Consider the following 144,179-nt stretch of genomic DNA (forward strand, 5'->3'; position numbering starts at 1 on the left):
TCTGCTCGTCTAGTTAAACAATTGCTGAGTCTGGCGCCGCGACTGTCTGCTTGCGTCTGGCGCCGTATAGCCGTATGTTCTGGTAATTTCCAGACGCGATATTCTAGAAGGACACGTCGGCATCAGCGAGAAGTGCGTGGCTATAGCCGTATGTTCTGGTAATTTCCAGACGCGATATTCTAGAAGGACACGTCGGCATCAGCGAGAAGTGCGTGGCTATATAAGCCGTGGCAGCGCCAACGTAATCAATCAGTGCTAAGAGTAAACTGCTATAGTGTAGACGAGTTGTGAAATAAAGAGTTGTTGAATTAAATTAAACAGTGTTGATTTTATTTGTCAATCCAGAGATACGAACCTAACAAAGTAAACTAGCAAGAGTAAATTCGTAACAATATGTTAGTAACTAGTATAAGTAGTTTGACATGATTGATTGTAATTTTTTTCACCATGTGTAGCAGTATATGGTAGATCAAATTAAAAAAAACAGAAGCAAGTTTTAGTATTTGATTTTTTATTTATTATATTTAACCGCACAATTTTCATATTCTGAAAAAAGAAGAATCAAGATTATCACAATGAAATTCGTTTTACCTATTAAACTGAACGTTTATTACGTTAACGCAATACAACTTGGAAACTAGAGAGTTTATCCCACATACCTAATATAAAATAATATAGTCCATCATATAAGAATATGTTTCTTACAATGCCTTTCCCGTAGTTCATGAAAATATCTATAAAAAACATGCCCACTAAACCTTTTTTTCAAATATCTTAGCAAAATCAGGAAACGATAATAATATTCACTGTATTTATAATTTTCTTCCGAAATAATCACCGAAAAGCCCAAGGAAGCAATCGAATTTAATTGTTTTTTTAGTAAACACACAAAAAGCGATTTTTTAAACGAAGTTAATAATCTACTTTTATATTCATTAGAATTGTAATTTTTAATATCCTCTTTTGAATTAAAATCACAGTCACAATTTCTACAATTACTCCCAACAAAAGATGTATGAAAATGGAAACAAGAACCCCCATTGTTTGAACTATCAAATGGATGTCCTGTTTGACTAGAATTGTTACTTCCCGGTGTTTGATCGTGACTAGAATCACTGCCGTCTCGCTTAGGTGTTCCAATATCTATACAGTCCATAAAATTTGTAGCACAAGATGGTTGGTATATCACGGCGGAAGCGTGGCCCGAACGACCAGAATTTAGAGGAGTACCTTGTTCCCAAGTGTTTGTCTTAGGATCATAAACTTCGACAATAGATAGAAAATTTGTACCATCAAATCCGCCAATAGCATATAGTTTTCCGTCTAAAGAAGTAAGTGATAGAGCACTTCGAGCAATTCGCACTGGTGCTACTAGTTCCCAGACTTGGTTTTCGGTGTCATACCGTTCTACAGTAGCAAGTTGGCGTATTCCGTCAAATCCTCCAACGACATAAATATATTGGTTTATAGCAGCAACACCTGCAAATTGTATTAAGCTTCATATTAATTTCAATATATATACATACATCCAAGTTAATTTATACATCAATATAAAATTAATTTTTAACAACATGGTTTACTACTTTTTATACTCTTGAAACATGTTGTTACAGCAGTTAAGCTAAAATAAACAAATTCGCTAAGGAAAATCCTTTAGGCACCCCTATCTACAGTTTAGAAATGGATGATAACCTCCCATCACTCCCCATATAACGGTACTGTTACAAGCTACCTGAAGGGCGATAAATCAATAACTAAATACGCGAGAGACATTCCAATTTACTCCAGAGACAGTTTTGACAGCTTTATGGGAGCAGAGGTCAAAATTGCACGATGTCCTCTTTTAGGTGAAATCATATACATACAAGGTCTGTCGCAAAAGAAACAGAACTTTATAAATATATTGTTTCTGGTGGCGCCACCTATTGGTGGGTATATGAAATAAAAAGTTTGATCTCTTGTTAACATTTCGTAAAAATTTTTTTTAAATCAAAAAGTGACAGCAGCTTTTGGTCATCAATCGTAAAATGCATTTTGAACAAAGAGCAAATATTAAATTTTGTTTTAAACTTGGGAAAACGTTTACTGAAACATTTCAAATGATGAAAAAAGTTTATGGTGATCAGTGCCTATCCCGTAGTAATGTGCATGGCTGGTTTAAGCGATTTCAGAAGTTCCGGAAAAAAAGTCGTCTTCAGAAGTCAAAAATAAAAACAATGCTGATTTGTTTCGAGTTCATCCCACCTAGCCAAACGATTAATACTGTGTTTTACCTTGGTGTTATGAAGCGTCTTTTGTCACGCATTCGTCGTACTCGACCACAATACCGTGAGGCAGGATCTTGGCGCCTGTTGCACGATAATGCGCCGTGTCATCGGTCGACGCTTGTCACTGATTTTTTGACAAAAAACTCCATATTAACCATTAATCACTCACCCTACTCACCTGATCTGGCACCCTGTGATTTTTACCTATTTGGAAAACTTCATTTGCCCGTCAAAGGACACTAGTTTCAGGACATTTCAGCTATCCAAAAGGCGATGACCGATGTTCTCAAGAGCATTCCGAAAAATGACCTTAAACACTCATTTGAAATGCTAATTGACCCGGCTAAACGCTGTATCGAAGCACAAGGAAACTACTTTGAATAAAAATTTTTTGAAAAACTTTTGAAAAATATTAATTTTTTGTTGTTTTTTTTTAACAGGCCTATTTTTTTGTGACAGACCTTGTATATTGAAAACCGATTTCTACGAAATTCAGTATAAGATATTCTTCTGATATTACAATGTTATAGTGCGAAAAAGGGGCGAAGTCGGACAACAATCACACTTATTTCCCACATAACTCGATTCTGCAAATCAAGAAGCAAGTAATAAAACGGGATAAAAGTTTGCACGAATAGTGCCTTATTGTCCAAATCGAACCAAAACTAGTTCAAGCCTCTAGGTACCGAATATGTGGTCCTAAGTACTTATAGTTGACTTCAAAATACTGGGCACCGTGTGAGATATATACTTGAAATTTGGAGAATCCTTTTCTGTCTCTGAGTTAAAATCGGGTTTGACAACTTCCGGACAACTTAAAGGGGTATTCTGGTCTAGGATTTTGAAAAAAAAAATTGATTTTTTTTTTGCATATTCTGAAAGTTTAAACTTTCAAAAATATGACCTTGGAAGGATTTTTCAAAATTCTCGGATATTTCACAAAATTTTCGGATATACAGCCGATTTTGTGACGTGGCGTCCGTGTTCACTAGAATTGTTTCCTAAACTTTAAACGCGTTTTTCTCGAAACTACTTTTTTTGAGGTTCGATTCCTTTGAAATTTGGTATATATCTTCTTTATACAATGCTCTATCGTGTCGACCTTGGATTTCCAAAAAATTTGATTTGAAGTATTTTTAAAAAATTCGAAAAGGTCGAAAAAAAACATTTTTTTCAGGTTTGTTTTTTTTTTTTTTGAAAATGCTCAACCCGATAACGACATCCTAGAATCTTCTTGTTTCTTGCGTTTTAGATCTCTACAAGGGTTAAAATCACGTCAACCAGGACGCACCGTTTTTTTTTAAGCCCCCACTCCACCGGCCCGTATCTTGACGAATTTTGGCTTTTTTCTTGCAATTTTTTTTATATTAATAAAATGTCAATAAAAAACATATAAAAAAAAATAGATAGTAAAAACGTTATTCATTTTTTTTTTATCTTAGATTAAAAAATGCCTAAAATTCATGCGTCTAGACCAGAATACCCCCTTAATACCGCATATATCTGCCAATATGTGAGAATAAAATTGAAAGCGCTTATTTTCTGATAACCGTCCATCTTTGTGCTTAGAATTAATAAAATCGAGTGAGAACTTGCCCTATAAGGTTCAAATTAATGCAATTAGAACGTCTCTTTCTCTGCCCCCCATATACCCCATAAAATTATGTCCGTCTTTACATCTTTATATCTCATGTGTATATATTTTTAATATACGGTGGTGTTGTGGAATCCAAGACAGAATTGCAAACCAGTTCTGATATTCAATGGTGTCACAGAATCTGATTGGATTTTCGTCTTTTCGAACATACGCAAAACCAATATTCGAACCAGCTGTTTACTAATGTGACAATACTTGAAAATGAATTACAATATTTTGGAAACTATCTTATTAAAGTTTTTAATAAGTTCCGAATTAAAGAAAGATTTTAAGAGATAACATTTATCGAATGAATAAAGACGCATTTGGGTGTTAAATTACGTTTATTCTTTTTCTTTACTGGCGTAGACACCGCTTACGCGATTATAGCCGAGTTAACAACAGCGCGTCAGTCGTTTCTTCTTTTCGCTACGTGGCGCCAATTGGATGATCCAAGCGAAGACAGGTCCTTCTCCACTTGGTCCTTCCAACGAAGTGAAGGTCTTTCCTCTTCCTCTGCTTCCCCCGGCAGGTACCGCGTCGAATACTTTCATAGCTGGAGTGTTTTCGTCTATTCGGACAAAATGACCTAGCCAGCGTAGCCGCTGTCTTTTAATTCGCTGAACTATGTCAATGTCGTCATAAATCTCTTACACGATGAGGTTTCATCGAATGCGATATTTGAACCTTTCACTCGAAAACTCGTAACGTCGACTCATCGGTTGTTGTCTTCATCTAAGTCTCTGTACCATATGAGCCGCTCAATGCACACATCGATTAACAACACTTTTTGAAGTCATAACTTTTTAGTACATATTTACTAATATTTAGTAAATATTAGTACCGTTAAATGGCAAATTTTTTTGGGAACTGAATAATTAGTAATTTATTTCAGAAGCCATTTCGATTAACTCCATACTCTAATATAAATCATTTCAGTAACGCCATATCTGTTCTGGCCGTGCATCGACGCTTATATGTTTTTAAACAGCTGAAGATGCTCTCTCCCTGTCAATACGAGTATTCGTAACAAAATCGCATCGGATAAAAAGAAACACAATGCAAGCGGTAGTTAGTATGGCAGCGATCTCGCACGCTGAATGTTACTGTGTACTTCTTAGTTTTTTCAACATTACTCCCAGATTTTTTTTTAAGCAATAAATATGAGTGAGACTAATAATGTAAGTGAGGAAAGCAGTGATGATTCTTTTATACGATTTATCAACAGAAATTCTGGGTTAAGAAGACGTTATACTCTTATAGAAGATGGTACCTGCTCGATTAAGTTCTGCAGCTCGAATTATTTTCTCCAAGAGCACATTGAAGAAGTCGCACGGGAGTCGCCTTGTTTGAAACCTCGTTTGGTATCGAACGGCTCGGAGAGGTCTTTCCCGTTCCTGACGGAACTTTTAGTGTTGCTCAACGTCAGTTTACACAGCCGTATTAGTTTTGCGGGGATACCAAATTCAGACATCGCAGCAAGACAGCTCCTTTTCGTGCTGTCGAAAGCAGCTTTGAAATCGACGAAGAGGTGGTGTGTGCCGATTCTCCTTTCACGGGTATTTTCCGCATGGTGAATATCTGGTCGGTTGTTGATTTACCAGGACTAAAGCCACACTGATAAGGTCCAATAAGTATGTTGACGGTGGGCTTTAATCTTTCATACAATACGCTCGATAGAACCTTATATGCAATGTTGAGGAGGCTTACCCCACGGTAGTTGGCGCAGATTGTGGGGTCTCCTTTTTTATGGATTGAGCATAGCACACTTAAATTCCAATCGTTGGGCATGCTTTCGTCCGACCATATTTTACAAAGAAGCTGATGCATTTTCCTTATCAGTTCTTCGCCGCCGTGTTTGAATAGCGCGGCCGGCTCCGGTCTTGAAACCTTTTGTAAGCCGCCGCATTTTTTCGCAGCATTTTCGAGTATTAGCCCTGTCGGCCAGCTTACCAAGCTCTTCATACTCTAGCATTTCGGCCTATTTCTTTTTCTGTCTGCAAATGCGTCTTGCTTTCCTCTTCAGCTCTCGGTATCTATCCCTCCTCGCACGTGTTGTGGTCGATTGTAACGTTGCGAGGTAGGCAGTCTGTTTTCTCTCCGCTGCGACACGGCACTCCTTGTCGTACCAGCTGTTCTTTTGCACTTTACGAAATCCAATGGTTTCGATTGCAGCTGTACGTAAAGAGTTTGAAATGCCGTCCCACAGTTCCCTTATACCGAGTTGTTGACGAGTGCTTTCAGAGAGAAAGAGTGCAAGCCGAGTAGAAAATCGTTCGGCTGTCTGTTGCGATTGCAGCTTCTCGACGTCGAACCTTCCTTGTGTTTGTTGACGTTCGTTTTTTGCTGCACAGAGGCGGGTGCGAATCTTGGCAGCAATAAGATAGTGGTCCGAGTCGATGTTAGGACCCCGGAGCGCACGCACATCTAGAACACTGGAGACGTGTCTTTCGTCTATCACAACATGATCGATCTGGTTGGTAGTTTTTCGATCAGGAGACAGCCAGATAGCTTGATGTACTTTCTTGTGCTGGAATCTAGTACCACAGATAACCATATTTCGAGCCCCGGCGTAGTCGATCAGTCTCAACCCATTTGGAAATGTTTCGTCGTGGAGACTGAATTTACCGACTCATAGGCGCGCTCCCAGCGCTCATAGAAGGCATCCTTGGTCACATCGTCCTTCTCTTCCGTCGGGGCGTGCAAATCAGCGGTATGTTGAGAACCTCGCTTTGATATGGATTGTGGCTAGACGTTCATTCACAGGAGTGAATGATAGTACTCCGCGACGGAGTCTCTCCCCACCACGAATCCCACACCAAACTTGCGCTCCTTTATATGGCCACTATAGTAAAAGCCACAAGGACCTACTTGTGTCAGCCCTTGTCCCGTCCATCGCATTTCTTTGACGGTGGTGATGTCAGCCTTTATTTTCGTGAGGACATCAACCAGCTAGGCAGCGGCACCTTCCCAATTAAGGGACCGGACATTCCAGGTCCATGCCCTAAATTCGTAGTCCTTATTTCGTTTGCCATGGTCGTCATCAAAAGGGGGGTCTCTCATCCGAGGCTGATTGCTAGTTTTAATTGGGGAGTTTTTTTTTACGTGGCGGGTCCCAAACCCAGCGCACAACCCTATGCAAGGGATGTTTCTCACTTTAGCTCGCCTTCAAACGGATGTTCTTAGGCTACCCAGAGGATAATTGATCAGAGACCGGAAGTCGTGAGCTGCTTGAGCCATATGTAAAAGAATCGTTTCTGGCCACTCCCAAGTGAATGGCGATCAGAGAACTTTCCTCATTTGCGTGAACTTCTACACATGACTTCATTTATACGTTTATTACGTTTCGTAAATCTAATATCTTTAAATATCCGGCCTTTTTTCCAAAAACTTAATAATTAAGACATTTTGTGTTTTATACTTATGTTTTTCTCTATAGAAATAAAGATAAATTAATTCCAAATAATAATATAACTTGATTTCTTAACTTACATTTCAAATCTGTGAGCGACTATCTTCTTTGAGTTTGTTTTTGATAACAAAACCGATAAAATTGGTTTCCGTGACACCCAAAACCGATATAAATTATGTTTGGAATATCAAACCAATAACATATGCATTCATGACACCTACTACTTTTTTTTATCTGTTTCAATTCTGATTCCGACAACTATCAGATTCCACAACACCCCTGATAATTTTATCTGACGCGAACTAAAATATAGCAATAAAACTAAGTCAAGTTTATGGATTTCAATATAAGCCAAGAAGATACCTAATTACGTTGCAATTTACTCACGATTTCATCGAATAATGAAAGTTTATTTATTTTGAAAAATTTGTTAATTTAAATTGTTTAATTTAAATATAGATGCGTTTTATAAAGGTCATACAAAAATTTCAAAAAGATTATTAATCTATAGGAAAGTAACTATCACGCAACGGAATTTTTTTTTTGAAATTTGACAAAATAGTGGCGGTTTGAAGAAAAAGTATCAAATTTGGTCATTTTTTCGACAGTTTTTCGTAGAAAAAAATTGGAAGATATAAAAAAATTAAAACTTCCATAGCGCGATAGAGTATGATGTTAAAAATATTCTCCTCAAATTGGAACTAGATATCTTCAAGACTCTTCCTTTGAGAGTGGAAACTATTTTGAAAAATACCATTCTGAGAAAAACGAGTTTAAATATTGCAGTCGCTATGTTCTGCACTCTGTTCCCAAGAAACGCTGTAGCGACCGTAATAATTTGATTCGATTTGAAAATTTGAGAGAATGTTTATTACAGTGTATACTATACGATAATGCGAAAAAATCTATTTTCGAAAATTTCCCACTGAGAAAATATTCTCACTTGGCCATAAGTGTATTTATTTTTTTACGAACGTTTTCATTTTTACTTCCTTTCTTATTGTATGTGAATAACGTTTTAAGAATTGACAAAGCCTATTGCTGGAATAAAGCCAGTAGACTTACAAATCTCTTATATGTATATAAATGTATGAATCGATGCGACGAGACTACGCAACTTTGACAAAATAAATGTAACATTTTTGTGAGAAAAGAAAAACGCTATGAGATGTCAATATGTCGGAAGAAGATAACTAAATGAAAACCTGAGTTTCCATTTTAAAAATTATATACAGAAAATTATCGTTAAATACACTTGATCTCCAATTTGCTCGGTTAACTTGGGCAGTAAATTACTCGTGAAAAAAACATCATGCAAAAAAATCATATTTTCATATAAAACTCAATATTAGGACCAATTTAAAAAATAATTATAAACACTATTGCCTTACTTTTCTAAGTGAAACAAATGTATAAAAGCAAAAAAAAAAAAAAAAAAAAAAAAAAAATATGAGCGAAATGATTATTGCAAGAACAATACCTATTTTTTTTTTTTAAATTATATAAATATTTCACTTATATTCTTTAGTATTTGAGGCTCTAAAAGTGCATTCTTCGATTTTTACTATGTCTGAATTTATTGAACAAAGTGCGATAATGCACCATTTCATACTGCATGGGTTATTCGTGCCGCAATCACCGCATTCACTTGATTCACCTTCGTGTAACTTCTGGCTATTCAGCAAATTCACACGACCACTACGAGGACACGGTTTTGACTCAATCGAGGATATAAAAGCTGAATCGAATAAAGCTTTGATGGCCAACATGGAGAGAATTTTTCCAAGTGCTATGATGACTGGAAAATTCGTTGGCATAAGTGTATTGCAGAGGGAGGGGATTACTTTAAAGGAGATGAAGTGCACAAAATTCACCTTTCAATTTGATCACAGTAGTAAATTATTGAAACACATATCTATTTGTCTTTAATTTTATGTTATTTATGTCACTTTTTGTTTTCCAAATTAGTATTTGGGTGCATACAGCGCTATACACATTATACCTGTATGCATACAGATCGTAAAAAAAACGTACATTTTCAGCAATATGGATTCGTATGCACTTAGCTCATACGTCCATTTATTACGCATAACACATACTGGTCGAAAATACGTGTACGTTGCGCGATTCCCACGACAGCCGGTTATACGCACCGGAATTGTCCCGGATTTTATCTGGCCAAGGGCTGCTTTTCGGCGATCTAACCCCGTTTGGATCGGTGAGTATTAATTTAAGTTTGTCGTTATTAGAGCAACGCCTTGCAGCAGGGTTGCTCCGTTGAGTCCAACCCGGGCACGGAGGAATTTTTTTGCTTCGTTTGCGCCAAAAGGCTTCATCCAAACTCCACCTCTGTCATGTGTAATACATGCAATGGATGGAGCCATCTTAAGACACATAGGGGGTGGACCACGAATTACGTGGACCCATGTTGCCAACACAATACTGCGACACTAACCTCTACGGCTGTGCAATCTGCACACAGTTCGCGCACTGCGCTGCCACTCACCCCGAGTTGCTAACAGTGGACCGTGGCCCAGGAGCTTAAACAAGCAACATAGCTCCCAATATGATTTATCTGCCCCACCTCCATCCCGCTCTAATCCTCGCGCGAGAACAACTCAGCAATTTCTGGTTCCTCGAACAGTCTGTTTGTGTGTCAGACCGTCATATCAGTCAAGTGCAATTCATGCACTGGCTGGTCTTCCCGGCGTGTTCTTCGGCATTCCTGCCTCTAAAACGATCGTAGTGGGATGGAGCTTTCGGAACAGATTTCCTTTTAGTCAGACCCCGTCGAAACAGCACGTTTCCTGGGCCTCCCGTTAGATGACGTCGACAACAACTTAGATAATCCCTACCATTGTAATCCGTTAAAACAACGTCTATGTCGCATATGATCACTTGAGATATATGCAAAATGGTTTCTTGTTCGTTCGGTAATCTATACATTCTAGCCAGGATGAAGGGCTAAGTTGTGTTGTAACTGAACGTTTTATACTCTCATAATTTGATAGGATCAACGCCAGGAAAATATTTTTCGGTGTTGGTAAAACTTCATATCATATATATAAGGGCTAACATGGATTTCGCGACTTCAAAAAAAAACTTAATTTCTATAAGCTTTGAAAAATTGTGCGCTCGAGGTCAGCTATATGGTCACTGAAAACTTTAACCCTTTTTCTTTTTGGTCTTGAAAAGCTTTAGTTGGATTTCAACAATTTTTTTTTTATAGGGTGGCATACACTTAAGGCATTATTCGTGCAAAGTTTGATCTTATTATATTAACTGCTTCTTGATTTGTGTACTGGAAAGTAAAAGGATCAAGTGGAATTTAAAATTGTGCTATATGGGAAATTGGCGTGGTTATTGTCCGATTTGACTCATTTTCACAGAGTGACATAGAAATATAAAAATAATTGCTCGTTTCCAATTTTGTCGAAATCGGTCGATCGGGACCGAGATATGGCGGTGCCAAGCCCATCGTCCAATTTAAACCCCGGCCCTAATAAAGCCTTGTCACATCATCTCGGCGTAAAACTTTAACACTTCTGGCGCATTTAGTTATTGATTTATTACTCTTTTAGTAGTTTTGAACATTACCGTTATATGGAAAGTGAGCGGGGTTTTCATCCGAGTTCAGTCATTTTCACACTGTCAGTAGAAGTTCTTGTAATATTCGTACCGGGCGAATTTGATTGTTGTAGCTTTAGTGTTTTAGGAGATATGCACATTAAACATATTAGAGGATGGGAGCATGCCGCCACACAATTTTCGATTTTTACTATGTCTGAAAGTGCTATGATGACTGAAAAATTCGTTGGCATAAGTGTACCGCAGCGGAAGGGGATTACTTTGAAGGTGATGACATGGACAAAATCAAAAATTCACATTTCAATTTGATCACATTAGTATATCAATCTAAATTAATTTTTGGTTTTAGAAACAATTGTTGTTCACCAAACAATTTTCAGTCATCATAGATTGCGAAAGTAAATAAAAATGTGTAATAACTAATGCATATGAATCCAATATAAATTCAACTAGAGCTTCGAAAATATTTAAATTAGGTATATAAGGACAAGGGGTAGTGTTGACCCGAGTTAACGAACTTGTAACACTATTATCATAAAGATATTCTCACCGAATTAGAGAATTAGAGATCTAAATATCAATATTTCCGATAAAATGTCAGCCATAGACACTAGGGTCCACAAATTTGGTATTTAAGGATTTGAAAAGCTCTGCGATGATTTCGAATATTTTTGGACGTGAGTTGACATAGCTTAAGGCACTTTTTGAACAAGGACTTATTCTAATAATTTTATTAGTGTTTGGTTTATTTTATCTAATGTTATAGTATCATATGGATTTTAAAATTTTTATATATGGGAAATAGGTGTGGTTGTATATGATTTCACGTAAAGCTGCGCTGTAGCTCTTTAATAGAATACCAGGTGCAAATTTTAATACTCCGACGTATTTAGATCTTAGTAGTTTTCAACATATCCGTTATTTGGGGGTAGACTGATTTCAATCATCTTTATTGTAGGAAGAGGTGCTAGAAAGAATTTTGGTTGAAGTAGTTTAGGTGGTTTGTGAGGTATGCACATTCAACTTATCGAAGCGCGGGCAACGATTTAGCGCTCTTCAAAAAAGACGAAAGCTAGTTGGCTGAAAATGTGTATAGTGTTTGTGGTCCTGATACTGTTACAACCGATCAAACGTAATTTTGATTTCATCGATAGCGTTCCGGTCAAAGATTCACCACCCAAAATAACGGAAATACTTGAATCAGATCGAAGTTTTGTTTCGATTGCCCAAGAGATAAATATTACACCAAAAATAGTTTCGCCATTTAAAAAAAGTGGATGCAGTTCAATATACGATGTGCCGTATGTGTTAATTTAATTCTACGAATCGCTGCAGAATCAAAATTATCAATTCCTCTAGCGGATGGTTACTAATTATAAAGTCAAGCGAAACAGTCGCAGCTTAATACCGGTGTGACAGCTTAAACTGTATATAAGCGAGGATTGTTAGTCAAGAAGACTTTGTTATGTCTTTGGTGAGATTGGTAAGAGAAATAATCTACTGTTAAATGCTTCCATACGACCAAACTATTAAACCGGATCTGTACTGGCAACAATTGGACCGCCTGAAGGAAGGAAGGCTAGAAGCGGCCAGCTTTGGCCGATAGGAGAGAAACTGTAAACAGACCACATCACCAGCTTTAAAAAACATAAAAATTGCACCACTATATTTAAATATAATTTCAATTATTATACGTCGTAACATAAACTAATTTCGTTTCATCTTTCTCAACAGCATATTAAATCAATATATAGAAACATTTACCGGCACCACTTCGTTCATACTGCATTGGTTGCACCAAGGTCCATTCATTATTCTCAGGGTGATAGCATTCTACAGTAGTAAGGCGGTCGGTACCGTTGAAACCTCCAATAGCATACAATAAGCGATTTACAACAACCACTCCAACTCCTAAACGTTTTTCATGCATGGGTTGCACCAGTGTCCAGCGATCTTGATCGGGATCATAACTAGTCATATTAAATATATATATGTCCGTTTAATACTTTATTTTTTCCTCTCCGTATACACTACATACTACTCAACTGAACTGTGATATTCCGAACCTGCGGATCCACCAACAGCATACATCAATTCGTCCATTACGGCCACGCCTACTCGGTGTCGAGGTACTGTCATTGGAGCACATGGACGCCATTGTTCCGTAGAAGTATTATATCGGTCCACCCAATCAGAATCGTAGGAAGAACCAATTGAATTGTTTCGCCCGCCGACAGCATAGAAAGTGCCTTTCAAGAAAGCGGCACCAAGGCCAGATCGGGGAATTCGTAAGTTTGGCAACGTTGTCCAGGTTTTATCATCAACATTATAAGCTTCTAGGATATCTAACGACTGCCGAAAAAATCCTCCTGCTACAAAAATCATTCGAGTCGTATTTGGTGTTCGCTCCTTCACAACTGGTCGTTTGTGTAAAGTCAAATCTTTAAATATCTTTGCTAAATATTCCCGACATGCGGGCACTTTTCGTAGCACATCGCAATTTCTCATTTGTTCCTTAAGGAAATTTGGTGTCAGAAACTGACATCTAACAGCATAAAGTATATGTTCCATTTTTGGATAACGATTTTCTTCATCGTATTTAACCCATTTAAGTACGGCATTATATACTTCCCTCTCTTCTTGAACATTTAGCTCATCGCGTCGAATTAGCGCTATCAATTGGTAAGCGGACAACTGCAAAAATTCTTCTTCTTGACAAACCTGCAAATAAAATTTTTAAACACTTTAGGATATCGATATAATCATCATTAACTAGACATTAATTTTAATATTTTAAAATTCCCGTCGATACTAGATGCCTTCGCATCAAAATCTGTATGCCATCTGGGCAAATGGATTTCGAAAACTTCGCCTTTGTTGATGACACCTTGAACCTCATTCTTGAAAGTAAGTAACGAGCAGTCTTTTGACACTGCCCAGTCAACGGGTAACTCTTCTTTTGTTCTTATCAGTTGATGGGTACAGGGCAAATTGCCGACTAAAATAACTCTCGCACTTCTTCGGGTATGACCATTCAAAAGAATTTCGCCCGACGTTTGTTAAAACTGCGACTAGAAAATTTTGGCGGATATCCGTGATTCTTCCAGCTGGAACGAAGTAGCAGCGTAATTGACAACGATTATGTTCTCATTTCAAACAACTTTACCTAAGAGATTATAAATATTTTTTCCGTCATTTTTTAGATATGCGAATGAAGTTTATTACATATGTAGAAACATAATAATAAGTACTTTCCTTTACCCTGCAATCGTTGTTAAATTTTGAATGTCTGATAAACGAAAGCAAATTTAATAAATTCGTTATAACAATATATTTTAGAGGTGAAACAAAAGTGTTGAATGTTCATCGTATTTCAGAATGCCCTAAGTTCATTTATTTATATGATAAAATAAATGAAATGTAACATTTCAACCTGAATAAAAGTGAATTTAAAAGTCATTGAAAGTCACCAACTTTTACCAAACTGCCCAACTCCATCGTTTTTTCTGTCTTGTTTTCTTAGATCATTATTTCGATTTACAGTGGTGGTCATATACTTAGCACACTCGCACTTTTACGAAAAAATGTTCCATAAAATTCATTTCTTTACTAAAAACTTAAATATTTTCCCATATAGTATATTCATATTTCACAGATAGATTAACTTCAATGATAACATAAAGTACGATGTAATCAAAACCTACAAAAAAAAAGTAAGAATAAATGATTACTACGTTGGACACATACTTAGCACATTTCAGGTTTACCTACAAAAACTTTGGCAATCCGCTCCGAACCAAATTGTACTTCAATATTTCGTTGGAAAACCCTTATTTTTGATCACTTCAGAACATCTCTTAGGCAAACTCTCCACCAAATGTCTACATTGTTCCACAGGTATATTAACCCATGCACTTTTAATGTTCTGCCACAATTCTTCTAAATTTTTGGGTTTTTTGCCCTTAATTCTTCTCTCAACTTCACTCCACAAATTATCAATTGGATTGAGATCAGGTGAATGAGCTGGTCACTGCAGAATGGGAACGCATTGCTCCTCCAAGAAATTTTTCACCAAATGCGAAGTATGTTTGGGGTCATTATCATGCATGAAGTGCCACCTTAGAGGCATATGGTCGTCGACAAATGGAATCATGTCTTCTGTTAACATGTTCTTGTAAACAAATTGATCCATTTTTGACGTTATCCTGACGATAGGTCCAACACCGTGCCAAGAAAAGGCCGCCCACACCATAATATTTTCTCCTCCATGTTTCACTGTTTTTTGTGTATACCTAGAATTGTTCTGCTGGTTACTGGGACGGCAGACGTAACGTTTACCGTCAGATCCAAATCTACAAAACTTAGATTCATCACTCCAGAGAACGTTATTCCAAAAAGAAAGTGGTCTGTTGATGTGGGCTCGTGCGAATGAAAGGCGTGCCTCCAAGTTCTTCTTAGAAACAAACGGTTTCTTCTGTGAAATGCATCCACGCAGTCCGCCTTCATTCAAACGTCGTCTAATCGTTTTAGATTAAACCTCTATTCCGTATACTGCATAAACTTCGGTTTTAATTTGTTTAGAGCTCTTGAATGGGTCGTTTTTTTTGAAATACAACGAATTAGATTGTCTTCTATGGAGGTGGTTTTGCGAGACCTAGGAGCTCCCACCGCGGATTTAACTGTCCCAAATTCGTCAAAATATTTAATTGCGTTACAAATGAGCTTCTTTGAACACCCAAGCGTTTTTGTAATCTGGGTTACCGACTGCCCTTCACTTCTTAACTTCACAATTATAGCCCGCTTTTCTTCCGTGCAACACAAACCTCTAGCCTTATCTAATCAGTAAATTTAAATTTAATTCAAAACTACAGTTTTTATATTAAATAATCTCTCACCAACAAAATTTTTTGTATTCGAAAATAAATATTTCTTAAAACTTTAAAAAACTTCGACAGTCTAAGAAGTGTGCTAAATATGTGTCCACTCAAAAAAGCTGCTGATCGTTAAATAATCCTTCTATTTACAACAGTAGTAAAAACAAAGCGACGAAACTTTGCAATATCTTAGCTTGGCGCCTTGATCATGTCTAGTCAAAGTGGCGCCTTTGAATTTTGTAACATTACAAAGAAAACATCGTTTGCATTTAGGTAGAGTGATGTGTGCTAAGTATATGACCACCACTGTATATAAAATGAATACCATTTTTCGAATCATTTTTCATTGCAAACAATCTCTAAATTATTTGAATAACAGTAATTGTAATACCGACTCTATCTGAGAACTATCACTAAGCTGCTCCAATCGTCATTCATTAACATCTTTTTCTCATATTTTTCGGACGCTCCAATTTTTTTTTTTAATAAAAATACATTTTTATCGCTAGACAAATACTTGTTAAAGTCCTTACAATTCATTTCATTGCAGTTATATTGAACAAGTCCAATATTTTTAACAGTCTCAACTGGGAGGCGGTTACGCTCCATACTCCACTGTGTATTGATTAAAAAATACGCCCGCAATTTGCGTTGTGATGCTCACTTTTTTGACGCTCCCGTTTAAAAAAAATAAGGAGGAAACCAGGGAATCAGTGACGAAGGTAAAATCAGGGAATAGATTTTTTTCAACATAATTTCTTCAATTAAAATGCTAAGATATTCTAGATAGATGGTATGTAATAAAACATTTATGAAAATTCCATACAGTCTTACTTAAAAAGCTGAATATCTCGAGAAGTATTAATAATAGCGATACCTAGCCAGCGTAGCCGCTGTCTTTTAATTCGCTGAACTATGTCAATGTCGTCATATATCTCATACAGCTCATCGTTCCATCGAATGCGATATTCGTCGTGGCCAACGCGCAAGGGACCATAAATCTTTCGCAGCACTTTTCTCTCGAAAACTTGCAACGTCGACTCATCAGTTGTTGACATCGTCCAAGCCTCTGCACCATATAGCAGGACGGGAATTATGAGTGACTTATAGAGTTTGGTTTTTGTTTGTCGAGAGAGGACTTTACGTCTCCGCGACGACTGTTTGTTTGATGATAGGAGATATTTCGTCTTGCCCGCGTTCACCACCATTATCATTACCATTACCACCACTTACCCATTCTGGTGAAAACATAACTAACGGCGCAGTTGTTAAGACCAATGATACTAATATTATCAGCATACACCAACAGCTGTACACTCTTATAGAAGATTGCACCTGCTCGATTAAGTTTTGCTGCTCGAATTATTTTCTCCAGCAGCAGGTTGAAGAAGTCGAATGATAGGGAATCCCCTTGCCTGAAACCTCGTTTGGTATCAAACGGAGAGGTCCTTCCCGATTCGGAGCTTTTGGTGTTGCTCAACGTCAGCTTACACAGGCGTATTAGTTTTGCGGAGGTGGTGTGTATCGATTCTCCTTTCACGGGTATTTTCCAAGATTTGACACATGGTGAATATCTGGTCGGTTGTTTATTTGCGAGGTCTAAAGCCACACTGATAAGGTATAATCAGTTTGTTGACGGTGGGCTTCAATCTTTCACACAATACGCTCGATATAACCTTATATTCGATGTTGAGGAGGCTAATCCCACGGTAGTTGGCGCAGATTGTGGGGTCTCCTTTTTTATGGATTGGGCATAGCACACTTAAATTCCAATCGTTGGGCATGCTTTCGTTCGACCATATTTTACAAAGGTGATGCATGCTCCTTATCAGTTCTTCGCCGCCGTGTTTGAATAGCTCGGACGGCAATCCATCAGCCCCTGCCGCTTTGTTGTTCTTCTGGCGGGTAATTGCTATTCGAACTTCTTCATAGTCAGGCAATGGAACGTCTGCTCCATCGTCATCGATTGGGGAATCGGGTTAGCCTTCTCCTGGCGTTGTGCGTTCACTGCCATTCAGCAGGCTGGAGAAGCGTTCCCTCTGGGCATCTGTGACTAGATCACCTTTGGGGGTTCTACAAGAGTATGCACCGATCTTGAAACCTTTTGTAAGCCGCCGCATTTCTTCATAAGAATTTTCGGGCATTACCCTTGTCGGCCAGCTTATCAAGCTCTTCATACTCAAGCATTTCGCATTCTTTCTTTTTCTGTCTGCAAATGCGTCTCGCTTCCTTCTTCAACTCTCGGTATCTATCCCATCCCGCACGTGTGTTGGTCGATCGTAACGTTGCGAGGTAGGCATCCTGTTTTCACTCCGCTGCGATACCAAAAACCAATGCAGCTGTACGTAAGGAGTTTGAAATGCCGTCCCACAGTTTTCTTATACCGAGTTGTTGACGAGTGCTCTCAGGGAGCAGGAGTGCAAGCCGAGTAGAAAATCCTTCTGCTGTCTGTTGTGATTGCAGCTTCTCGACGTCGAATCTTCCTTGTGTTTGTTGGCGTGCGTTTTCTGCTGCGCAGAGGCGGATGCAAATCTTGGCTGCAACAAGATAGTGGTCCGAGTCGATGTTAGGACCTCGTAGCGCACGCACATCTAAAACACTGGAGACGTGTCTTTCGTCTATCACAACATGATCGGTAGCTTGATGAATTTTCCACAACTACAGATAACCATATTTTGGGCCCCGGCGGGGGATGTTTCCTCGTGGAGGCTGAATTTACCACCTGTAGTGCCAAGGATACCTTCTTTGCCCACCCTGGTGTTAAAGTCGCCAAGCATGATTTCGATATCGTGGCGGGGGCAGCTCTCATAGGTACGCTCCAAGCGCTCATAGAAGGCATCTTTGGTCACATAGTTCTTCTCTTCCGTCGGGACATGGGCGCAGATCAGCGATATGTTGAAGAACTTCGCTCCTTTACCTCCACCGAGGTAAATAACAGTACTCGGCGACGGAGTCTCTCTTCCACCACGAATCCAACACCAAATTTGTCTCAGTCCCTGCCCTGTCTATCGCATTTCTGGGACGGTGGTGATGTCAGCCTTCACTCTAACGAGCACATCAACCAGCTGGGCAGCGGTACCTTCTCAATTAAGGGACCGGACATTCCAGGTGCATGCCCTCAATTCGTAGCCCTTATTTCGTTTGCCATGGTCGTCAATAAAAGGGAGGTCTCTCCCGAGGCTTTTTGTTCTTTTTCATTGGTACTGTTTTTTACGTGTAGGGGATGTTTCGCCTTCTCACTTTAGCTCGCCTTCAAACGGATGTTCTTGGGCTACCTAGAGGATAATTGGTCTAAAACCGGAAGTCGTGAGCTGTTTGAGCCATATGTAAAAGAATCGTTTCTGGCCACTCCCAAGTGAATGGCGATCAGAGAACTTTTTTCACTTGCGTGAACTTCTTCACATGACTCCATCCTCCAAGAAGAAGTACCCTGGATACAAAAAAGGGCTTGATATATTGTGCTATAAACTTCTTAAAAATATGAAGTAGGCCGCGTACTTGCCAGTATTCACTTTGTGTGAATAAATTAATCCGTTTCACGAATTACGTTTGAGTGTTCAAATTTCGATTATGCGTTTGTCAACTTGGGCAATATGTCACGCATGTTTTTTATTTGATTTAGTTGTATTGTAAAAAACTTTTTAAAGCCAATTATGTGTTGCTTACAATCGTATTTTTATTTTTAATTTTTATACAAATCTTTTATGATTTAATCACACCTTTTAAGTATTAGCTGAATAAATTAAGCAGATCGCAATTTTCGATGTTGCCCTACTAACAGAAAAAAGATGTATTTGAAAGAATACTGATTAAAAAATTTGAATTGGTAGAATTGGAAAAATCAAATTTCATCGTTCGGCCTTTGCGTTAAAAAACTGTCTTTTGTTATTAGACATTACGTTATATAAAAAAGTTGTAAAAATAAGTAAATTGTTAATAACGTATGCTTACATATTATTGTAGTTCTTCCCTAATAACAATTTTCGGAATAAATTCTATGGATTCACGTGAAAAAATACATAAACGATTAGGAAAATTTTCGAATATGGGAGATTTTTACCAAGTGAAGTTTGCGATAAGAAATTTTTCAATTTTGTAAATTCTGAAAATTAAACTCATCATCTTACTCATAATCATAATATGAAGGAATATTATTATTTTCTAGGAATGTAAAATTCTATATACAGTGGACCAATAAAGTTTACATACAGCTAGTTCTATTAAATTACGACACGTTTATTTGTTACAAAATGAATAAATTTTGTGGTTTTTTTCTATCCATTTCAAAAGATGTATATTTAATATTAAATTTAGCATATCAGAATATTTTTTTTTACACAAATAAAAAAAATTAATGCTAATGCTTAAAATGGGCATAATTTATATCAAAAGTTTACGTACACTAATGATTGTTTATATAAATCAAAAGTAATTACAAGAGTAAATAGAAGTGGCCGATTTTACAACACGATAACGACCCAAACACCCGTCTTATCTTATACGTGCAGGGATGTTATGGAACAGAGATCTGCAATTGGTACCAATAAAATTAGTGCACTTAAGTCATAAGCCATAAAAATTGGTGCAAATGAGTACTCATAATAATATAAAAAATTACCAAAAATCATTCCCACCAAAAGAGAGTGACAACAATTTATGACTCTCTCAATAGTCGACAAATAATTTGACTATACCTACTCACTTTTTTGAAGGAAAGAATAAAAATAATTTGAATAATTTAAAGAATAAAAGTTTAAATTTCGTATCGTGCGCTGAGAAACTATTTCGTTATTGTCTGTTTTTGTAAGTGTTTTAGTATTAATGGTTTTTTATAAAGGTAAATATACTGATATTTATATGTTATAATTTATTTCAAGTTGATCTTACACAATGGAGTCTACCGAAGACTTAGTGGGGAAATTTGCTACGGGTATTTATAAGCTCAGCAAAAAACGGAAGGGCAGAATGCTATTTGGGATATGTTTGCAAAAATAGTTACAGATGAAAATGATGCATTAAAATTGCAGATTTTGGAAGGTATAGAAGGAACTTGGATTCCAAATTGGAATGTATGGCACAAAGTGGCTTATTATTTTTTTCCTTCAGCGTTGCGTCTCCAAGCAAGCCAGTTAAACGAAATTGAAATGTTTTGCACAGCTGAAATAGCAGATGTGAATGGGTTATCGGATTCTTCCGATCTTCCGGAAGATACAGCATCATCTTTTATGAGTTTATCAGCAGGAAAATCTTCTTCAAATAACGAAGAGACTTTCTTCTTTCCAAATCTGTTGACATGTACGAATACTTCTTTAACAGAAGTTGAAAATGTGTCAGATGAACTACGTCGCTATTCTAAAAAAAAAATGTGGAGTTTTTCGAAAATTGTGATGTTAGGCAGTGGTGGAAAAATAATAGCAAACGATATCCGATGTCTAAGTTAGCACTTAAAGTTCTTGCCATTCCTTCTAGCAGTGCAGCATCAGAGCGAGTGTTTTCGCTTCTTCTTCTTCTTAATTGGCGTAGACACCGCTTACGCGATTATAGCCGAAGTTTTCATTGGGTGTTTGTTTTTACGTGGCGGGTCCCAAACCTAGCGCACAACCCTGTGTAGGGGATGTTTCGCCTTCTCACTTTAGCCCGCCTTAAAACGGATGTCCTTAGGCTACTCAGAGGATACTTGGCCAAAGACCGGAAGTCGTGAGCTTTTTGAGCCATATGTAAAAGAATCGTTTCTGGCCACTCCCAAGTGAATGGCGATCAGAGAACTTTCCTCACTTGCGTGAACTTCTACACATGACCCCATCCTGTTTTCGCTTGCCGGTAATATATTACAGAAAAGCGCCAAAGACAGTAGACAGCATTCTTTTCTTACATTTAGTTTACAACAAAAAATTATAAATTTTTCTAACAAAACTTACTTGCTTTTATATGTACCTTTGAATGAGTATTTTTAGTCCTTTTTTCAAGTGCATTAATTTTAAAATAAAGATTTATGAATTTTGTTAACTTAGGTTAGTTTTAAAACATGGACGATCTCATTTTATTTTCAAATAAAAACTTTTAAAAAAATAAAATCGAGCTGCTGGTTTCTGAGTAGTAACTTTTAAAGTCATACGAAAAATCTTCATTGTTGAGTATAAAACTGTATGAAAACATTATAAATAAATAGTGAAATAAATTACCAACATAGAAATTAAAAAAATAATAATAATAAAAAAGCAGCAAACACAATAAAGCTAAACTGAAAATACTCAAGTCACTTAAGTCATTCAAAACTACTATTGGTGTTTCTTGGTGCTTTGACTCATTTCACTTTGATGTGATTGAATTATTGACTCATGAGAGAATGAGTACAATACCAGTTCGTATTAAAAGAAACTTACTCATTATTCATACCCTCGCTATATGTACTTTGCGTAAATGTGTTTTTGTAAATATTTTTGTATATTGAATTTTGATTTATATTCACAAAAACTCTTTTTTGTGTTATTCAGCCAATAACTTAAAAAAGAAAATAATTGCAGATCTCTGTTATGGAATTAAAAATAACTTCATAGATCCGGCAATCACTAGACATTAATTCTATTCAAAAAATCTGGAACTTTTTGGAAAACCGTATTCGAAAACATCCAATTTCATCAAAATAAGGCCAAAAAACTGGATCATGGACTTATTGGGTCAAAATATCCGGAAATAATCCTAGAAATTGAGTGGGGAGCATACATCGATGTCTATAGACAATAATAGCAACAAAATGTAGGCCAAAAACCGCTAAAACTATTGTAATTACTTTTGATTTATATAAATAATCACTAGTGTACGTAAACTTTTTTGATATAAATTATGCGCATTTTAAGCTTTAGCATTAATTTTTTTATTTGTGTAAAAAAAATATTTTGATATGCTAAATTTAATGTTAAATATACATCGTTTGAAATGGATAGAAAAAACCATAAAATTTATTCATTTTATAACAAATAAACGTGTTGTAATTTAATAGAACTAGGTGTATATAAACTTTATTGGTCCACTATATGTAGATGCGGCATGGTTAAGCATCATCGAATAAATCGCCGAATGCAATTTTTGTCCTTCAGAAAGACACTAAACACTAATGATTATTTTATTGTGACATTTGACGACGTTTTGTTCACATATCCATAATATTTAACAGACAATAAGAGTATGTGTCTACGAAATATTTTTTAAGTAGGTATTGAAAATTTTGTGCTCAGACGTACACTTACTAGGTAAAAATATGAAAATTTAAAATATTTAAAGAAGTGCGCATTACAAAGTAAAAAAATATTTTGCAAATTTACCTGTGTAAAATGCCTCTCTATGAAATAGTTGGCTTTCTTCTGAAGATCTGAACACCCATGCTGTTCTGCGAAACTGGCTATACCAATAGCATTGGTTGGATCCAATTGTCTTTCTAAGAAAGCACAACATGCGTTTATAACGTTGGGCACTTGAAACATTGTTGCTGCAGGTAGCAACTGACAGACTGTCACTTCTGTTACTCGTATATGTCCCGTATACATAAAATAAATTATCCTGCCCATGGCGGTGGGACAGACCTAGCACACAAAAGAAAATTTTAATTATAATTTTTTAGTAACATATGAAATCCTAAGCATACTCCTTGTAGTTGAACACGTGACATTTCTGATTCTTTTAAACCTCCTGTAAACATAGCTTTAAAATAAGGTGATGCTGCCGACAAAACCACTTTATGTGCTGGAAATAATTCTTGTTTTACCTCCAATACAACATCTGTAAGCATATTGTGAGATCTCATCATAAACATCATCTTTAAAACTTCTTTGGCGTAATTAGACATGCAGAAAGTCATATCATCATCACGATCATCCACATCTTCCGTTTCTGTTACAGGTGAACTATATGAATAAGGCTTTCGGAATATAAAGTCAGGATTTGGACAATTACTCATAGAGTTGCTACAGTTGCTCATATTAAAATCTGAAATTTAAATCAATAAACTTAAGTCTTGTTTATAAATAAATTTTTTCATACTCTCATTTTAAAAGTAATTTAGGCTGTGATATTATTGTATATGTATAAGTAAAATTAAGATTACCAATGCTCGATATACGAAAAATAGAGCAAAAATTGTTTTCGGTCATTATTCCTGTAATACATATACTCGTATACTTATAATATGAGAAATTATTTCTCACTTTTTAGTTTGATGTAGTTAGTGTTATGTAGCTACTGTTTGCACTTTCTTTGAGAATGTGTTTCAGCTAAGTAGTAATTATGTATAATTTCGTAACGGAAGAAAAAGGCTATAAATAGGCCCAACGAATGTTCTTAAATAAATTATCATGCGCATCGATATTATTTAAATTTGTGTCCAGAGTTTCTATGATATTACAAAAAGTTCTTAATTTTTATGAATAGAATTAAAAAAGAGGATTGTTGGTAAAAACCATAGATGAAATTGATCAACGGTTAAAACGAAGCAAGTTAAACGATTCGGAGGCATAGAGGGGTCAGGGGGCGCATTGTCACACTATTCGTTTAGCTATTTTTAATTTACTTAGTACGAATTTGTGTATATTTATACTTTTCGTAAATATTGTTAAATTATACTTGTATATAGTAAGCCATAAGGTGTCAGTATGGCTATGTTCGTAAATGCATCATGACGCGCATCATGACGATTTCATAACAAACAGAACGTTCAGAAATGCCAATATTGCAACACTGCAATAATCAAGCGTTCAAAAATACAACACTGCTATCAGTTGTCACTCATAATTTCTATCAAAAAATTGTTTACTGCATTTAACTACGATGTCTGACGAAAAGTAAGTGCAAAACTGTTTTATTTTAATTTTTATATTGAAATTTAGTTAAATTATGTTAATAATAATTGTATAAATTATTATTTTTAAATTTTTAGTGAAAATCTTAGTAATGCGGAGACACAGTTATTGCTGAGAGTACGGTTGAGTATGGAGGACGAGTTTAAATCTGGTAGAAAGAAAAAAAATGTATTGTGGAAGAAAGTTGTGACCGAAGTCAAAAATGTAAATCCACATATAAGATTGGACAGCACCACAGCGCAGAGAAAATTCTTAAATCTATTGGCTGTCGCATATAGCCTGGAAGATAATAAATTAATGCGATAAAAATAATGAGGTGGAAGCATTTAAATCAAACCTGCATGGATACTGAGTGGTTTCCTTTGCGATCATAATAACTAATCGCATCTACACTTGGGGTAGGTATATTAAAATGCGTTCCATCTAAACATCCTATAACAAAAGGAAAGGGATTTTCTCTACTATTTTCAAAATTTGTCATGACCTCTTGCTGACGGTCAATAGACGGCCATTTTATTTCGCTTTTAAGATTACAAATGGCTTGGATTGCTTTGTTAAATACACGGTGTGATGTTCCTTTTGCAATGTTGAAGCGATCCGAAAGCTGTCGGAACGTCACCCTGCTATTACATAGCTTCCATAATGTCATGTACAGACAATTCTCTAACGAATGACCATCACGGCCAAGCCTTGCAGTTACCCAGTGTGGAGTCAAAGCCTTTTCCAAAGCCTAATTAAAGTGAAACTATAAATTATTAATTTTCATAAAACTTAGAAAACCTTACCTTAAAAGTGGCCCAATTCATTCGAAAATGGGAATAGAAAATGTCTTCGGGAAATGACTTTATTGTTTTAATAAATGATTTGTTTTTAGGTATTTTTCTTTTTAAAGACAAACATTTGTACCTACAAATTTTTCTTTTTGACTTCAATAACCTTCTTTTTCTTAAATTTAAAGAAAATCTATCATTTCTTTGCTCACAAATTTCGTCTAGTGTTAGATTCAGCAAAATTTCCATTTTAGTATTATACGCGTTCAAAAATGCAAACAAATGTATCTGCAAATTGTCAAAAATTGCATAAGAAGTACCAAACGTCAAACTTGCAGTGTTGCTACTGTTGCTTATGCTGCAAGTCATGATGCATTTACGAACATAGCCTATATCTCAATCGCTGGCGGCATTTCATGGAAGTAACGGCGAGAAAAATGCATACATACGAGCTCGCGCATTCCTGTCTTGCTGCAGAGAAGCAAAAATGGCTTTCCATGGGCGCAAATAGAAGGAGAAATTAGATTAATTAATTAATAGTCTTCCTTCTGGAATTATCCTTAACGGTTTTGAAAAGATCTGTGAAGAATGGAATATAGACCCCTGGGGGACTGCTCATAAAATTCGTATGCCTCAAAAATAAAGACAATACTGATTTGTTTTTACGATTCCGAGGGTATTGTACACCGAGAGTTCGTCCCACCTGGCCAAACGATTAATGCTGTGTTTTACCTTGGTGTTATGAAGCGTCTTTTGTCACGCATTCGTCGTGCTCGACCACAATACCGTGAGGCAAGGTCTTGGCGCCTGTTGCACGATAATGCGCCGTGTCATCGGTCGACGCTTGTCACTGATTTTTTGACAAAAAACTCCATATTAACCATTAATCACTCACCCTACTCACCTGATCTGGCACCCTGTGATTTTTACCTATTTGGAAAACTTCATTTGCCCGTCAAAGGACACTGGTTTCAGGACATTTCAGCTATCCAAAAGGCGATGACCGATAAATTAATTGACCGGGCTAAACGCTGTATCGAAGCACAAGGAAACTACTTTGAATAAAATAATATAACTTTTGAAAAATATTAATTTTTTGTTGTTTTTTTTTAACAGTCCTGTTTCTTTTGCGACTTGTATATATGAAAATAGAAAGCTGATCTACCACATCGCCGAAGCCATCAAGGGCTACCCTATTTCTAGTGGAGTAACAAGGTTCTGTTTTAGGAACTCTCTTATGGAATCTAGTGTATGATGGGGTGCTAAGAATTTCACAACCAAAAAACGTTAAGCTAATCGCTTACGCGCAGTTGATAAACAACTTGATGACCTCCAAAATAAGTGTAACGAATGCATAAATGGTTTTATTCCATGAGTTTGGAACTGGCTGAGCACAAATCAGAGGTATTGCTCATAAGCAGAACTATCAGCGCCAATTACAGAAATCCAAAAGAGAGAAGAGCATAACTATATTACAGCAACAGTGGCAAACCTCAACTAAAGGTTGGACCCACAAACTAATACCTGACATCCATACGTGGATAAGTAGACAACATGTGGACCTGGATTTCCAACTGACCCAAATATTGAGCGGACATGGGTGCTTCAGAGGCTATCTTTACAAATTTCAAAACGACGTCAGGCCGTATTTTTCGATGTTTGCAAAGTCAATAGAAGACTCTGAACATGTGTTTTTTTATTGTCCTCGGTTTCTAAACATATGGGAAAAGTTAGAAACAGCACTAGGTGGTAGTTTAACGGTGGAAAGTTTGACTGCACTTATGTGTCAGTCCTCTGAGAAGTGGAAAGCTGTTCGCGAAGCTGCAACTTCCATCACGACAATATAAAGACAGCTAAATCAGAATAGGCGTCAGTCCGCCCATGCCTTAGAGGAGACGTAAAATGTCTTGTCACTCCCATGAAGGAATACCTTATCTGGTGGTTCCGACGGGTTAGGTTTAGCGGATTAACGGAGCATCTCGACAGGATAAAATCTATGTCTTACTAACAGTATTGCCGTGCCTATTGCCTGTGGAGACTCCATATTGCTTAATTAGTTTACCATATATTGTAAGCAATAAGCTGTCACTTCAGCAGTTTGACAGCGCAGTTTTCATTTCTATGAAAATTTCGAGGAGGCAACATATCCCATTTACACATTTTGAAAATAACATTTTTCAAAAATATTAATATTTAGTTTAATATTGTTAATTTACAGAATAATTATGCAAATTTGGTTGGGAATGAGCGAAGTCTTAAATTTAATAAACTTATATAAGCATAAATCAAAATATTATTTTAAATTTATAATTTTAATTGGTATATGAAATTTATGCCACAATTATTATATAGTAGTCCAAAAATATGAATTCTTATTTTCCCAGAAATACATTTGTAAAAAAAAGGATCTTTATCCTTTTCTTATTATCTTATTTTTCCAAGAAATACATTTGTAAACAAAAGGATCGTAATCCTTTTATTATTTTCCTCATAAAAGATTTAAATAGTTCAAGAGCTCAAAACATGCGCTACATGAGCTACCTACCCGACGGCATTTCGCAATGTGATAAAATAAATTTTCAAGAGCTCAAAGCATGCGCTATATCAGCTCGAACCTACCTACCCTACGCCTTGCGCAAATGATTATGTTATAATAACAAATGCCCACATACAGATTTAGCAATGGCAATAGCAATAGATTTGTCAGTTAGTATGACATAGATTTTATCCTATCGAGATGCCCCGTAAAGTTCCGCACTCCAGCTTTCGATGCTTCCTCCAACTATAAAAATAAAAGAAAAACACAAACGAGCTCGCATACATATTGACGCCAAATTGTGCGCATCGCGGATTTGACAAAATTTGTTTCAATCGGCAATCTTGCGACAACACATCGGCTTTATTGACATGTTTGTCCTTTTTGCAGTGTTTTCTTATTGAAAAATTACGTAGACTGTTTTTTAAGTGATGTGCGATTAGCGATTATGCCGCATTTTTCATTTTCCTGTTTAAATAAAACTAAGAAATAATGATAATAAATTAACATACTAATGTTATAGTATAAAAGTTATAGCATAAAAGCACTATATAGAGTGTGCTTAGAACACATAGAAGTAATAAAGATCATGCAAATGTCAATTTTATAAAAATTGTATAATTTATTGGCATATATAGTAAAAACATCGTCACTTTTTATTTCTAAAATGAACATCAGAAAATTCTTCAATTTCAGACTTTTAGCATCGTCGATTTCCAGTAGTAAAATTAAATGAACTTGTTCAATTTTACTGAAACTTTTCATTCATTTTGTTTATTTAACTTAATTTTTTATTGTCGCGCATTTGTGAAGAAGAACTCCATATGAAAAGCAATTGTGGATGACCAGGCACACAGAAAAAATATTGCGACGCAGAATTGTTTGAAAATTAAAATTTTGTTATTTACCACATTACAGAAAAAGCGTGTACATGACGGTGAATTTAATAAAATTGCTTTAGTAATGTTAGATAATGTTGATAGCTAAGTGTGAAAAAAGTTGACAATAGTCTATTAAATTTGGTAAATAAATCGGTTTCATGTTAACGTCAGTGAAGAAAGTAGATAAAACGAAGAAGTTTCATTAACACCTCAAAACAATAGAGAAAATTAAAAAAAAACGTTGTCCAAAAATAGCTGATGGATTCTTCCGAAATTCTAATAAAGCTTTCGCAAGCATCACTCCCAACAGCAGTAAATTACATTATTAATGAATAAAAGACACGTGGGACACATACGAAAATTGTGCCAGTCTTTATGGACTTTAAAAGAGTATTTTGAAAACTTAATGGTTGTGACAAAAAAAAAATACACGGTAAATATACTGTTCATAGGCACTTTTTGGGATGCGCGCCAGCTCCTTCGACGAATTTTATTTTATCTTTTACAGATTCATTGAAAAGTCCACAGGTTACCATAGTAAAACACATTTTTTTGGCATAATTCATTTTAATTATTCATAATAATTCCTTCCTTTGCTTTAAAATAAGCCTCACTTTCGGCGATAACCTCTCCATTGGACAAATATTTCTTCCCAACGAACATTGTTTTGAGATTAGAGAACAGAAAATAGCCGTTGGCGGCCAGATCTGGAGAATATGGTGTATTTTTGTCATCGTTTTCACTTGTATTTTCAAATGCGGTCGTTTTCTGTCGATTTCTTCCTTCAAAAAGTCCAATAAATGTATGTAATACACGCTGTTGTTGGCTTTTCCGTTTTCAAAAAAGACAACAAAAATCATTCCAAGCGCATCAAAAAATACAGACGCTTTGGAGCGGGCTCGTCGTGTGTAGTCCACTAGGATGACTGTCGAATGGCCTTCGGAATGATATGATGGAGGTCACATATCGACGCAAAAACTGGGGTTTATATCATTTGAACATATCCAAACACTGCTCTGAATCATTATACAAGGTACGTTCCAAAGTAAACAGGACATTTTGAATCTAGCGCCCCGTGGTTTGAAGTGTTAGTATGTTTGTGTTATCGGTGCGAAAATGAGCTTCGAACAAAGAGCCAACATTAAATTTTGTTTTAAAATTGGTAAAACTTTTCCCGAAACGTTTCAATTGATGAAACAAGTTCATGGCGATGATTGCCTATCCCGTAACAGAATGCACGAGTGGTTTCAACGTTTTCAAAGCGGTCGTGAGGACATAAATGACGATCAACATGTGGGTTAATCAAAATCCGTGGTCACCGGAAATTTCATCGAAACTGTGCGTGAATTCATCAAAAATCAGCCGAAATCATTATTGAAATTCATGGAAATGGAATTGAACATCTCCAAAACATTGATTTATCGCATTTTGACCGAACATTTGAGCTTACGAAAGGTGTGTTCACGGTTTGTTCCGCACAAATTGACTGCCGACCAAAAATTGCTCAGAATCCAACATTCGAAGAACATCATTAAAGAGGTGAAAACGGACAAAAACTTCCATTGGAATATTGTCACTGGTAACGAAACGTGGTGTTTCCAATACGATCCCGAAACGAAACGCCAGAGCGCTGAATGGAAGGCACCGGGTGAGCCAAAACCCAAAAATTCGCGCATGGAGAAGTCAAAAGTGAAGACAATGCTGAATTGTTTTTATGATTCCAAGGGTATTGCCCACAAAGAATTTGTTCCACCCGGCCAAAGCATTAATGCGGCATTCTACCTTGGAGTCTTGAAGCGTTTGGTGGGCCGTATTCGACTTGTTAGTCCCGAATATCGCGAAGATGAAAGTTGGCGTTTGTTGCACGATAATGCGCCGTCTCATCGACGCTTGTGACCGATAAAAATCACATTTTAACCATTCCCCGTATTCATCTGATATGGCACCGTGCGACTCCTTCCTTATCGGAAAAATGCATTTGCCCATGAAAAGAAAGCGTTATGCAGACGTAGAGGTCATTCAAAAGGCTTGCACTGGCATACTGGCGTGCAAAAAACTGTATTGAAGCAGAGGGAGACTATTTTGAATAAAATAAATAGATTTTGCCGAAAAAAACATTTTTACTATTTTTTAAGGGGTTAGGAGTAGATAGAATTTTCAAAAAATATTTTTTTTTGCATTTTCGTTAAGTGTAATATCTTTATTCTCTGAAAATTTCACGTTGATCCGATAATTAGTTTTTGAGTTATCCGTCAAATACCAAAGAGAGCTCGCGCATTTCAAAACAAAAAGGCAACTTTAAATGCGTTTTTCTCAAAACTATGCTTTTTGAACTGGTGACAACTGTAACTCGAAAACCGCTCAGTAGATTTTAATGAAATTTATACAGCTATTAGAATACATAATAAACTCGGGCCTGATCGAAGGATTTTTTTTCAAAAATTTAGAATTTTTAAGACTAATTAACTGTTGATTTTTTCCAAAAATTTAGAAAAAAATTTCCTGCGGCCGCCTTTTTGTTAATTTTGGAAAAAAAAAAATAAAATCCTTCGATCAGGCCCAGATTATCTATTTATAAAACTAATTTTTTTTTTGTCCGATTGATTTTAGATTCCTTTCTGCGTTGGCGGCCTTCGGCCGTGCTTCAAAAAAATAACCCTGGTCGGTCCAACACCGGGGTGTGTCTGTTTTTTTTTTTGTTTTTTTTTGCATAAAACTCCTTTTGATTTGGTTGCCGTCGGCCGCGCTTCAAAAAAATACCCTAGTCGGTCCAACACCGGGGTGTGTGAATTTTTTTTTCGCGCAAAACTCCTTTTTGTCTTGGGGGCCTTCGGCCGCGCTTCAAAAAAATAACCCTGGTCGGTCCAATACTGGGGTGTGACAAGTTTTTTTTTCGCGTTAAATTCCTTTTTGTCAATTTTCTGTATTTTTGTTAGTTTGTTTGATTATTTGACAGTTTGTAGTTCTTTCATCAAACTACCTGGCTGTCTCCGGATCGAAAAACCACCAACCAGATCGATCATGTTATGATAGACGGAAGACACGTCTCCAGTGTTTTAGATGTGCGTGCGCTCCGAGGTCCTAACATCGACTCGGACCACTATCTTGTTGCAGCCAAGATTCGCACCCGCCTCTGTGCAGCAAAAAACGCACGTTAACAAACACAAGGAAGGTTCGACGTCGAGAAGCTGCAATCACGACAGACAGCCGAACGATTTTCTACTCGGCTTGCACTCCTGCTCTCTGAGAGCACTCGTCAACAACTCGGTATAAGGGAACTGTGGGACGGCATTTCAAACTCCTTACGTACAGCTGCAACCGAAACCATTGGTTTTTGCAAAGTGCAAAAGAACAGCTGGTACGACGAGGAGTGCCGTGTCGCAGCGGAGAGAAAACAGGCTGCCTACCTCGCAACGTTACGATCGACCACAACACGTGCGGGATGGGATAGATACCGAGAGTTGAAGAGGGAAGCGAGACGCATTTGCAGACAGAAGAAGAAAATGAAATGCGTGAGTACGAACAGCTTGATAAGCTGGCCGACAGGGGTAATGCTCGAAAATTCTACGAAAAAATGCGGCGACTTACAGAAGGTTTCAAGACCGGAGCATACTCCTGTAGAACCCCCAAAGGTGATCTAGCCACCGATGCCGACCATACTTAGATTATGGAGGGAACACTTCTCCAGCCTGCTGAATGGCAGTGAACACATAGCACCAGGAGAAGGCGAACCCGATTCCCCAATCGATGACGATGGAGCAGACGTTCCATTGCCCGGCCATGACGAAGTTCGAATAGCAGTTGCCCGCCTGAAGAACAACAAAGCGGCAGGGGCCGACGGATTGCCGGCCGAGCTATTCAAACACGGCGGCGAAGAACTGATAAGGAGCATGCATCAGCTTCTTTGCAAAATATGGTCGGATGAGAGCATGCCCAACGATTGGAATTTAAGTGTGCTATGCCCAATCCATAAAAAAGGAGACCCCACAATCTGCGCCAACTACCGTGGGATTAGCCTCCTCAACATCGCATATAAGGTTCTGTCGAGCGTATTGTGTGAAAGATTAAAGCCCACCGTCAACATACTTATTGGACCTTATCAGTGTGGCTTTAGTCCTGGTAAATCAACAACCGACCAGATATTCACCATGCGGAAAATACCCGTGAAAGGAGAATCGGCACACACCACCTCTTCGTCGATTTCAAAGCTGCTTTCGACAGCACGAAAAGGAGCTGTCTTGCTGCGATGTCTGAATTTGGTATCCCCGCAAAACTAATACGGCTGTGTAAACTGACGTTGAGCAACACTAAAAGTTCCGTCAGGATCGGGAAGGACCTCTCCGAGCCGTTCGATACCAAACGAGGTTTCAGACAAGACGACTCCCTATCGTGCGACTTTTTCAATCTGCTGCTGGAGAAAATTATTCGAGCTGCAGAACTGAATCGAGCAGGTACAATCTTTTATAAGAGTGTACAGCTGCTGGCGTATGCCGATGATATTGATATCATCGGTCTCAACACCCGCGCCGTTAGTTCTGCTTTCTCCAGACTGAACAAGGAAACAACGCAAATGGGTCTGGCAGTGAACGAGGGCAAGACGAAATATCTCCTGTCATCAAACAAACAGTCGTCGCACTTGCGACTTGGCACTCACGTCACTGTTGACAGTCATAACTTTGAAGTTGTACATAATTTCGTCTATTAGGAACCAGCATTAACACCACCAACAATGTCAGCCTAGAAATCCAACGCAGGATTACTCTTGCCAACAGGTGCTACTTCGGACTGAGTAGGCAATTGAAAAGTAAAGTCCTCTCTCGGCGAACAAAAACCAAACTCTATAAGTCGCTCATAATTCCCGTCCTGCTATATGGTGCAGAGGCTTGGACGATGACAACAACCGATGAGGAGTCGACGTTGCGAGTTTTCGAGAGAAAAGTTCTGCGGAAGATTTATGGTCCTTTGCGCGTTGGCCACGGCGAATACCGCATCCGATGGAACGATGAGCTGTACGAGATATACGACGACATCGACATAGTTCAGCGAATTAAAAGACAGCGGCTACGCTGGCTAGGTCATGTTGTCCGGATGGATGAAAACACTCCAGCTCTGAAAGTATTCGACGCAGTACCCGCCGCGGGAAGCAGAGGAAGAGGAAGACCTCCACTCCGGTGGAAGGACCAAGTGGAGAAGGACCTGGCCTCGCTTGGAATATCCAATTGGCGCCACGTAGCGAAGAGAAGAAACGATTGGCGCGCTGTTGTTGACTCGGCTATAATCGCGTAAGCGGTGCCTACGCCAGTAAAGAAGAAGAAGAAGAAGTTCTTTCGTTATAGTTAAGTAAATAGATTTGAACAATAAGTTAAATAATAAATGAAAACTATTTTTGCACTATATAATGTAAAATGAATGTAAGCAAAAGAATTAGTGAAGTACTGGTGGATATAAAAGTGGAAAACATAAGCGTAAAATTAATTTTAAATCGCAAAAATACGTAATTCAAATAGTAGTAATTTTCAACTTTAAACGCAGATATCTAAGTTTATAAGTTTCCTGCGGCTATAACTATATAGAAATGTTTTCAAATGATAGTCAAACAACATTTATTAAATGTATAATGAAAGCGTAAGGTATTCAGACCATACAATCAAACAAAGAATAAAACAGATTGTCCAAACTAATTAAAATTGTCATTAGTTCAAAGATCACTCTAAACTAGGAAAACCCCGAAAAATTATAGCAGATAATTAAGTTAAGTCTTAAGAATACAAGAGTTTCTAGCTAATGAAATTGTTGAAATTCATTTAACAAAACCAAATAGCCACACATGCAATGCGAATGTGGAAAGATTTCATAACATCATAGCAGAGAAATTTAGAATACCGTATAAATTAAATACAAGGAGTTAACGGGTTTTTCAAAAGGTGCGTTAAAATTTTTTAATAAAAACAAAACGGTTTGGGATATCAATGAAATAATGTATTCCTGTAAAAGTACATTCGATGCCATTTCGTATGGAGCTCGATATCTTTGCATGGCCACCATGGGCACACCTGCAGAAGTCGACTCTGAACCCAATTTTCGACGATTTTCAAGCATAAATCGGCCGACACTGCTGCAATTTCATGTTCGATATTCATACCCAGTTTATCAATCGTCGTTGGCTTGTTGGCATTGATCAAAGACTTGACGTAGCCCCACAGGAAATATTCTAACGGCGTCAAATCGCACAACCGGGGCAGCCAATTCGTAAGATAACACGTTTACCAAACTTGGTTTTCAATAAATTGTCCAAGTCCATTACATCTAATTCGAGCGAAAAATATTCGGTTATCATTGAGCGGTAGCGATTCCCATTCACAGTAACGTGCCAGTCTTGATCATAACAGAAAAAATACGGTCCAATGACGCCATAAACCGCAACAAACGTAAATTTTTCGAAATTCAATGGTGACAAATAAAGTACATACGGATTACAGCCTGACCAATAACGCATATTTTGCTTATTGACGAAGCAATTCAGGCTATTGGATCTATATTTCCATGATGAAATGGTAAACCTTACCGAAGAGAAATGTGAAAAGAGCGGAAAAAATGAAACGTTTTTTGCTGTCTATATCGGTCTATGTAAGCCAATATTTCAGTTTTAGAAAAAAAATTGTAAAAGATGAAAATAGACAAAGAATATGAATAACATATGTATCAGAGAGCTGCAACGATCACAATTTTTTCAAACATACCCGATCATTGACTCAGATTTGTTGTGATGGAAAACTTTGCTTCAACAAAAATGAATGATCGTAAGCGAGCGTGATCAAAGCGAACAATCAGTTTCAATCACTGTTGCTTGTTTCGTAATGATTTTTCTTGATCGAACGCCTTGTGTGAGCAGCAAAGAATGTTCGAGAATGCTGCTTGCATTCCGATCGATCACAATCATACCGTTTGGTCATACCGGGTGGTTCCTGCCAGCAGCGCAGTCGCTGAGCGTTCTTTTTCTTTAGCTGGAAATATTATAACTGAAAAAAGAAATAGGCTCGGACCATGTTCAGTTGATAATTTATTGTTTTTAAATCCATTTTTTTTAAGTTTTAGCGATTAAGAAACCAAGTTTATTACCTTCTTTTAATTTTAAATTTTTGTTGATCTCAATGAAGAAGTGATAAAAATTTTAAATTTATGTTCCCTAATATTTTAAGCATTACCTTTGTTTATTAATTTTAAGCATTAATTGAATTTTAGTTAAAAATGAAGAAATACATATATGCAGTAATGTTTTGGTTAATTTTATGCATCGCAACTTGTTTCCGTTAAAACACACAAATATGTACATACAAATTATGCACATACATACATACATATTCGCAGGGCAATTCTCGATCTGATTGGTTCAATCACAATCAATTCAAACGCATAGTTGATCGATGCCTGAGTTTTCGTGCATCGTTGGACTTGATCGTCCTTTTCTGTACAATCATTTCCAATCATCATACCGGAACCAACCAATCAGTTTCAATCAGTAAACAGAGCAATCAAATCAACTGATCGAACTCCTTCGTTTTGAGCACGAAACTCGATCGAACAATTTTGTAGCGAACAGCTGTGCTGAGTTTGACCGTTTTGAGCGTGGCTGATCAAACCGGATCGATCATACTCAATGCAGGTCTCTGATATGTATGTATGTAAAGTAAATAACAAAAGTTCAATTTAACAACTGTTTAAAAAATTATATAATTATTACTTTAATTGAAATAATCGAAGAAACATTTTGAACAAGAAGAATGAAGATTTAAACATTTTAAAATTAAACTAACATTCTAGTAAATAGATAGAGAAAATAAAATAAAATTTACTAAAAGAAATCAGTAAAATTCTTTGTAAAACAAGTGAGAAAGGGCTAAGTTGGATGCAACCCAACATCTTATACTCTTGCAACTTACTAGAAACAAAACCAGGGAAATTCTTTAAGGTGCTAGATACCCGTACCGATGGCTGAATGATCAGCGAGCTGTAACGAATAGCTGATCGCTAACGGCCTCCTCCGATGCCTGGGCGAGGTCTGAGGTATTACCAACCCTTTCCGGCCTACTCGTGGGACCAAACATGGACAAAGCAATACAAACAACAACAACTACAAACTTGACGACAACCCCTACGGCTTCGAGACCTGCTACGACATATCGGATTCCAATAACGGAATCCGATAAAGACGATCTAGTCGCCTCCAACCATGAGCTCCAACCAAAGTGCACTGGCAGCTAGAGGAGACAACCAGAGAAAGAAACGCAAAAAATCCCAGAATCAACTGAGGAAAAACCAGTACCAGAGGACAGTATTTATACGTGGGAAGATAGCCAAAGATCAGGGAGCCGGCACACCAGTTGATTATAGACAACAACTCCTCCTCACCAAGCACAGTGCAGGAACGATGGGTGAAGATCGACGTTAGTATGGTGCTAAGCTATGCACTCGAGAATCCGGCCCTATTCAGAATTTGACTCCTCTGAAACCCTTAGGTGCTACAGGGTCATCAAGTGCGCGGACCAGGCCTCTCTGGATTTTTTAACATGTAGCGTAGCTAATATTAACAACGCCTTTGTAGGACTCCAACTGAGGCTGATACTCGCCAAGGATATCCCGAAGAGACCTCGTGTTCGCATTTGGCTACCCCCTCTAGAGGAGCCAGGCCAAAAACCCCTAATGTGCATTAAGCGCCAAAATAAATCTGTACCAGGTATAAGTGAATGGCAGCTAATAAAAGAAGAGAAGTCAAATAAAGCATGCAGACCAATACCAGTGGCCATTTGCGAGGAGTCCATAAAGGCTCTTACGAAGACTGACAATAAAATCAGCTTCGGCATTCGAAAGGCAAGGATGAAAATTTTCCATGGCGACAAGGCGGCTGACGAAGACGACATGGACGAGGTTGACAACGTTAGTCAGCTGCTAAGAAAGGTGGACATCAAGGAATCCCAAGATGAACAACAGCCTTAGATGTGTGCAGATAAAGATCTGACAACCCTAATAAACAAGAGGGGCTCGACATCAGTCTTATACAGGAGCCCTAGATTAATGAAGACACCATTAGAGGGCTAAACAGCAGGAACTACAATATTACTTACATTCTTATCAGTAAAAGTATAAATGCATTCCTTTGTCCAAATTACAGTGCAGCAGATATCACGGTGGAGCAAGTGAGAAACCATATCTTCTTGGTCTCAGACTACATGGCTCATGACGAGAACATACCGCCGGCATCAGTCATAAGACTAATCGAGAACAACAAAAAGGATGATGTCCTAATAGAGTGTGATGCACCAGGTGTGAGTCACGGGTGTATGAATTAGCCCCCACTGCATTAACCCCCACCGGGCAAAATGACTTAAGCCCCACCAATTTCTTAGTGAATCTTTCCCCACCAAAAATGACGGAATCCCCACGAAAAAAAAATGAATTAAACCCCACGAAAATGATTTTATCCCCACCAATCGAAATGAATTAAGCCCCACCAAACGTGGGTGTTCTTACATGACAGAATCCCCACGAAAAAAAAAGGAATTAATCCCCACGAAAATGACTTTAGCCCCACTTTACTTCATTTTTAATTTATTTTGCTTGCTTTAAACGTCAAGTTTTTAAATCAAAATTTTAACAAAAATTCAATTATACATACGTATGTAATATTTAAAAAAAAGGTAAAGAATTAAATGAAAATATGAAAATGTGAGAAAAAGAAAATAATTAAAGAAAAATGTGTAAATATTCGTCAACATCTTGACGACAAAAAGGGCATTTAAATTTATTAAAATTGTTTGCCACACTCTCTTATGGTTTCTCCTTTTACGAAATGTACATACACTGTGATTTTAACCTTTCGTAAAAGGAAAAATTTTCTTCTATTATTTTATAATTTACAAAATTATGGTTTCTCCTTTTACGAAATGTGCACTATTAGTGATTTTAATACTTTTCACAGAAGAATTATGAACACCGGGGTTTTGGACCGACCAGGGATATTTTTTTTCGAGCGCTCATAATTCTTCTGTGTCCAAATTCTTCTTCTTTCTGCTATAATAATTAATTATAAATTTTCCTATTATGTATTTCTCATTTTTACCAATTCTCGTTCAGACTCTTATATTGTGAATATCGATAATTCGAAAACGATCAGTGCATGAATCAATAGTGGCCATTCGAATTTACAACAGCTGTGCCATAATTTCGAACATAACCTTGCCATTTTTGTTAAAGTGAAGTGATTGTTAAGTTTTTCATATTTTTATAAAAATAACATAAAAACCAATTTCTGTTATTGATTAACTAAACAACATCAATCGAGCGCTCGAAAAAAAATATCCTTGGTCGGTCCAAAACCCCGGTGTTCATAATTCTTCTGTGAAAAGTATTACGTTGCTAACTGTTTGATTTATTTTTATAAAAGATCACGGAATTAAAATGAATTAAGCCCCACGAAAATACTTTTATCCCCACCAATCAAAATGAATTAAGCCCCACCAAACGTGGGTGTTCTTACATGACAGAATCCCCACGAAAAAAAAAAATGAATTAAACCCCACGAAAATGTTTTTATCCCCACCAATCGAAATGAATTAAGCCCCACCAAACGTGGGGGTTCTTACATGACAGAATCCCCACTAAAAAAAAAAGAATTAATCCCCACGAAAATGACTTTAGCCCCACTTTCCGCCATTTTTAATTTTGTTGTAAAATTGGTGGGGCTTAAGTCATTTTGCCCGGTGGGGGTTAATTCAGTGGGGGCTAATTCATACACCCGTGAGTCACGCTTACAACATATTTTAAATAGCAATTTAATTACATAGTTTTTGTGTAATAATTTTCAAAGGGGATACCAAAATCTTTTTTGGTATTCCTCACTTATTTTATTTGTCACCCGGGAATAAACTTCAAGCTCCTTTGCTTAGCTCTTTATTCTTACTAAATTATTATAAATTTTGTTTCTTTCAACTATTCTACTATGTTTTGTTGAACTTGTAAATGTTAAATTATCATCTCCGTTGTAAAATACGCTTTTATATCTTTTTAGTATACTTATAAGTCTATTTTTGTATATACCGTGAAGGTGATTGGTGTCCACGAATTCTGTGACACATTTATCTTTTTCTGCCATTTTTGAAGATTTCCACCTCATTGTCTTAATAGCTCATTTTGTTATATATATTCTTCTTCTTTTGTTAGATAAAAAGTTGGTATTATTTTATTTGTTTTTATAATTCTGTTTGGGTAGGCTATCATCGCATTTATCTTCGTTATGATATTGTTACCAATAAGTCCGTCAAAGTTCTTGTTGAAATTACATTCAAGGAATTCACATATGACTTCTTTTTCCTTAAATTCTTTAAATATTGGAAACCTGCAAAGTTTCTTAACTTCCGTTTTTCTTCCCATTGTTGTAACTTGCACATTTTTATAATTGTATATGGGTGTTTCCATGAAATGGTCCACCGTGACTTAAAAAATCAAAACGCTCGCAGAATTTTTTTAGACACAGAAAATGGAAGAAAACTATTGATATTTTCCTATGCAAAAAAAATTTCAGCTTATTATAATTTTAAAATAAAAAAATTGTATGCAAAACTTATGATTCTTTTATTCACTTTAAAAGCTGTAGAATGTATTACTTTTAATCGCTGCTGACGAAAGAAATATATATATGTAATATCGAAATTTGGTATATAAGTAATTGATACAACTACAAATGAATATAAAAATGACAGAAAAGATCAAACTGCACATCGATAACGGTACTTTTTTCAGTTCTATTTCGGCAACATTCGTATGTCACGTGCGTAATGCAATAGGACCACATGGTGCCATTATTCGCGCATTATCAGTTTAAATGTTTTTTTATTTAGTTTATAAAGCAAGTTTAGTATTTGCTAAAAAAATTTATTAATACAAATAGCGTTCTACAAATATTAATTTTTTTCTTAACTTTTGAAATTTGTCACGTGCGTAATGGTAAGTACGAAAAATTTAATGCTCTTTGTTCAGATTTCTGAACAGTTCTTAACGGCTACAATTGTAAAGAAGATATTTTTGTAAAGATACAATTGTAATAGTTCAAATATTTATGTTCATTATCGCCAGCGTATACAAATAGTCTAATAATAATTATCTATTATAATATAATAATCTATTAATACTAATCTAGTCTTAAACGTAGATATCTATTTACAAATACCCATTTATATCAACAATGTAATAAATGTTCATTTCGGGTATATTGATTAGTGACCTTAGTATTTAGTTAGTAGTTGCAAAGCGCTTTATGATTGTATCTGTATCAGAAGCTTATCAACTGTACAGAAGCGATGTCACTTCAGAATATCTTTGTAAATCCCAATTTTTTCACCATCGACCCAAAAACGTTAAATTAATGGAGAAACTTCCGCATAATATGTGTGTATGTAAATATCATGCGAACTTCGCATTTTTGCTAGAGGGATGTCATAAAGTTATGCCTCAGTTTCCATCTCATTTTGAATCTTTTTTGAAATTAACATGCTGCAATGTATTGAACGAAAAGTGCATGATTAGTGACTGTGATAAATGTATACGGGATCTAAAACATGATTTGGTGCCTATATATTTTCTATCCAAAATGGAAGAAAATGTTAAATGGAGCTATTGGAGGAAAGTTGATGATCGCTTAACATTAAGCTATACCATAGCGCCATTATCGGATTTGTTACATGAACTGGAAATTCAGCTGCCAGCTTTTAAACTTCATTATTTTATAAAGCGCGCTCAGCAAAGATATTTTAAGGACAAAAAGAAGAATTTACGTGATGATGAATTAATTTTGCAAATCGATTTTGCAGAAAACTATCGATTGATCAATCAGAATGAGGTCCAAGAAGCTCACTTTAGCTACCAACAAGTTACTATTTTCATTTGCGTTGCATGGATGCGAGATCAAACTGAATCTTTCGCTGTCATTAGTGACAAACTTACCCACAACAAATTTGACGTCTATTGTTTCCTTACAAAAATTGTGCACAAAATTCAAAGTCAATTCGAAGAAATTTCTACGGTTTTTATATTCTCTGATGGCAGCACCAGTCAATTCAAAAATAAGTATATTCTCACCAGCATTCCTTCGTTTGTTAGCGAATTTGGCTTAAAGCATTTAGAGTGGAACTTCTTTGCGACTTCGCATGGCAAAGGCGCAGTCGATGGAATCGGCGCGGTGGTGAAGCGGAAAGTTTGGCAAGCGGTTAAGGCAAATAATAAGAAAGGAGTTCGTCTGTTATATATCTCATCAAAAGAGATTGAAGACTTTTCTCCACCATTAATTGAAAAATGGGAAATTGTCCGCGGTATTCCAGAAATACAAAAAATGCATTGCTTTTCCTACCAAGATAACGAATATATAAATGTTGCTCGAACAGGATACTCACTTAAGAAAAAAATTAAGTTAAATTAAGTTAATTATATAGTATTCTTATTTTGAGTTATTATTTTTCATTTTTGAATAAAAGTTTAAGTTTTTTGTCAAAATTTTTGAAAATATATGTAAAATTACTAAAATATGTGTGAAGGTAAAAAGTGTCACGTACGTAATGTCACGTGAGTAATACATTTTTTTTTTTGTCTCAGCCAAACCATGCACAGTTGTTTTAGAAGCAAGCATGAATTATGAAGCTCCATTATTAAGCTTTATAAAAATAATTTTTCCTGGATAAAAATCTCCTACAATTCGCTTACTTTCGCATTTTTTCTTACGGCTCTGAAAGCGATTTCCATTTTTGTCACGTGCGTAAGTCAACTTTGATTGCCTGGTACTTGGGTACCCATTGCTCAATTTTCCAATAATAATACTTTTTTGAAAGAACTCATCACATACAATGCAGCGATCCTAAAATATATGACTTTTTCCCATTATATATCTATTTTTACAACATTCAAACGCAATTAAACGTGTACAAATGTCGCGTGCGTAACCATGGAAACACCCATATATAGGGTGGGGAATCTAACGTTTTAAATTTGAATTATCTATATTTCGACATAGGAAACGTCAAATACCATTCGGAAAGTGACAGATATTCAGTAAAAAGTCTAAAATTTATGAAATGGGTCGCTATTTACAATTCTACAGTTCGCAGATTGGGCAGAAGATCGTTTGACCGAGGATGGTAAATTTTACTGAAAAATCATCTTTTCGGACGAGGCTCTTTTCCACCTCGATGGTTACGTTAGCAAGCAGAATTGTCGCATTTGGGGCACAGAAGACCCGCACGTAATCGTCGAGAAGCCAATGCACCCAGCACGAAGCACTGTATGGTGCGGATTTTGGTCTGGTGGAATCATCGGCCCATTTTTTCTTCGAAAATGAAGAAAGAACCGCAACCATCAATGGTGAGCGATATCGCGCAATGTTAACCGAATTTTTCTTCAAGCAAATTGAAGAGGAAGACTTGGACAACACTTGTTTCCAGCAGGACGGCGCTACGTGCCATACAGCAAACGCTACACTCAATCTTTTACGCCCTATCTTCGAAATTTAAAATTTTATATGGCCCACCCTATATATTATTATAATTGTGTATATATTATTATATAGGATAATTGTTTTGTGAATCCCACTGAAAATTGCCAATATCCATAGGTTCTGGTTTATTTAGATTTGATATTGCGGACCGATTATAATTTCCTGATTGGTTATAATTTCGCGTTTGATTCCCGTCACTTTGTTGATTAAAATTTTTTTGTGAGTTTCCCTGTTGGTTATAATTTGTGTTTGTTGTTTGGTTTGATCTGTTGCCACTGTTATACATACCTTGGGACATAGCCACCGTTATACCTGTTTTGTGGCATATAATTGTAGTTATTGTTATTCTCATTTCTTCAGACATAGACACCTTTATATCTGTAGTGTAGCATATTATTATTATATCTATTATAACTACTGTTACAAGTGGGAATATTATCTATATAATATCTGGAAAATGTTCTATTGTTAACATTATCGCTAAAATTAGTCCTACGATAGCTATTTGCGTTAGAATCTTTCCTTTGTTGCCCTAGCGCTGTGAAGACTTGAAGTCTAGCTTCCATTTTTATTTTGTATCTAAACTATTCGGGTTTCATGCTATAATCATAGTTTTAGTGGGTTCCGGGAGATGTTCCTTAAATGATTTCAGCGCTATCCTATTAACTTCATTCGTTGAGATTTAAATCATCATGCGCTAATTTTCTATTATGTAGTTAACTCCTATTTTTTTATTTTAAAATAATAATTTTCTATTGTTGAGTCGAGATTGATGATTTTCAACTCAGCCATAAGTTCCGCTGAAATTTTCTTTTCCACGCGTTTGCAAATTTGTTTCAATGTTTCCCAATCACTAACTTGTCCATATCTGTGAATTATTTCCCTAGTTTTTCCTACGCATCTTCCTTTCAGATAATTAAATAAATTTTTTTGATTATTTGGATCAAAAGTTAATATGTGCCTAATAAAATCCGTTAATTGGTTCGGATCTCGTCCGTCAAATTCTGCAAATCCATTAATACAGTTTAAAATTAGTTGAAAAATGGTACGATGAATGCTTCCATTTTGAGAGAAGTTTGTTTGAAGTGAAAATAAAAAATATGTTCGTATTTATTTTGATTCAACTTGTTTTTTGTAAGAAGTTCCTACTATATATTTTAATTGAACTTGTACGGTTTGAGAGGTGCTGTCTACTCTTGTAGTGAAGACACCTATCGAACAGTTTGAATAGAATTTTAGTCGAGACGCATTAAAAACTTTATCGTTACTGTTTTAGTGAAACATTCAGCCCTATCACGCAATCCATCGTAGTGTTTTTTCGGGAAAGTTACGAAACTGCTATCATGCAATTCGAACAGCTCCGAAAGTAAGTTCGAAATTCGTAAAGTTGCATTCACTGAATTCACTCGGAACGGAAAATTTTTAAGTTTAGCGGAATTTTTGTACGACAGGTTTGTGCTAACGGAGAAATAAATTTCCATATGTGCGAGTCATGATTGCTGCCAGGAAACTGAGCATTCACATAACGTATTTTCATTTTATTGTCACATATCTGCAAAACATTGATTAAGATGTTTGAAATGCAAATTTGTCACCAAACTTACAATCATGGCATTGATACTAAAGTATCCTTTGCGGTTATAATAGAGAAACTTATCTTTAGTTGGAGCAACGATTTTAATATGTGTCCCGTCTACACACAAAATCGCGCCTGGAAATCCGTATTTCTGAAAAAAAAACTTTTTCGCTTCACTTTTTTCAACGTTACTTAACTCGAGGTTACTGAGGGCACAAATGGGACTGAAGCAATCCCAATACTTCTTTTAAGATGCAACAAAATGTTGACTGAGCCATTGGAATATCGAATTCTTTACCCACTCCATGCTGATAGCCTCCTCCAGCTAAAAACCGTAAAACCGAAGACAATCGATGAAGTAAAGATATAGATGACGATCTTGAAGAACTTGCCTTCCTCTCTAGAACATCGAGGACCTACGTAAAGGCCGCCTTATTTAAGCGATAGTTTTTTATAAACCTGTTTTAGAAAAATAATTTTAATAAAATTTAGCAATGAATTTTTGTGGATTTTTGAACTGTACATTGTTTTGTCCACATCGAAAGGGTTGCTCTTGTCCCTCAGTGATTTTCGGTGAATTTTTAGATCACGCCGACTTCTCTCACGTTCTTCCTCAAGCAACATAAATGAAAACGTTAGCGAATACATATTTTTTGTTCGTAAAATCAATTTGAATATAAACGATTTCACTTTTATTAATCAAAATTTTAATTTTTTCTTCTACACAGCTGATTTCGAAATGTCAAAATTAAGTCTGGCAACAAAAGTTTCGAATTCACATGAATTCAATGATAGCAAATTATGCATATTCGTAGCGGACATTCGTATTCGTAGCTTCGCTACGATGGATTGCGTGATAGGGCAGATTATTATTTGTTTGATTTTGCAATTCTCTGTATACACACGATTGAATTTTTGTTTTACACTATTGTGCAATAATTTTTACACATTGCTATGTATTTTATTACTTACTCTAAAAAGTTTCGATATATAATATGTATATTTATTTGCTTTCTTAATCTTATTTGGTTTTGTTGTTTGGTACTGCTGCTGCTGCTGCTTTTGTTGCCGCTATTGATGATGTTGTTTTCATTATTGTTGCTGCTGCTGTTGTTACCGCTTTTATTTAGGATTACTAATTTCCATTTTGTATTCCTCACTTATTAGTTTTATTTGTCACCCAGGAATTAAATTCAAGCTTCTTTGCTTAGCTCTTTATTCTTACACAATGCAAATTTAAATATTTGCTTGATCGGCGGAAATGTATGACTAAGTTGTATTCGCTTCAAGAAAGAGTTCTTGTTTGAAGTGTTTCTTAATATTGTTAATTTATGCATTTATGTCAATATGTGAATATATGCAACAAGGGCGATAAGCCGACTTTTGTTTTCCCAAGCTCTGAAAGGTTTCCGGATTGGGAGGAAGATATCAACAGACACAGATAATCTCATTGTGAATGATTTTAGAGATGAAAGAAAATATCTTAACCACAACATTTAATAAAGCCACTCAGCTAACTGGAAAAGGGAAAGTCTCCTCCTCGGTGGAATAGTGATCTTACAGGGTCCGGCACTCGAACCAACTTCAGACTGTTCGCGCAGCTGTTGCACTGGAATCAGCTGAATAACAGTTCGGAGTATTGTTCACAAGTGTGCAAAAGCGTTTTGCCAAAAGTGAACGCAAAAAATTGATCAGCGATGAAATTCAAACGTAATAGTGTCTGGAAAATCACAGCCAGCAATTGTTCGTGAGCTCAAACACCTTAATGTGAATAAAGCTTTTGTTCGTTATGGTGCGACCATCACTCGTTACAATGAGACTGGTAGAATCGCAAAACGCCATGGATGTAGTCATCAAAAGACTGCAACGTCACGTGAGGTGGTTCGGAAAGTGAAGAAGCGACTTGAGCGAAATCCACGACAAAGTGACAATCAAATGGCTAAAGAACTGAAAATATCCGACCGCAGCATCTGACGTATATTGAAAAATGAGCTCAAGGTCAAGCCTTACAAGTTCCAAAAGGCCCATGATCTCACACCGTGTGGTTTGTGCCGCTGTCACCGCAGATGGGCGGCTCTTAAATTGTTTTCATCGAGCCTGGCGTCAAAGTAAATGCGATATATTATCGGAAAAGTGTTCTGGAGGCTGCTTTGAAACCGTGGGCAAACAAACATCTCGGTCGCAAACCATGGACGTTTCAACAAGACTCAGCACCGTCTCACAAAGCGCGAGTTACGTCCACTTCCCATTCCAATGAGTCTCTAAACAATAAAACTGCAGACCGATCAAATTTATTGATTTCCGAACTTACAAATTCAATTGTTTGCTTGCACAGCAACATTGTAATGTTGTTAATTTTGTTTTGTATACAGCAGCCAAAATTTATTGACCACTGCAATAGTAATTCGATACTTCCGTTTTTGTTTATATTAATAATTTTGGTGCAACGATGGATTTCGTTGACTTAATTGATTTCACAAACATATGAATGAGTTCAACTGACGTTCTGCTGAGTCTGCGTTTGAAAATTTAAGAACCATATAAATATAAGTAGTTTTTAAAAAATGTAGCTAGTCCTTAAGAACCAACTGAAATGAAAAGTTCAACAATAAAAAATTTTTAAACAAAAATTTAAACCGTTCGGAATTATTTACGAAAGTGGCGCAGTCGGAAATCCTCGCAAGTAATCATAAGATTACCATGGTATTAATCTAAAGATTAATAATAATAATAATTTGAACAGTATTAATCTAAAGATTAATAATAAAAATTACGTCGGTGATTAATCAGTTTTAAGTGAACCAAGTGAAAAAAAGAAGAACCATGGCAACCGAATCAAACCAACCCACTCACTTAACGGGTTCGGAGTTAATGAAAGAAGCGTCGAGAATAAAAGAGTATACGGGCAAAGACTACGACTTATCATCCTTTATAAGGGAGGTAGAACTAATTCTCCCCCTTTTCAACAACAACATAGCAATGCAACGATTTATATTTTAGAGGTATGTAAAAAATAAAATCCAGGGACCAGCCCTAGCAGCAATAAGGACATTAGGACAGGAAGCCACATGGCCAGAGATCAAGGAAGAACTCATAAAAAACTTCGGCATCAAAGAAACGTATCACAACCTGTATCACCAAGCAGTCAACTGGAGAAATTATAATGTAAGCAATTATTTTTTATAATCTTAGAAATATTTTAGACAAATTAAATACTAAATACGAACAAGAAAAAATAAAAAAACAGAATTTAAGCCTTCAATAAATGAGTCGCTAATTCTAAAAACATTTTTAAATGGTATAGTAGAAACATAACGTCTCTTAGAAGTGCATATTATTTGTTAGAAGAAACACGCATGGTAAAAAGATACGACGGTAGACCGAGTATACAGAACAGATTTATACCAAACAATAGACAACAGCCACAATACTTACCACAACATAGAGTTCCTCAAAACAATAACTTACAAACATTTACGGATAATAACAACCATAATTTCGGACAGTTACGTCAAAACAGTAATAACCCATATAATAACTCTGGACAGTTACCTCAATATATGTAGTAATAATCTATATAATAACTCCGGACAGTTACGTCAAAATAATAATAGTCCAAATAATAATTCAGGGTTATTTCGTCAACAATTTCCAAATTCGCAACGAACTAGGCAAAGCCAAAATAATAAAGTAACACAAATGGAAGTAGACCACATTGAAACTAATGATGGTGAAGAGGTAAATTTTCAATATCAGGCCGACAATATAGTTTACCGATAATCACAATAACAATAAATAACATAAGAATTAGAAATGAGAGATATGCTGAGCCAGGGTATCATTAGAGAAAATACATCTCCATACAATTCTCCTTTATGGATTGTTCCGAAAAAATGGACAATTCTGGAAAGAAAAAATGGAGGATTGTAATTGATTACAAAGCCCTAAATGAAATAACTGTCAGTGACAAATTCCCGATACCAAACATAGAATATATTGTTACAAAAGTAGTATTAACCCTTCGTTGCATAGCATTGCATATATGCAATGTTAACTTCTCGTTGATCTGGCAGCTACATCGTTTCTTTATTTACAGTTATTTTTTCGCCAAATGAAATTTATATCTTATTACTATTCTCCTTTGTAGAGTTTCGCAAAAATTCTTGAGTTTTTGTGAATACACGTAGTAAAGAGTAAACTTCTTTCTGATATATTAAAAATGCAGTGCTAATTTTTTATTATTTTTGTGAATTATTGAGAATGTATAATAAAATATAAGTATTTCCTAATAGTTGGAGAGTTTCTTACCCAAATAACAAATTCGGTCTTCACACGAACTATTTTTGCAAGAGTTATAATATATCATTGCACATGTGCAATACCATGCGTTTAAGCCTAAAATTTTACTTGTAGGGCGCTTACTTATAATGATAGCAGGATGGAAGCAAAGATGAGTATTTATTCGTAGATGATCTTGATGAAGCAAATTTTGAATTAGATATACATACATCAATACGAATATATGTAAACAGCAAGAAGCAAGCCAATCAATACATAATTTTAAAGAAGTTAATGTTATAATAGACGCAGGATGATTAGATCTCATGGAAATTTATGCACTCGTCAAAAAAAGCCAGAGACATGAATGATATTGACAAACAAGATCTGAAAAAGTTTTTACGGATATATTGTGATGTCTATTGTTCAAATCCCTAATATTCGAAGATATTGGACGCCAAAAGTAGGCAAGAACTGAATACAGGACACTATGTCTGTGAATAAATGAAAAAAATAAAAGTTGTATGTTTTGGCTGGTATATCTGGATACAATTACAACTTCGAAATATATACTGGCCTAGAGAACAGCAGCATCAATAGACTTCTTGAGGAAATTGATTTGGGATCAAGTCCCTACACAGTTATAGGACTACTAAGGGATATTCCCCCATAAAATAACTATTTTTTTTTATATAATAATTACTATACATCTTTTGGCACCTATGTAAACGTGGAATTTACTCACTGGGAACAGTTCGTCGGATCGAAATTCTCAATTTAAAGCTTCTAGACCAGATATTATGATGAAAAAAGCATTCGAAAAATCTCTTGAATATGCAAACGTGGATAACTTACATATCGTAAATTTGACTCCAATCTACTGTGGCAAAACTTTAGAACTAGCAGTTGAACGCTTTGATGCGAAATTTGGACGGAAAATAATGGTCGCTTGCCCAATCGTTCAAAGTATAACAAATTCATGGGGGGTGTTGATTTCCTAGATTCTTTATAGGGACATATAAGTATAATCCTTATACTTTATTTCTAAAGAATGCACCAGAGAAGTGGTCCCTTCACTGAAAATGAAGTGCGGTTAAACCACATGGATCCACTGGCCAACATGGGTGAACACTCGAGTCACTTGCAAATTATCAAGTTGTGACGGATATACGTCGTATGTTAGGTGCAAACACGTGAAATTAATTTATGTTTCGGAAAATCAAGAAATTGTTTAAAAAAATTTCATATAGAATAAACTGAAATTTATTGTAAAAGTAACGAATCTGTCCACTTTTTTTTCAATAAAATATCCCTTTAGTAACTTCCTTGTAAATTTATTAGATTTGCTGCATGATATTGCATATATGCAATGTTACGTAACTCTGTTGCTAGAAACACGGCAATCTTAAAACTTAAAATTTGTCATCTTACAATAGCCCACATTAAAAATATGATTCAAAACAATTTTTTGGAAATTAAATCATGCAACGAAGGGTTAAGTTGTATTTGTATTGCTATATGCATCCCTTATTATGAACAATAGCTGTAGGTATATGGAATAGCATTTGTCTTGTTGTAGACATCTGGCGCCGCGGCTGTCTGCTTGTCTGAACAATAGTTATAGCATAATGTTCTGGTAATTTCAAGACGCAATATTCTAGAAGGACACGTCGGCATCAGCGAGAAGTGCGTGGCTATATAAGCCGTGGCAGCGCCAACGTAATCAACCAGTGCTAAGAGTAAACTGCTATAGTGTAGACGAGTTGTAAAATAAAGAGTTGTTGAATTAAATTAAACAGTTATTGGTTTTATTTGTCAATCCAGAGATACGAACCCAGTAAAGTAAAACTAGCAAGGAGTAAATTCGTAACAATTGGTGTCAGAAGTGGGATTGTCAAATAATCCAAATTCAAGATGGTTAAATTCGGAAAATTGAGAATTCAGAAATTAAAAAAGGAACTGGTGGAGCGTAATTTGCCGATAAGCGGGCAAAAGGCGGATCTGCAGGCACGATTACGTGAAGCAATGAAAGCGGATGGAATTAATGTGGACGTGTTCGAATTTGATGGGCCAGAAACTTCTACAAAGGTAGAAGAAAAAGTAGAAGAACAACGAACATCATCAAGTGTAGACACGAACATGCTGTTAGTGGCTATGAAGCAAATAATAGCTGAAAATACATCACAGTTAAAGTCTTGCCTTACAATACAAATGACTGAAAAAAATACGCAGCTAGAAAAGCGTTTGGTACAACAGATTACAGAAAATAATACACAAGTGCAACAGAAATTTTCAAAATTGGAAGACGAATTAAGCACGTTAAAAAATGACGAAGAAAATTTGAAATCAGAAGTTCTTCAATTGAGTAATCGGATGCGAGAACTGCAACTGCATGGCCCTGCACCATCAACAAATAATCCAAGATTGAAGGCACCCACATTCGATGGAAGTATCCCATTTCAAATTTTCAAACTTCAGTTTGAAAAGACAGCAACGGCCAATAACTGGAATGCAGCGGACAAAGTAGCGTCCTTGTTTGTATCATTGAAAGGGCCTGCGGCAGAAATCCTTCAGACTATTCCAGACTGGGAACGGGACAACTATGAGGCATTGATGAGTGCGATAGAAAGACGATATGGTAGTGAGCACCGGAAACAAACATACCAGATCGAACTGCAAAATAGGGGTCAGAAAATGAACGAGTCATTGCAAGAGTTCGCAACTGAAATAGAACGACTGGCTCATTTGGCAAATGCAGATGCACCTGTGGATTACATTGAGAGGGTGAAAATTCAAAGTTTCATAAATGGAATTCGTGATGTGGACACCAAACGCGCCACATATGCATTGCTGAAATGGTTTCGCACGCCCTCACACAGGAAACAGCTTCGCTACTAAGTAAACCAGCACACAAAGTACAAAGGGTTGAAGTGGAACAACCGGCGCTAATGGAAGAAATATTGAAGACTCTGAAGACAATTGCTGCACAGCGAGTAAATACAACAGGCAGATGTTTCAACTGCGGGAAAACGGGCCACTTTGCCCGAAATTGCAATATAAAGGTAAACCCATCAAAACGGAAACAACCAACAGAACATCGAAAGGGGTTTCACCACAAAAATGCGGATGCATTATCACGTCGCCCTTGTCCACTGGAATGTAAACATTGCTCCAAATCAGAAGGAAAAGAAGGTATAATCGACGTGCGATTACTGAATATAGAACCTGAAGATGATTGGACTCCTCACCGCATCAGAATCAATCAGCTGGAGGACCCTGATCTTGCAAATCTGGTAATGGCCAAAGAAAATGGGGTACGACCACCAAAGAAACAAATAAGTAGCGAGAGTCCAACTGCAAAAGCATATTGGGCCCAATGGAACAGCATAAACCTCATTAATGGATACCTTCATCGTACCTGGGAAAGCGAAGATGGCAAACAGTCTCGTCTGCTGATCATAGTACCGAAGTCCATGATCCCGAATGTATTGAAAGAATATCACAATGGACCTAGTGGAGGGCACCTTGGGATTACAAAAACTATAGAGAAGATTAAACAACGGTTCTACTGGATCGGTTGTCGAGATTCCATAGCAGAATGGATAAGTAATTGCGTAGAGTGCATGGCAGCTAAAGGTCCTAAAGTCAAAAGTCGCGGTAGGCTGCAACAGTACAACGTGGGATCACCATTTGAACGAGTCGCAATGGATGTTGCAGGTCCGTTCCCAACCAGTACGGCCGGAAACAAATATCTACTGGTTGTCATGGACTATTTCAGTAAATGGCCAGAAGTATATGCCTTACCAAACCAAGAAGCGAAGACAGTAGCCGAAGCGTTTGTAGAAAATTGGATAACAAGGTTCGGAGTGCCCGTCGAATTACACTCAGACCAAGGCAGGAATTTCGAATCTTTCATTTTCCAAGAAGTCTGTACATTATTGGGCATCCACAAGACACGGACAACAGCGTTACACCCACAATCAGATGGGATGGTAGAGAGATTCAACCGAACGCTCGAAGAACATCTGCGGAAAATCGTTGATAAAGATCAACGGAATTGGGACAAGCGCATCCAGATGTTCCTGCTGGTGTATCGTTCAGCGAAGCACGAGACAACTGGTTACACGCCAGCAAAGATTATTTTCGGATCTGATCTGCGACTCCCTGCTGATCTTAAGATTAGAACGAATCCTACAACTGTAAGAAATGATGGAGATTATTGTTCTGCCTTAAAGGAAGAAATGAATGAATTGCATCTAATGGTAAGACAGCATACGCATCTGATGAGCAATAAGATGAAGGACCGGTTCGATCAAGCGGCAAATTCAAAGGGTTTTGAAAAGGTGATCTGGTCCTGTTGTACAATCCACTTCGAAAGAAAGGCTTGTCCCCGAAATTGCAGACAGCCTGGGAAGGACCCTATATGGTGATGAAACGACTTAATGACGTGGTATACCGCATACAAAGAAATGGAAAAGCACGATGTAAAATGAAAGTAGTACATTTGGAGAGGCTCGCCCCATTTGGTTCAAGAGGATTTGTGCCTAATCGGGACGATTAGGCTTTAGTGGAGGGCAGTGTTACAAAAGTAGTATTAAGTTGTATTTGTATTGCTATATGCATCCCTTATTATGAACAATAGCTGTAGGTATATGGAATAGCATTTGTCTTGTTGTAGACATCTGGCGCCGCGGCTGTCTGCTTGTCTGAACAATAGTTGCGTCTGGCGCCGTATAGCATTATGTTCTGGTAATTTCAGACGCAATATTCTAGAAGGACACGTCGGCATCAGCGAGAAGTGCGTGGCTATATAAGCCGTGGCAGCGTCAACGTAATCAACCAGTGCTAAGAGTAAACTGCTATAGTGTAGACGAGTTGTAAAATAAAGAGTTGTTGAATTAAATTAAACAGTTATTGGTTTTATTTGTCAATCCAGAGATACGAACCCAGTAAAGTAAAACTAGCAAGGAGTAAATTCGTAACAATATGTTGGAAAAATTGGGCCGTGCACAATACTTTACAACAATTGATCTTGCAAAGGGTTTCCACCAAATTCTCATTAAAGAAGAAGACAGAAAAAACAGCTTTTTCCACACCCCTAGGACACTATGAATTTGTCCGAATGCCTTTTAGACTCAAAAACGCCTCTTCCACATTTCAGAGGCTCATTAATTCTGTATTAAGAGACTACATAAATAAAACGTGTGTTGTTTATTTAGACGACATCCTAATATTTAGTAGCACAATACAAGAACATGAACAAAATATCCAGAAAATTTTCAATGCGCTACGAAAACATAATTTAAAAATTCAAATCGACAAATGTAATTTCTTTGCTAAATCCACAGAATATTCTAACCACTGATGGGATCAAGCCCAACCCAAACAAAATAGCAGTAATCCAAAATATAAAGTTACCCGAAACCTCTAAACAAATTAAGTCCTTTCTTGGTGTCACCGGATACTACAGAAAATTCATAAAAGACTATGCGAAAATTGCACATGGAACGACAAAGTATTTAAAAAAGGATGTTAAGTTAAGAAAAAAGGACCCACAATATATAGATGCTTTCTATAAGTTAAAACGACTTCTAATTGACACACCAATTCTTCGTTACCCCGATTTTAAGAAAAAATTTAAATTGTGTACAGATGCAAGTGAAGTTGCAATTGGCGCAGTTTTAACGCAGGAAAATCATCCAATATGCTATGCTAGTAGAACACTAAATGAACATGAAAAAAATATTCCACCACAGAAAAAGAGCTCTTGGCTATCGTATGGGGCATTAATTATTTCAGACCATATGTATATGGCAGAAATTTTGACCTTATGACTGATCATCAGCCACTTAAATGGTTGCAAACAATATATAAAGGGAAAGATATAAACCCCAGGTTGCAACGCTGGCTGCTTAAACTAGGTGAAAATGATATTAACATTGGCTATATTAAAGTAAAAGAAAATACATTAGCTGATTTTCTTAGTCGATTAAACGCCGATACCGGAGAAATTTTAACAATAGAATCTGAAAATCCAGAAATCATTGGCACAAGAGAAAACGAAGTAGACAATATGAGTACATGTGCAACTATACATTCTCAACAAGAAGAAAGTAATGACCACTTTGTTATATTATACACAGTTGTGAACCGTTTTCATACACAAATTATCTTAACAGAAAGTAAAACCAGAGAAATTGAAATAATTGGAAATAAACGAAAAATATATATAAGTTTAGACGACATAAAAAGTGGATTTATGAGCGATATTTTTAGAAGATTTATTAAAACGGGAAAAGTAGGCATATACTCAGGTATCTCGGACAGCGATTATAATATTGTTGAATTAAAACTAATAGAAATGTTCAGTAATACCATAAAATTTTACAGATGCACATATCATGCGAAAGACATGAGAAATGAAGAAGAAACATTTAGATATATTAAAAAGTATCACAAAGAGGAGACAGGGCATGGCAGGATTAATGAAAATTATCAAGGACTAAAAAATTTAATCTTTATATATATAAATCTTCTGACCGTGTGTTTGCATTTGAACTGCTCCTAAACGGATGGCCCGATTTTGATGAAATTTTGTGTGTATGTTCAAGGAGATTCGAGAATGGTTTAGATTTACAATTTGGTCCACTGGAAAATGTTTTTTAAATTATTTTTTCATTTTTAATCAATTGCTAATTTTGGAATGTTTGACCGATAGATGGCGCTACCATCGCAGTATCCAATATTCAAACCTTAAATTGGCGTAAACGTGTATTAACCCTCGTCGAGACCAACGGTCTGATACACTTAGTCGAGACCAATGGTGCTTGGCTAGGCCCCTATGTGTTTACATACATTTGTATGGAAATACGTGTTGTATTTATGCTCATATATGTACAATATAGATACATTTTTGAAATTTCTTACCTCTCGATTTGATTGAAATCAAATTGACTGCCTTTTTCACGCTTGGCGTGGCAATAACGTTCACAAAAAATGAAACATTTTGAGAAAAAATGCATTTTTTCTTAACCTTTTAAAACGCTCTAGCGGCTAAAGTATTTGACATAAGTAGGTCAAATAAATTGCACCGGTTAGGTAATTTAAAGAGCTTTCAGGAAATATATAATTCGCTTCCAAGGCCCCACCGGGGGGGTGGCAATAGGCGAAAATGGGTTTTCACCAAGTCCCCCCCCTTTGTTTCACTACAGTTGGGGGGGCGGGGTATGGAGCCGGGCGGGCGGTGTCCAAAATCATTTTGCGAGTTAGTTCACCCCTGGTGCTTTCAAGAAAGCCCTCAACCTCCCCTCTATCCCTACCAGGGGCGTGGCAATAGCGTTCACAAAAAATGTAACATTTTGAGAAAAATTACATTTTTCTTAACCTTTAAAACGCTCTAGCGGCTAAAGTATTTGACCTAGATAAACATAAAAACCAATTTGGACATGTAACGAACATGAAAACAGATAAATCAACCGTTCGAAGTGATAGAAACATACCAAAGTTCATATATTTTCATACAAAATATATGGGGTCTAGCCAAGCACCATTGGTCTCGACTAAGGTGTAATATTATAATATCCTTTTTTCGTCCTTTTCTATACGATATCCTTGAACTTTTTTTTCTGAATTCTATAGACAATAAAATTCTAGGAAGCTACCTGGAAGCGCAAGTCGTTTGCTACACTCTAAATATATTTAAATAACATTTAAAAACAAAATATGCCTGGCCAGACCCGTTGGTCTCGACGAGGGTTAAACAAAACGATGCCAAAGTAAAAGACGACATCTGTGGATCAAGTTTTTATATTGAGGACAGAGTTCGTTCCTAAGTAATAAATGCGGTGATTCAATACATCTATGGGTAGCTATAACATTTTTTTCATACCTGCTAACTATTGGAGGGGGTATCTTAACAGGCAATTTAAAATTGCAAAAGGTCTGGCATAAAAAAATAGCGGCATAACTGAAGTGTTGATAAAAAATTTGAGATATACAGAAATTTTTTCGAAGCATTGCACAGAGCAATACAATATTTAAACGGGAACGATGAATACATATATGCGTACAATTTCAAAGTGATCCTTCCTGAAAAATAATAAAATTGCTAAATATTGGGAATGGTAGAATAGAACTGCAATCAAATACACAATGCAATGAATTAAAACTGGCTCATTTATCATTCGATGAATAATATACCACGGGCATCCCAAAAGACTGATGCCATAACCTTGCCAGATGATTTTTTTTAATATGCAGTCCACCAGGCTGACAATCGATTGGAGTCGATTGATTTCACTGATGCACAGCCCAAATTCAATAGTATTTTTACCCCAAAAACCAATTCTTTCTTAACGCACGAAATGCTTTTTGATTCATTTTTGTTGCTTCATCAAAAATGCGATTATTCCTTAACTAATACTTATAATCTAACTAATAGAAATCATATAGATGGTATTAGTAGTACTACCTATGTATCAGCCACAGTAAAACGTAGGCGGGTCCTCTAGTTTACTATAAAAATCTAAAACAACTTATCCAAAAATACATTAATAATTGCGATGTTTATTGTAGAGCCAAATACGATAGACGATCAATTAAACCAAAATATTTTTTAACAGAAAAAGCTACAGATACAAATGAAATAATGCATATGGACACATATGTCATAAAAAAGCACAGTTTCTTGACGTTCAAAGATAAATTTTCTAAATTAGCTACTGCAATTTATTTAGAAGACAGAACCAGCATAACTATAATAGAAAAAATTCGTTTATATTTTTCCTTAAAACCAAAGTCAAAACGCATAATTGCCGATAATGAATTTAACTCAACTAATGTAAAGGATTTCCTTAGAAGAGAAGAAATAGAAATTCATTTTATAAAACCTAATTCTCACACTGGCAATGCTAACATCGAAAGATTTCATAATACTTTAGGCGAACGGTTTAGAATAATAGAAATAGAAACGCCGCAATTGTCAGTTCAGGAAAAAGTATATAAATGCACCTAATGGTATAACAAATCCATACATTCAACGACAGGGAAAAAGCCAATAGATATTGCAAACGGTAATTATGATAAAAATTAAATATTTTAACGTCTTAAAACAGTAAAAGAAAAACAAATCGAAAAGCTTAACACTAGAAGAGAAAATTATCAACACACCGACAGGGAGGGATATGTAAAAAAACTATAAAGCTGTTAGACACAAACAGGAACCCAGATACAAAAAAATGGCAATCGACAACATTCACACAACTAATATTAAAAGAACTACCAAATTTTCAGGTAAAATCAATACTGACGATTACAACACTAATGACGTCCCTAATGATGGAAAACGTTAATTGTACAAACGGTTTTACTGAAATTTCTCTTGAAGACGCAAAGATAACAGTGAATTACACCACAATACTACATATTATCAACCCGTTAGAAATTATTAACGTTACTGAAACTCTTGAACATGATATTGAACAAATTACAGATAATGAGGAAAAACATTTTTTGATACAAGAATTAAATAAGGTTAAATCGAAATTAATAACTATTAACCCACATAGACGACGAAGAGGATTAATTAATATCATAGGATCAGGTACGAAATGGCTATATGGTACAATGGACGATAGCGACAGAAAAGAAATAGAACAACATCTTCAAACAATAGCCGAGAATAACCATGCACTAATAGAAAATTCAAGCCAAAATATAGAAATAAATAACGTATTTAATATAACAATTGCAAAACTTAAAGAAGCTATAAATGAAGATAGGGAAAAATTTACAAGAAATTTTAATGAAATCGCTGCAAGTGATCAACAATTAGAAAGAAAAATAATGTATCTTGATACCTTGTTAAAAATTAAAATTTTATTAGACAATGTTGAACACATATACATACATACAAAACAACCTTATGTCTGCAAAAATGAATGTACTGAATAACAATATATTAACTGGAGAAGAAATAGTTCGTTATAATATAGATTTATATAAAATACAAAATATTAAAGTTAGCACAGCTCAATATAAAAATAATGAAATAATTTTTGTTATACAAATACCAAACGAAATAATTAAAGTAAAAAGATCGTTACTTATACCAATACCAAATTACCAACATGAAGAACTTTTGTTTGAAACCCAAGAAGTTATAAAAATTAATGGAACTATGTATGATTATAACAATGAATCTTTATTAGAAAATTTAAAAATATCACAATTATGTGTATTCACAAAAACTTGTTTAAGAATCAAAAATCATAAGTTAGAAACTAAAGAAATACGACCAGGCTTGCTAATTTTGAAAAACCATGTCAATTCAGTAGTTAATAATACATGTTATGAAAGACAATTAACATTAAAGGTAATGCTTTAATCACGTTCCATAATTGTAAAATAGAAATAAATGGAATAATCTTTTACAACTATAATAATGAATTCCATGAAAGTTTCACAATGCCTGGCACTTTCTTCATTAATAATACAAAAACTCAGTTAACGTTTGATGAACTCATTGCAAACCAAATTAAAAATATAGAAAAAATTGAAGAACTTAGATTTCATAAAAAAATTAATTACACTTCTAGCGGACTTGCTTTAGCTTGCAGTGCATAACTTTTATAACAATACTCACATTTCTTTATTATTACAAAAAAAAGTAAAAATAAGAAAACAGAATTTATTATAAAAACTCAGGAGAGTCGTTCAACTCGCTTTCAATAAAATGGGGCAAATGACAAACAAACAGTTTCAGTTGTTCATACAATGAAACTGCAGACCGATCAAATGTATTGATTTCCGAACTTACAAATTCAATTGTTTGCTTGCACAGCAACGTTGTAACCTAATTAATTTTGTTTTGTATACAACAGCCAAAATTTATTGACCACTGCAATAGTAATCCGATACTTCCGTTTTTGTTTATATTAATAATTTTGGTGCAACGATCGATTTCGTTGACTTAATTGATTTCACAAACATATGAATGAGTTCAACTGACGTTCTGCTGAGTCTGCGTTTGAAAATTTAAGAACCATATAAATATAAGTAGTTTTTAAAGAATGTAGCTAGTTCTTAAGAACCAACTAAAATGAAAAGTTCAACAATAAAGAATTTTTAAATAAAAATTTAAACCGTTCGGAATTATTTACGAAAGTCGCGCGTGAACCAAGAATGGCTGAAAAACAACGTTCCAAACTGCATTACGACCACACAATGGCTTTCGAATTCACCAGATGCGAATCCAATGAATTATTCTCTCTGGGCCATTTTGGAGAGCAAGTTCCGAAGTAAAAAAAATACACCAGTCTCGAGATGCTGAAGGAAGCCATTGTCCGTGAGTGGGCCAAAATACCGGCAAGTCACATTCGGGCAGCTTGTGATTCGTTTTTTGACCGTCTCAAGGCCATAGTTAAGACAAAAGTTGGTCATAGCGAGCAAAAGTGAATTGGTCCTGAATTTACGATTATTTTCACACATTTTGTACTTTAAAATAATTTTCCAAACCGGATTTATGGCTTTTTTAATTGGTTACACTTCGAGTGCCGGACTCTGTAAGAACCTGACAACACAACTAAGGAAAGCTTTCAATGAGAGTTTCAGAAATTCAACTCTACAAAGATATCATGAAAAGATACAAAAAAAAAAAAAAAAAGCAATTAGAAAAACCAAAACTGACTCGTGGCGATCTTTCTGCACATCGATAAAAAAGTTGCAGAGAATCCGTTAGGCTAAGTAAAATGCTCCCAAAGAGCACACCAATATTGTCTAAATAAAGGCTGAAGGAAATGCTTGGACCTCCTCTGCAGAAGGATCTCTAGAGGTACTTATTAAAACGCGTTTCCCTGGGTGTTAGCAGACAGCAACAACAGAGGTTCAACCAGAACCACTGGCAAACCCAGCTGACTACCTGAGCTTGATAGTAGACAAAAGAAAAATTAAATCCGCCATAAGCAGTTGTTTACCATTTAAAACGACAGATCCCGATGGGATTATGCCAATAATGCTGCAAAAGCTGGAAAACCCAATAGTTCAAAGCTGGAAAATATATACAAAGCGAGCATTCAACTGTCTTACATCCCAAGAAGTTGGAAAAAAATTAAAGTGGTGTTCCTGCCAGCACCAGGCGGAAGAACACACGATAATGCTAAGGATATTAGACCTATAAGCCTCACATCCTTTATGCTGAAGGTACTGGAAAGGCAAATGGTCTTAAATATAAGATTAATGGCGGATACGTTATCGAAGTCTCAATATGCATACATTAAGGGCAGATCAATCGAAACTGCCATTCACTATGTAATAAGTGTAATTGAAAATCACTACATTACAAACAATATGCAATAGCTGCATTTATTGATATAGAGGGAGCCTTTAATAATGTAAAAGTAAGCACTCTGACACATGATGACGTAAACGACACGGTGTACCATACTGTCTCTATTCCCCTAAATACTTATGGGTGGAGATTGACACCAAACTGTCCTGGAAAATAAATATTAAAAAAAGAATAAATAAAGTATATGTGGCCTACTACACTTGCAAGAGAATCGTCAGCAAGAATTGGGGCCTTAAACCTAGTGTAATCATGGGGATGTATACGGCTGTCATAAAACCTATACTTACATATTGAGCACTGGTATGGTGGTCAGCGCTGAAGAAACAATACAACATCGGCAAATTAAATGGAGGACAAAGAGCAGCAGGTGCAAGTGTTACTGGTGAAATCAAGTCATGTCCGACTGACGCGATTACCACAGCTACCCATTGACATCTATATTCACCAAATAGTAACATGTTCTGCAATAAGAACAGAAACATTGGGAGGCTGGAATCAGAAGAACTATGGACATAATGATATCATAAACCAACTCAGTGTAAACGTTAATAAATCAGACTACATTCTTCCAATGCTGGATTTCAATAGACGTTTCTAGGTGAGGATACCATCTAGACGTGAATGAAGAAGGTGTATAAAAGGAGAGGAAGATATCATCTCACTTTATACCGACAGGTCCAAAATGAACTGCGGGGTAGGTACTGCAGTATATTCCGACGATCTGGATATCTCTCTCTATACGTCTACCACCTAGACTGGGGTCCCGGCCACAGGAACATTTTCGGCAACAAAAAAGCAGACTAGTTGGTAAAGGCAGGAACTTTGCTAAACAGAGGCAGAGTGGATATCAAGCCTGATAGGATCGATCAGGAGAGCTCATTATACAGTTTTAACAATTAGCAAACAATAGATGGAAAAATATAACAAAATGCAATATAACTAAACAGATATGGACAACATATGACAAGAAAAGAACTAACGACTTATTAAATAGGTCCAGGAACAGTATATACATACTAACTGCTATTTTAACTTCTCATAGTGGTAGCAGTGGCTAAACAAAATTGAAGAAAGGATATCCCTCACAATAGGAGAGTGTGACATTACTTCACAGCCACAGTTAAAGTGCCTTAGTGTAATAATGGACTCAAGACTCAAATTCAAGGAACTCTTGGAAAATACGACGCGTAAAGCCAATAAAATCTATAATGCTTTATTTAGGATGATGGCGAATAAAGGCTGTGTGCGTTCCACCCGGCTATTTTTAATAACCAAAGTAATGAGTTCAGTTATACTGTATGCTGTTCCAATATGGGTACAATCGCTAGACATAAAATCATATGCTAGACCAATTAGTGCCTATGCACTAAGGCTTTCTGTAATACGCGTGATAAGTGCTTTCCGAACCATATCAAATAACGCTGTTGAGGTGTTAGCCGATATGGCACCGATTGACATCCAGGGAGACGAATTCGCGCGAATATATAACCTACAAGCGACGTTTAACGTAGCCAAAAAGAGAGAAGAGAATCAAAAGCTTCGCAATGTGGCAGCAACGGTGGCAAACTTCATCCGAAGGATGGTGGACTCACAGACTCATTCCGGACATACATTCGTGGATAGACAACATGGGGACCTAGATTTCTACCTGACCAAAATACCCGGTGGCCAGGGGTGCTTTTAAAGCTACCTATTTAAATATCGTCATGATTTTAGTCCATATTGTCGACGTGTACAGAGTGTATAGAATACTATTAACACGTACTCTTTCATTGCCCTAGGTTTTCAATTATAAGGGAAAGCTGAAGACCACACTAGGAGATGATAGAAAATTTGACTGCACTTACATATGTGTGAGTCCTTTGTAAATTGGAAAACTGTCAGAGAAGCGTCAGCTCTAATTATGGCAAGACTGATACATTTACAACACATTAGGCATCACTCAGTCCGTACAATAGAGGAGACTTAAATGTCTTCTTCTCTCCCATGAAGTAATACCTTGTCTAGTGGTCCCGTGGGAGAGACATGAGAAGGGAAAAGGTTAAGTTTAACGAGTTAAAGTCCCGTACTCCGACTTTCGATGCTTCCTCCTACTTAAAAAAAAAAAAACAAAAAAATAACAGGGAATTGGCCATTTGGAGAACATGCCTCCAAAATGGATTGCCCTACAACAACATCTGCCAATACTGCGAACTAGTAGGTTTTTCACTTTCTCTGGGCTGGGCATTCAGCCCTATCGCAGATCCGACACAGAACACTTGGAATTCATCAAGCACCAAACTTTGAATGGATGTCTACAAAAAGATTATTGTACATTAGTAGCTTCATCGAAGCCACAAAATTGTTTGAAAGAGAAGATGAAAAGTGATAGCAATAACATAAAGGTCTACGACTAGTGCACCAAAATGGCATAGTTAGTGATAATTAAGCCCGACATACAACAGAGCTGCTCTTCCTACCTACCAACGAAGATACTAACTTTTTTGGGATAACTCAACTATCGGCCGATATATGCGGTACAAAGTCACCTGGATATGGGAGCTAAGGAAAGTATTGGTCCGATTGAACCAATGATTCATTTTTGACATACCATTAAAAGAGAAGCATTATCCCTTAATTTCAGTTATATATAACACATACGATGGAATTTAAGTGTGCTCCGCCCAATCCACAAAAAGAGAGACCCCACAATCTGCGCCAACTACCGTGGGATAAGCCTCCTTAACAGCGTATAAGGTTCTATCGAGCGTATTGTGTGAAAGATTAAAGCCCACCGTCAACAAACTGATTGAACCTTATCAGTGTGGCTTTAAATCTGGAAAATCAACAACCGATCAGATATTCATCATGCGTCAAATTTTGGAAAAGACCCGTGAAAGAAGAATCGACACACACCACCTCTTCGTCGATTTCAAAGCTGCTTTCGACAGCACGAAAAGGAGCTGCCTCTATGCCGCGTTGTCTGAATTTGGTATCCCCGCAAAACTAATATGGCTGTGTAAACTAACGTTGAGCAACACCAAAAGCTCCGTCAGGAACAGGAATGACCTCTCCGAGCCGTTCGATTCGAGCTGCAGAACTAAATAGAGAAGGTACCATCTTCTATAAGAGTGTACAGCTGCTGAAGTATGTCGATGATATTGATATCATCGGCCTCAAAACCCGCGCCGTTAGTTCTGCTTTCTTCAAACTGGAAAAGGAAGCAAAGCAGATGGGTCTGACAGTGAACGAGGGCAAGACGAAATATCTCCTGTCATCAAACAAACAGTCGTCGCACTCGCGACTTGGCACTCACGTCACTGTTGAGAATCATAACTTTTAAGTTGTAAATAGTTTCGTATATTTGGGAACCAGTGTAAACACCACCAACAATGTCAGCCTGGAAATCTAACGCAGGATAACTCTTGCCAATAGGTGCTATTTCGGACTGAGTAGACAGTTGAGAAGTAAAGTCCTCTCTCGACGAATAAAAACCAAACTCTATAAGTTACTCTTAATTTACGTCCTATTATATGGTGCAGAGGCTTGCATGATGACAACAACTGATGAGTCGGTGTTGCGAGTTCTCGAGAGAAAAGTTCTGCGAAAGATTTATGGTCCAATTGGCGCCACGTAGCGAAAAGAAGAAACGACAGGCGCACTGTTGTTAACTCGGCTATAATCGCGTAAGCGGTGTCTACGCCAATTAAGAGGAAGAAGATATCACATATTGACAAACATTTTCGATCAAAAGTCAACAATAGGTACCGGGGTCTAAATATTCGGTACCTTAAGTTTTGAACAGTTTTTATTGGATTTAAAAAATATGTTTACTCATAAGGTGTACACACTAATATTCGTGCAAAGTTGTATCCCGTTGTAATAATTCCTTCTTGATTTGTGGAAACTGAACGAATCAAGTGGAATTTGAAATTCTGGTGTAAGGGAAGTAGGTGTTGTACATTTTCACAATGTGACAGGAATTTAATAAGAATGCCTTGTACTAAATTTGGTCGGCATCGGTCGGTCGGGTCCCGAGATATGAAATTTCACTCAAAAGTGAAGAGTGCCACGCCTACCGTCTAATTTTTCACACTAGCTCGCATAAAGCTCTCTCATACCTTCTCGGCGGTGGAACTTGGTACTAAGGAACCTGCTTACCAAGTTTCATCAAGATATATCAATTCTTATTCAAGTTACACCTTGCACCGATGGATGGACGGACGGACAGGCCGATAGTCAACCTAATTTCAACTTTTCTCGTTACCCTGGTTATGTAAAATAAATAACCCTATATCTATTTCGCTTAATTTTAAGAGATACGTAAAACCGTTAGGTGAACAAAACTATAATACTCTGTAGCAACTGGTTGCAAGAGTATAAAAAGGGAGTAATTACATATATTAAATGAATAACCCTCCAGAATCACTTTTTCACAATATTTCTTCAGAATTAATAAACTCCGATGTTATTAATGTCAGAATTCAAATAATTAAAAAAATTGCAAATTCATTTCATTAATCAAAAAATTGGAAAATTCAGTTCAATTCTTCCACTGAAACCGACTGGTTCTTTTCTCTAGTAATATAGGAACATTTTTAAAATGTCCCAACGTGACTTAAATATTAAATTCGCGTGGCACCCTGTTGAAGTACAGAAAGAGCGACCCTTTGTACTAATAAATACAACTCTGTAATATCATATGTTTATGCTGAATCTACATATACATATTGTCACCTGAAATGCAAAATAACGTATCATCAAAAAATTCAAAATTGAGTTTTTTACTGATTACGATTCACCATGTCATATTACATATGTGTCATAAATTTTAAGCTTCTGAGATCAAAAATACCCAAGCTGTATTAAAAATTCAAAAAAAACGTATCATCAAGTGCTTGATTTCGTTAAACAAAATAACGTATCATCACTCATGTATGTAAATATAACAGAGTGTTTGTTTTTTTATATCGAAGTTAGCCTTCATTTATTGTTTATGTTTATTTTTAGTGATTAAGTTCAATGTGCTTTGGTTAGTTTAGGCTACATGGTTGATCGGACGTGGACTACTAACGGGTGATTTTTTTGAGGTTAGGATTTTCATGCATTAGTATTTGACAGATCACGTGGGATTTCAGACATGGTGTCAAAGAGAAAGATGCTCAGTATGCTTTGACATTTCATCATGAATAGACTTACTAACGAGCAACGCTTGCAAATCATTGAATTTTATTACCAAAATCAGTGTTCGGTTCGAAATGTGTTTCGCGCTTTACGTCCGACAAATTTTGTTCAGCGATGAGGCTCATTTCTGGTTGAATGGCTACGTAAATAAGCAAAATTGCCGCATTTGGGGTGAAGAGCAACCAGAAGCCGTTCAAGAACTGCCCATGCATCCCGAAAAATGCACTGTTTGGTGTGGTTTGTACGCTGGTGGAATCATTGGACCGTATTTTTTCAAAGATGCTGTTGGACGCAACGTTACGGTGAATGGCGATCGCTATCGTTCGATGCTAACAAACTTTTTGTTGCCAAAAATGGAAGAACTGAACTTGGTTGACATGTGGTTTCAACAAGATGGCGCTACATGCCACACAGCTCGCGATTCTATGGCCATTTTGAGGGAAAACTTCGGACAACAATTCATCTCAAGAAATGGACCCGTAAGTTGGCCACCAAGATCATGCGATTTAACGCCTTTAGACTATTTTTTGTGGGGCTACGTCAAGTCTAAAGTCTACAGAAATAAGCCAGCAACTATTCCAGCTTTGGAAGACAACATTTCCGAAGAAATTCGGGCTATTCCGGCCGAAATGCTCGAAAAAGTTGCCCAAAATTGGACTTTCCGAATGGACCACCTAAGACGCAGCCGCGGTCAACATTTAAATGAAATTATCTTCAAAAAGTAAATGTCATGAACCAATCTAACGTTTCAAATAAAGAACCGATGAGATTTTGCAAATTTTATGCGTTTTTTTTTTTAAAAAAGTTATCAAGCTCTTAAAAAATCACCCTTTATATACATATACATATGTAGCCCTTTGTGACGTCATAGAAAAGAAGAATCCCTGTGTTCGAACTTATAAATTAACAAAACGCTTCCCGCCAGTTTGGTGGGATATCTGAAGGTATGCGCCCCCAAGTGATTAAGTCTTGACCTCCCTAACGCAAGACACCCAAGAAGGAAGTGTTGAGTTGTTTCCACCTAATCTTCTTCCATACAGCTTCTGCATATGGCGTCTGGTAGGATTCCCAGCCTTACTGCGTAGAAGCCAATAGGGCAATGACGACAGCGTGTGTAAAAATTGTGGCCCATCGCTGACCAAGCTTTCGCGACGCCCAGCTATTCAATAATAGAATAAGATACGGGAGCACAGATCCGCTCCCATTCTACCGATAGCGGTTCTAGAGTGCCTCTTCTTGCTAGCTCATATTTCCTGCGATTCCGCTGTGGTCTGGCGCTCATATCATTCTTATCACAAAGACACTCGATGCTATTGATAGCGAGGTTAGGTCTTCGATCAGCTCTGAATTCTCTCATTGTTAATAAGTTCAAGGCTGGAATCGCCGCCCTGATATCTGAGTCCATGGTCACTTCTCTGAAGGAGACTGCACTTCGGGGTAGTAAATCTACTGGAGTTGATAGAGAGCTCCTGACAGCAGACCCCTCAACCTTTGACCCATCCGTGAAGAAGCTCACTGTCCCTTTTCTCCAACGGCTTCTTCCCACCCACAACTCCCTCGGTATATGGGTAGAGAAGGAACCGCCAGAGTTCGGTTTAGCGACTCCATGATCCAAGTGATCAGACCCGTGCTTTTTTAGGAATTCAGCAGTCTATGCTTTTACAAAGATAAACAATAACCAAGAAGAAATGGCAACGTCTGCAGGACCTAGAAGCTTAAATTCCAGCAGACTGTTATTACTTTTATGATAATATACCTTTTGAATAATTAGTTATTTAATAAATAATAATTAAACATTATCCTCATATTTTAGCTTGAAATATTTAAATTTTTTCTAGTACTTATATACATATTAATAATAAAAATAATATGAAATATGAAAAACTTGAAACTGTTTTTATTTAAAATTAAAAAAAGGATTAATATTCAAATTTTTAATTTTAATACAAATTTAGATTGATCATACGTTATTTTGTTTCAGAAATGAAAATTCAAAATAACGTAAGACACCCACTACAAAAATTTGTTAAATTTTGTCTTTGTTTTTTTTCTAAAATATACTTATAGTTTCATGTTAATTCAGATTTGAAAATTTTGTTTCAATATCTCAAATGGTTTTCTTTTTATACGGTTTTTTGCTTCTCCTGTAAACCTACGAAAAGTGATGTTACGTTATTTTGCATTTCAGGTGACGATATACGAGTATATAAAAGAAAGTGATGTTAGTTACTACGCTTATAACTGGAGAACGCCTGGACCGTTTCGGTGATTACCACCAATTCGGACAGGTCTCCACCCAAACAAGGAGAATACTTAAGAAAATTCTGGAAAATTTTCCGAAAAAAATATGAAGAAAATAAATTTTCAAAAACGATTTTAAAAAGGAAATAAAAACGAACATGATTTTAAAGGCTGTATCGCCAGTAGATGGCGCAAGGAGAATACTTAAGAAAATTCTGGAAAATTTTCCGAAAAAAAATTATGAAGAAAATAAATTTTCAAATACGATTTTAAAAAGGAAATAAAAACGAACATGATTTTAAATGCTGTATTGCCAGTAGATGGCGTTGTATGCACAGTTGCAACCCACGCAAGATGCAATGACATATGTGACTTGAGTTTAGTAACATGAATATCGGCATTTTCTTAAGCTTTTATCGGCTTTCGTTAGTTATAGTAATTCAATTTGATTTAATACATTATTTTGAAACGATATATTAGCCGTGTTTTATTGGTAGTTTTATGTTCACGGCTATTGTAAAAATTGCAAGCGAAAAGTGATTTCATAGAGGTGAATTCAGTTTGATGAAATGCTCATCTATGTATATATGTATGTACATATGTATGTATACAAAACAAAGACGGGTTTGTTCGAACACTTATAACTCGAGATCTGCTGAACCAATTTTCATGGTTATTGATTCGTTGGGTTTGTCTCCACCCCGAATAGCAGAATACATATTAAAAACAATGAAAACTCGATAAAATTGGATAATTCCAAATAGTCACTTTTTTCCATACAATTTTTTTTTTTTTCAATTTTTGTTTTTCAATATTTTGATTTGTTTAATTTCGGTCGCTTGCTTTTTTATTCCGGCTATTCAAATGAAAAATTATTGAAAATTATTCAGAGAAAACTTTACGTGTGTTTCACCCAAAGAGGTCAATTGCAGATTCAAATTTGTTACGAAGCCACGAAGAGGTCGCCCTAATATCGGTCGGCGTTCGTTTTGCCATAAACGTATGGCAGCCCAAGGCAAGGCAAGGCAAGAAGTACTCCCAGAATGCGGAGACATACGTGCGGAATTATGGATCGAGGTCAATCAGCAAGCGATCATCACAGCACGACTTTTCAAACAACAGTTGCGATGTTTGATTGACTTTATCTTGAAGCAACGTACATATGGTGCTGTTGGATGCTAGATGTACTCTGTTGAGTGGCAAAATAGAGGTTTTCGGCACGCACACATTCTTCTTTGGATGGTGGATGATGGTTACACCAGATCAAATTAATGAAATCATTTCTCCGGAAATTCCTGATGTAGAGAAAGATCCAGTATTATATGAAGTGGTGGAAACCAATATGGTTCATGGACCTTGCGGACACTACAATCCCTTTTCGGTTTGTATGTCTGACAATAAATGCACGAAACAGTATCCACGTGCTTTTCTTTCGGAAACACAAACTGGAAATGATGGATATCAATTCTATCGGCGTCGCTCACCAGATAACAGAACTTTCAGTATTCAACTTAGAAGAGTGAATATCGAAGTTGATCGTACTATATTCACCATTATTGTCCAATTCATATTCAAAACTCATATCAGTGTTTAGTATTGCAGTTTGGTGAAATCGATAAAATACGTTTGTAAGTACGTCACCAAAGGAAGCAACATGGCGATTATTGGTCTTGAACGATACGGTCGATACGTGAACTGCAATAAAGCGCTTTGTAGGATATTTACTTTTGCAATTCAAGAACGTTTTCCGACTGTTGTGCGTCTCGCAGTTAATTTGGAGAATTGGCAAAAGGTGTATTTCAACCCAGAGAATACAGTATAGCCAGTGGAAACATCGCCAGCAACAAAATTAACATTGTCGAGTTTTTTCTCAACTTTCGTCAGTGATCCGTTTGTGAGAACATTGCTCTATTCGGAAATACCTTGATATTATACATGGAATGCATCGTCGAAGAAATAGTTACGCAGAAAGCAAGGCCAACCAGTAGATTGACATCCAGGTGTCTAATGCATTAGGACGAATTTACACAATCCACCCGAAAAACGACGATTGTTTCTACCTTCGGTTGCTATTGATTAATGTACGCGGTTCAACTATATTTGAGCCATTGCTTACTGTGAATGGTTCGATGTGTGCAAGTTTTGGAGAAGTAAGCCAGCGATTACATTTGCTGGAACACGTTAATCGCTGGAATGAAAATGAAGTTCGCATACTTTTCGATATAAACATCGACTTTGCCAAAGACATTTTACTTCCGGTGGCTCGATATCAATTCACGAAAGATGAACTCATCACAAATGTTCCGACATTAAATTATCGTAACTACGATTCCTTAAGTGCATGCGCAATGTTAGTTGCCAAAAATACCGATGTTGTTGACTTAAACTGGAAGATTCAAAGTCAAATTCCGGGAGACTTGCGCTTATACAAATCGATCGATCGCCTTGACAATGAAGACGACGCCGTAAATTATCCAGTGGTATTTCTAAATTCTTTGGACAGGCTTGGTATGCCACCGCATCATTTGCGTCTCAAAGTAGGATGCGTCGTTATTATGTTTTGCAATCTTCATGCGCCGAATACAAGGGGGAGAATGCTTGATTCTACGAATTCCTTTGAGTTCTAACGATTTTCCATTGCAGTTCAAACGTATTCCGGCATAAATAAGGAAATGCTATGTTTTTCACACGGTCGTGGCGTGCTCACGAGTTGGAAAACCATCTTTTCTGTACACCGGAACAGAAACTAAAAAACGTTGTTTATAAAGCTGCGTTACATTGAAAAAAAAATTAAATGATAAATTTAACTTTCTTTTCATTTCAAAATACATAATTTCACGCAGAACAACGGCTGCGGGGTCAGCTAGTTATTTATATATTATAGTACTATATTTATGAACACTATTTTCAATTTTGTTTATAGATTGAAGTTTAATGCTGTTATCAAAAAATTTAATTATATCTTCTTGATATAAATAAATATGCAATATATTTTTAAGCGTTTTAGTTAACTTATTCATGGCCAAATTGGAAATTATATTTGATAATGAGTGGACCAAAAGAAACAACTGTTGTGGAAAAATTTTGTATTACGTATCATAACAATTCTTTTGAACAATAAAACAAAAATTTTCATTTTAAGATAAATCAAGAGATAATCACCCCTATCACGCATTTCGACTTGGATTGAAATTTTCTCCGTTTGGCGACTTTGGTATCATGCGTTCCGTTCCCGATCAGTTAAACTTCGAAATTTACAATTCTGCCTATCATGCATGTAAGTAAAACTTGTATTTAAAAGTTGTAAAACACACGATATTTCCAGTTTTAGTGATGTTTTTTGATATGCTTTCAGGTCAAAAACAACAACACCAGAGCAATATGGAAAATTGGCAGATATGATGGAGAGTAAGCTAGATATAGCCAACGGTTTCCACCAGCGTCCTAAGGAAGATGTGCAGGCTTTTTGGAAAGAGGTAGCATCAAATTTACTTGCCGTCTTTTCTTCCGCAAACGTATCTAGGACATACTTGAATGCGTCCTTATTCAGACGAAAGTTTTTTTGAATCTAAATAAGTAAACAAATTGTAAGAAAAATGTCTATTTTCACGTGCAATTACTTACAGCCCGTCATTCATCTGGAAGGGATCGCACATATCTCGTAATCTTCTCCTTTCAATTCTCACCCCAGCATTCTGAGATGCGCTGCTCTCCTCCTCAACCAGTAATATCGCCGCGGATAAAGATTCCATAGTTACGTTTAATAAAAATAATAACAATATAAAAATTTTACTTTTATTTATTTTCTTTGAACAGCAGTAATTTGTGTATTTTTGCTTTGTTATGTTCCAGTTTCACATATTTCAAAGCAAACAGCTGATTTCGAAAGAGTTATAGCTCTTCCTCTTCTTCTTTCAATCCAATCGCAACGCATGATACCTAATTTCGACTCCGGCGGAGCGTAGAGCGGGAACGTAATCGAAATCCATGATAGGGGTGAATATAATAGCCATGTTTCCTATACTTTAAGTATAAATTTGTTTAATCACAAACTACATACACGTTCTACATATGTATGTCAGAATTTAGCTACACGCCGGCGATCAGTTCTACTCGTTCCCAAATGGAGTGTTTGTGTAGGAATGTGAGTATGATTTTGTTTGCTCTAGGCGATTTAGTCAGTTTTTCAGCATTTAGCGATGAAAATATATATATGCATATTTTACGAACAACTCTTTACATAAAAAATTACTGCATTACTTTTTAATTTTAACATTAATAGGCTTCTTAAAGAGATTTTTTGAATTTGCAATATCTTTATAGTGGAGGATGAAGTCATGTGTTCTCTGAATACCATTCACTTGGGAGTGGCCAAAAACGATTCTTTTGCATGTGACTCAAGCAGCTCACGACTTCAGGTCTTTGACCAAGTATCCTCTGAACCAGTGAATAGTTGTAACCAGCTTCGGATGAGAGACCTCCCTTTTGATGACGACCATGGCAAACGAAATAAGGACTACGAATTGAGGGCATGCACCTGGAATGTCCGGTCCCTTAACTGGGAAGGTGCCACTGCCCAGCTGGTTGATGTCCTCGTGAAAACAAAGGCTGACATCACCGCCGTCCAAGAAATGCGATGGACGGGACAAGGACAGAGACGAGTAGGTCCTTGTGACATTTACTACAGTGGCCATATAAAAGAGCGCAGGTTTGGTGTTGAATTCGTGGTGGGAGAGAGACTCCGTCGCCGAGTACTATCATTCACTGCGGTGAATGAACGTCTAGCCACAATCCGCATCAAAGCGAGGTTCTTCAACATATCGCTGATTTGCGCCCACGCCCCGACGGAAGAGAAGGACGATGTGACCAAAGACGCCTTTTATAAGTGCTTGGAGCGCACTTATGTGAGATGCCCCCGCCACGATGTAAAAATCGTGCTTGGCGACTTCAACGCCAGAATGGGCAAAGAAGGTATCTTTGGCACTACGGTCGGTAAATTCAGCCTCCACGAGGAAACATCCCCTAATGGGTTGAGGCTGATCGACTTCGCCGGGGCCCGAAATATGGTTATATGTAGTACTAGATTCCAGCATAAGAAGATCCATCAAGCTACCTGGCTGTCTCCGGATCGAAAAACTACCAACCAGATCGATCATGTTGTGATAGACGGGAGACACGTCTCCAGTGTTTTAGATGTGCGTGCACTCCGAGGGCCTAACATCGACTCGACCACTATCTTGTTGCAGCTAAGATTCGCACCCGCCTCTGTGCAGCAAAAAACGCACGCCAACAAACACAAGGAAGGTTCGACGTCGAGAAGCTGCAATCACAACAGACAGCCGAACGATTCTCTACTCGGCTTGCACTCCTGCTCTCTGAGAGCACTCGTCAACAACTCGGTATAAGGGAACTGTGCGACGTCATTTCAAACTCTTTACGTACAGCTGCAACCGAAACCATTGGTTTTTGCAAAGTGCAAAAGAACAGCTGGTACGACGAGGAGTGCCGTGTCGCAGCGGAGAGAAAACAGGCTGCCTACCTCGCAACGTTACGATCGACCACAACACGTGCGGGATGGGATAGATACCGAGAGTTGAAGAGGGAAGCGAGACGCATTTGCAGACAGAAGAAAAAAGAGGCCGAAATGCGTGAGTATATATAAGTATATAGTAAATATATTTCTTTCATAAAAAGTAGTTTAAATTAGCTTACGCAACACTATTTCGTCATGCTCAATAGCAATACTGGCAAGATATTTGAATATTGTCGGGATTTCGATCGGTCGGCATTTTGAGCTTGGGTATTTTAAGTGTATCCCCGTACGTTTAGGTAATTTATGCAGCTTGCAGATTAAATTAATTAAATAAAAACAAACAAATTGTCTTGCAAAAATTAAAATAAAAATATTTTCTTTTGAAAATATATTAAAGTTTTATATATAACCAATATTTTTGGGATAACTGTTCCATAACTTATAAGAAAATAACACAATGCAACCATTTTCCGGTTAAAAGTCGGCCATCTTAACTCTGGACTCCCCTTGACGTTTCTACATGGGTACCTCCCAGCTGTGCCTTTGTTTACATAACATTAGCTGATACCTTCCCTACTCCTCCTTTACGATGCAAAAAAAAAAGAGTTGAAATCCGGATGTCTGTCTGTCCTCCGTCCGTCCGTCCGTGCAAGCTGTAACTTGAGTAAAAATTGAGATATCATGATGAAACTTGGTACACGTATTTCTTGGCTCCATAAGAAGGTTAAGTTCGAAGATGGGCAAAATCGGTCCACGCCCAAAAAATGACGAAAACCGAAAACCTATAAAGTGCCATAACTAAGCCATAAATAAAGATATTAAAGTGAAATTTGGCACAAAGGATCGCATTAGGGAGGGGCATATTTGGACGTAATTTTTTTGGAAAAGTGGGCGTGGCCCCGCCCCTACTAAGTTTTTTGTACATATCTCAGAAACTACTTTAGCTATGTCAACCAAACTCTATAGAGTCGTTTCCTTCAGGCATTTCCATATACAGTTAAAAAATGGAAGAAATCGGATAATAACCACACCCACCTCCCATACAAAGGTTATGTTAAAAATCACTAAAAGTGTGTTAACCGACTAACAAAAAACGTCAGAAACACTGAATTTTACGGAAGAAATGGCAGAAGGAAGCTGCACCCAGGCTTTTTTTTTTTAATTGAAAATGGGCGTGGCGTCGCCCACTTACGGACCAAAAACCATATCTCAGGAATCTAATTAATTTTACAGAAAAATAAAAAAAAATATGTAAATGACGGATAATGAAATCTCGATTATCACTTTATCACGCGAGAGTACAAAATGTTCGGTGACACCCGAACTTAGCCCTTCCTTACTTGTTTTGATTTAAAATTAATTTTAGACTTATATTTTTTTATATTTATGTGCATTAACACTTCACTAATTCGTTGGTACATATTTTTTTTTATTATATAGTACAAAAATAATTTTTTATCAATATTAAACTTATCGCTTATTAAATTTAACAAAATCAACAGTTCAAAAGATATTAAATTACTACAAAAATACAAATAGTCTTGAAAATAAACTGCGCAGTGGTCGCCCAAATAAGCTGAGTCGCAGAGATGTATCGTTTATTTTTTAAAGTGGATCAAAATCCGAAAGTGACAGCCACTAAGTTGGCCGCAGAGGTAGCAACTAAGGCGAATTCAAGTGTGCATACACGACGTGTTCAAAGAGCCTTGAATAATAATGCGTTTCACAGCGACCTCCGCGTAAGAAACCGTTCAAAGTGAAAAAATCGCAAACTTCGAATGGAATTCGCGCAAAAGTATTATTTGCCGATGAGTTAAAATACAATTTATTTGGAAGTGACGGTAGAGCCAAAACTTGGAGAACACCAAATACCGCAATAAACCCGAAACACTTAGTTCCTACAGTGAAGCATGGCGGTGGGAGAGTAATAGTTTGGTCGCTGCCGCTGCTCCTGGAAATTTGGTGTTTTTGGAGGGTAACATGAATCGCTTTCAATATAAATTTATTTTGGAACAAAATTTAAAAGTATCGGTTGATAAACTATGTCTTGGTGAGAGTTGGATCTTCCAACAGGCTAGCGATCCAAAACATACCTCCCATATCGTGAAAGACTGGTTGCTGTACTACGCTCCACGACAACTGAGGCACGATTCCGATTACTTTGGCGGAGGGGTAAAAAAAACCGAATTTCCGTATAAATGGGGGCTCAATTCCGATTTCTTTGGCGCCGCGATTTGAAGGTACCGTTGGAAAGAGGAAGTCCTCCTGCTTAAAAAATGTATAGGGTTATAGGTATCGCAAACGCTTAGTTTACGAAATATTCGACCTTAAAGTTCAAAAATTCGCCAAATTCGAATATTTCAAGAAGCTATTTCATCACATTAAACACGCTTTATTCACATTTCTCTCTTCAAATTAATTAAATTACACTATAATCTTTTAAATAAATCCACATTTTACACTTTTAGCAGGTTTTTACCTAAAAAATCTTTATTTTAAAAATTGCATTTTACAACCGTTTGAACCTCATTTTTTTACCAAAAAAAACGACGAAATGGAGCGCCGCCGTGAAGGCAATTCGCTGAAATTCCTCTTTTTCGCAAAAATTCCTCTATTCATGCATATGGACATTTTCTTTTTTAAACTTATTAAGCAAATAAGTAATATTATATATACATACATATGTATAAGTAATATTATATAAGAATATTACGTAATAAAGTGTAAAATATATAGTACAGTTCGAAAACTCAAATTTTGTTTCAATATGAGTGCATGATAACCGAAAAATATAACCACTTTATACCCAAAACTCATATTTTAAATATAATAATACCTAAAATACAGTAAATACGTAATACATATGTAAGTATAATAATATAAGTAATAATACGTAATAAAGTGTAAAGTGTAAAGTATACAGTACAGTACGAAAACTCAAATTTTGTTTCAATATTGGATATAAAGTGGTTATATTGAAACAAAATTTAAGTTTTGGATATAAAGTAGTTATATTTTTGGGTTATTATGCACTCAAACTCATACTTTAAATATACTAATATATATATCGTCACCTAAAATACAAACCAATGTATCATCAAAAATAAATGGAAATCGCTGACAGATATAATAACCAAAATTTATCCAATTTATAACGACTACTCAAATTTTGTTTCAATATGAGTGCATAACCAAAAATTATAACAACTTTAACCACTTTATAACAAAAAGTCAATATATTTTCTTATTTTTAACGCAGAAAGGAGTACTACACGATAGTACTTCAGTCATCCCATGCATTCGCTCGACCAGAGTTATTTTTTTTAGATCGCGGCAGAAGGCCGCCAACGCCGAAAGGAGTACTACGCGAAATCTGACTGCTCATTCCTTTGGACATCTAATCCAAATGTGACCATAGAAAAATTCAGAAGCTCGGAACGCAATTATAAATTATTATATAATAATATAACAAAAAATGTATAATATTGTGAGATGATTTTATTATATAATAGTATAAAATTGTAATATGTATGTATATAAAAATGTTATATTACAATGGTAGGGCTGAGCTCAGGCTACTACCGGGGTCACAGCTGGCGGATAGTGGACGGCCTACGCTAAGTAGGTTAGCTGCGAATAGTAATACGCAGCCCCCGACCAAGAGCTGCAGGAGAGGAGGGCTTGGCTCAAAACGCCTAATACGCCCAATGAACCTCCGGCGAAGAGGCGAGAAGATGCCGCCTTCAAATAAGCGTCCACAACCCCCACCGGGGTTGCACCGAGGGAGAACCTACCCACGAGAGGGAGGCAACAAAGCGACGAGGGAACCATACAGTGAGTAGCACCAACAGTGCTCAGACGCCGGCGAAAACCCTGGGCAAGCGCCCATCAGAATCGAGGCCAGTAAGGTTCTGATTATGGAATACTGGAAACCAATAATGGACTAGTCTGACAAAGGGCTGGGGAGGGCAGTATTCTATCACCTCAGTAGGCAAGAGTGACATCTTACCGAAATGGCTGGTAGGCTAATACTGCTCTCACTTCCGTCTCGTTAAAACCCTGGCAGGTCTTCAAGTACATTCAATGCACGTCGCCAAAAATTATCTTTTTTGGCCGTACAGGTTCAGTTGAGAAGAGCTCCTGATTCGTGCCGGAACCTGGCTCTGAACACAAGCTCCCATAAGGACTTGTGTCAACCCTTGCGTGGCCTCCCTGCTTGCATAGATAACCACGGGGTTCATAAAGGGCAACTGTTACAACGTGCGGAGATAGCGGCTTGAAGCGGAGACCCATTAGATCTAAAATGTACACACCATAACAACAACAAAAACCCCAACAGAAGGAAAAACATAGAGAACAACAAAACAAAGAGGCTCAAGACGAGGAATACGGGACCGCGTTCCGCAGAAGCAGCAGGATACTCAGATCCCCTACCCTGACCATCACTCCCAAACAAGTCGAAAAAACTGGGGAAAAGATAGCCTCAAAGGAAACTCCTGCCACACAAGAATCACCAGTAAAACAAGCAGAAGAGAAGAGCACCCCAGTGGCTACCATAGAAGGACCTCAAAACTCGCCGAAACAGGAGTATATCACTCAAATGCGACGAGCAGAAGAGGAATCTTTGGAAAAATGCAAGAGTATTGTGCAAATCATGAAGACGGCGATGGCAAAGCAAAAGAACGTCAGCTTGGATGTCAAGAACGGAGCGGCACAGCTGGACGAACTCTTCGACGTAATGAAGAGTTACCGCAGAAACTGGCTCATCGCAGAAAACGAGAAAAGACGCGGACTTCTAAGCAGACGGATCACGACCACAGAGCCAACAACCTCGAAGCGGCGAGCGACAAGTCCAGTGGAGCCTCGAGAAACAGTACGACCAAGAAGTGAAAAGGATGGCCAGTGGCATAAAGTCTTGCCCAAAAAAGCAAGGAAGATACACGCGTTAGAAGGAACGGAAAACAAAAACCTAAAAGAAGGAGGACAACAAGGGAGGAATACCGCCTCAAACCAGAGAGCAAAAAGCAGGCCCAAACGACAATCGGAGGCCGTAATCATTAAGCCAGCAGAAGGAAATAGCTACGCCGAGGTCCTCAAAAATATCCGCAGCAAGGTTAACCTTAAGAAGCAGAGGTGAAAATCAAAGGGATCCGCAAAACAAGAGCCGGGGCTTTACTACTGGAGCTGGAGAAGGGACAATCCACAAAAGCCAGTTTTTGCGAGGCACTCAAGACGACCCTCCGAGAATCCGCAACCGTGCCGACGTCAAATCAAAAGCCACAATAGAGATTAGAGACCTCGACTCCCTTTCAACAAAAGAGGAAGTAGCAGAGGCTGTGAAAAAAGTACTACAGGACTCCATCGAAGACTTGACGATAAGCTTAACAGCACCTAACACAAGAGAGCAGGTCAGGGCATATATAACGCTCGATGAGGATAAAGCTGACACACTGGTGCGACAGGCACGCATAAAAATCGGCTGCGACTGAAAGAAACCCCAAAAAGATGCTTTCGCTGCTTTGGACCAGGGCACTTAACCTGGGACTGCAAAGGGACCGATAGAAGAGGACAAGGTACTTGCATAAAATGCGGCCAACCAGGACACAAAATGAAAGAGTGCACAAAGCCTCCCTCATGCTGCCTCTGCGTGGAGGCTAAACACGAAAAAGTTGACCATATCCCGGGCTCCGCAAAATGTATGGTATATAGGAAATACCAAAACAAATGAAGATCTTACAAGCCAATATGCATAGATGCAAGGCTGCTGACGCACTACTCTCGCAAATGGTGATGGAGAACGCCTACGAGTTAATCATCATAAGCGAGCAATATAAAAAGAAAGAGAGTGGTACCTGGCTGGAAGATAGCAGCTCGACCGCCGCTATATGGCTACCACCAAGGAGTAACGCCATCACTGTAGACAAAGGGAACGGCAATGGTTTCGTCTGGGCCAAATGCGACCTTTTTACAGTAATCAGCTGCTACTTGACTCCAAGCGATAGCATACAGGAATTCCAAGAAAAGCTCGACAACATTGAGGACACAGCCAGGTCAATAGAAGGTCAACTAATTATCGCCGGAGACCTAAATTCCAAAGCAGTAGAGTGGGGCATGCCACATTCGGACTCGAGAGGAAAGTGCATCCTAGAAATGGCTGCGCGCCTAAATCTAATAGTGCTCAACACGGGAAACGCAACCACGTTTAGAAGACCGGGATGCGAGGAAACTACACCAGACATCACTCTATCATCAGAACGCTTGGCAGGCTCAATAAAGAAATGGAAAGTCCTGGAGGACTACACTGGCAGCGATCACCAGTACATTTGCTTCACTATTGATACAGGAACAAACACTAACCAGCGCAGGAAAAAGACAGCAACACGGAAGTGGAACATTTCGAAGCTAAATACTTCGAAATTGATCTCCACAATAGACGACCGAAATCCATCTAGCAGCTCCCCAAAAAATGCAAGAAAAATTGTCGAGCACACAATGCTTAACATAACAAGAGCCTGTAAAAAATCAATGCCCAAGGCTTCCCACAGCAAACATAAGGCAGCAGTCTACTGGTGGACTGAAAATATCGCCCAACTCAGGCGCACATGCCTCCGCCTTCGCAGATCCTACACGAGATCCAGGCGCAGAGGAGCCGCACCCGAAGAAGCCGAGCAATATAAATCAGCAAAAAAGGAGCTGAAGCACGCCATCGACGACAGCAAAAAGAAAAAATGGGAGGAACTACGCGAGGATATAAACAGAAACCCCTGGGGACTCGGATATAAAGTAGTTATGAAGAAACTAGGCACTAGAGCAAAACCACCTGACCTAACCGCTGTCAAAATGGATCACATCGTGAACGCACTATTCCCCACACACGAAACAAGGGCTAGTGACCCAGAATACATGCTAGGATCGACGCAAATCCCCCAGTTCACCCTCGAAGAGCTGCAACTAGCCACTGCCAAGCTCAGGGCCAACAAAGCACCCGGACCGGACGGGATCCCATCCGAAATTCTTAAAATAATCGCTGCAGAGCGCCCGGCAGTACTACTGAACATGTACAACGCCTGCCTTGAAGCCGGAATATTCCCAGAACCGTGGAAAAAGCAACGGCTGGTGCTAATCAGCAAGGGAAAAGGAGACCCCAGTTCGCCATCAGCATACCGCCCATTATGTATGCTTGACACAGCGGGAAAGCTATATAAAACCCTGCTTAAACCCAGACTTGAAGCGGCCATCAACGAAGCTGGAGGACTGTCCCCTAGACAACATGGCTTTAGACCCCGCAAATCAACTATAGGAACCATAAAATGCATCATCGAAAGCGTAGAAGCAGCACAGCGCAGATGGCAAAAATATAAAAGAATAGTATTACTGGCGACTCTAGATGTCCGAAACGCCTTCAACAGTGCTAGATGGGTGGACATGATCGACGCTCTCGAAAAAAGCTTCAAGATACCGGACTACCTCAGGGCTGTGGTGCGGAGCTACCTTAGCAACAGAAAACTGCTGTACGAAACCAAAGAAAGGTCACGACAGATAGCGGTTACGTCAGGAGCAGCACAAGGATCTATTCTAGGCCCGGACTTATGGAACATTAGCTACGACGCTATATTAAAACTAGAAATGCCAGACGTATCATATTTAATTGGCTACGCGGACGACATCGCGGCAGTAATCACAGCAAGGGATACAGAAGAAGCGCGAAGAAAACTGAATCAGGTCATGGCTTGACACCCACAACCTCCAGCTAGCTACGGAAAAAACAGGGCTGGTACTGTTAACAAAGAAGCACATACCTCTCGAGATAAGCATGCACACAACTACAGTCATTCTTAGGACACAAAGAGCAGTAAACTACCTAGGCGTAAGACTGGACCCCAGACTAACTTTCTGGGTACAAATCCAGCACGCCGCAGGAAAGGCAGTGAAGATCACCTCTCAACTGAGCCGATTAATGGCCAACATAGGAGGCCCCAGCAAAGAAAAGAGAAAGCTCCTAATGTCGACGACAATCAGCGTCTTACTATACGGAGCCGAGATCTGGGCAGACGCGCTTAAAAAGGAGAACCGGCGGAGAATGGCCAGAGTGCACCGCACCGCAGCCCTCAGAGTTGCATCAGCCTACCGGACAGTATCCGGCGATGCAATATTAGTTATAAGCGGCAATGCTCCAATCGACCTACTAGCATACGAAAGGAAAAAGCTGTGGGAGCTAAAGAAAACATCCGATCACAACAAGAGCGCAATACAACAAATAAGGAAAGATACAATAACAGCATGGCAACAAAGATGGGAGAACGAAAGTCGCGGCAGATGGACGGCCAGGCTGATAAAAGATTTATGGACAAGTCGTAAATTCGGAGAAGTAGACTTCTACACAACCCAGCTGTTATCCGGCCACGGATACTTCAAAAAGTACCTCCACAGAATGGGAAAAGCCGAAGAGCCGTCATGCCTATACAACGACGCGACAGAAGCCGACGCTGAACGCACATTCTTCAAATGTGAGCACTGGCAAGGAGAACGCACCGCCGTAGAGAACCTGGTTGGCCCAATAAACGCGGACAATCTAGTCAGCGTCATGTTGGAGAGTGAAGCAAACTGGGGGATTATCAAGAAATTCGCTGCTCTTGCTACACAGCAAAAAGCGGGACCTGGACGCAGGTGCGCGGATGTAAATCTCTCAATGAGACAAATGAAACGCCACCCTGAAGCAATTCAAAAGCGATCCCAGGGTGGGCGACGGTTCCTTAGAAGGGGGTTTTTAGTGACCTGCAAGTGGCACATACCGCTGCTGTGACGATAACACCGATGATGCGGAAGGCATTTTCCACCCCCTCACCCGCAAAAAAAAAAAAAAAATAAATATTACAATCATATACATATATAATATTATCACACGATTTTACTTAAGTATCTGTGTTTATTAAATATACAGTGAATAAAAAAATTTTTGGCACACTTTGATTTTCTAAAGAAAGATGGTTAAAAAGCAACAACAAATAATATCATTCAATTATTTTTGTACATAGTGTAACTGGTAGAAACAAAACAAAATGCAAGCAAAAATATACCGTTACATTTACCCCCCACTCCCCCAAATCTAGAAAAGAAGTCAGAAACAGCGAAAAACACATCAAAAATGCATTGGCACACATCATTTTTTTGCATATTTCTCTTTAAGATGACTTCCTTTGATCCCGTTTTTGGTGGATTTTGTTAGATATTACATATTAATGAATAATTAGAGCAATTGACTTTTAGTAATGTGTTTAGCTTTGACACAGTTGCTCAATGGGTCGCGGAAAAGAGAAAACCGTTGAAGTGCAGAAACTCATTTTGAATCTGTACCTGGAAAAAACATCATTGCGCGAAATAGGACAAATTGTCAATAGATCATTTTCCAGTGTAAGGAATGTATTAAACCATTACATAAACAGCGGAAAAATAGAAAGCAATTACAGATCTGGGAGGCCAAAAACTTTTTCTGATCGGGAGGAACAATCCATTGTTGGCGCAGTGGCAAAAGACCCAAAAATTTCGGCTGTAAAATTGAGTGAAAAAATGCAGGAACAACTGGGGAAAACATTTAGCTCACAGACAGTCCGAAATACCCTGCATAAGGCCGATTATCTTGGTCGTGTACCTTGACGAAAGCCTCACATTTGAAAAGCTAACAAAAAAAGAGATTGGATTTCGCTAAATCTCACCTACACCAACCTGAAACTTTTTAGAAAAATGTGATTTTTAGCGATGAATCCAAATTCAATTTATTTGGATCAGATGAGTTTCAAAAAATATGGCGAAAGCCCAGCATGGAGCTTTAAGAAAATAACATCTTAAAAACAATCACGAATGGCGGCGGAAACGTAATGGTGTGGGGGTGTATAGTGGCAAGTGGAGTTGGGAATCTTATTTTTATAGACGAAAAAATTGATAAGCTTGTTTATTTAAACCTTTTGAAGAACAATTTGCTTCCGAGCGTAACTAAGTTGGGCTTAAATGGAGAGAAATGGTAGTTCCAGCAAGACAATGATCCCAAACACACTTCGCGTTTGGTTCAAGGGTGGTTAATTTATAACTGAAAGCAGCTGAAAACACCTCCACAATTCCCTGATCTCAATCCCATTGAGTATAATTGGAATTTGCTTGAAAAAAAAAAAATTCGCAAGCACCAAATAACTTCGAAAGAATCCCTTAAAAATGCTCTGAAGGAAGAATGGGCCAATATTACCAGTCGGGAGACTTTCCATTTGGTTGCAAGTATGCAAAGGCGTTTGTAAGCGATTATTAAAGCCAAGGGAGGTGCAACAAAACATTAAAAATTTTCAGTTTATTTTTCTTCATGTTTTGTATTACCAATTTATTTTTGGTGCCAATACTTGGGTTGGGTTTAGTATCGCGCCGGTTAGTTTTGGCTCACTGTACCTAAACGAGAGAACCAAATTGAAAATTTTAAACACGCATGTATGCTTAAATTATCGAAATTTATTTTAAAACATATTTTATATAAATCGGTTCACAAATTTTTCCACAAATTCACTTTAAAAAATGCTATTTTTTTGCAAATTTCTAAATATATGCTAGTGTATTTTCATCTGTTGTGCATTGTACGAAACCAATTATGGATACATTTTCACGCACATATATTATTTATGAATTATAAAAACCACTAGTAATGTTTTTAATTACTTTGGATTGTTAATTTCTTTGTAAATCTTTACATAAAATACACCTTTTTCTGCATTGAGTTCAATAATGAGAAAAACCAAAATGACTGCCTAATTTGAACTTCCAAATTACCGAGAAAGCACGAACAAAAGGGAATAAATTAAACCCACTTAGCAATAAATGTATGAAGTGAATGCGAAAAGGTGTTCAATGCTAAAATACTGTGGATGGCGTAGCCGGTGTTGGACCGGCCAGGATTAATTTTTTAAAGCGCGGCCGAAGGCCGCCAACGCAGAAAGGAGTACTACACGAAAGTACATCGGTCATCCCGGGTATTCGCTCGACCAGGGTTGTTTTTTTAGAGCGCGGCCAAAGGCCGCCAACGCAGAAAGAAGTACTACACGAAAGTACTTCGGTCACCCCGGATCCCTTTGTATATATGTATATACATTGCACTGAAACATTTTAGTTTTCTTTATTTTGATTTCTTGTCCATACAAAAATGTTGGCTGGGTTGCATTGGTTTCAGTTTATATGGAAAAATGGGGGAAACTTTAGTTTCCACGATTTCGGGGTTAAAAGTGGTATGGTTGGATAGAGAGCTGCTGCTCCAGATTAAGAAAATATATAATTGTTGCCGCCGCAAACTTATAGTTTTCGAGATATTTGCATTTAAAGTTGAAAATTTTGCAAATTTTATCTTGCAATTTCTCGATTTCTAGTAATTATTTATTTCATATTATGCACTTTTTATGCACTTATACTTTATTACATTGTTTCTACATATTTATTTTTTAGTAATTATTTAGTTAGTTATTTGCTTAAAATAAGCATTTTATATTTTACACAATTTTCATTCCATGCACAATAACAAAAGTATTCCGTGTTGACAGATAATAAGTGTTGCCAAAATTACACATTTATCAATCGAATAAAAATGAATCAAAATGAATAAAAAATAAGATTATACCCCAAATACATAAATCATTGCCCCTTTTCTTCATATATTATGATTTTTGATCGGGCAGGCCGCCAACGCCAAAAAGGAGTTTTACTCAAAAAAATACCTGACACACCCCGGTGTTGGATCGGCCAGGGTTATTTTTTTTGAAGCGCGGGCGAAGGCCGCCAACGCAAAAGGAGTTTTACTCCTCCGCCAATGCCATATCCATTCTTATGCGTTTGATAAATGTGTAATTATGGCAACACTTAATATCTGTAAACACGGAATACTTTTGTTATTGTGCATGGAATGAAAATTGTGTAAAATATAAAATGCTTATTTTAAGCAAATAACTAAATAATTACTAAAAAATAAATATGTAGAAACAATGTAATAAAGTATAAGTGCATAAAAAGTGCATAATATGAAATAAATAATTACTAGAAATCGAGAAATTGCAAGATAAAATCTGCAAAATTTTCAACTTTAAATGCAAATATCTCGAAAACTAGAAGTTTGCGGTGGCAACAATTATATATTTTCTTAATCTGGAGCTCTACCCAACCTTACCACTATAACCCTGAAATCGTGGGATGGTATACTAAAGCCGACCCGTGCAAATTTTTTAATTTTTAAACGTGAATATTTTAAAAAATTTTAGTAATTTTTATATTATTTTTAGATATTCCTCCTCTGGAGAAGCTCCCCTATCCGTACATACCCCATTTATACGGAAAATCGTTTTTTTACCCCTCCGCCAAAGTAATCGGAATCGTGCCAAAGCACATTTAAAACAAAATTGCATCTTTTTTTTCAGTTTGCTTTTGGACATGTCAGATAGAAATGGTCGTCGTACGTAGACTTTTGTCGCCCACAGTATATACATATTTTCTTAAGAACAATTTCTACTGTAAATATCCATTTTAACTCCGAAATCGGTGGATGTTATTCTACTTTCACCCACCCATTTAAATTTTGAAATCGTGAGATGCCATTCTAAATTCCAACCGCAATATTCTATTGAATGTACATGGTATGTCATTCACGAGAAATTTTCGTTCTGGTTGTTAAGGATATACATATGTATGTATACTTGTATTACTAAAAGCAAAACAATCTCGATACCTGAAAATTCGATTAACATACTTACACATACATACATACGTATGTAGATAGCATTAGCAGATGCAAGATGTAATATAGAATATGAATTGATTAGCCTGCGAGTTATGGATGTACACATAAGTTCACAATACTTACCAAAATTGTTAATTATGAATACGAAAACGAAATAAGTAGCACAAAACTGAGTGAAGTTTAAAAATGTTTAAATGTTGCTGGAATGTTTAATAAGCAATTAAATTTTGGAATATGTTTGCTCACATACATATATGTTCCACTTTTTTATGGATATATTATTAGAAGGTTGCACAGTCAATTTTGTTCACCAACCGAAATTATATTACAAGATATTGTGGCCATTGTACAAACCTATAAAATACCCGATACATATTAGTTTCTAATCAGGAAAGAAGTTTTGGTCTTTTATATTGAGGTACAATTCCTGTTTCTTTGGCGCCGCGATCATAAGGTACTGTTGGTAACAGGACGTCCTTCTGATTAAAAAATATATAGTGTTATAGGCACCGCAATTGCTCAGTTTAATATATGTGCTGGGTAAAAAAGCCCATACACGACACACATATGTGTGCGCATGCGGTTTACGCACAAATTCTCATTTCTCTCGTGCCGCCGAACAGTGAAGATCGCGGACGAACAAAGGCAAATGTTAAGGGGGGAGCCTGCTTTAGAGGTTTCAAAAAATCGATTTTTGAGGATTTTTTTGGGAGGGAAAGATATAATTGTCAAGTGAAATTTCTAGGCTTATAAATATATATTTGGTCATTTTTCACAAATTTTTTGGATACGAAATCTTTGATATTCTGCCTTTGGGAAGCAATTGCCTGATGGGTCTCGCATGTGCATTTTTCGGACGGCGGGCAGGATGCAGGTCGCAATTTTTATCGGAAACAAAAAATTCAAAGATATTTATATTTTTTAATAATTTATCTTTTAAAAAGGGAAAAGAAGTGGTTTTTGACCAAAAAATTGTACCTTACGTTGTTCAAAAATATGTTCAAACTTGATTTTTCTTATTTTTTTTAGTTTAAATAGAAGGTAATTTTATGCCAATGTTAATAAACTTTGCCCTAATTCCATACGACGTCTAGTTTTTTTTCTATCCTGTCCGCCAATTAAGAATAATCGTAAAAATGAAAAACCGAGAAATCGCGCTTCAAAGTATTCGCTTTTTTCCCAAGCGCTCATATATCTGTTAGACGCTCGGTTACTATTTCCCTTCTATCTTGGACAATATTTCGAATTCCAATCTATAACTTTGGGGAAATATTGTTAGATAATTTTTAAAGAGATTAAAACCGATTGTTTGAAGCTAATGGCGTAATTTCGGGTACTCAACTATCCGAAAATGGACCAATCGAATGGTGGACTACGCTGCCATTATATTGCAATTTGTCAGAAGATCTAAAAACATTGGTGACACCGCTCTTGACTGGTTTGTTAAAAAAAATATCTAGAGAAAACCCGGTGTTTGATCGTTTCTCCAAGAAGTAACATTAATTTTGCGTAAATTCGTTTTGCATGTCTTTTTCACAAATCGCACCACTTCTGTGGAAGTTTACCTCGAACCAGTCGTACAAATTGATAAATTTCGTGAACGCATATTACTACAGCCGGAGTACCAATAGAAAAGCAGATATTATTATTCAATAATGAGCCTTTGGAAAGTGACGTCCTCTTCCATATGTAAGTGCCGACTCCGCTATTCAAAAAAACTTTTGGATGTTTCAATTATATTTTCTTCCTTTTTTAATAGCTAAAGCTTTTCCTAAAACCACAGTAGAAAATCCAATATTCCTATATAGTAATGATGACAATAATGTAACGTAACGTGTCGGTTGAAAATTATGCCAGTTTTGCTAAGGTGGGTGTTTATTATTTGGTTCAGATTATATTTTAGTGAGTATTTTATTTATTATTTTTTAGGCCGCTTGTAGCGTTGGACATGAATGCAAGAGACACCTTTACATTTATGGGTATTTTAATAAAGCGTTCTGTAGAACAAGAAGACAGCAGTCGGGTCAACTGGCTGTTCTCCCTAAATTATAATTAATAAATATTAATTCTAATACGATTAGATGTTGTTTCTTTAACTCGGCTATATTTTTTGCCAAGGCCTGGTGCTGAGTAGTTCTCTTGAAGAATTGTCGTTGAGCAGGATATTTATTTGGCTTCTCAAAGCAATTGCTTTTGCAATTAGCAACTTTTTCTCAGAATTCTAAAAAACACGATCTTTAGTAATAATTACAAGCAAAAATTAAGGAACATACCATTCTCGTTGCTCAAATGTAAACAAACAAATAAAATTGTGAGCTGTCAGTGAAAACTCAGCGAAAACACAAATTGTCGGTCCGAACGACTTACATTCCACAACATACAAATGTGTTTTCAAAATGTTTTCAATGTCGGTCCGAACATAGTATAAAGCAGGCTACCCCCGTAATAAAGATTTCGTATCAGAATTTTTTTATCTTATAAAAAATGAATTGGAAATTTGGCAAACGAAAAGTGATAAATATAAAATTGAGAAAGGTAAAAGTTGGAATAACTTATTAACGAATTACAAAGAAATAGATAAAATTGCTAAATTAGAAATAAATTCGAAGAAATGTTCCGCTTGCCTGTCGCACATGTTCACCGTGTAAAGAACAAACTCAAAATGGATTTGTGTGTCGTGCATGGGCGAAACGATTCACACAGATTAAACGCACATGTCTGTCGTGTATGGGCCCTATAAGCTTAGTTGCTGTAGCTTTGGTGGCTTATAGCAATGACAGAAAAATAAATTAATGCGCATTAAGCAACGCTAATTGGCATTGAAATTTTATGGTGACAGACGGCAGACTTGTGCATTTCGACAGCTGATTATTAAATTTGTTTATTTATTAAAAAAAAAGTTAAATAAAAATGAATAAGAGAAATTAATAATAGAAATTTTGGTATTTTTGGAAAATCAATATAAATTAAAGGAAAAAATTCGTTAATTATTAAGTACGTTCAAAGAATATAGGACAGAGATGGAGTATCGCGATAGTTTTTGAACGTTTATATGAAACAAGAATATTAAGTAAAGTTTTACAGAAACTCACAAAGAGCTAACAGTAGTAGCAAGGGCTAAAAGTTATAGAAAGAAATTTAATATTATTATTGTCTTAAAGTTAAACCTATACCTGCGTTTTGTGTTTTGTTAATATAACTTGTAATAATATTTATATCTACGTTAAATATGAGAAGATAGTTAGTTATATATAAATAAATTTGAAAGCTGAGCAAGAATAACCTTAAAAAAAAAAAACTCACAGCAAACCTCACAAATCAGTTGTAAGGTTTTCTCGGAATAATGCTGTAAGCCTCATCAGATGTTGTCATCGCCCATGCCTCTGCACCATATAGCAGGACGGGAATAATGAGTGACTTATAGAGTTTAGTTTTTTTTGGTTGAGAGAGGACTTAACTTCTCAATTGCCTACTCAGTCCGAAGTAGCACCTGTTGGCAAGAGTTATTCTGCGTTGGATTTCCAGGCTGACATTGTTTGTGGCGTTTATGCTGGTTCTAAGATAGACGAAATTATCTGCAACTTCAAAGTTGTGACTGTCAACAGTGACGTGGAAGTCAAGTCGCGAGTGCGACGACTGTTTGTTTGATGACAAGAAATATTTCGCCTTGCCTTAGTTCACTACCAGACCCATTTGCTTTGCCTCCTTGTCCAGTCTAGAGAAAGCAGAACTAACGGCGCTGGTGTTGAGGCCGATGATATCAATATCATCGGCATACGCCAGCAGCTGTACACTCTTATAAAAGATTGTACCTGGTCGATAAAGTTCTGCAGCTCGAGTTCAGACATCTCGCCATAAAGGCGGCTCCTTTTCGTGCTGTCGAAAGCAGCTTTGAAATCGACAAAGAGGTGATGTGGGTCTGTTTTCACGGGTCTTTACCAAGATTTGGTGCATGGCGAATATATGGTCGGTTGTTGATTTTCCATATCTTAAGCCGCACTGATAAGGTCCAATCAGTCCCTGTCGGCCAGCTTGTTAAGCTCTTCATACTCACGCATTTCGACCTCTTTTTTTTTGTCTGGAAAAGCGTCTAGCTTCCCTCTTCATTATATTTAGTACTATAGATAACCATATTTCGGGCATCGGCGAAGTGGAAAAGCCTCAAATCAGCGATATGTTAAAGAATTTCCCAATTGAATCAATTGGTTATTGTTATGGTAACCCATGTGTTACAGAAAACTGCTCGAAAGGTCATTGTAATGCAAATTAGCGCTGACGTCTTTCAGGGCTATTACATACTCAAACAGAGAATATAAGAGAAATAAATAAGTATATGTATTTACGTCATATGATGACATAGCATTGTAACGTGGCTTTCACCACCTTACAATGATTTACTTCAACACTGTGCATCATTTACCCTCACCAGACCTCAACGCAGAGCTCTCCACCATGCCAGAATTATCCTGCACGTATTAAACTTCACCTCACCGCACTGACCAAAGCTACGTACACAACTCACCCCACTACACTGACGAAAGCTGCGCTATGCTGCTATATAAGCAAGCACTTCACACCGAATGCGATCATTTCTTCCAGCTCTCCAGCGAGGACGGTCGCAACCAGCAGCAATAGGCAGGGGTAAGTGGAGTAGTAGTAGTAGCAGTAGGTAGTTTTGGGTAGACATTGCGTTGAAAAGGCATCACGCTTCGGTGTGATGTCAGTGCTCGCGATGGTTCTGCCCTATACAGTAGGAGTTGGTAGTTAGCAGGCATTGCGTAGAAAAGGCATCACCGCGGGGTGATGCCAGTGCTCGCAATGGCGCTGCCGTAGTCGCGCTATGATGTAGCGACAGCACAGCTGCGCTGCCTCGAACAGCGTTAGTAGCGCTGCTTGCACACCGGAGAGCACCGTTACAAACATAACGCGGCTATCAGGCGACTCGCATGTAAGTACCGAGGGGAGGCAATGAATAATGCGGAGTCAGTTGCCAACCGGAGGTCAGCGCGTCCAGTCAGCTTTTCCTTTTGTGCTTCGAAATTAATAACTTCTCCTTCGCAGGGGAGCTACCGTACAAATCGCCGCCGTGCAAATCACCGTTGTACCACTCACCGTTCGTTTTAATCACCGTGCCAGCCTCAACAAGCGTCAACGCCTGGCTCATCAATACCGTTCGTTTTCATCTCCGTGCCAGCCTCAACAAGCTTCAACGCCTGGCTCATCAATCCCGTTCGTTTTCATCACCGTGCCAGCTTCAACAAGCGTCAACGCCTGGCTCGCCAATCTCGTTCGTTTTCATCACCACTGTATACATCACGCTGGTCTGGCTGTCCGCATAAGGGGTGGGGTGTGGATACAACTTTACGAGGATAAAACTCGTCTCTTATTTGCTAAGGGTTCGTGGGTCCCAAGGCTGACCCTGGAGCGGCTGATCAAAACCTCAACTATGGACGAAACCCCGTTACAGCATCTATGCGCAATCAGGGAATATTAAGAAAAATAAGTTCTTTGATATTCCATTTTTAACAGCGAAAAATGTGTACAAATACAGCTCTCACACATACTCAAGAATATGAAGAGACATAAATATACATATGTATGCATATGCTGACCACCTGTACGTAAATGACACGTACAGTACGTAAATTTGGAGCCATGTACCGTGTACCGAAGCTTTAGCGAAAATCACGAAAATGTACGTAAATTGAAACGGAGAATATTGATGTACGTAATTTGCGTTAAAACAACAAAAAATTGCTATACAATTGTGTCCCACCCGTGACGATGGAATGAATACCCCTAATGCAAATTAAATATATTCACCCAGCTTTAACTATGTTAAATTCGCCATTATGGCAACGCCGTTTATGGAATGCTTTTATTGTATTTATTCGTGTTAAAGAGAAATTACATATGTTAAAGCTCTTCTTATTTACATTTATTCATGTATTTTCTACCAACAATTTGTGGAACTTATGCTGACAGGTGATATTGGGGAAGCGACGCTATTGTGTGTGTACGCTGTATTATTTTTGTCGCGAAAACGTGGAGTAAATATATTTAACGAAAAATTGCGCGAAGAATTTTCGTTTATTAAAAAAGCGAAGACCGAAAGTGACGTCCTTGCGAAGTGTGCAACACGGGTATTATGCATAGTGGTCGCCGAGATATTGAGTCGCATATTAAATCAAAAAAATCACTAAAATGCATTGCACGCTGCCACGCCCAGCCACACACTTAAGAGATATTTAAAAAGTTCTACTTTGACCGGAACAGATGCTTATATCGCGGCGTGTGAAGGCGTTTGGGTATTTCATGTAATAAGTTCTAATCACAGTTTTCGCTCGGCCGATTACGCTTCCAAAATCATTCGGAGTTGTTTCGCAATGTCCAATTTTCTTGTGCGCGAGCGAAATGCGAAGCCATCGCAACCGGAGTGTTCGCACCGTTCGTATTGCAAGAGCTCCAGAAAGACTTAAATGACTGCCATTTCTTCACTATATTGACGGACGCGTCTAATCATGGCAGCACAAAAATGTTTCCGATATTAGTTCGCTTCTTTTCGGAAAAGGATGGCGTCAAAGTGAAAATTATAGACTTGGTAGATGCACATGGAGAAAGTTCCGAAATAATTGTAAATTTGCTGAATAGCGCTATGAACAAATAGAACATAAATAAGAAACTAGTTGCGTTTTGTGGAGATAACGCGGGGTGTAATTTTGGCAACGTTAATCGAACCGGCACAAATAATGTGTTCTACCAACTGAAGCAGCTTTATCCTGGATTGATTAGCGTTGGATGTGCAGCGCATATTGTTCACAATACTTTAAAAAAAAGCTTGCGACAAAATGCCTTTTGATGTGGAGATGATTGTAGTCAAAATTTATTCACATTTCTATTTGTTCACCGTGCGTGTCGCAAAATTGAAAAAATTTTGTGAATCCGTGGATGTGGAATATAAAAAAACTGATAGGTTACAGCAAAACTCGTTTCCTAGGCTTGTTGTTATCAGTCGACTCAATATTAAGAATTTTTGATGGTCTTAAGGAGTATTTTTTGGCAGATCCAAACACCCCAAAATCTTTGCTACTATTTTTTGAAGATCCAAGGGCCAAGATGTGGCTGATTATCCTTCGTGATCAAGTAAGTATCGGTTAATGGGAATGAAATGTGTCAGGTACCAATAACTTTCTTTTTAATTTCTTATGTAGGCATCTATTTTCAACAGAACAGTTAAATCAGTGGAAAGCGACAATATAAATGCAATGGAAGTTGGGCATGCACTCAATTCTTTTGTCCAATCGCTCGAATCTCGGAAAAAAGAAGCATTTTTGTCCGCTACAGTGCAAAAGGAAATGGAACATATTTCTGCTGTTGACGAAAGAGTGTCAAAAGAAGAGATGCAAGATCTCTCACGTCAATTCTATGGTTCGAATATTAATTTAGATTTATTTTCAATTTAAAAGATTTTATTCATTTCTTTCTTAGAATCATGTATAAAATATATTGAAAAGTGGAAAGAACAATTTGACCATATTATGATTTTTGCCTGGTGTGCGCTTGATCAACCACCGCAATGGAAGTTTATCGAAACCACCGCGAAATACATCGCAACCAATAACCATTTTGATCTGGAATCATCCGATACTGATTTATTCGATCAGTTCACGTATTTGGAAAGATACGTAACCGAAGAGAAAATCTAATCGTGGGAAGAAAATGGTACTGCCACCGATCAACGCTGGGTTGAAATTTTTCAACATTTCGTCAAAAAGAAGGTTCCATACAACCAAATGGTCAGAATCATATCGTATATTCTCTCCTTGCCAGGCACATCAGCCACCGTTGAACGAGTATTTTCTCTGATCAATCAGATTTGGAACGATGAAAAATCACAAATAAAGATCGAAACATTGCGAGATCTTTATATGTTCGATCCAACATTAAAATGACTTGTAAGGAATTTTTTGAGTTTTTAAAAATGCAACCTAAAATGTTGAAGGAAATTGCATCAAATGAAAAATCCGCATTCAAAAATGCCAATCAGATCGACGAAAACAAAAATAAGTAGGCTGAAATTTGTATGCAAAAAACGAGTTTGGATATCAAAAAATAAACTGCTTTCTCCACAACTTGACCATAAATTGAAATCAAATTAAATTGCATTTGCAAGCACCGTTTTTTTCATTAATTAAAAACTGTACAAAATATAAAGTTATAGTAATCTAACTACAGTGAAACTTCGATAAGTCGTAACCTCGATAAGCGAAAAACCTTAATATTTCATAGTATTTCTTCGGTCCCTAGAAAAATTCGCGAAAAATGCATGTATTTCGGTCCCTTTGATAACTCGTATTTTTCCTGAGACAAAAATTGAAACTCGTATTTTTTTCACAAAAAACCGTACGTGACGAAAACATAGTACGTTTTTTAACCGTTATTATTTTACAGTTACACTTATTCATAAGTTTTGCTTTGTTTTCTACAACTAGCGTAGAATTGAAAATTTGCGTCTTTTTTTCATGGCATCAAATGTTGAAGACACAATTTTTAATGACATTGAAAACATTGATAATGCTATAGATAAAATACGCCAAAATAATGTCCGTCCAAAACGTATTACGGATTTCATTTAAAATGATTTCTTTTTTTAAATTTTTGTACAATTTTTCAAAATACATACATACATATATTGATTGAATAACATATGAACTTTATATTTTAAAATTTAAATATGTACAATCATTTCTTGTTTTTTATGTAAAATTGAAAAATAAATAAAAAAAACTCTATAATTCGTATATTCTGTATGTTGCTGTAAGTTGTGTAACTTGATAACTTGAAAAACTCCATTTAAATTGTGTTCCCCTGCAAATACGAGTTATCGAAGTTTCACTGTATCATTATAGAAAGAGGCAAGAAAAAAAAATTTTTGTGTACGTAAATGAGATCTTGAAAAGGTGGTCACCCTATGTATGCATACTCAAGATGATACTCGCAACAACAGCATTGTGAATTTTTTGCTTTCAACCAGGGAATAGCTTGTATGTGCAATGCATAAAAATACATACATATGTATGTATGTATGCATTCTTTTGCGTTTTGCCCTCAGCAATTCCATATTGACATGTAAAAATAGTTAATGATATGAGTATAATTTTGTATGAATGCATCTATAGTAATATTTACAGTTAATTTGGACTTGCAATTTAATAATTTTATTTGATTTTTACATAATATTCTATACTAATAAATATTTTTTATAATGTTTCTTACTAATAGAAATTAAATTTATCACAACAATGTATAAAGATATCTTCTATCATATTAATCTTATGTATCTGCACATGCTCATATGAATGTATGTGCACGTTCAGAAATTCAAATCATGATTTTATCACTTACAGTAGAAACTCGATTAACCGGACTAATTGTTGTCGATAGGCATTCGGATAATCGAAAATCCGGATAATCGAATGTATGAAGAAAAACAAAAAGAAATGAACACTTACTTATGTATGTATGTACATATATATTTTCTTAGATTACACTACATACGTAATACTAAACTGCAGCATTAATCATGAAATACAATAAAATATTTAGGTACGTATGTACAAATAATTTGTCTACAATATGTATTTGGTAATTTGCATTTGGTAATCATGAAATAAGTAGGTAGGTAATAAATTTAATTTGGTTTAAAATGGTAATTGTCATTTAACGTAAGCAACTTTTTCTCTTCATTGCTGCTATATCACGAATTCGGGGCAGCGGCAGCGACCCCACACTGCGCGAGCGGAATATGCAAGTTCCGACACGTTCATGATTCCATAATTTCTACGTAGGTACATATAAGTAAATTGGTCGCGATTGGTAGTCCGGATAATCGCGAATCCGTATAACTGAGGGCCGGATAAACGAGTTTCTACTGTATCAATATATTACATGTGCGCGCATTGATCAGCATGTACAGGGTAGGCCATTTAAAGTTGACCCATCTGACAACGCTGTAACTTTTAACAGCGCTGACAAATCGGCTAATGTCATACCGCGTTAGAAGCGTCATTCGAAGACAATTTATACCATGGAACAGTACACTCCAAAAGAACGCGCTGAAATTGCTCAGCTTTATATTCAAAATAACTTTTCAATTGTGTTAACTCAACGTGCGTTTCGGAAAAAAAATAAAGTGAAAAGTGCTCCAGTTAAGAACGCAATTAAGTCTTTATACGCAAAATTTGTGAACACCGGTAATCTCAGTAATGCCAGTCATGCATCCAGACAACGCACAAGACGTTCTGATGAAAATATCGAAGCTGTACGAGCCAGTATTGAGGAGACTCCATCGACATCGAGTTATCGCCGCTCTCAGGAATTAGACATCTCTCGCACCACTCTCCGACGCATAATTCATAAAGATTTGAAGATGTTTCCATATAAAATTCAAATGGCACAAAAACTAAACCCAGCTGATTATCCGCGACGCCTTAATTTTGGCAAATGGGCCATCGAAATGGCTGAAAACGAACTTGACTTTTGGCGAAAACTCATCATGTCAGACGAGGCACATTTCTCGTTGAATGGAGGCGTAAACAAGCAAAATTGCCGATTTTATGCCACCGAAAATCCTCAATTAATTGAAGAACAGCCTCTTTACGACCAAAAAGTAACAGTTTGGTGCGGTGTTTGCGCGAATATGATCATCGGACCGTATTTTTTCGAAGACGATGATGGAGCCACGACAACAGTCAATGGTGAGCGTTATCGAGCCATGATAACGGATTTTGTGATACCCATTATTCGCGAAAATGACATGGATAACTTCTGGTTTCAACAGGACGGGGCTACATGCCATACAGCTCGACCAACAATCAATTTATTGCGACCATTTTTCCCCGGGCGATTGATATCGAAAAATGGTGATGTTGACTGGCCACCGAGATCACCAGATTTGACGCCACCAGACTTTTATTTGTGGGGTTATTTGAAATCCAAGGTATACGCTAATAAGCCAAAGACCTTAGCTCAACTGAAAGCCAACATTCGACGTGAAACAGCCGCCATATCATCCGAAACATTGGCCAAAGTCATGGAGAATGTCGAAAAAAGAGTGCATTTAGCTGTCAAAGCTAAAGGTGCCCATTTACGCGATCTAATTTTTAAATATTAGCTGAAACAAATCCCCTTGGACCAAAATAAATTATTTTTGAAATGAACAAAAAACATTGTTTTCTTTTGTTCTTTTTTTTTAGAAACAAATGGGTCAACTTTAAATGGCCTACCCTGTAGTTAATTGGGTGACCAACTTAGTGAGGAATACAAATCACTGTATTTAGATGTTTCGACCCGCACCCGCACTCGCGAATTAATATTTCCTGATTGAAATTAATCAAAAAATATATTTTTTAGTTCTGTACTCACACGAATGTTAGTATCAGAACGTTCCTTTATTTATTATACTTAAATAGTATGTCTGAGCTCTATGGCTGCTTATACAATAAAAGACAAGCGTCTTACTTAATACACTAGTATTTATATGTTTACTTTACATTATAGATTATTGTTGAGTGGCATATGGTGTGATACTGTTTGGACTTTGTACCTAAACACGTGGTTACTGCGAGATTGCATCCTTTGGGTGAGCGTTGTTGCTATGCAATGTGTAGATTGTTGTCAAGGTTAGTGTTAGGTAAAGATAAGCGTCTTACTTAATACACTAGTATTTATATGTTTACTTTACATATACTATGTAGATTATTGTTGAGTGGCATGTGGTGTGATACTGTTTGGACTTTGTACCTAAACACGTGGTTACTGCGTGATTGCATCCTTTGGGTGAGCGTTGTTGCTATGCGATGTTTCAAGGTTAGTGTTATAGATATTAACTCTCCCCTCCTTTAAAGAGAAGTCGTCCCTGACTGATTGATTAAGTGTTCCATCCCGTGATGTCTTAGTACAGCTTCGTACTGCATCTGGTTTTGTTGTCTTAATTTGTTAGATTGAATTTTAACATAGAGTGAATACAATTTAAAAATAGTGTAAATGATTAATATTATTATTATGCAAGTTACAATAATACTTAATATGCTTCGTACAGGATGTTCTTCGAATGGAATAACTAGCTTATTTAATTTTTGTATGTTATTAAATTCGTATTCATTGTCTGATTGGAGTAGTCCCAATATTTTAATTTTTTCATTTCCCTGAGCTTTAATGTATTTCTTTATTTGTTCCTCTTTATTCTTGTATATTTTTCCATCGATTGTTACAGAGTCTATGATTTGTATAAGATTAGTTCCTGAAATGGTTTCATTGTTTATTACATGTTCTCCACTGAGTATTATGTTACCGTGATTTAATTCAATTATCGGTATGTTGTTTTCTTCTATTACATTACAGTGAGCTTCATTATTGCGTATTAAAGGTATTATACATTGGTCGGGTTTATTCTTTTTACAAATGTATTTACTTAGATTATTTTTACAGTTTTTTACTCTTTGTGGTTTATCATTACAATATGATATAATATTGTCTAGTTTAAGTTTACCGTGAGAGTATGATATGGATGTTACATCATATGTTTCACATTTTTCTTGTATTATTGGGTATTTATAAATTACTACAAATGTTTCGGCTACTTTACAAATATGTATTGTTGCATATTCTAGGATATCTATTATTGGTATATTGATTTGTTCCTTTTTCATAATTTCTTCAATTTCTTCTGTATTTATTGCAGCTGAGTAAAAGTTTCCACTTTTTGCAAAGTTAATTGTTGTCGTTAAGTCTAATAATTCTTTATGAGTTTCTTCGAGAAGAAGTTTTGATTTTAAAGTTTGCGGATTAAATTTACCTATTAGTTTCTCAAAGTTTGAATTTATCGTTCTTTGCTGGTTATTGTTTTCTATAATATCATTTAGTGCTGTTTTTATTTCTACTAGATCGTCATGATCTGGTACTCCTGTGATAAATTTTAATGCTGAACCTAGGAAGTCTATACTTCTGGTTCTTCGTTTTTGTAGCAACTGACTTTTTAATATTTCTATCCTATTGGTTAGGATATACTCCGTAGGATCTCTTTGTGTTGCTTCGAGCATTTCTTTAATATTGTAATAGGGTTGTAGGATTTTTGTAAGGTTTGTTACATGGAACAAATAGTCTTCGTTTTCAAACAGATATGAAGGATCTGTTTCTGTCAGTATATATTTTTTGTCTTTAATGTCCGTTATTACTAGTGCTAGGGTTGTCCCTATCAATATGAATGTTATCATTGTTTTGAACATTTTGTCTAATGTTATCTTTGTGTATAACCTTCCCCATGGTTGTTAAGATTGTGTCCTCACGATTTTCCTTGATAATATATTTAACGTAGCGTTTTGTATATTTTTCGCGACGGCTAGATTTCTCGTAAATTATTTGTCCTGGAATATATGTTTTATTTAATCGTTTTTTATTATGATATTTTAGCATTGCTTCTTGTTTTATTTCAATTTTATCCTTTATTTCAGGATACTTACTTCGTTCAAAGAAAACTTCTACCGGTTCCTTGTCCGTTACTGAATGTATCGTCCTGTTATATTCTTTTATAGCGTTAAATAATTGCTCTTCTGCAGTTGTGCCTGTGTCAGCTGCTAAGGCTCTAGATATTTCAAGTATTGTACTGTGCAAACGTTCAACTTGAGCGTTCGTTGTTGAATGGTTGTTTGCGGTAAGCGTATGCTGTATTTCTAGTCTGTTTTATATGGCTTTCGTTCCTACACCCGAAAAGATTAATTCGTTGTCGGTCATAAGTTCGGTGCAGTACGGAAATACTTGTGTTAGCACTTCGTTTATTATGTCATAGAATTGGTATTTAGAGTCTAATTTGCGAAAGTACGCATATTTCGAGTATATATCTATACTAGAGAGAAATCGTGTGTTGTTTATTTGGAATATGTCCATTTGTATGGATGTACCTGTTTTATGTGGTGTTGGTGTTTTTCCTATTAAATGTTTTACTGGTCGTCGTTCATATTTATTTTCGTTACAAACTACGCAGTTTCGTACTGTCTTTTCAATATCTTTTTTCTGTTCAGGCCAAAAACATGTCTGAAGTATTTCTTTTAAATTAATTTTTGCATTTCTGTGTGCTCGTGAGTGCGTAAATTCTACTATATTTATTCTGTCTTGTTCCGCTGTAATGTCCTTTAATATGACTTGCGCGAATACTTTGGGATAATTGACAAATATGTATTTAATTTGTGGTTGAATTTTGTGCCAAAGTTCTAAATCAGAGTGAAATGCTGTCATAATCTTTGGTTTTAATACAGCTCTGATATTTTTCATTAAAAAGTCATTATCTTTAAAGGTGATAGTATATCTTTCATAGTTAGGAAATATAGTTTTTGTTTCTAGATTATTTTCTGTTCCCTCTATGATGTGTATTTGATTTTTAAATGAGTTAAAAGGTGAATTTACTTGCCTAATATTCCTATGTGCAGAGGTTTCTGCTGAGTATTGGGATTCATTTGAACTGGTGTTTATTTGTCGAGATAAGGCGTCGGCTACTACATTTTCGTGTCCTGGTTTATATTTGAGTGTTGCACCATATTCTTCTATTAAGTTTTTCCATCGTTTTAATTTGGTATTCGGGTTTCTTTCCGATATAAAAAAAATTAAGGACTGATGGTCTGTATAAATGGTTAAATTTGCTATGCCGTAAAGGTAGTTTCTTAATTTCTTTAGAGACCATACTATTGCTAGCATTTCTTTCTCGTTTGTTGAATAATTTTGTTCTGTTTGACTTAATGTTCGTGATATAAATGCAATAGGATTTTTTCCTTGACTCAGTACTGCACCTACGGCATAATTACTGGCATCGGTGGTTAAATCGAATCCTTTATTGAAATCTGGTTGATACAATTCTACCTGTTCCTTAAGACAGTTTTTTAATACTTCTATAGCCTTTAAGGCTTCTTCATCTAATGTTATTTTTACATTGGAGCTTTTGTTTTTTGATATATTTCCATTTTCTTCACGTAGGTAAATGGTTAGAGGTTTGCATATTTGTACAAAATTTTTCACGAATTTTCTATAGTACGAGGCTAACCCTAAAAAGGATCTAAGTTCTTTTAAATTTGTTGGTGTCCTATATCTGTCTATGACTTCTATTTTTTTAGGATCTACCGTAATTCTTCCATTTTTTATTATATGTCCTAAGAATTCTGTTTGTTGTTGAAAAAAATTGGATTTTTCTTCCGAAATTTTCATATTTGCTTTATGGAGTATGTGTATAATATTGGTGATATCTCTCATATGTTCCTCTGGTGAGCTGGAATATATCAGAACATCGTCAATATACACATATGCACATTTCCCGATGAAAGGCCTAAGTATATCGTCAACACATCTTTGAAAGGTGGAGGGTGCGTTTTTCAACCCGAATGGTAGTCTAAGGAATTCGTACTTAGCTCCATTTACTGAGGAGGCTGTTTTTTCGCGGTCCTCTTTTTTAATCATGATTTGATGGAATCCTGATTCTAAGTCAAGTGTTGTAAAATAACTTGCTTTCCCTAAATTCTGTAATGTCATTGTGATATCTGGGATGGGGTACCTATCTGCTACTGTTTGTTTGTTTAACTTTTGGAAGTCTATGACCATTCTTCGCTTAGGTTTACCTTCCTCATCGTTTCCCTTTTTTGATACTGTCCATATTGGAGAATTGTATGGACTTTTGCTAGGCTGTATTATATTATTTTCTAATAGTTTTCCAATTTCTTTCTTTACGAAGTCGTGGTCTGAATACGGGTATGGGTATTGTCTAACCCAAACAGGATCTTTTGATTCTGTTCTAATTTCCGCTTCAATAGCTGTGGTGAAAGGTAAGTTCTTTCCACAGTAATTGTTTTTCATTAATTCTTTAATTTCATTTTCGTACGTTTTATTCCCTATCTTATAGTTTAATGTTTCTATTCTTGTTTTTGAGAAACTAATGGAGTAGTTAATCATGTTTATTTTTGCTTTCATTTTTTTTAGATTATCTTCCCCTAATATAATGTCAAAATCTTTTAATTTATCTATGTCCAGTAATTCAATTTCATGCCCTAATAAATTTATCTTTCTTTTGTGAGTAATCATGGAATATCCATGTAGTGTATTTGTTTTCACTGTTTTGTTTAATAATACCTTCTTTGCATAAAGATAATCACTTCTAATATAACTACTTGTGGCACCAGTATCTATTAATATATGCACGGACTTACCATTTGGTGCGATTCTTCGTAATGTTGGAAGACCGTGGTGCTTTATAAAAAAATGAGTCTGCTCTTGTTCTTCTTCATTACTAGCTGGCTCGTTGTATAGTGAATGTACTTCTTCGATGTCTTCGTTGCCGTTCATTTGATTTACTCTCTCTTTCTTTCCATGATGTTCAGAGTATGAATCACGTGCTCGCTTCATGAATGTGTTTATGCGTTGCCTGTTGAATATGCCAGGTCGCTGTTGCTGTGTGATTCCTTGTTGATTTGCTTGTTGTTGGGCGTTGGCTGGTTGAACCGTTTGTTGATGATGACGTGTGTGTCTGCGGAATTGAGCTGATGATGGGTCGATTTCCATTTGTTCGACTCGTTGTTGTGCTGGTTGATGCGTGTTGAATGGGTTGTACTTTGGTACAGTTGTGTTCATTCGTGGGATGTATTCCAGCTGTTGATACTGTGAATCGTGCTGCATGGTTCTTGCTATCCCATAGGCTTCGGTGATGTTTCGACATCCACGAGAATAAAGAGCGTTTTTCGTAGTTAAGCTCCTGAGTCCTGTAATGAATGTGCGGACTGCTTTTGATTGTACCTCCTTGCTTAGAGCTTGGGCAACGTATTCGTTTTTATGTGTCATTTCGATTTTTGATAAGACTATATTTAGTGATTGATTTAATCTATCATAGTACACATGTAACGATTGATTTTCTTGTCTAATCTTCATCATTTCTTCTTTTAAGACATAGAGTGGCCTTTGATCGGCGTAGGAGTCATCCAATCTTTCTATGATGGCATCAAAGTTTTGCTTTGTATTGTTGTTGATTAAAATTTGTCCTGCTCTTCCGGTGATTTTGCTTCTAACCATTATTAGAGCTTCAGCGTATATATTCTGTCCTTGGAATTTGGAAATGTTTTGCATTAATGTACATGCCATTTTCCTCCAGTTCCGATAGTCGTGATAATCTCCATTAAATATAGGCAATGTTTTGAATATATTTAAGTCAACTTCCTTTGGGTCGCGATACGTGCATAGTTGATCCTGATATTCATGGATTGCTCCAGTTCCTTGGGTAGCTTCCATCTGGGCAAGACTTCTCTGGAAGTCCTGAATTACTTCGTTAAGAGCATTTATCTCTGGTTGATTCATTTTTGTGATTTTAATTTATTATTTCACTAATTTTAATTTATATGGAATTTATATTCCTTGTTGATTTATAGGACTATATCCTAGTTTGAATTGACTACACTTTGAAGGATTTTGTATTGAATCCTTTTTAACGCTTAGCCCCACGTTGGGCGCCAATTAATATTTCCTGATTGAAATTAATCAAAAAATATATTTTTTAGTTCTGTACTCACACGAATGTTAGTATCAGAACGTTCCTTTATTTATTATACTTAAATAGTATGTCTGAGCTCTATGGCTGCTTATACAATAAAAGACAAGCGTCTTACTTAATACACTAGTATTTATATGTTTACTTTACATTATAGATTATTGTTGAGTGGCATATGGTGTGATACTGTTTGGACTTTGTACCTAAATATGTACGTGGTTACTGCGAGATTGCATCCTTTGGGTGAGCGTTGTTGCTATGCAATGTGTAGATTGTTGTCAAGGTTAGTGTTAGGTAAAGATAAGCGTCTTACTTAATACACTAGTAATTTACTTTACATATACTATGTAGATTATTGTTGAGTGGCATATGGTGTGATACTGTTTGGACTTTGTACCTAAACACGTGGTTACTGCGTGATTGCATCCTTTGGGTGAGCGTTGTTGCTATGCGATGTTTCAAGGTTAGTGTTATAGATATTAACTCGCGCCAGCGTTTAAAATGAAAAAACAGTGTATTTAGGCATAGTACAATACATTTGTAATTAATCCTTTATTTCTACTAATGTGTAGTGCGATCTTACATAAATTGTGGTATTATCAAAATAACGTCCAATGTGTTGCATCGCTGCAAATCGGCACGGGCGGAACGCTGTCAATCGGAACCAAAAGCAATGGTGTCGCGGCGCAGTATCGAATGTTTTGAAGACGAATTTTAATGCGCGAATGTTGATTCGCGGCCTGTGTAGATCGAATGTGGGTGTCGAAGTGTCAATGTGGCGACCGTCGGAATGTAGTCTCCTCTCCTGTTGTCTATCCTTTTTTGTCTAGTGGGTAGGAGCACAGGTGTGGTGAGTTGCGTTGAAGTGTCATCAGCTGTGGTGAATTGCGCGGTCGTATTAGAGTGCGCCAGTTTTTCCCAAGTTGAGTGAGGGGGGAGGCTTAACAAATTTAAACATCCTGGGCTCCCTAGGCGAATATTTTGCCTAGTATTCCAAACATATGTTGCTGCACGTATTTCGCCGTACTGCTAATGGAGTAGCAAGGATTTGACAGCCTGGATGCCTGAACTAGCCTCTTGATTGTCTATTTGTGGCAGCTCTACTCTACTGTGGGGAGTAGGTGCAATTGCTTTTATTAGCTTTAATTGATCGGAGATCATAGCTGGTCTAAGCAGTTTTCATATATTGCGTAAGCCGAGGATTTAAAATTATGTGGCAAGTCTGAATCGTCAGATTCTAATATGGCGTCATGAGCCGCTTGGAGGCGAGTCCAAAAGTTTTTAAGATTTTGGCCTTTTACTTCTAATAACGATTCCGAGTTTTCGTGAATCGGTGAAGCGGAAAATCTAGTGCAGTATCTTGATAAACTCTCACTTTCTGAAATAAATCTTGCAACCTGTTTTGAGCGTGTAGCTCCAGGTGTACTTTGATTTTTGTTATTGTTCATTGTTTTTACTGTATTGAATATGTGTAGATGTGTGTGCGCAATTTTTGTTTAACTGCGATTTGTTTTTTGTTTTGTACTTTTAAATATCCATATAGATTATGCACTTATGTATGTATATTTGTATTGTATTATGTATTTATAAATATAATATATGTATATAGAGAATATATATATATAGAGAAATATGTTTGCATATATGTATAGATGTTTGCTTTTGTATTTTCTCTTTTTTGTTTTATTTTATACTAGCTGACCCCGCAGCCGTTGTCCTGCGTGAAATTATGTATTTTGAAATGAAAAGAAAGTTAAATTTATCATTTCATTTTTTTTTCAATGTAACGCAGCTTTATAAACAACGTTTCTTGGTTTCTGTTCCGGTATACAGAAAATATGGTTTTCCAACTCGTGAGCACGCCACGGCCGTGTGAAAAATATAGCATTTCTTTATTTATGCTGGAATACGTTTGAACTGAAATGGAAAATCGTTAGAACTCAAAGGACGGATCCTACTTTGAGACGCAAATGATGCGGTGGCATACCAAGCCTGTCCAAAGAATTTAGAAATACCACTGGATAATTCACGGCGTCATCTTCATTGTCAAGACGATCGATCGATTTGTATGAGCGCAAGTCTCCCGGAATTTGACTTTGAATATTCCAGTTTAAGTCAACAACATCGGTATTTTTGACAGCTAACATTGCGCGTGCACTTAAGGAATCGTAGTTACGATAATTTAGCCAATGTCCGAACATTTGTGATGAGTTCATCTTTCGTGAATTGATATCGAGCCACCGGAAGTATCAACCGAAATTGTACCACTTCCAATTTTTAGCGAAGATGACGTAAAGTCTTTGGCAATGTCGATGTTTATATCGAAAAGTATGCGAACTTCATTTTCATTCCAGTGATTAACGTGTTCCAGCAAATGTAATTGCTGGCTTAGTTCTCCAAAACTTGCACACATCAAACAATTCACAGTAAGCAATGACTCAAATATAGTTGAACCGCGTACATTAATCAATAGCAACCGAAGGTAGAAACAATCGTCGTTTTTCGGGTGGATTGTGTAAATTCGTCCTAATGCATTAGACACCTGGATGTCAATCTACTGGTTGGCCTTGCTTTCTGCGTAACTATTTCTTCGACGATGCATTCCATGTATAATATCAAGGTATTTCCGAATAGAGCAATGTTCTCACAAACGGATCACTGACGAAAGTTGAGAAAAAACTCGACAATGTTAATTTTGTTGCTGGCGATGTTTCCACTGGCTATACTGTATTCTCTGGGTTGAAATACACCTTTTGCCAATTCTCCAAATTAACTGCGAGACGCACAACAGTCGGAAAACGTTCTTGAATTGCAAAAGTAAATATCCTACAAAGCGCTTTATTGCAGTTCACGTATCGACCGTATCGTTCAAGACCAATAATCGCCATGTTGCTTCCTTTGGTGACGTACTTACAAACGTATTTATCGATTTCACCAAACTGCAATACTAAACACTGATATGAGTTTTGAATATGAATTAGACAATAATGGTGAATATAGTACGATCCATGTGTTGTCAACTTCGATATTCACTCTTCTAAGTTGAATGCTGAATGTTCTGTTATCTGGTGAGCGACGCCGATAGAGTTGATATCCATCATTTCCAGTTTGTGTTTCCGAAAGAAAAGCACGTGGATACTGTTTCGTGCATTTATTGTCAGACATATAAACCGAAAAGGGATTGTAGTGTCCGCAAGGTCCATGAACCATATTGGTTTCCACCACTTCATATAATACTGGATCTTTCTCTACATCAGGAATTTCCGGAGAAATGATTTCAATCTGCAATTGACCTCTTTGTGTGAAACACACGTAAAGTTTTCTCTAAATAATTTTCAATAATTTTTCTTTTGAATAGCCGGAATAAAAAAGCAAGCGACCGAAATTAAACTATTCAAATAATTTACAAATCAAAATATTGAAAAACAAAACAAACAAAAATTGAAAAAAAAAATTGTATGGAAAAAAGTTACTATTTGGAACTATCCAATTTTATCGAGTTTTCATTGTTTTTAATATGTATTCTGCTATTTGGGGTGGAGACAAATCCAACGAATCAATAACCATGAAAATTGGTTCAGCAGATCTCGAGTTATAAGTGTTTGAGCAAACCCGTCTTTGTTTTATATACGAGGGCTGTCCGATAAACAACCGACCTCAACGTGAACGAAATAAGGACTACGAATTGAGGGCATGCACCTGGAATGTCCGGTCCCTTAATTGGGAAGGTACCGCTGCCCAGCTGGTTGATGTCGTTGTGAAAATAAAGGCTTATATCACCGCCGTCCAAGAAATGCGATGGAGTGGGCAAGGACAGATACGAGTAGGTCCTTGTGGCATTTACTACAGTGGCCATATAACGGAGCGCAAGTTTGGTGTTGGATTCGTGGTGGGAGAGAGACTCCGAGTACTATCATTCACTCCGGAGAATGAACGTCTAGCCACATCCGCATCAAAGCGAGGTTCTTCAACATATCGCTGATTTGCGCCCACGCCCCGACGGAAGAGAAGGACGATGTGAAAAAAGATGCCTTTTATGAGTGCTTGGAGCGCACTTATGTGAGATGCCCCCGCCACGATGTAAAAATCGTGCTTGGCGACTTCAACGCCAGGGTGGGCAAAGAAGGTATCTTTGGCACTACGGTCGGTAAATTCAGCCTCCACGAGGAAACATCCCCAAATGGATTAAGGCTGATCGACCTCGCCGGGGCCCGAAATATGGTTATCTGTAGTACTTGATTCCAGCATAAGAAGATCCATCAAGCTACCTGGCTGTCTCCGGATCGAAAAACTACCAACCAGATCGATCATGTTGTGATAGACGGAAGACACGTCTCCAGTGTTCTAGACGTGCGTACGCTCCGAGGTCCTAACATCGACTCGGACCACTATCTTGTTGCAGCTAAGATTCGCACCCGCCTCTGTGCAGCAAAAGACGCACGCCAACAAACACAAGGAAGGTTCGACGTCGAGAAGCTGCAATCACAACAGACAGCCGAACGATTTTCTACTCGGCTTGCACTCCTGCTCTCTGAGAGCACTCGTCAACAACTCGGTATAAGGGAACTGTGGGACGGCATTTCAAACTCCTTACGTACAGCTGCAACCGAAACCATTGGTTTTCGCAAAGTGCAAAAGAACAGCTGGTACGACGAGGAGTGCCGTGTCGCAGCGGAGAGAAAACAGGCTGCCTACCTCGCAACGTTACGATCGACCACAACACGTGCGGGATGGGATAGATACCGAGAGTTGAAGAGGGAAGCGAGACGCATTTCCAGACAGAAGATGAAAGAGGCCGAAATGCGTGAGTACAAACAGCTTGATAAGCTGGCCGACAGGGGTAATGCTCGAAAACTCTACGAAAAGATGCGTCGACTTAGAGAAGGTTTCAAGACCGGAGCATACTCTTGTGGAACCCCCAAAGGTGATCTAGCCACCGATGCACAGAGTATACTTAGATTATTTAGGGAACACTTCTCCAGCCTGCTGAATGGCAGTGAACGCATATCACCAGGAGAAGGCGAACCCGATTCCCCAATCGATGACGATGGAGCAGACGTTCCATTGCCCGACCATGAAGAAGTTCGAATAGCAATTGCCCGCCTAAAAAACAACAAAGCGGCAGGGGCCGATGGATTGCCGGCCGAGCTATTCAAACACGGCGGCGAAGAGCTGATAAGGTGCATGCATCAGCTCAGAAAGTATGCCCAACGATTGGAATTTAAGTGTGCTATGCCCAATCCATAAAAAGGGGACCCACAATCTGCGCCAACTACCGTGGGATTAGCCTCCTCAACATCGCATATAAGGTTCTATCGAGCGTATTGTGTGAAAGATTAAAGCCCACCGTCAACAAACTGATTGGATCTTATCAGTGTGGCTTTAGACCTGGTAAATCAACTACCGGCCAGATATTCACAATGCGCCAAATCTTGGAAAACACCCGTGAAAAGAGAATCGACACACACCACATCTTCGTCGATTTCAAAGCTGTTTTCGATAGCACGAAAAGGAGCTGCCTCTATGCCGCGATGTCTGAATTTGGTATCCCCACAAAACTAATACGGCTGTTGCTGGAGAAAATTATTCGGGCTGCAGAACTTAATCGAGCAGGTACAATCTTTTATAAGAGTGTACAGCTTTTGGCGTATGCTGATGATATTAATATAATTGGCCTCAACACCCGTGCCGTTTGTTCTGCTTTCTCCAGACTGAACAAGGAAGCAACGCAAATGGGTCTGGCAGTGAACGAGGGCAAGACGAAATATCGCCTGTCATCAAACAAACAGTCGTCGCACTCGCGACTTGGCTCTCACAATGTCAGCCTGGAAATCCAACGCAGGATTACTCTTGCAAACAGGTGCTTCTTCGGACTGAGTAGGCAATTGAAAAATAAAGTCCTCTCTCGACGAACAAAAGCCAAACTCTATAAGTTGCTCACAATTCCCGTCCTGCTATATGGTGCAGAGGCTTGGACGATGACAACAACCGATGAGTCGATGTTGCGAGTTTTCGAGAGAAAAGTTCTGCGAAAGATTTATGGTCCTTTGTGCGTTAGCCACGGCGAATATCGAATTCGATGGAACGATGAGCTGTACGAGATATACGACGACATTGACATAGTTCAGATGTATGAAAACACTCCAGCTATGAAAGTATTCGACGCAGTACCCGCCGCGGCAGAGGAAGAGAAAGGCCTCCACTCCGTTGGAAGGAGTAGTGGAGAAGGACCTGGTCTCGCTTGGAATATCCAATTGGCGCCACGTAACGAAGAGTAAGCGGTGTCTACGCCAGTAAAGAAGAAGAAGAAGCTTAATATGTAAGCAACATATTGCAATGCTGAATTCCCATTTTTACATTTCTCTTTTAATAACTAAATTACATTATATATGAAGAAACAATAGCGTTAAGTAGGTAGTTAGTTTTATGGACTGCTAGAAGTACATAACATATGTATGTATATATGAATTAATACAAAGCGGAATTATGTGCATATTTAGCGGTATCGAAATATTGCATAGAATATTATTTAAGGAGAAGAATTGTGCAAATAAAGTTAGTCTAATACCTGACCACCTAACAGTGTCGTTACTCGGCCCTTTGCTAAAATTTCGCTTATACTTTTCGCTGTTTCGTAAATTTGCGCGGTTATAAAAAAAGCTTTATAGCCCTACACCGACGAAGCTGCACTTGAAAGGTATGAAAATCGTATAATCGTATGAAATCTCGTGGAGAAAAATACAGATGAAATGACATATATATACAACAGGATGTATTATGATGACGAAACAGACGATTTAGTTGTTGAAGTCAAATCTGGCACAGATCCGACACAAAACACTCGGAATCCACCAAGCACCAAACCTTGAATGGATTTCCACCAAAAACATATCGGACATAAGTAGTTTCATCGAAACCTCAAAATGGTTTGAGAGAGAAGGTGGAACGTAACAGCAGATACAGGAGGTTCCACGAACAGTGTATCAAAATGGCACATCAGTGCTAATTGAGCCCGATAGGGCTGCACTCCTACCTACCTACCTACCTGAAGTCAAATACACTATACGAATATTGAAAAAACAAAGAAGAATCAGCTTAAAAGAAAGAGAAGAAAAATGGAAGCAGCTAAAGTTAGAAACACAAAATTTTTCTGGCGAATTCAGAGAATGGCAATCATTTAAAAAGCTCTTCGAGAAGTATGTCCATAAAAAAGACTCTAGCTCTTAGCGACCCTAAAAAGCTGAGCTATTTAAATTCGTGTTTACAAGGAGATGCCAGAACAATGGTTAGTCACATGATAACGGGATCAGGTACAATTTACGATACTGCGTGGGAGTTATTAACACGCAGGTACGATAACGTACCCAAGCAGTTCAAGATGGAAATAACATCTAATGTAAAAGACCAAAAGACTGATTCCCTAGTGCAGAGAACCCAAAATAGAGCACACAGTCTTCGACATTACATTGACAACGCGAAAATGAATTCATTTAGCACCAATGAAAATGTGCTAGAGACTTGTGAAAACCACATTACGAATATGTGGAAGTTATTACAAAAGGATTATGAAGAACTATGCGGAATATCATACTTATAAAACAGAAGTGGAAGAGTTAGGAAATCAAGTATTTGACATAGTGTATATGTTAAAAAGAGCAATAATTTTCATAAGATATGAAAAGCATAAACAGCAACTACCAAAAAAATTTGATGATAAGCCTGCTTTCGGAGACACACATCCAAGTTTGTTTGATAAAACGTCTACGACCAAAACTGGATTCATTTTCGGCCAGAGTTTCGCTGACAAAAGTGGAGGAAGTACTTTCAGCCCGCTACCGCATATGAGTACAATATTAACGATGGAAACAAGTCGCTTGGGAGACATGCCGATAACGAACAACCGATATTTCAACAACAAACATTGCCAGAAAGTTGCAAAAGAAACAACACAGAAAGAAGATTTTACTGCTTCACTAAACCACATAAAAGAAACAGAAGCTGACAGTATAACAGATACTATTGATACAATTGTAAAAGAATCGTGTGATATGGCTCAGGCACTTAGAAAACAATGAAGAAGAGCCGAAACTAAAAGATGAGATATGCGAGAATTAGATTAAGACGACAACGCAAGATTTCGACCTAGAAGACGAATATCAACAGATGAGAAACATCAAAGAAGGACAAATTGTTGGGAATTGGGAAAAATTACTGAAGGGCATAAAGGATCTGATGGAATGGTGAGAGTTGTAACCATTAAGACGCAAGAATGAACAGTGAAAAAGCCTATCAATAAAATATGTCCACTCTACTCCGAAGAAGAAGAGAAAATTGGCGAACAAGAAAAGGGAAAATCCTATAGAAGCAGGAAAATAAATATTATTTCAATAGTAACTTGCATGGTTTTATTAATGCAAACGTTGATGACATACGCAAACTGCGCGTAGAAGAAACTACTTTCGAAAAACTACGCGTAGAAGATATTACATTTGAAAAGCTGCGCGTTGAGAGAACTACTGCGTTGATAATATATCGAAAGAAGGTAAACTACGCGTAGAAGACATTACCTTTGGTAAGAAGATATAACCTTCGAAAACCTCGCGTAGATGACATATCGAAGGAAGGCAAACTGCGCGTAGAGAAAATTACTTTTGAGGAGCAATGCAAAATGTCTCCTTTGGGAATTGAGGAGAATGCAAAAGTTAATATAAAAGATCTTGAAGAAAGAGATGAAGTTGATGATGATGCAGAAAAGAAGAAAACAGAAGAGCAAAGGGAATCTTGGAGAGCTAAAATTGATTTTAAACCAGCGATTATAACAACCACAAGAAGAGAAAACTTTAAGAGCAGTTTATTCCCCGGGGACTTACTTCGGAGGAAGTAGGGAAGATGGTTATCTTTTTACAGATGCAACAATGGATCTGGACCCGCCTGATGAAGAGCCAAATGAAGACAAGACAATTAAAGTCGCTGACGATGGAGGTATGACTGCGGAAGAGGCAGCACTGAATACAAAAGCCAAGAAGAAGAAATGGATGGGATGTCTACCAACCAAACAAATACAACAATCACCAAAAGACGAAAGCAATGAAGTGGATAATACTAAATTGGAAAAAAAAGAAGCGTCACATCAAATGTACCGTCCGATGTGAAAGAAGAAAAGTCAGCAGGATACCTGTGTAACGAAGTTGCAGAAATAGTTATGAGCAAACTATCATTAGTTCAACACAGAAAGACGCGTAGTCATCGTGAACGTCACTTAGTTGGCGAACATGACACGATCACACACTGTAGTTACTTTTGTCGCCCGGGAAAATGTTCAAAATTGAACATGTTCGTTGCTACCAAAGGACGGACAACAACATTATATTTAAAAACTTTTATATATTTCACAAATGTGAAATAAGATAACAAAAGTCTTACTATTGATACTGTCCACTAATATTAGATATCTATGTTCAAATATATTGAACATACATACACATATACATAAACAGACTCATACTTAAAATGCATTGTCATACAAAACAATAACATTACAGACAATAACACAAACATTACTAATCATAAGATGTTTGCATATGATAAACCATGGGTTCTTAGAATACATTTTAGCAACTGCTTGTAAATGTACTCACATTAAAACAAACCCAAGGTCACACAACAATAGCCAACATACACATATATTTAGTTATTTAGGATATTTTGAAAAATACTATATAAGGTTTCCAAATTTAAAAATAAAATCAGAATGAAAGATTTCTCACTCGACCAAAGACTGTTTGAATTCCCCCCACCAGCGGTAAGGTTGACAAAATCTTTGTTGAGTTTTAAACACCCGCCCTTTCAGGTTAATGGAGTTCTTTTCGAGCTTTCAACCTAAACGGACGTGCTTTCATGCGCTCCGTAGAAACTTTCGAAAAAAAACAAAAATAAAACAAAATAAACAAATATTAAAAAAAGTGCATTAAGTGTAAACGTTAGGCAATAACGCCGAAAGTACAAATCAAAACATAAAAAACCACAAACTGTTTATAAACAAGAAACATAACAAAATAACAAATAAAAAGTGTGCAATAAAACAAAAAATACAAAAGCATGAGCATGAGCGCAGCCCCATCAACAAGGCCGTAGGCATTCTCTGAATGCCTACTTCAGCTTTGTCGAGCCTGCGAGTTCAGCTCCTACCAACAAACAAAGCAACGGTGAGAAGGATGAGTCATCGCAGCGACCAACTGAGCAGCACCATAAGCAGAGCTTACAAAAAACTAAAGCAGGAGAGAACGGCAGTCAACAACGGCCAGCAGCAAACATGATCACACCAACTAAACAGGTACCAGCAAGTAAGCAGGCAGCGAAGAACAACATAAAGCAAGGTGAGATTGTACCAATAAAAAAATGCCAGTCTGTACAAACTGGCATTGACCGCTACATTAACATAAAAAGGAAATTAAGTCCTTCAAAGTCATCGGTCAATCCCAAGAAATTTCAAGGCAGTACACCAATTAAGAATAAAGCGGAAGTTTTAAGGGGCAATAGATTTGCCTTAATAAGCAATGGATCAGACGACGATGCCAAGGGTAGCACCACAGTCGTTACTGCCAAACCACCTCCAATATATTTGCTCGAACGTAGCAGTAATGCTCTTGTTGTTGAAATAAGTAAAATTGTAGGTACTAACAATTTCCATATAGTGCCTTTAAAAAAAGTCAATACAGATGAAACAAAAATTCAGTCCTACACTGAAAAAAGTTTTATGGACATAGTTAAATTTTTGTCAAATAAAAACAAAAATTATTATTCGTATCAACTGAAGAGCTCTAAGGGCCTAGTTGTTGTAATCAAGGGCCGTAGACTCTGGTGAAGTCAAAGAAGCATTGGTTTTGGAATTAAAACAGTTGTGAATATATTTAATAGAAACAAAATACCACAGCCAATGTTTAAAATTGAATTGTTGCCGAATTCGAATCAACTTAAAAAAAATGAGACCCATCCAATTTCTAATTTGAAACATTTGCTGCATCGCAGAGTAACTGTGGAAGAACCACATAAAAGAAACGGTCCGGTACAATGTACTAACTGCCAAGAATATGGGCATACTAAATCATACTGTACTCTACGCAGTGTTTGTGTGGTATGTGGTGATTTACATCCCACTTCTAAATGCACCCTTAAGAAAGAAGAGTTAAATAAAAAATGCAGCACTTGCGAGGGAATCACACTGCTAACTACAGAGGTTGCCCTGTATATAAAGATTTGAAATCTAAGTTGTCACAGGGTATTCAAGCACGTCGTAACCAAATGTTACAAACGCCCCGTAATGAAATTATAGCAACCTCAGAAAAAAGTACAAATCCTATTACTTCTAACAATAATAATATGCAAGGAAGCTATGCAAATGTGGTGAAAGGCAACACTGTGCAAATGCAACTGCCGCAAAATCCTCCAAATGGAGGTATTGAAACTATGATTATAAATCTTACACAGTGTATGACACAATTTATGTCTACCATGCAAAACATGATCCAAGATTTAATAAAATCACGAAATCAAATGCTGCAAAATTTATTAAGTAAAAAATGAGCTTACTAAATATCTGTATATGGAATGCTAACGGTGTTAACCAACATAAATTAGAGATTATCAGATTTCTGTCTGAAAAAAATATAGATGTAATGCTTATTTCAGAAACTCATCTAACAAATAAAAATAATTTCAATATACCGGGATTTAGACTATATGTTACAAATCATGCGGATGGAAAAGCGCATGGTGGCATGGCAGTGTTGATTAGAAATCGGTTGAACCACTATGATCTAGAATCCTATGCTACACCGCAGTTACAAGCTACAACAATATCACTAAAAAATCGGGGTTGTGACTTAAACCTTACGGCTATATACTGTCCACCTCGTTTTAAAATTACAGAAATCGAATTTAAAGACTTTTTTGGAACACTAGGTCAAAGATTTCTAGCAGGTGGAGATTACAACGCAAAACACACGTACTGGGGCTCACGTCTTATTAATCCGAAAGGATGACAGCTGTATCAAACTGTTATAAATAGGCACAATAACCTTGAAATAATATCTCCTGGTAAGCCAACATATTGGCCTAGTGATCGTAAGAAAATACCAGATTTAATTGATTTTGCTGTAATCAAAAATATAGATAAATCGCAAATAACAGCAGATACATGTACTGATCTACCTTCTGATCACTCTCTGGTACTAATAAAATTATGTGAACAACCCATATTAGTTAATCCAAAAGTGGGTCTAACTTCTTATAAAACAAATTGGCTAAAATATAAAAAATACGTCAGTAGCCACATTAATATTGAGTACAAAATATATACAGGAAGAGATATTGACGAAAGTATAAGAAAAGTCAATGATATAATAACCAGCGCAGCTGTCTTAACAACACCAAACAAAAACTATGTATAAGCCGCTTGGTTTCAGAAAACTCTCTAATAGAGAAATAGAAGTGCTTGTAAATGTAAAAAGGCGCGCAAGACGTGAATGGCAGATAAATCGTTCCCCTTCCACTCAGCTTCAATTAAAATCTGCTGTACGTAAATTAAAAAAGCGCTTAAACGTGAGGAAGAATTGAACACCTTGTATATAAAGAAGCTGTGTCCGAATTCAAACAAGCAAAATTCCCTTTGGAAAGCCCAAAAGTCCATGAAGCCACCAACTCACTCCAACATGCCTATACGAGACTTGGGAGGAAATTGGGCTCGAAGGGACGAGGAAAAAGCTAATTGTTTTGCAAATCACCTAGAAAAGGTATTTCAACCCAATTTGCCAAAGAATAACTTTAAGCTGTCAATCTTACCCAACACAGCTAAAGAGTCGCTCGAGCCTCTTATGACTTCACCTTCTGAAATCATTGGTATCATCAAAGAACTTAATCCAAAAAAGTCGCCGGGACATGATAGAATTTCCCCAAAAATGCTAATTGAGTTACCAATTATTGCTGTAGAAGTGCTCTCTTTGCTCTTCAATGCAATTCTTAGTTTCGGATACTATCTAATTTCATGGAAAAAGTCGCAGATTGTCTTGATAGATAAACCTGGGAAAGACTTAACACAGCCGTCTTCATACAGACCAATCAGTCTTCTACCCTGTCTTTCAAAAGTATTTGAAAAAGTATTACTATCAAAGATGTCTCCTTTCCTCCACGAAAATAACACAATACCAATGCATCAATTTGGATTTCGTGCGAAACATGGTACAATAGAGCAAGTAAATAGAATTACTAACGAGATAAGGAAAGCATTTGAGCACAGGGAGTACTGTTCAGCAATATTTCTAGATGTAGCTCAAGCGTTTGATAAGGTGTGGCACGAAGGTCTTTTATATAAGATTAAAAAAATTCTACCTTTAGAATTGTATAGAACCTTGGAGTCTTATTTAAAAAATAGAAAATTTATGGTAAAAGTGGGAGATTTCATATCTGATGAACGTCAGATAAGGGCTGGTGTACCGCAGGGCAGTGTTTTAGGCCCAACACTATACATCATATATACAGCAGATCTTCCAACAGCTAACAATCTATTAACTTCAACTTTTGCGGACGACACAGCTATAGTTAGCCATAACAAATGCCATATTTTAGCATCAAGAATATTAACGGAGCATTCAAGTTCTGTCGAAGAATGGCTAGCAAACTGATGTATGAATGTGAATGAACAGAAGTGTAAGCACATTACATTTTCGCTAAGACCAAAGATGTGCCCGGCAGTAAAAATAAACAATATCTTAGTACCCCTAGCGAACGAAGTAACATATCTTGGTATTCACCTAGATAGAAGGCTCACGTGGAGAAAACACGTATCTAGTAGAATAACATGTATGAAGATTAGAGCTGCAAATTTAAATTGGCTTTTAAATAAAAACTCCAAACTTTGCATAGACAATAAAGTGCTCTTATATAATGCGGTCATAAAGCCGATTTGGATGTATGGCATTCAACTGTAGGGTACGACCTGTGCAACTAATATTGATCTAATGCAAAGGTTCCAATCAAAAATGCTTAGAACAATCACGTGTTCACCATGGTACATGCGTAACGAAAATATCCATAAAGACCTTGGTATTCCTATGGTAAAAAAGAAGTAGAAGACAGCAGAATTAAATATATATCTAAACTCCGAGATCACCTAAACCCTTTGGCTAATGCTTTGCTACATTCCTGCGATCAAACACGACTTAAAAGAAAAGATATGCCTGCGTATTAAAGAGCGACGTAACACCAAAACAGCTCAATCACTTCCTTGATTCTGTCTAGTTTTTAAATAGATTTAAGATTTTATTACTTATTGTTAGGCTTTAAGAAAAAGCAGATACAATAAATAAAATTATTTTGAAAAAAAAGGTTAATAGACACAGAACAACTGACCAACAACGCCCACAGGTACATCGTGGGCTTACATCTGATTCATTTTTGCGTCTAGCATTTTAGTATGAGCCCGATATTGAATATTATGCTCATTACAAAATGGTAATGGATGCTATGGATAAGGAATGTCCGCATTGTCATACCCTCAAAATCAAAAATGAGCCACCTGGGATGTATTGCGCGTCAGGAAAAGTGCAGCTATCTGAAATTGAAACACCACTTGAACCATTGAATGGTTTACTCATCTGCACGGATCCATATTCTAACGTATTCATGAAGTCAATTCGAACAGAAATAGTTCGAAATACTAATGCTAATGGTCAACAATACAATTTTACATTCAAAATCAGAATCCAAGTTTATCATAAAATTGGCTCATTGCTGCCAATGTCAAACGAACCACATATATTTTTACAAATCTACTTCTGTTGGTGCTTGAAGACAAACACTTTCAGTGATTCCACGTTCACTATACGCTGATGAGATCAGCACTTGCTTTAAATCATCTCCATTGTGGCGTAATGTTGAAAAGTACAGCTGAAAGAAAATATGCGCGTTTAAATGCTTCAAAATCCATCCACTGAAACATTCTTAAAACAATTTTTATATTTCGTTGATGGAAAAGTTGCTACAGATGAAACTGGATACGTAAAATTACCGACCAATTTGTGCACAATCGCTGATTCGCAAAATACTCTCATTGAACAAAAATTTCCCAATGTACACACAGTACATAAATCATAAGTGGCTTGCAGAAAGAGCTATTTTAGAAGCAAAAAATGCAGACGTTGACAATTTAAATTTGAAGATACAACAGTTGTTGCCAGGGAACTTGGTATCATACAAATCTATTGATACAGTTTGCGATGCCAGTGAATCTATCAATTTTCCCACAGAATTTTGAACTCACTGGATTTTCCAGTCATGCCACCGTATAATATACAATTGAAGGTTGGATCTTCAATTATCTTGCTTCGTCTTAAACCCGCCACGGTTGTATAAAGGTGCGCGATTAGTCATTCGAAAATTGATGAAACACGTTATCGAAGCTAGCATTTCAAATGGCAATTTCAAAGGTGAAAACATATTAATACCACGGATTCCGGGTTGGCTTTAGTATACCGTCCCAGGATTTCGGGAATAAAATGGGTATGGTATGGATAGAGGAGATTCTCCAGATTACGAATATGTATGGTTATAGCCGCAGGAAGCTTATAGTTTTCGAGATATTCGCGTTTAAAGTTGAAAATTTGCAATTTGTCGCGTTTGAGTTGCTAACAAAAAAAAAACGTCAATCGATTAATATCTGTAATGATCTCTATTCAGTATATTCAAAGTTGCAAACAAGAGTTCTTTTTTAGTTTTGTGACCTGCTAACTATCAGGTCAGAAATTTGAGACGAACGCTAGAGACTGTTTAGTGAGAAGTAAAATTGAGACTTTACCTCAAAATGTCTCAGATAGTGACTAGAGACTGCTTACAGAATTCCACTATCAAAATCTGAAATTTAGAGACTTCTGACTCAAGAATGATATCATTCTTGCTTCTGACTGTTTTGCTGAACGCAATTGCCGCGACAGACTGCACCAGCATGACAGTGAACTGAAAATGGCGTTGTGAATCCTACTACATGAACATTTGTAAGAAAGCAGCAACATAACAATGGCCGGCAGGTACACAAGAGAACACAGCTGTCCATTTTGCATGTACACAATTTTACCTTTCATCCATCCTAATACCTTTAACTTCAATGAAATTTTAATATTTTCTTCAAAGTGAAATTTTGTACGCAAAAAATAAGTAAATAGGTAAATTTATATGTTTTAAATTATCAATTGTTATTACAAATGATATAATAGAACTATTTTATGCTTTTATTTGTAAAATAACGTCAAGTTTGTTAGAGCTGTGAATTATTTTACATTTTACATATTAGTGGCATCACCACTCTACCTCATCTCTCTACCTTTAACTCAACTTTCAGCTCTACTGTCGTTGGCAAATATAAAAATATATTGAAGTTAGCGAGAGCGACAACTGTCGGCCTGCAGTCATGTAGTCGTGCAGCTGTCAAAATAACTGTGTTCATAAGAATTAAAATTATTATTTGACAGGTGTCGTTCGTAGTCTGTCGCGGTCATTGTGTTCAGCACATGTATCACAGTACAGTAAAACGCAGTTGCTAAAGACCGCAATAGGGGCATTAAAGTCTGCTTTAAAATATTGCTAGCAATACTGATTTCTAGACACCATATATTCCGCGTAGAGTTGACTAATAATGTGTTCAAATTACAATACGAAAATTATCAATTCTTTGTTTTATCATGTTCAGACCGAAAATTTAAAGAGTTTAGGGCGGGTATTGTCACTTGCGAAGCGAATTTATTTGGCGGCACAATTCCGATTACTTTGGCGCCGCGATCTGAAGGTACCGTTGGAAAGAGGAAGTCCTCCTGATTAAAAAATATATAGGGTTATAGGGTCCGCAAACGCTTAGTTTACGAGATATTCGACCTTAAAGTCCGAAAAATCGCAAAATTGGACCATTTCAAGACGCTATTTCACCACATTAAACGCACTTTTTTCACATTTTTCACATCAAATTAATTAATTTACACTATTAACTTTTAAATAAAACCAAATTTTACACATTTAACAGGTTTTTTACCTAAAAAATCTTTATTTTAAAAATTACATTTTACACTTGTTTGAACCTCATTTGTTTACCAAAAATTACGACGAAATGGAGCGCTGCCATGTGATGATAAGGCAATTCGTGAAATTCCTCTTTTTTCGCAAAATTCCTCTATTCATGCATATGGATATTTTCTTGTATAAATTTATTAAGCAAATAAGCAATATTATATACGGTAAATGTTCAGCAGAGCGGCTTTTCCGAAAACGTGCACCAATTTTCACGGGAATTGTCTTAAAAAATTCGTTTTTAATTCCGATTCACGAATATGTATGGCGCGTTATTTAATTTTATGTTATTAATTGGAAAAATAAAAAGAAATTAAAATATCGATATTCTCAATATTCGAGTCAGAAAGAAAATTTGTAAAAATGAGAAATACATATTATAAAAATAATAATAATTGGAAAAATAAAAAGAAATAAAAATATCGATATTCGCAATATACGAGTCTGATCGTGAATTGGCAAAAATGAGAAATACATAATAGGAAAATTTATAATTAATTATTATTGCAGAAAGAATAAGAATTTGGACACAGAAGAATTTTGAACACCGGGGTTTTGGACCGACCAGGGATATTATTTTTCGAGCGCTCGAAAAATAATATCCCTGGTCGGTCCAAAACCCCGGTGTTCAAAATTCTTCTGTGTCCAAATTCTTATTCTTTCTGCAATAATAATTAATTATAAATTTTCCTATTATGTATTTCTCATTTTTGCCAATTCACGATCAGACTCGTATATTGCGAATATCGATATAAAAACGCTGTGAAACGCTAAAAAATTCTTCACTTTTGGTTTTTAAGGTGTGGCAACGCTGGTTTTCCTCGTAAATATAAACACTCTAAACTTTTCAGCCATAAATTTTATGTGATTTTAAATTACTAAATTTGGCTGAAAAATTAAGAAATGAAAGTGAAAATCGAACTGATTTCAATGTTAAGAGTGTATATTTAATTATAGTGAAAGAAAAACGTGAAAAATTCTGTGAAACATGGAGAAATAACATGTGTTCTTAGTGCGAATTTTTGATTTTTTAAACGTGAATATTTTTAAAAATATTAGCTATTTTCACATGATTTTTGGATATTCCACCTCTATAGAAGCCCCCCTATCCGTACATACCCCATTTATACGGAAATTCGGTTTTTTTACCCCGCCGCCAAAGTAATCGGAATCGTGCCTATTTGGCGAAGCGAACGCTTTAGCGAACATACCCCAAATTTGCATTGTGAATGGCGAATGAACGTATTCGCTAAAATACGTCGTTGCCATTCATGAAAAAAGTAGTGCGTTCATCCGAATTTGACATTTGTGCCATTTATACTTAACAATTTTTTTATTATATCAACTGAAATTCGAAAATATGTTTAATAACGCGGATCTGTATTTTGAAGATAATTACGATGTGGAAACGCGAACTAATCTTCTTCGACAGCGCCGTTTTATTAGAGATAAGTTCCAGTTCAATTATAATGAATAATAAGAAGTTTTTGTTCAATGTACACGTATTTGTAGATTCGTTGCGAATTTCCGCTTAAACAAGGACGCATTTATGTATGTGCTGGATAAAATCAAAGACAAATTTCATTGTCGGATGTCGTCTTCCATAACGCCGATGTTAAAATTGTGTGCCGCACTCAGATTTTTTGCACATGGCAGTTACCAACAAGCTATAGGGAATGAATTTCAGTTGGGACTTGCTCAACCAACAGTTTTCCTTATTTTAAAAGAGATCATACCCATTTTGGAAAATGAAATTTGTAGTACCCATATAAGCGTAGATATGAGTGAAGAAGAAAAGCAGCAGGTAAGGAGCAAATTTTATTCAAGATCGGGAATACCAAATGTAATAGGCTGCATCGATGGAACCCATATTGCGATTTATGCTCCTACGGCAAACAAACACCTCTATCTAAACAGAAAAGGATTTTTTAGCATAAATGCAATTATTGTGAGTTTTTATGAATTTAATACAGTAAAATTGGTATAAAAATTTTGTTATATTTTTATTACAGGCTTGTGATCATGATATGAATATCCGTTTTGTGGATGCTAGATATGCTGGTTCTACACACGATTCGTTCGTATGGAACAATAGTTCTCTAAAGGCATGTTTAGAGGCAGCGCATCAAAATGGAGATCAGAACTCTATTTATTTAGGTATTCGCAATATTTGACTACTGCGCAAGTTTAATCTTGACATGTGAATATTGAAAACAATAATACATTTGCAGGAGACTCCGGATACCCACTAAGCCCTTATTTATTAACACCTTTCCGTCATGCAGAATCTGGAACTAGGGAGTCAATTTTTAATAAGAAGCACGCGAAAGCGAGAAATGTTGTTGAATGTACGATTGGAGTTTTGAAATGCCGTTTCAGATGTCTTCTGAGTGATAGAAAAATGCGCTACGATCCTGCTAAAGTAACATCTGTCATTAATATATGCTGTGCGTTGCACAAAATTTGTAAAAAATTTAGAATCGGTGATCCGGAGGAGGCTGAAACCTTCTTTGATGCCGTTGTACCATTGGAACCAATTAATGAAAATGGCAATGGTTCACCAGGAGAGCGCCGCAGAAGACAAATTGCTGATGCTTTGATGTAAATGAAACTATACCGACTTCAGTGAATAATATATTGTATTCTTTTATTTTATTCAATACTTTGAAATTCAATATTACATAGATAATAAATATATAAAAATTACAAAAACTATATGCTTTTAAATTAAATTAAAAAAATCACAGATTCAATTCCGTCACTTACAATAATAAAGTAAAAATAAATTCGTCACATGGTTAAAATATGAAATAAAAAAAAATTCATCACATTCTTATGAAATAAACTATAAACTAAATTCAATCTATTTACAAGCACCCTATTTTTTTGCATTTTTAATTTTAAAATTTGTAGTTTTATTTGCATCTTTTCTTTATGTCTTTTTTTTCTCTAAATATTCTTCCTTCTTCCTTTCTTCTTTCATTTTCATTAATTTAATTTCTTCCTGTTTAAGTTCATATGTTTTTCTTGCATACCTTGCAATTTCATCAACTTTTTTTCCATTTTTGCAATTTTGTTGGAAAGGATGTCTTGAACTTCGGCTTGCTTTTCCAACGCTTTCATCCGAATGACTTCACGTTCCTCTACTGTCATTCTAGGACGGCTGCTTGAGGATTGCGATGCCAAATCCATGGCTCGTTGTGTTTCCTCGGTAGTGCGCTCTTCTGGCTGAATTTCATTATTATTTGCCGCAGTTTCTTTTTCATTAGAGCCATATGCTAAGCCTGTAGGATTTACAGCCGCCTGAAGGTGAAGAAGTTCATCCACACTTTGCTCTAATGGAGATAAACTTTGCTGAGCATAAGGTCCTCCTCCTGTGGCAACAGTTTCGCGTCGGTTTGTCGCTATTTTTTGTTTAGTTTCAGTTTATAATCTAACCAAACCTAAATGCTACACATAAGTAACTTCAACCAAACAAATTAATTAAATTTTTACCTTATTCCACTCGCGTCCGTTTCGCAATGGTGGACCAATGGCATTGAGTTCGGCAGCGAACAGGTCCCATTGCTCTGCCCTGCTTTTCTTCGTCGATCCAAAATTCCCCATTCCTCTGGCGACGTCCGGATTATTTTCCATTAACGCAACCAATTTTTGGAATTGTTGCGTTGTTGTACGTTTTGTTCTAGAAGTATCGTTTTGTTAAATATAATTAAATAATTACATTTGCTCAAATAACGATCAAAATTTACTTACGTCCTTTCCATTTCAAATAGCGAATAAAAAATATATTCGTCAAATTCTGACACTAATGGCGAAGCGAATGACGTTTTTTCGACAGTGGCAATACCAGAAATTTATTTTCGCCACTCGTTCGCCATTTTCTGGCGAATTCGTTAGAGATTCGCAACTTACAATTCGCCACGGCGAAACTCGCCAAAATTTTCATTCGCTTCGCAAGTGACAATACCCGCCTAGATTACATTTTATTACATTCACTAATCAGCCCGTTCTCACTGGAAAGATGAAAAAACAGCTGTTTTTGCCATTCAAGAATTCACATCGCTCAATATTTATCAAAACATTGTCATACAGTATTGTTACGAATTTTACTGCTTGCTAGTTCACTTTGTTAGGTTCGTATCTCTGGATTGACAAATGAAATCAACACTGTTTAATTTAATTCAAGAACTCTTTATTTCACAACTCGTCTGCACTATAGCAGTTTACTCTTAGCACTGATTGATTACGTTGGCGCTGCCACGCACTTCTTGCTGATGCCGACGTGTCCTTCTAGAATATTGCGTCTGGAAATTACCAGAACATAATGCTATACGGCGCCAGACGCAAGCAGACAGCCGCGGCACCAGACTCAGCAATTGTTGAAGTAGACAAGCAGACAGTGCGGCGCCAGATGTCTATTGTTTCGACAAGCAGACAGCCGCGGCGCCAGATGTCTACAACAAGACAAATGCTATTCCATATACCTACAGCTATTGTTCATAATAAGGGATGCATATAGCAATACAAATACAACTTAATACTACTTTTTGTAACACTGCCCTCCACTAAAGCCTAATCGTCCCGATTAGGCACAAATCCTCTTGAACCAAATGGGGCGAGCCTCTCCAAATGTACTACTTTCGTTTTACATCGTGCTTTTCCATTTCTTTGTATGCGGTATACCACGTCATTAAGTCGTTTCATCACCATATAGGGTCCTTCCCAGGCTGTCTGCAGTTTCGGGGACAAGCCTTTCTTTCGAAGTGGATTATACAACAGGACCAGATCACCTTCTTCAAAACCTTTTGAATTTGCCGCTTGATCGAACCGGTCCTTCATCTTATTGCTCATCAGATGCGTATGCTGTCTTACCATTAGATGCAATTCATTCATTTCTTCCTTTAAGGCAGAACAATAACCTCCATCATTTCTTACAGCTATAGGATTCGTTCCAAACTTAAGATCAGATGGGAGTCGCAGATCAGATCCGAAAATAATCTTTGCTGGCGTGTAACCAGTTGTCTCGTGCTTCGCTGAACGATACGCCAGCAGGAACATCTGGATGCACTTGTCCCAATTCCGTTGGTCTTTATCAACGATTTTCCGCAGATGTTCTTCGAGCGTTCGGTTGAATCTCTCTACCATCCCATCTGATTGTGGGTGTAACGCTGTTGTTCGTGTCTTGTGGATGCCCAATAATGTACAGACTTCATGGAAAATGGAAGATTCGAAATTCCTGCCTTGATCTGAGTGTAATTCGACGGGCACTCCGAACCTTGTTATCCAATTTTCTACAAACGCTTCGGCTATTGTCTTCGCTTCTTGGTTTGGCAAGGCATATACTTCTGGCCATTTATTGAAATAGTCCATGACAACCAGTAGATATTTGTTTCCGGCCGTACTGGTCGGGAACGGACCTGCAACATCCATTGCGACTCGTTCAAATGGTGATCCCACGTTGTACTGTTGTAGCCTACCGCGACTTTTGGCTTTAGGACCTTTAGCTGCCATGCACTCTACACAATTACTTATCCACTCTGCTATGGAATCTCGACAACCGATCCAGTAGAACCGTTGTTTAATCTTCTCTATAGTTTTTGTAATCCCAAGGTGCCCTCCACTAGGTCCATTGTGATATTCTTTCAATACTTTCGGGATCATGGACTTCGGTACTATGATCAGCAGACGAGACTGTTTGCCATCTTCGCTTTCCCTGGTACGATGAAGGTATCCATTAACGAGGTTTATGCTGTTCCATTGGGCCCAATATGCTTTTGCCGTTGGACTCTCGTTACTTATTTGTTCCTTTGGTGGTCGTACCCCATTTTCTTTGGCTATTATCCGCTTTGCAAGATCAGGGTCCTCCAGCTGATTGATTCTGATGCGGTGAGGAGTCCAATCATCCTCAGGTTCTATATTCAGTAATCGCACGTCGATTATACCTTCTTTTCCCTCTGATTTGGAGCAATGTTTACATTCCAGTGGACAAGGGCGACGTGATAATGCATCCGCATTTTTGTGGTGAATCCCCTTTCGATGTTCCGTTTCGAAGTCGTAATTCTGTAATCTTTCGATCCATCGTGCAATTTGGCCTTCCGGATTCCTAAACTGTAATAACCATTTTAATGCTGCATGATCAGTCCTCAGCAAGAATCGTTGTCCATACAAATACTTGTGGAAATGTTTTACACATTCCACCACAGCTAGTAGTTCTTTTCGCGTCACACAGTAGTTTTTCTCTGGTTTCCCGAGCACTCTGCTGTAATACCCAATTACTCTTTCTTGTCCGTCGATGAGCTGAGACAGGACACCTCCAATTCCATAAGCGCTCGCATCTGTATCCAGGATGAATTTCTTTCCAGGTATTGGATAAGCTAACATGGGTGCCGTACAAAGTAGTTCTTTCAGCTGCTCAAACGCTTTTTCTTGTTCCAACTGCCATACAAACGGGCGATTCTTCTTTGTTAAATCATGTAAACTTCTAGCCACGTTCGCAAATCCAGGTACAAAACGGCGGTAATACGTGCATAAGCCAAGGAAGCTGCGGAGTTCATGTATGTTGGTGGGTCGAGGCCAATCTTTGACTGCTTTTATTTTTCCTTCTTCGGTGTGACACTTTATGTCCGAGATTTGTGACCTGCTTCTTCCATAATGAACACTTTTTGGGATTCAAGCGTAATCCGGCTGATGCTATTCGCTGAAAGACTTCCTCAAGATTTTTCAGATGATCATCAAAAGTTTTTCCCATGATGATAATGTCATCAAGATACACCAAACATGTCTTCCAGTTGAGTCCTTTTAACACATGTTCCATCAGTCGCTCGAACGTTGCAGGCGCATTACATAACCCAAATGGCATCACAGAGAATTCCCATAGCCCGTCGCCCATACTGAAAGCGGTCTTTTCACGGTCACGTTCATCAATCTCGACTTGCCAATATCCACTTTGTAGATCTAATGTAGAAAACCATTTCGCTCCATACAAGGTGTCTAATGTATCGTCGATTCTCGGTAGAGGATAACTGTCTTTCTTTGTGACATCATTCAACTTCCTATAATCTACGCAGAAACGGGTGCTACCATCTTTCTTTTTAACTAAGACGATAGGTGAGCTCCATGGACTTATTGAAGGTTCGATTACACCGTTTTTATGCATGTCTTCAATAATTTTGTTAGCATCTTCACGTTTTGCTAGTGGAACCCTACGCGGAGCTTGTCGGATTAGTTAAGCGTCTCCAGTATTTATGCCATGTTTGACAATGCCGGTTCTTCCTGTGTTGTTTCCTTCGTTTGCAAATATGGATGCGTATTTTTCTAATAGTTTTTCTGCTTTTAATTTTTCATTTCCATGCAGTTCGTTCAGCAAATTGTTTAGGAGTGTAGGACTTATCTGCTGTGACTCAATAGTAGGTTTCCGTTGTGACCGTTCGCATCGTGCTATTGCACTTATATTCTGGCACTGTCCAATTACCTCTCCTTTCTTCAGACTTATAGGCGTGTTGAATTCATTCACTACTCTGACCGAAATGGTGGCGTCTTCTCTAGTTTTCACAAGCGTTCTTCCTACCAATATGGGTGTATCGGTGTATCTATTTTTGTTGGTTCCACAATCCACAACTCTTCAGTCCCACCTCCTCCATTCACTTTAGCCCATACAATCGCCTCAGATTTTGGTGGAATACTCTGATTATCATCAACAATCACCCTCTTACTTTCAACGTTGGTCGCATATCCGGTGTTTATAGGCATCTCCATGTTCTGGCAAAACAGCATTTGCTTGTTTAAATCCAAAGTAACCCCGTGATCAATCATGAAATCTACTCCCATTATAATTTCATCCGTGATTTCTGCTACGATGAAGGTGTGATTAACTTCCAGGGTACCAATCATCACTTCGCAAAACACTTTTCCCGCGACAGCTGCTTCCTCCCCGGTGGCCGTTCGAAGCTTGCAACCGACTAATGGTTCAACCGTTCCTCTTACCACATCCGGTCGGATAATTGAATGTGTGGCACCAGTATCCAAAGTAAGCGTTGACAGTCGTCCATTTACGATACCGTTGATAGTAAGATTGTTGTCATCTCGACCTATTTGTGATATCGAGATGACGGGGCAAATAGTTGTGGGAACCAGCTCACGCCCCTTTGAACTGTTCCGTTTTAGTTTAACGACTTGTGAGATGTGGATGCTCCGTCCTCGTTATCTGTTGGTTGTTTCCGTTTTGATGGGCTTACCTTTATATTGCAATTTCGGACAAAGTGACCCGCTTTTCCACAGTTGAAACATCTTCCTGTTGTATTTACTCGCGGTGCAGCAATTGTCTTCAGAGTCTTCAATATTTCTTCCATCAGCGCCGGTTGTTCCATTTCAACCCTTTGTACTTTGTGTGCTGGTTTACTTAGTAGGGAAGCTGTTTCCTGTGTGAGGGCGTGCGAAACCGTTTCAGCAAACGTTCTTTTTGGCAATGCATATGTGGCGCGTTTGGTGTCCACATCACGAATTCCATTTATGAAACATTGAATTTTTACCCTCTCAATGTAATCCACAGGTGCATCTGCATTTGCCAAATGAGCCAGTCGTTCTATTTCAGTTGCAAACTCTTGCAATGACTCGTTCATCTTCTGACCCCTATTTTGCAGTTCGATCTGGTATATTTGTTTCCGGTGCTCACTACCATATCGTCTTTCTATCGCACTCATCAATGCCTCATAGTTATCCCGTTCACAGTCTGGAATAGTCTGAAGGATTTCTGCCGCAGGTCCTTTCAATGATACAAACAAGGACGCTACTTTGTCCGCTGCATTCCAGTTATTGGCCATTGCTGTCTTTTCAAACTGAAGTTTGAAAATTTGAAATGGAATACTTCCATCGAATGTGGGTGCCTTCAATCTTTGATTATTTGTTGATGGTGCAGGGCCATGCAGTTGCAGTTCTCGCACACGATTACTTAATTGAAGAACTTCTGCTTTTAAATTTTCTTCGTCATTTTTTAAAGTGCTTAATTCGTTTTCAAATTTTGAAAATTTCTCTTGCACTTGTTTTTTGTAGTTGTGTGGTATTTTCCGTGATCTGTTGTACCAAACGATGTTGTTGTGTAAGGCGAGACTTTAACTGTGATGTATTTTCAGCTATTTGCTGTGCCAGACGATTTTCGGTTTGCACTGCATTTTCAGCTATTTGTGATGTATTTTCAGCTATTATTTGCTTAATAGCCACTAACAGCATGTTCGTGTCTGCACGTGATGATGTTCGTTGTTCTTCTACTTTTTCTTCTACCTTTGTAGAAGTTTCTGGCCCATTAAATTCGAACTCGTCCACATTAATTCCATCCGCTTCCATTGCTTCACGTAATCGCGCCTGCAGATCCGCCTTTTGCCCGCTTATCGGCAAATTACGCTCCTCCAGTTCCTTTTTTAATTGCTGAATTCTCAATTTTCCGAATTTAACCATCTTGAATTTGGATTATTTGACAATCCCACTTCTGACACCAATTGTTACGATTTTACTGCTTGCTAGTTCACTTTGTTAGGTTCGTATCTCTGGATTGACAAATGAAATCAACACTGTTTAATTTAATTCAACAACTCTTTATTTCACAACTCGTCTACACTATAGCAGTTTACTCTTAGCACTGATTGATTACGTTGGCGCTGCCACGGCTTATATAGCCACGCACTTCTCGCTGATGCCGACGTGTCCTTCTAGAATATTGCGTCTGGAAATTACCAGAACATAATGCTATACGGCGCCAGACGCAAGCAGACAGCCGCGGCGCCAGACTCAGCAATTGTTGAAGTAGACAAGCAGACAGCCGCGGCGCCAGATGTCTACAATAAGACAAATGCTATTCCATATACCTACAGCTATTGTTCATAATAAGGGATGCATATAGCAATACAAATACAACTTAATACTACTTTTTGTAACAGTATTTTGTAATATAACCGTATTCTTTTAAATATTTTCCATATAATGGAAATAATGGTTGCACTTTTTCATTTGGGAAGTCGATTTTCGTGTGAAATTAGATTCATTGCTCTATTATTACACGAGGCGACAAAAGTTGCTAATTCTCGGGCGATTCTCTTTTGCTGTCGCCCATTACCTTCACACGAGCAACTTGTGTTGCGCAACTCTGTTCGAGTTTTTTTCTCATTCTCTTTCACTTTACTTTAACCCATTGTCGTTTCTTTTTCCTTATGGGTATTTGGGCCACTCTATCACATATATTAATCAGTTCTGACAATTAAGAAATACATTTTATTTATAATTCAAAATGAAAACAAAGATTATATGACACAATTTCACATACATACATATGTCACCCTTTTCACTATCGTCTGAATCAATTTGTATGGCTTTCTCCATACATTTCACAATATCTTTAATTAATTCAATTTTTTCGTCATACTCCATTTTCTAAAATATTTAAATTATATTATGTATATTTGTATACATATTTGCAAATTACTTGCCAAAAGATGAAATTAAATTTTTTAAATATGTATATTCAAAATATTAATTTCAAAAAATATACTCAAATGCAACTATGTACTACGAAAGAAAGAACACGAATGCCGAAAAACTTCGCAGCGAACTGCTACGAATAAGAACACAAAGCGAGTTGCTGAACACTGGAAACTCGGCGCGATTCTCCTCTCCTCGTCGCCCCCTCGTGTGTTTGTTAACATTTTATTCCCTTTGTAGCGTGTAAATCTGCTGTGATAATATATGTAATTGATTTCCAATGCTGACAAGTAGTTGGCGCAAAATCAGAGTCGCACAGAGAGATTTAGCATGGATCAGTTTCAAATCACTCCGATGAATTTAAATTTATATGATAATTATAAACTTGATAAATGGTAAATGTTCAGGAGAGCGGCTTTTCCGAAAACGTGCACCAATTTTCACGGGAAAGGTCTTAAAATACTCGTTTTTAGTTCTAATTTACGAATATGTTAGGCGCGTGCTTTTAAAATCAGTATTTTCTTTGTTTTTATCTAAAAACATCGTATTTCCCGAAATCAAAAATTCACTTTTGCACTTTACACGTCTTTGGATGTTGAAATTATACTTTCTATAAGTTATATTCACGTAATTATTGATGTTCTTTCGTTAATCATTAAGATAAATAGGTTTTTTTGTTATTTTTATAAAAATATGAAAAACTTTACAATCACTTCACTTCAACGAAAATGGCAAGGTATGTTCGAAATTATGGCACAGCTGTTGTAAATTCGAATGGCCACTATTGATTCATGATCGTTTTCGAATTATCGATACTCTCAATATTCGAGACTGATCGAGATTTGGTAAAAAGGAGAAATACATAATAAGAAAATTTATAATTCATTATTATTGCAGAAAAAGAAGAATTTGACACAGAAGAACACACAGGGATATTTTTTTTCGAGCGCTCGAAAAAATATCGCTTTTCGGTCCAAAACCTCGATGTTCATAATTCTTCTGTGTTTTGCAAAATAATAATGAATTATAAATTTTTCTATTATGTATTTCTCATTTTTACCAATTCTCTTTCAGACTCGTATATTGAGAATATCGATATTTTAATTTATTTTTATTTTTCCAATTATTATTATTTTTCTATTATGTATTTCTCATTTTTACCAATTCTCTTTCAGACTCATATATTGAGAATATCGATATTTTAATTTCTTTTTATTTTTCCAATTAATAATATTTTTCTATTATATATCTCTCATTTTTATCAATTCTTGTTTAGTCTCGAATATCGAGAGTATCGATATTTCGAACCCGATCACTGTTTGTATCACTACCCTGCAAGACGGAGGTAACAGATTGCACAAACACATTGAAACATTTTCAGCTGTTCACTAACACTGTTACATTTTGTGCGATTTTCAATTGCATGGGAGAATACGTAAGTAAGATAGAGAACAACTAATGACATTCTAAACATATTGTAATGTTAACTAGCTAGAATAGGAGAGACGAATACTCAATTTTTCAAGAAGAAGAATACGAAAAGCGCAGTTTCAAGAATGATAAAAACAAAGATTGCGCATTGACGAGTTCAAATTTTGTTCGTTGTTCGTTGTATTGCAGGCATACAAAATCATGAATATCATCAAAAGTTAACATCAATATAAGTGAATATTAATAAAAGATATCAATATAAGTGAATATTTTATAGTGAACATTAGTGAACATTTACCTACATATTCATTTAACTGAATTTTCATTGTATTATTTAATCTTGTCTCGTTGCTGTGTTTGTTTCAACCATTTATGTAAATAAAAAGATTGAATATTTTGTAACCAAGTATCAATACCCTAAATGTGTATTTATTGTCTTATTTAATTTTCTTTTTTTACTATACACATATATTTATGTTTTTCAGATATAACCCAAAAGCTGGATGCCATTAAGAGCCGTCTCACTGCAATTTAAAAGTCCCTAACAAACAAAGTAAGTAACGCAGTATTACATTACCAATTTAAAACAGAAGTTAATTTTTATATATAAATTTTCTAGATGCCAGAAAAGGCCGAGATGCAGACGCATGCCGCGTCATAGCGGCAAAGCAAACATTTCAATTATCCGCATCACCGGTGACTTGGAGGATGAGCATTACGTGGAGCTCGAGTCGAAATTGCCTATGTCATCGGAAGAGCACGGGTGCTTCGGGGACAAACATTCACAAATGAAAATGGATATTAGTTTTAAGTTGTAAATATTAGTTTTAAGTTTGACATATTAGTTTTAAGTTGTAAATATTAGTTCTAAGTTGTATATATTAGTTCTAAGTTGAAGTCTCTAAATTTAGTTTTACAAATATGCTTTTTTAACTAATAACTTTTATACTGAAGTAAACTTAATCTTATGTTTAAGTAAATATGATTTTATTATTAAATAAAGCGAAATAATAAAAAAAAACTGAGTTTTATTTAAAAGAATTGAATTTGCTAGAAGAAACAAATGGGTAACAGATAATCTTGTTACTGCTTGTTCTTCCTAACATGCTTATATGTTAAAGGTAACAAACTGATAACCAAAATAATAACACTAACAGATATTCGGGTAACAAATACTTTTTGTTATCCATAACACATAGGTAAGCTATGCGCTAACAAAATAATTTGTTACCCGTAACATACTGTTACGAATTTACTGCTTGCTAACTTACTTTGTTAGGTTCGTATCTCTGGATTGACAAATAAAATCAACACTGTTTAATTTAATTCAACAACTCTTTATTTCACAACTCGTCTACACTATGGCAGTTTACTCTTAGCACTGATTGATTACGTTGGCGCTGCCACGGCTTATATAGCCACGCACTTCTCGCTGATGCCGACGTGTCCTTCTAGAATATCGCGTCTGGAAATTACCAGAACATACGGCTATACGGCGCCAGACTCAGCAATTGTTTACCTAGACAAGCAGACAGTGCGGCGCCAGATGTCTATTGTTTCGACAAGCAGACAGCCGTGGCGCCAGATGTCTACAACAAGACAAATGCTATTCCATATACCTACAGCTATTGTTCATAATCAGGGATGCATATAGTAATACAAATACAACTTAATACTACTTTTGTAACAATACTGTGAAGAGATTTGCTAACAAATGTGTGTATTCTGTTAGAACAAGGCAGCATGCGATATTTGCCATTGGTTAGAGCGAGATAACCATTGAACATCAAATAGCTATGTGTTACTTTTTTCCCACTCTCTGAACAAAAGTAACAAATATTTTAACGAATGCAAAAGTGAACAGTAACAATTCGCTTACACGTTTGCTAACAGCTACCCGTCTTGCAGGGTAGTTCTCAATTGAATTTCGAACAGTGATGCCATTTATAGCGTGAATATTGTGCAAAATCGAAATATTTTTTATTGTTTTTATTGCAAAAATACATAAAATTAGATAACGCGCCATACATATTCGTGAATCGGAATTAAAAACGAATTTTTTAAGACATTTCCCGTGAAAATTGGTGCACGTTTTCGGAAAAGCCGCTCTCCTGAACATTTACCAATTTATCAAGATTTCGCCATACAAAAATGACAGTTCCAAATCACTTCATTGAAATGATTTGAAACTGATCCTCGCTAAATCTGTCCGTGCGACTCTGATTTTGCGCAATATACTTGTCAGCACTGGAAAAATACTAGTCAGCACTGGAAAACTGTTACATTATCACAGCTGATTTAGACACTACAAAGGGAAAAAATGTAAACAAACAAATTTTTTTTAAAGCAATGAATCTAATTTCACCTGAAAATCGACCAAGCAAATGAAAAAATGCATCCATTATTTCTATTATATGGAAAATATTAAAAAAAGACGGCTTTTATTTCAAAATACTATATGAAAATCTTTTCTTTTGGTAAATATTAAGCGATGTGAATTCATGAATGACAATAACAGCTGTTTTTTGATCTTTCTAACGGCAGTGAGAACACTGTTGGATTATGAAATGCTTAAATGTAATCTAATCTTTGAATTTTTCGGTCTGAACATAGTATAAATTTATAAGATTAGTGGGATAAACACCTTATACTATGTTCAGACCGAAAATTTCAAAGATTAGATTACATTTAAGCATTTCATAACCCAACAGTGTTCTCACTGCCGTTAGAAAGATCAAAAAACAGCTGTTATTGTCATTCAAGAATTCACATCGCTTAATATTTATCAAAAGAAAAGATTGTCATATAGTATTTTGAAATAAAAGCCGTCTTTTTTTAATATTTTCCATATAATAGAAATAATGGATGCATTTTTTCATTTGCTTGGCTGATTTTCAGGTGAAATTAGATTCATTGCTTTAAAAAAAATTTGTTTGTTTACATTTTTTTCTCTTTGTAGTGTCTAAATCAGCTGTGATAATGTAACAGTTTTCCAGTGCTGACTAGTATTTTTCCAGTGCTGACAAGTAGATTGCGCAAAATCAGAGTCGCACGGACAGATTTAGCGTGGATCAGTTTCAAATCATTTCAATGAAGTGATTTGGAACTGTCATTTTAGTATGGCGAAATCTTGATAAATTTTTAAGATTAGTGGGATAATCCATTCAACAGCCGAAATCGTGTGATTAAGTGTCGGTCTGAACATAGTATTAATAGCCGAAATCTCACGATTAAGTGTTGGTCTGAACATGGTATTATTATCGAAGTGCCAATGATTATATATACATATGTATATGTACAAAGATGATATGCCTATGCGTATCTGCTAGGGATGGAAAGAGCGCGAGCGGAATCGATTTTTGACTTTGGAATTGACTTCTAGTTTTTCGATTCTGGAAGTCAATTAATCAACCCCGATAGTCGAATTTTGTGACTTAAGTTGACTTTTTATAAATTAAGCAACTCGTACACGAAATTCGTTAGATATATCAATATTTTATTAAATATTTTTTTAGTTTTCAACATATTATAAAAAGTATTTTATGATTTCATTGCATACATTTTGGTATTGGATAATAAAATTGCTTTTTTTAATTAAAAAACAAAAAATTTAAAAATAAATAACTACGTAAACCACATTTCTTCGCCGATTGATCTTAAAAATATTAGCTCATTAATGTGCTGAGGTGATAAGCGACTCCTCAACTGATTTGCGATAAGTCCTGCATGTGAAAATAATCGCTCACAGGGTACAGACGTTGCAACTATTGGCAAGTACTTTTTAGCTACATTCCATATATACGGATATTCATATTTCATACTTTCCCACACAGTGAACGGATTAGGATTTTGTTTCCGATCCGAAGACCATAAATCATCATTGTCATCGTTCGTTTTCTTCGTTTCTCCTTTTTCGCCTGTTGCGTGAAGTTGGCTGTTGATACTCCTCTACATTACGCCTCTATTACTTTTTGTAACTTGTGGGAGTAATGCAGAGGAGTATTTGTTTGGATTAAACAAATACTATGTACCGTATATTAAAAAGTTAATTACATCAATTACCGGCGGCAATATAAACATTATATTGTTATAGACCAATCAGAAAGAGGCTATTTATAAGGAAAGACTTCGATTGGTACTTTATATTGTGCTTTTAAAAGTAATCTTATAGTGATTATCTTAATTCGTTAACTGTCAAAGTCATCGAGTAAAAGTCGATTTTAATCGATTCAAGACAGGCTTGAATCGATCCTAAAAAGTCAATTATTTCTAATAAAAGATCGATTTTCGACTAAAGTCAGAGTCGACTTTTCCATCCCTAGTATCTGCTCGGTGGAATTGTATAATAGTTAAAGCTTACAGATTACTTCGATTATATATGTGTACTGAAATGATTAAGTTGAGAAATATTTTCCCGACAACTAAGGCCCATAGCGGTACTGTAATTTTTTTGCATGGTTCAGGTAGATTGCTATTTTCTTGTTTAAGAAATAAAAATACAGTTTTGGTATGCTGTTTCAGGAGATACTGGGTCTAATCTTGCTGAATGGGTACGTTTTATATTAGGACACGACATGGACTTCGAACACATTAAAATTATATATCCTACAGCTCCGGTACAACCATATACGCCTTTGTCTGGACAACTTTCCAACGTTTGGTTTGATCGTCGTGCTATTTCGATCAAGGCTTTAGAAAACAGAGAGTTTATCGCTAATGTATAAAAAGATTAATGATCTAATACAGAATGAAGTGGATCTTGGTGTATTACCTAATAGAATCATTATTGGCGGCTTTTCTATGGGAGGTGCGTTAGCCCTACATACAGGCTATCATTTAAATTGTGATTTAGCTGGAATATTTGCTTGTTCATCTTTCCTGAATCGTGATTCAATAATATATGAAACCTTGGGACAAAAAATAGTTGCGGAAAACAATGTACCCGAGTTGAGAATGTATCATGGCGCTAAAGACAAGCTTGTGCCGTTAGATTGGGGTAAAGAAACTTTTGAAAAGTTAACAAAACTTGGTGTAAATGGACAATTTATTACTCTCGACAATGCGTTGCATGAATTAAAGAAACAGCAAATTTTGGATATTAAGGACTGGATTTTAAAAAAGTTGCCCGATGAAATTCAAAATAGACTGTAAATGCATAAGTTTTAAAACCTATTTTACTAAATTTTTTAATAACGATAGTAGCTTGTTTTGCAGATGCTCCGCTGAAACTTAACATAATCAAAAAAAATTTCCGCTGGTAACATTTGAGAAAACAAAATCAGAGGAGGAATAGGGTAAAATTTAGAATAGCATCCCCGGATTTCGGCTATAAAATGGGGGGGAAACTTTAGTATAAGTAAACAATTTCTCTTTGAATTTGTTTTTAAAAATTTTATTTCCCTTGGTAATACCAAGGGCAGCCGGTCTCAGCGGAAGAGTTGAAATAACTGAATTACATACGAGCGACGTTAGCGTCTAAGTACCTACACTACTTTGCCCTAACTTTAGTTGCTGCACGTTATGGGCCGCGTGACTTCTTAGATGCTTACACTTTGTTTGTTGTTGTCACGCGCAAGGCTAAAAGCGTTCGATCAGCATAATGGCCGGATGCATACTTAATGCGGTATTGAGTTCTTATAAAGTTGCAGACGCGCCGTCAGCGAATTCGGTGCAAGTGATATTTTTGCCGGATGTTTGGTTACCTGTGCTAACTCTCTTAAAGTGAAAGCGTCCCCGGTTTCCTTTATGATGTTCTTCAGTACTACAATATTTCTTTGTCGTTTTCGCAGAAATATTGCTATGCTCATAGCTGTGGCAATTAGGATTAGGATCAAAGCGGTTCCCGATTGTATGGAGCGGGTTTCAATAAGATTCTGTAGGTGCGCTATGTGCCTGAGGTTTTTTATATTAACTCTTTGTAGGTGTGGGGGTGATAACAACTCGATATGTTCTGTAAAGTTAACGTGCTGCGCGGGTACTGCTTCAGAATGCGAAAGTATTACTTCATTCCAATTGCTATAAACGGTGGAGTTTATCGTAATTTCGCCTTTGAATTTTATCAAAAAGGTTCCTCTAGCTAATCTTGTCAAATTTTCATTTTTTATAACAGCGGGTTGATCATTAATTAGAATTACACCGTTATCGATCTCCTCAAGAGCGAGAACGTGATCGGCGAATTTGAATTTGCATTCTGCAAAGTGCTGATTCAATAGTTGTCGTACACAGGAACTTTCTTTCAAGGGTTTGCAGAAGTTTGCTATTATGGCTTCCTTGCAATTATAAAGTGGGATGTATTCTCTGTTGCATTCGGCAATAAGATTTGTTTTTAAGGAAATAATCTTTCCTTCCTGGATTACGGGCAGCAACTTTACTTTATTACAAACTCTAGCTATTTTTGGGTATTTAATAATGAAATAAATAAATTGTGTATTTTGAAATATCTTAAGTTTAGAAACAGAAAGTATGTCAGTTATACTGGTATTTGTAGGGAGCTCAGCAGCTAATATATTATTTATTTCCATGCCATTAAGCAGAATGGGGTTAATAACATTTACTTTTCCTAGAGCTACCGACGTTTTAATGGTTTCTAATTCCATTATCACCGCTCTATTTCTAGTACTGACTAAAGAAAAGAGATTTCCAGTGTCGATCTCTGTCTGCTTTGCCTGTGCTTAAAGTTTATTAACCGTCACCGTCAATTCGTTTATTTGTTTCTGTGTAACTAAATTAATTGTTGCCTAGTTCAAAGTGGGCAACCACCGTGTAAACACGTCCCGTGACCTTCACGCGTTCTTTTCCTCTTTGCGATCGACTACGATAGTCTAGCTGATTCAGTTACCGCAGCTCCTTAAAGTTGTAGTTGTTAGTTTATTAGTGTAAACATAAAAAAAAAACTCAGTGTAAACATAAAAAAAAAAACTCAGTGCCGTAGTTATCATTCGACACCATGAACGGGGCTGACCCCCCCGAAAGCAATAGGTTTCGGTTACTCGATCCCGATTTGCAACGTCCCAACAAACGACCAAAATTCAGTGACTTTGCACCACTTCCTGTGCCAAAACAAAATGACGACCATATCCCTCGGTTCTTAGTGGCAAGTGCCATCGGTCCAATTGCAGAAATAGCCATCCACCCCTACATACCCCAGCCCAATTATCAGTGATACCGAGATGTCACCTTTCAGCCAATTACACGCAAAATTCCCCGATCTTAACGTCCTCATAACACCAAATACATATAAAACAACATTACCGTCACACAAGTCAACCAACATAGATAAGTCATAAATATAAATATCCTTATACTAACCCTTTAATTCATATACAAACACACATATTATATAACAAATGTTATCATTATTACAGTGGAACATAAACGGGTATCACAATAACTACATTGAACTTGAAATCCTAATAAAGATGTATAAACCCTCCATTATACTTCTAAACGAAACTCACCTTGCCCACAATTCCTCTGCCCCCACCCCCAAATCCTACGTAGGGCACTTCCACAACCTACCTCACATAATCTCAAAGAAACAAGGAATCGCCATTCTGGTTAAGAGAAACCTTCCCCACCACCCCCTTCCTACCCAATCCAATATATCCTCACTATCCATAGAACTTCAAACCCCCATCAGGATCACAATAACTTGCGCTTACTCCCCGCCAAGTCAATCAATAACAACAGCTGACTTTTACAATCTTTTCCCCTCCCCTCCCCAACCCTTCATCCTTGCAGGCGACTTTAACGCTTGGAGTCCGCTCTGGGGATCTGCCTCCTATAACCAGAGAGGACATTCTATAGAAAATGCCATCCTCACCTCCAACTGCATCGTACTAAACGACTGCTCCCCCACCCACTTCTCAACCCACTCAACATTTACTCATATTGACCTTACGCTTTCCTCTCCCTCCCTTTCCAACAACTCATCATGGCACCTTATAGATAACCTTCACGGCAGCGATCACTTCCCGATCCTCATCAAAATTCTCACATCCCGACCCACCATTCCCTTCTCTCCCAGGATCAAATTTAAAACAGATAGAGCGGATTGGAACAAATTCGAAAGCGCATGCGACTTCTATTCCAAATCCTTCCCAACATCCTCCAACATCAACCAAGAAACCTCCAATATTCATAAAGCAATCCGCTGTGCATCCAACGTCTCCATCCCTCTGTCCTCAGCCAAACCAGTAAAGCCAGCCCCCCTATGGTGGAACAACGAAATTGCGTCCCTTAGGCAAGCCAAACATCAAGCGTGGCACAACTTCAAACGCAACCGGTCCACCACAACTCTCATTCAATTCAAAAAGCTGAACGCGCAATTTCGCCGGAAAATCAAAGATGCTAAGCTCGACTGTTTTCAAAAATTCACTAGCAGCATCAGTGCGTCATCCGATCCTAAAAAAATCTGGGCTGACATAAAAACACTCACCGGTTTACCCTCTAATTCCCAAATCTACTCCCTTAACACCTCTCATGGCAATCTTCTATATCCCCAGGATATAGCTCAAGAATTCGCCAGTCACTTCTCTAACGCCTCTTCAGACCAAACCTTCCCCCCCCAATTTATCGCCTCTAAACGCTCACAAATCCTCCAACATCGTATCACACCAACCACTCTCTCTCCTTCAGCCAAACTTTTAGAAGCCGACATATCTCTTTACGAACTCCAACTCGCCCTCTCCGCAGTAAAAGGCCAGACACCCGGCATCGACAAAATGTCCTATCCCATAATTAAGCATCTCCCCAGATTACTCCTTCACCGTCTAATTAAGCATTACAACAATATCCTCAACACAGGCCACTACCCTCACGCGTGGAAAACCAGCGCAATAATACCCCTCTTAAAACCTGGCAAATCCCCTTGCGAAGTTAACAGCTATCGACCAATAATTGCTACCAGACTAACCTGGTACGCCCACTCAAACCAACTTATCCACCACAACCAAGTAGCCTTCAAGAAGGGACAAGGCGCCACAGATGCCCTACTACACCTTGATCATTTTATCTCAAACGCGCTCTCCAGCAAAAACCATGTTTCCCTCCTTTCCCTCGACTTTCAAAAAGCGTTTGATCGGATTGGAACCCCGGTAGTACTAAGACAACTCGACAAATGAAAGATCGGCCCCAAAATGTACAATTTTATAAAATCATTTCTCTCAAACCGAAAATTAAGTGTACTTATATCCAACACCCGCTCTTCCATCTTTCCACTCGATAATGGCACCCCGCAGGACTCCCCCTTATCAGTCATCTTGTTCATTATAGCCTTCAATGAAATTAGCGACATCGTTAACAAGTTCCCAAACATCGAACACCAAATATACGCAGACGACGTTTTGTTGTTTTCCAAATCCAATGATCAAACAGAAGTCATGAGGACCTTTTCCAAAATCCTACGCCTATTATCCACATGGTCCCTCTCCTCAGGCCCCTCAATTTGTCCCATTAAAACCAAAATCCTCCATATATGCAAAAAACGATCCTGCAATTCTCCTTCATTTACCTTCAATCGTGTAAATATTGTATGTACAGATAATCTTAAGTTTCTCGGTATTGTATTCGATCCCAAATATTCCTTTCAACAGCACTGTAATTACGTTAAGAAAAGACTCTATGTTAAGTTAAACATTATTAAGTACTTATCAAGCAAACGCTCGCTAATTAATTCGGCTCTGTTGATTAACGTGACAAACGCCCTCATCTTATCAACCATCAACTACGGCATAGAAATCTATGGTTTACATGCTAAACAAAACTTAAAGATGATCGCTGCTCCCTACCACGCCGCAGTGCGAAGATCCATACGTGCATTTCCTACGTCACCCATAAAAAATATTCTGGTTGAATCGGGTTTGCCGGCTCTTCACGACAACTTGGAAGACAAAATATTCAGGCTCTATTCAAAGCTCACTCTAAGCCCCAATCCGCTTATCCGCATAGACTTCCAATCTGCCGCCTCACGGGTATCCACTCCTAAACAACCCTCTTCAATACACGCCTGCTCCTTTTTCGCGAAGCAGGTTGAACTGCCGATCAAGCAGCACATTCCGCGGTACACTCATCACCCCCCCTGGGCGGCCAGCAAAACATCCTTCATTAATGACCTAGCCTCCTTGCGGAAAGATAGCACACCAAACACCGTTTATAAAGCCAAGTTTTCCGAAACAATAGCACATTATAAATCCAACGGCTGGCAATTGATTTTCACGGATGGATCGAAGGCCTCACACACCTCCTATGCTGTGGTAAAGGAAAACCAAGAAGTTGTCGCGTACGGCCTCCTTTTTTCATTCTGCTCTATTTTCACGGCCGAAGCAACCGCTATATTCCACGCTGTTCAATACTCTGC

At 37.1% G+C, this 144,179-nt stretch overlaps 3 protein-coding genes and 3 long non-coding RNA genes across 8 annotated transcripts; 5 read left to right on the plus strand and 1 right to left on the minus strand.

Moving 5' to 3' along the window:
- Positions 1-494: 494 nt before the first annotated feature.
- Positions 495-87,511, minus strand: LOC105225952 (kelch-like ECH-associated protein 1B). Of its 2 annotated transcripts, none has more exons than XM_049448012.1 (6): positions 87,367-87,511; positions 23,420-23,760; positions 23,100-23,357; positions 12,942-13,624; positions 12,668-12,873; positions 495-1,479 (listed from the first exon to the last, which is right to left on the minus strand). In XM_049448012.1, the coding sequence occupies exons 2-6, from the start codon at positions 23,750-23,752 to the stop codon at positions 683-685; spliced, it is 2,277 nt and encodes a 758-aa protein (XP_049303969.1). In that variant the 5' UTR covers positions 23,753-23,760; positions 87,367-87,511; the 3' UTR covers positions 495-682. The 2 variants fall into 2 exon arrangements, with proteins under 2 accessions (XP_049303969.1, XP_049303968.1); XM_049448011.1 differs by lacking the exon at positions 87,367-87,511 and adding an exon at positions 43,641-43,730.
- A 139-nt stretch (positions 87,512-87,650) lies between these two features.
- Positions 87,651-89,320, plus strand: LOC125776395 (uncharacterized). 2 transcript variants are annotated; one of them, XR_007421666.1, is made up of 3 exons: positions 88,114-88,932; positions 89,003-89,110; positions 89,173-89,320. It is a non-coding gene; the product is annotated as an uncharacterized LOC125776395 (long non-coding RNA). The 2 variants fall into 2 exon arrangements; XR_007421665.1 differs by having other exon boundaries at positions 87,651-88,932; positions 89,003-89,320.
- Positions 89,321-91,563: 2,243 nt separating this feature from the next.
- Positions 91,564-96,090, plus strand: LOC125776396 (uncharacterized). The gene is made up of 4 exons (XR_007421667.1): positions 91,564-91,884; positions 92,305-94,386; positions 94,455-94,671; positions 94,732-96,090. It is a non-coding gene; the product is annotated as an uncharacterized LOC125776396 (long non-coding RNA).
- A 27,023-nt stretch (positions 96,091-123,113) lies between these two features.
- On the plus strand, positions 123,114-124,631 carry LOC125776349 (putative nuclease HARBI1). The gene is made up of 3 exons (XM_049448102.1): positions 123,114-123,872; positions 123,937-124,081; positions 124,156-124,631. Exons 1-3 carry the CDS (start codon positions 123,474-123,476, stop codon positions 124,527-124,529), a joined length of 918 nt encoding a protein of 305 aa, XP_049304059.1. The 5' UTR covers positions 123,114-123,473; the 3' UTR covers positions 124,530-124,631.
- A 9,203-nt stretch (positions 124,632-133,834) lies between these two features.
- Positions 133,835-134,843, plus strand: LOC125776390 (uncharacterized). Its single transcript, XR_007421660.1, has 3 exons — positions 133,835-134,196; positions 134,308-134,375; positions 134,442-134,843. It is a non-coding gene; the product is annotated as an uncharacterized LOC125776390 (long non-coding RNA).
- A 3,257-nt stretch (positions 134,844-138,100) lies between these two features.
- On the plus strand, positions 138,101-138,994 carry LOC125776359 (lysophospholipase-like protein 1). The gene is given in 3 exon segments (XM_049448115.1): positions 138,101-138,285; positions 138,344-138,524; positions 138,526-138,994. Coding segments are annotated over 3 exon segments (714 nt in total). The 5' UTR covers positions 138,101-138,200; the 3' UTR covers positions 138,974-138,994.
- Positions 138,995-144,179: the final 5,185 nt, after the last annotated feature.

This window comes from Bactrocera dorsalis, chromosome 2, assembly GCF_023373825.1.
Source record: "Bactrocera dorsalis isolate Fly_Bdor chromosome 2, ASM2337382v1, whole genome shotgun sequence".
NCBI classification, from domain to species: Eukaryota; Metazoa; Arthropoda; class Insecta; order Diptera; family Tephritidae; genus Bactrocera; species Bactrocera dorsalis.

What these genes read in the sequence shown, in the direction of transcription:
- LOC105225952 (XM_049448011.1), bottom strand. Translation starts at nt 43,716, where the DNA reads ATGTCTGAAGAAATGAGAATAACAATAACTACAATTATATGCCACAAA. An exon ending in AACGGTGGCTATGTCCCAAG is followed by an intron (nt 23,761 to 43,640) that starts GTATGTATAACA and finishes TTTAAATTTCAG; the next exon opens with ATTTTAATATGAGCAACTGT. An exon ending in CACGTGTTCAACTACAAGGA is followed by an intron (nt 23,358 to 23,419) that starts GTATGCTTAGGA and finishes TTTGTGTGCTAG; the next exon opens with GTCTGTCCCACCGCCATGGG.
- LOC125776349 (XM_049448102.1), top strand. Translation starts at nt 123,474, where the DNA reads ATGTATGTGCTGGATAAAATCAAAGACAAATTTCATTGTCGGATGTCG. An exon ending in TTAGCATAAATGCAATTATT is followed by an intron (nt 123,873 to 123,936) that starts GTGAGTTTTTAT and finishes TTTTTATTACAG; the next exon opens with GCTTGTGATCATGATATGAA. An exon ending in TCAGAACTCTATTTATTTAG is followed by an intron (nt 124,082 to 124,155) that starts GTATTCGCAATA and finishes ATACATTTGCAG; the next exon opens with GAGACTCCGGATACCCACTA.